General features: G+C 32.8%; 4 protein-coding genes across 8 annotated transcripts; 2 read left to right on the top strand and 2 right to left on the bottom strand.

Annotated features, from left to right (window-relative positions):
* Positions 1-34,578: 34,578 nt before the first annotated feature.
* LOC145724511 (uncharacterized) lies at positions 34,579-136,126 on the bottom strand. Of its 5 annotated transcripts, none has more exons than XM_081972852.1 (4): positions 57,080-57,203; positions 47,965-48,287; positions 45,475-45,592; positions 34,579-34,926 (listed from the first exon to the last, which is right to left on the bottom strand). In XM_081972852.1, exons 1-3 carry the CDS (start codon positions 57,129-57,131, stop codon positions 45,518-45,520), a joined length of 450 nt encoding a protein of 149 aa, XP_081828978.1. In that variant the 5' UTR covers positions 57,132-57,203; the 3' UTR covers positions 34,579-34,926; positions 45,475-45,517. The 5 variants fall into 5 exon arrangements, 2 of the variants coding, with proteins under 2 accessions (XP_081828978.1, XP_081828969.1); XR_014177015.1 differs by lacking the exons at positions 34,579-34,926; positions 47,965-48,287; positions 57,080-57,203 and adding exons at positions 71,028-71,133; positions 135,508-135,615; positions 135,775-136,118 and having other exon boundaries at positions 45,239-45,592; XM_081972843.1 differs by lacking the exon at positions 34,579-34,926 and having other exon boundaries at positions 45,239-45,592.
* On the top strand, positions 36,632-38,505 carry LOC145724506 (protein charybde-like). The gene is given in 3 exon segments (XM_081972829.1): positions 36,632-36,838; positions 36,840-37,277; positions 37,367-38,505. Coding segments are annotated over 3 exon segments (591 nt in total). The 5' UTR covers positions 36,632-36,773; the 3' UTR covers positions 37,455-38,505.
* Positions 71,850-73,996, top strand: LOC145725849 (uncharacterized). Its single transcript, XM_081974745.1, has 3 exons — positions 71,850-71,977; positions 72,036-72,225; positions 72,512-73,996. The coding sequence occupies exons 1-3, from the start codon at positions 71,861-71,863 to the stop codon at positions 73,531-73,533; spliced, it is 1,329 nt and encodes a 442-aa protein (XP_081830871.1). The 5' UTR covers positions 71,850-71,860; the 3' UTR covers positions 73,534-73,996.
* LOC145728008 (uncharacterized) lies at positions 92,866-94,484 on the bottom strand. The gene is made up of 2 exons (XM_081977925.1): positions 94,079-94,484; positions 92,866-93,659 (listed from the first exon to the last, which is right to left on the bottom strand). Exons 1-2 carry the CDS (start codon positions 94,209-94,211, stop codon positions 92,929-92,931), a joined length of 864 nt encoding a protein of 287 aa, XP_081834051.1. The 5' UTR covers positions 94,212-94,484; the 3' UTR covers positions 92,866-92,928.
* Positions 136,127-144,179: the final 8,053 nt, after the last annotated feature.

Genomic DNA, 144,179 nt, shown 5'->3' with positions numbered 1-144,179 from the left:
AGTAGGTGGACCATCGTCTCTTCCTCCTCCTCATCTCGACAGCTTCTGCAGAAGTCATTTTGTTCTAGGATTCCCATACGTGCAGCATGGCATCCTCCAAGCCAGTGTCCAGTAATGGCCGCAATCGCGTTTCCAATGGAGTTTCTGGAAAGAGATAAAATATCTTTAGTGCGTCGCAGGTTAAGCTCCGGCCATACCTGTCTTGACGAGGTGCAAGAACGCTCCTCCCGCCACCTAAGGTTGGTTAGGCGGAGTATTTCCTTCCGGAGGAGCGACCTTCGTTCAGCGATAGGTGCCCCTGGTATAGTATTAGCGGATATAGCCGCGAGCTTTGTACCAGCTCTTGCTAATTCGTCCGCCATGCAGTTGCCTGTTATGTCCCTGTGTCCGGGTACCCATACAACATTGACTCTTACTTTAGTCGCCAGCTCATTTAAGGCTTCACGGCATTGTATAGCCGCCTTTGAGGTCAGGTAGACCGAGTTTAGAGACTTGATGACAGCTTGGCTGTCACTTAGAATAGATATTTCATTAGACTCAAGTCCACTTTGAAGTACCCATTTGGCTGCTTCATTTATAGCTACCATTTCTGCCTGGAAAACACTACAGTATTCCGGCAACCGAAATGATAGATTGAGAGGTGGGGACTCTGAGAAGACTCCACTTCCTACTCTCCCCTCTAGTTTTGAGCCATCTGTATAAAAAAGCGTCCCATTTGGCTTAACTAGGTTCGCCGTCCATTTTTCTCTGGACGGAATGTCCACTGTGAAATTGCGGTCGAACATCGGGGTGGGTTTCGTGTAGTCTGTGTTTATTAAGGTGAGATTAAATTCTTTCAGAATCTTGGAGTGGCCGTAGTTTACTTTAGGCCAACGTGAGACTGCATTGAGTCTGAGAGCAGCGCTGGCTGCGCACTCCTTTCCATATAGGTCTAATGGAGTTAGATGTAAGATCATTTCCAGGGCTTTTGTCGGGGTTGTCTTAAGACACCCCGTCGTGAGAACGGCAGCTAGTCGCTGTGCTTTTCCCACCCTTTTTCGGTTAACCTCCTTGCATAGGGCTGGCCACCATACTAATGATCCATACATAAGTGTGGGTCTTACGACCGTCGTGTATAACCAATGAACAATGCTGGGTCTCAGCCCCCATTGTTTGCCAATGGTTCTTCTGCAGGTGTATAGCGCAACTGTCGCCTTTTTCACCCTTTCCTCTATATTTTCACTCCATAACAACTTTCGGTCAAGGATAAGTCCAAGGTACCTAGCTCGTTCGGAGAGTTTTATTTCTTGGCCCCCTATATTGGGAAGACGAAAAGAGGGTATTTTGTGCTTCCTTGTGAAGAGAACTAGTTCCGTTTTGGTCGGGTTTATCCCTAAGCCGCATTTGTTGCACCAGTGTTCAAGTTCATTTAGTGCCCCCTGTATGACATCCGACAAAGTTCCTGGAAACTTTCCTGAAACCATGATCGCAATGTCATCGGCATAGGCCACAACTTTAATACCTAGCTTTTCCATTCTCTGGAGAAAGCCGTTGAGGGTAAGGGTCCATAGTAGGGGTGAAAGCACTCCACCCTGCGGAGTCCCCCTGCTGACCTCTCTTTGTATTTGGCATCCAGAGATCTCTGCGTGTATCCTCCTGTTGCAGAGCATGTGGCTGACAAATTCAATGATTGGCTTGTCGATTCTAAGACTTTCCATTTCCCCTGTAACAGCACTGGGGATTATATTATTGAAAGCCCCCTCAATGTCTGAGAAGGCTATCAGTGAGTATTCTTTACAGTCTAGAGACTTTTCAACTTCCAGTACTAGCTCGTGGAGGGCTGTTTCTACTGACCTCCCCTTGCAGTAGGCATGTTGGGATTGGGAAAGTATTCCCTCCCCTAGCAGTGAGTCTCTAATATACGAGTCTACTAATCGTTCTAACGTTTTTAGTAGAAATGATGATAAGCTTATAGGCCTATAATCTTTGGGGGTACTGTGCGATTGTTTACCCCCTTTAGGGATGAAAACAACCTTTACCTCCTTCCATCTATTAGGTACATAAGTTAGGCTTAGGCAGGCCTTGTATATGACCTCTAACCATGGAATCACCAGTTTGGAGACTACCTGCATTTCCACTGGTGTAATATCATCTTTACCAGGTGATTTATAGGGTTGAAACTGTGCCATGGCCCACTCAATCCTTCTGGAGGTGACGATTGATGGGTTAATGTTTTGTTTGACTTTAGGATCTGCGGGTTCGCATTGCACACCTAGCTGTTGCCCAGGAAAGTGTGTGTCTACCAGCAGCTCGACAGTCTCTACGTCCGTGGTCGTCCATGTGCCATCAGGTTTGCTGAGATAGCTTGGCGCCACTGAGTTGGACGAGATGATTTTTCGTAGCCTATTGCCTTCTGTGGTGCTATCGATATTAGAACAAAATTCAGACCATGATTTGAATTTTGCGAGTCGAATTTGCTTTTTGAAGCTGTTCAGACCGGCTTTATAAGCGCCCCACTCATTGGTCTTCTTAGCTTCGTTGAACAGCTTTCTGCATTGTTTCCTGAGGTCACTGATTTCAGAAGACCACCAGGCCGGTTTGGGTTTTCCCCTGACTGTCTTCACCGGGCATGCTTTCTTCATCGCCTCGTTGAAAGTATCTGTGAGGCTTTCTACCAGCTGATCCAACTCGGCCCTAGAAGTGGGAGTGTCTGGTATCCCTGCCGGTAGAGCCTGAGAGAAGCGTTCTTTGTATATCGCCCAGTCCGTGTTACGCTTATTACGGAACTGTTTGACTGTTGGCCGAGGTGCGTCTATGTCAAATTCCAAGTATCGGTGATCTGACATGGAGTGGTCTTGTGATACTTTCCATGACCTTATCAGATTGGCAGCATGTTCGTTGGTCAATGTTATGTCCAGAACTTCCTGCCTTACGGATGTAATGAAAGTCGGCTCATTGCCTCTATTGCATATTTGAAGGTTGTTGCCTAGGATGTATTCTATAAGCGACTCACCTCTTTCGTTTGTGTCGGTGCTGCCCCATATGGTATGGTGTGCGTTCGCATCGGCACCGATGACGACTGGTGTCCGCGTCTTCGCTGCCTCCAATAAGGCTGCTTGTAACGGTCTCGGTGGAAGAAGTTCTGTATCATGCGCCATGTATGATGACATGAACCATATACTAGCCGGACCTAGTTGCACCGCAGTGCACACGTTGTCCCTGTCACAAAAATTGGGTAAGGTAAATGAACTGTATTTCTTGTTGACAAGAATACATGCTCTAGGCGGCTCTTTACCTTGCAGGTATATGACGTTGTAGTCTTTCAGTTGAAGTCCGCAAACCCGCTGTTTATGCACCCAGGGTTCTTGGACTAAGATGATCTCCTCGCCGGTTTTAGCTAGGCGAAGGAGAAGTGCAGCTGATGCTGCTTTACTGTGGTGGAGATTTATCTGCAGGACCTTCATCCGCGACAGCCGTAGCTTCTCCGCTGGATGAGCCTAGCAACTCGTCCTCCTCCGCAGCGTTGAGACGGCACAGCATGTTTGCGGCCTCGGAGACGCCGCTTTTGCCGCCGTCGGATTCATCTGCGTCAGGCGTCGCCATCCTCTCCTCTTGGGGTATGGTGGTTTTGGCGTCTGAGTTGTAGATGAGGAGTTTCACCGACCCGAGTCCATAGTGGACCACCCCCTTGTTCTCCAAGATGGGGGCCGCCGACTCGTTGTTTATGATGACAACAACCTCTCGTCTTCCTCCTTTCTCTTCGCCGACCTTTGCCACCCTCCAGTCATGGGTTGGGAGGCTAGGGTTGCTGAGCTGAAGGAACTCAAGCATTTCTGCAGGGTCTGATGGCTCTGCCGGAAGCCAGGTCTTTGACCTTGGTCTGTGCGGGATGTTCTCCTGCGTCACAGCCTCTAGTCTTGAGCCTGGCCAGACTTCGCCAATTTTTGAGATCGCTTTCTCATACAGATCTGCAGATCTCTGGTCAGCGCACGATACTAATTTGACTCGGCCTTGAAACCAGCCTGCGTCCGTGCATTGAGGGGGTGCTCCCGGATTTTCTCTGAGGAGCTCCTTAAATTGTTTTAGGAGAGCCATCTCGACCATCATCCATTTTGCTGGAGTGATGTTGCCGTCCTGATGGCCTCGGTCAATAACTGCCCTGACAAGGTGGCTTTTTACGACCGCGCTGTAAGGGCGTTTGGGCGAGGGTCCCATGTTGGGCTTCTTCGCTCTTTGATCGCTCTGCTCTCCCGATCGCTGCCGCTTAGCTGCTGGTTTAGCTGCAGTTTCAGCGTCAGTTTTCCGGGGTCGCGCGGCGGCTTTTGCCACAACTTCTCGAGCCCATTCTCTCGAGGCCAGTTGTTTTTCCGACATCTCCTTCTCGGGTATGTCCTTCATTTTTTCCAGTAGACGATAGGCCGCTCTCCGGTCCCTATACGCCTGCAAGGAAGGGTTCACCGTCTTGGGCTTGCCGATTCCACTCGACCCTGCGGTCGGGGTGGGCGGGTTCTTCAAGCCCGTGTTTTGAGTGGCCGTGGCCGAAGGGCGCCTCCCTTCACGGGTGGGCGCTGTGGTTGGAGCAGAAGCCCCAGATTGCCTCCCTTCGCGGGTGGGCGCTGTGGTTGGGGCAAGAGCCCCGGATTGCCTCCCTTGACGGGTGGGCGGTTTGTTTTTGTTTTTGTTTTGGTTGTCCATAGTGTTCCCACGATTAGCAAGGGAAGGGTAGTCCGCCGCGGCAGAGCCCCGCATGCCGCGGTAAGGGGTCTAATACTATGGGGTGTCCCCTGGTGTCCCAAAGGAATCGTTTGCGACACACATATTTTACAACCCTGTGCCAGTCAGCCCTCGGCACGATGTCTTCCACCTTGGCTTGGGTTGTTGCCTTCCGCGTTAGTCACCCCGACTCTCTTGTTGGGGGTTGGTTACCCGATCTCAAAAGAGTCAGGGGTCCAGGAGCCACCACGTGGAGGTGCGGAGAGGACTTCGACCCCCACAGACCCAATAACTGAAACCATAATTCGATTTTGCTACTTAATCTCGACAATTTTTGTTCCAAAAAATATCTCTATAAATTTGGTGGTTTTCGAGATATTTACCATCACACATTGAAATTTTCAATATTTGCAAGGCTGTAGGAGGCAAACGGTTGATGTTCCTACATCTTAATTTTATAAAATCTATATTATGTAACGAATTTTCAAAAATTTCAAAAAACCAAAAAAAAAAAAAAAAAAAATCAGTACAGTAAAAGTATATATTTCTTTGTTTAATTTGCTTAGCATAGATAATCTGGGATTAGCAAAGATCTCGTCACGTGATTTTACTCATAAAACTTTTCTTCTACCGACTATAATAATTTTTCTAGAAGAAGACAACCCCATGTCAAATCTTATAGAACTAATGTATTAAACGACTATCCGAATCTGTAACAAAATACAGGGTGTTTTCCGTCATTTGTAAAACACACTGTATACGTATACTATATACAACAGTAGGATTGTGTGCTGTATTTATCATACAATGAAGAAGACAATAAGTAAAAAGCCAGTTTGCTAGGAAGGTGACCAATAAATATAAAGAATGTAAACCTAGCAGAAAGTAGCAAAATAGACCAAAACAGCAGACAAAAGTGGTTTTTGCATATGGCGGCTGAAAATGTCCTTGATTGAATTATTAAATTTAACAACAGTTCTGTTGGTGAGTTTGTCCAGAAATTAGGTACGTTTTAGGTTATGTCGACCGCTAAACGTGGTCAACAAAAGTGGTTGACCAATTTTCGCCTCTTTCTAAATATTCCTTCTGATACTTATTGTTCCTTTTACTGTGGTGACTGATACAAATTATTCTGAATGGTGACGCCATTCTACTTTACTTTGATTTTCCCTATACTTTAGTTATCTAATGCAATTCAGTTTGAAAGGAAACGTATATCCTTCGTGATCTAATTGATAAAATAAATTTAAATAACTAATCATCTGATTCTTTTGAAAAAATATTACCGTAAACCCCAGTCCACACCTGCTGATATTGAGTTTCAGCAACAATAGCCTATTAAGTAGGCACGGCGATCTTTTTTATGAAAACTCAGCGGCGAGCTATATAATTTTTTATGCAAATCAGTCTGAATACAATAGAGGAAATTTTCATCCTTCAAACCTTGAAATTCTTTTAATGTAATTAAATTTAATAAAGTGCCAACTGATACATAGCTAAAAGCTCGTTTAGCGGAATATTAAACGTTTTGGTAGACTGTGTGTGGCTGCGGACAATGGCTGTTTGAATATTGATTCACCATTTCATTATCATCTTGACACATCTAAATTGATTCCTTATATAAGTTAAATTACTTTTTGTTGTTTTATAAGTGTAGAATAATTGTCGTTATTAATTAAAACACTAAAATATCAACAAGATGTTGTTGTTATTAGGGACTTTAGCGAATTGTTATCATCAGCTGATGGATATCCCAGGTTGAAATTCGTATGTGTTTGTTCAGGCTTGAAAGTAGTTTGATTTAAAAATTAGTTATTACTTTCAATTTAAGTGAGAGCTTTATTGACAATGCCTTTGTTGTCTGTTTTAATCGATTGTGTTAGTAGCGGAATGCGGAATAAGGTTAGAACTTTTGAAATCCAAAAGCTTTGAACTTTAAGCACAAGATTCGTCTAAAGAACTTTTCTCGATAAGAAGGTAGAGGTGGATGCTTGCTTTAAAAAGAGAGATTTGACGAAAGCTAAATTAAAATTTACTTATGTATGTTCAAAACATTGCATAACAGGTAATTCAATTTTAATTAGTACCACTAAGGCCCTGTTGTACAATCACAGTTCAAAGATAAACAGTGTCAAATCCTGTCTCAAAATATATTTAAAAACAACAAGGTGTTGTTGAAAGTGTCCAAAATTAAAAATTTAGTGTGGTTTTAAGTGCCTAATCTAGTAATAACATAACCTTACTAAGTCACGTACCGGTGTTGCCATGTTGACAAAACTACACAAAAGTGTAAAAAAAATCCCTCTAGAAGGAGAAAAATTTGAAAGATTTATCTCCAATTCTTCCGTATTTAGTAACCGTAACCGTTTTTGACCTTTATACAAAACTGGTAGTAAAAGCCTAGGAAAAACATTTCAAACATTTGTTTCCAGAAACAGGAATAATTCGGTAAAGCTGGCATCACTATACTCTGTATATAGAGTGGAAAAGTCGATTCCTAAAAGTCTACGTCGACTTTTCCTGTGCGGTGCACTTCCAAGAGGCGGAAGGGGTGAAAACCTGTGAGAAGACCACGCGGATGTGACAGTGAGGGTTATATTTTCCACGAGGAATGCAATCTTTGCTCGGATCGTGCCCTTTTTTTTTGGACATTTTTGTAGCTATCTGGGACTTAGTGGCACAAGACCAACTTCTGAGCCTCTTACGTATCAAGCTGGCGAAATTTGGTGGAGCCAATAAAACCAAAAATAGTCGAATGTGTTAAATCTATTGCTTGTACAAACTGTTCGAACACGTATTTTGATAAAGTGTTACACAAATACATAATCCTAAATCCTAGATTAGACCATGTAAATTTCTAATCACAGTCTAAATAATATTATTTGACACACCAACATTTCTAATCAGATAGGTTGTAGTTTAATATTGACTGAGTTGTATAACCGTGCCTTTATCGCCTTCAATCTGACTGCATAAGCTAATAACTGATAAGTGCATTGTCGATTGTAATAGATGTCTGATTTTAGCATAGAAAGGTCGATATCCTGCAACCTGAAAGGGCTGTTTCCGATTAAGGCAAAACGGTAGGTAATGCAGAATGTAACCCGATACATGCATATTTGGCATCGATTCAATGCCTTTAATTGAAGCAACTTTGGATAATTGACTCATTATTTAAATTTTACGGTTAGATTTCCCAACGTGAAACCTGATACTCTGATTTCCTATTTGAAGCACAATAGACGATAAAATAGTAACACTATACACAGAATAGTTCAAATAGCATTTACTTTATTTTCACAATGGATTCTACGTCAAACAATAATGTTACATTGTTATAGCGTATGCCCTGAAAGATTTGACAGAAAATATGTATCGGATTTTTTTAGTGAAGAAATTTAGATTAGCAAGTTATCACAAATTATAATTCATCATTCAACAAGACAATACTCTGTTCTTAGACTAACTAAACGCAAATCATGTCTGTCATGATGTTCTGGACAAAATTCAGAATAATTTCTCTTGCTTTTTAGTAAAAATTGACGTACCGGACTATTTGCAATCATTCTAGACAATTTTCAAGAAAACACTGAAAAAGGGCAATAATAATAAAAACTTATTTAGGCCGACTATTTGCAGTTAATCTAGTCAATTTTTAAGGCCAAGACTTGAAAAAACAAAAAAAAATAATATGAAAATTTACTTTCTGGAATATTTGCGGTCACTCTGGCCAATTTTTAAAGTCGGAACGTTAGAAAAAATAGTCAAATATTATGAATACTGTTTTAAAGCGTTATTTTTAGCATTCTAGGCAATTTTAAAGGTCAAAATATTCCACAAATTTACTTACTGGATCATTTGCAGTCATTCCAGTAAATTTTCAATGCCAAAACTTGCAAAAAATTTTAAAAATTTTATGAACACTGACTCAACTCGCTTTAAAGTCAGTTTATCGCTAAATTATCAAACTTCTTTGTAAAATTTCATGAAAATTGACTTACGGGACTATTTGCAGTCATTTTCGCCAATTTTCAACTGATGACCATCCTGTGTGTTGGATGGGAGTGCGCACGGTTTGGCAACACTGTCAAAAATTAGTTCGACACTAAAAAATCTGTCATTCCGTCTGTCAAAAGTATTATTCCGACTCTAAAACTGTCAAAAGTCGTCAGAGTTACAGTAAAAGAAAATGCTGTAAAATCCAATCTGGCTGTCATTTTTAATAGTTTATTAAAAATGTAACCCAAAAGTTGTCAAATTGACGAAAAAACACAAAAACGACTATTTTCTATCACTAAAACTGTCAGTTTCTATAAAAAAACACTAAAAATTAGCATTTATAGAGAATATAGTGAATAAAAAATTAAAACGGTATATTTCTTAAAGTGATCAACGTAACCAAAAAAAAACCTGCATCTGAAATGAGAAAAAAGAGGTTTTTCGATTAAGAAAACCAAATACAGAGTGTTCCATTTATATGTTTAATTAAACCACGTGTCAAGAATTTGGCAAACTATCGACATATGTCAATTTTGACATTGGATTCAGGCAATTTATGAAAAATTCTAATTTCCATAATTATGTAACAATGTTTGTTTTTGGTCAAATTAATTTACTTTTACTTTTTATTGTTTGCGATTTGTTTTTCGTTTTATACCTAAACTTGTTTTTTCTATTGTAACCATTTTTGAACTAAAATTTCATATACTGCCTTCCTTGTTAAAAATTGATTGATATGGTTTGCTTAAAATTTTTTATAACTATTAAAAATAAAGCTCTTAATTTTAAAGGTTTAATTTATTACTTTTTTTTTAAATAATGTATATTTTCAGACAAAAATTGTCTTGAATGTCATAAATCGCTTAGTTTTTATTTTTATTAATTACTGACCCCAATTTACCAGAAATATTTAATTTTATCGTTGTAATAATATTTGCACAGTTTATCTATCTTGCGGCAACTAGAACAAAAAGTAATCTATATTCCGGTCTAGACGAATATAGGAAGTTATCAATGATAATTATTATTCTATTAATACCTATGAGAAAAGCAAATTGATTGAGGCGTTGTTCGATAATATGAGAAACCTTTAATGATAACACAACGAGTGTTTAAATAAAGACAATTTAAAAATTTACTCAAAAGAATAGTAGATAATTATCAAGGCGACTTTAGTTAAAATCGGTATAATTACAGTTTAGAGGGTTAACTAGTAAAACAAACAATTGATTTAGTTAATATTGACAAATTTAAATAATCATTATGTAATGAACAAGGCCTACACGTCATTAAGCGAAAAATGGCTAAAGTAAGTTTTACACAGCAGTTTGATGTGCAAGAAACTGATTAATTTATTGGAAAAGCAACTTCTATTGAGATTTTATGATTTCCGATCACTGGTGAGTAGGTTTTGACAGTTATGACAACTGTCACGTGACGCAACGTATTCCTAACGTATCAACGGTCAAATTTGGCTCCATGAAGCTTTAAACCCAACTTCCAGTGTAATTCCTCAATTAAGCAACTACATATTTGTAATTTTATATTTTTAGTTCACTGGCGAACGGGTTTTGACAGTTATGACAGCTGTCACGTGATGTAAAAAAAGCATAAAAATGTTCCTTAAAGTCATAACTGTCAAATTTGTTTGCGTGGTGCTGTAAAGACTCCTTACAGTGTGGTTCCTCCAAGAAACACATCTACTTGTCAATTTATAATTTCCACATAAATTGTTGCTTTTGATATACATTTCTTATTCTTCTTTCTTCATCATCTTATGAATTCTTTTAAAATTTCGTAAATTTTTATTGACAGTTTTGACTTAAAAGTTTGATAGGTGTAAAATCAAATCACTTTGTGCTCCAAGAAGTTCATGAATTTGAGGCATGTGACCAATCAATTACTTTGATTTAAAACTTTTGGTGCAAAACCTGTTTTAAATTAAATGTTGTTTGGATTAGGACTTTTTTAACTATTAACTGTCACAGTCAAAGTTACACTTTACTTAATAAAGGACATACAACTGTTATTTCCTCAACTTTTGCTGCTATAAGTATTGTTTTAATAATTAATCTCAAATAAGCGGAAGTAAGTATTTCATGAAACAATTTTTTTGAACAATTAACCTAACAAAGTACCGGTAATAGTTACAAGCTTAAATAAGAAAGAAGCTTATAGCCTACATTATTATCATCAATTAAATCCTAGATTATATCAGTTTCTTTGATTGATCACCAGTAACTAAACAGCTAATTCTTGATATGTGCCTTTAAGATGTCGATGGTTTTAAGCGACTGGGTAACAAAGGATCTTGATTACCCAGAGCTCAGGTTGCAATTTACAAAATTAGATGGAACACAATGGGTCTGGTCGTATCTGAACAGTTTAATCGTCGAAATCCCTTTTACACCGATTCGGATAATTGTCCGGTGAAGGCGTGACAGGATCAAAGTGAAACCTATTATTTACTTAAAACACTACTTGCTCGAACTTCACAATAAATAGTGACACAGTGTGGCGTGATAGTAATTTTAGTCCTGACCCAAAAACCGAGCCAACGTAAACCTCGTCAATCTCGGTTGGTATTATCTTCCGAGTGCCTGATCGCATGCTACATTAGTCTTCTTATCGTTGCAAAGATGTAAACTTAGCTATTTAAGTAAACAATGGCACAAAAGTAATTAAGGCGAAATGCAAATGTTGGACTTTGTTTCTAGAAAGGATTCTATTTGGACTTATTGTTATTATTAATGCGCCAGCTATAATTTGTATATGTTTGTATATGCCGCATAGAAACTTCGATGTTAGCGTCCAGCTTAATTTTTAAAATAACATCAAACCGTATTAAAAGCTGACATGTTGAAAGGTAATTAAAACCAGGACCGTTTTAAATACATACAAACAGTTCGAACATACGGCTTCAATATATCATTTCTGTTTAGACGTGAAGAAAACACACATTGTTGCCATTAGTCCTACAATTTGACACCCAATAATCAGATTTATTGGTCATTATTGCCATTAGGAAATTAATAAAAAATGTTTCTGCCTCAACCAGGATTTTCGGGACAATAGGACTAAGTAGTCAACTTCAGGTTGAATAAACTGTTCGAGAAGCAACATGTGGCAACGGTGCCAAATGTGTACCACAAGTGTTCATTTTCAAGGTCTGCAACTGATGCCAGCAAGTCTCTCGAGTCGGCACAACCTAAGATCTTGTAAGTACCACACGCCAATTGTTTTTTTTTTGTTCTTAACTGCTTATTTGCCCCCGGCGATCTGTATCCAGACGATTTTTTCTTGTCCGCCATCGCTTAGAATGGCGAATGGTAATCATCAATCTCTGCGTAACCGTTTCCTATGCTCGACCCGTATCTATTGACTTAATTACCATCAGCTAAAGATTATTTCAAGAAATATCATGACAGTAACGTATTACGATACGGCGGTAATTATAATTAGTTAAATATGCAAAATTGTATAATGGTCCACTGTTGAAAAGTATTGCAGATTAAGATACAAAACTGGTGCAATCAAAAGTTGGCAGCTTAGTTTAAAAGAAACTTATCAAAATATAATTTTCTTTGGATATTCTTAATCTCTCTTCTTCTTTTATATCTCCACTAAGAAGATTGGTAGTCTTAAGGTGATTTTCATTTTATAATCACTCATCTAAATAAATCATCGTTCTAAAGCTTTTTAGGATTGAGTTTATATTTGTCTTTGTTCTATATAGAGTTTGTGTGCGTGATTACTTGTACCAGGTGTCCAAGAGCACCCTGGACATAGGAGATTAACATGGGAAAACGGTTTTGATTTTTTTGCGCCTGTACGGTTGATTTGATTGAAAAATCGTAATAATGAAAGTTGTAGTACCTATCACGGACTAGTTTTCTGTATTTTTTTCGGATCGCTAACTTGAGCCCTTTCGTCGTAAAACACGAACAAAAATGAGAAAATTTAAACTTTTGGCCTGCACTGTATAGGCGGTTGTCGGGCAACGGGTAAACAGATCATTGTTGCTGGTACGGTTGCTCGACAACCGCTTATACAGTGCAGGTAAAAAGTTAAAATGTTCGAATTTTTGTTCGTGTTTTACGACGAAAGGGCTCAAGTTAGCGATCCGAAAAAAATACAGAAAACTAGTCCGTGATAGGTACTACAACTTTCATTATTACGATTTTTCAATCAAATCAACCGTACAGGCGCAAAAAAATCAAAACCGTTTTCCCATGTTAATCTCCTATGTCCAGGGTGCTCTTGGACACCTGGTATTTCCTCTCGTTACATGTCCCATATACAGTAGTTTCCTTTCTTTAATTACTATGATTATTTCCTTATTCTTATGCACGCGTTTTCTTACTTCCGCGTTAGTTATTCTTTCATTTTATTTCATGAAATTTTCTGAATGAAGTCAAAATTAACATTAAGCTTGTTGTCCCAACACTAGCTCATTTAAGCTTGATCTTGATACCTCAAAACCTTCAAACGTGTTTGGTAGGAAGGATATTCATCATCTTCAGAGAATCTAAAAATGCAAAAAAACAACAAATCAGTTTTTCAAGTGCCTAATCTTTCCGAATATTGACGATCATCTGGATTATGATAACTTTGTTCACGGCTGTTTTAAATAGTTTGGTAGTAGTTTTTGAGGTCGCATATACAGATTAAGATTCCTTGAAATTTAGGGCAAAACTAGGAATCACTATATAGGCTTTTCCTAAATTTAGGCAAAAAGTGCACACCTTGGCAACATCACATCCCAGGGGTGACCCAAACTTACCCCCCTAATACCAAGTCTCAACCCTCTAGGTCTGAAAATAAGGGAGAACCCATATAACCCTATGTAAAATAAAAGTTCTTTACAAACAACGAATATGGAATATGGACACGGCGCGGTATCATCAAAGAAGCATTGACTAGAGAGTTTGCGAAACTATAAACGTAATTCTAGATATTCTGGAAGCATCAGAAGAATAAACCGCACATATAAGTATAAACGAACCTAGCGGGCTGACAGTCAGTCAAGTAAGAAGAAAAAGAATGCAGACAGAAAGAACAACAAGCTATTCTTCACGAGTTCGATTTTCAACTTGAAACGTATCGCACGTCTGTTTCGTGGGCGCCATTTTTTGTCGCTAAGAAACCACGTTTCTTGAAACGGTGTTCAGGGAAATTTGAAGTTGAAGACCGAATTCCGCAGCCGGTCGAGTGGAGATGGTGGGAGCTCTAAGTGGAAACGTCGATTCCTAAAAAGTCTACGGGGAATTGTCTTGTGCGGTGCACTTCCAGGAGGCGGAAAGGGTGAAAACCTAGGTCAAGACCACGTGGATGTGACAGTGACGGTTATAGTTTCCACGAGGAAGGACTACATCTTTTGCTCGGATCGTGCCTTTAAGCGATTTTTTAGAACTTTTAGTAGCTATTTGGGGCTCAGGGGCACAAGCCCGACTATCTGAGCCTCTTTCGTATCGAGCTGGCAAATACCCTAGTTGGTAACGCCATTAAACAGAGAAAAAAAAAAAAAAAAAAAAGCTATTCTTCAAGTTTTGGACTAAATCTGAATTTAGTACTAAGATTCTACAAATGGATAACTATCTTCACAAAAGGAATTTATGAGTGTTTGCGAGGAATCTAGGTACTTCCGATAAACAGTCCGAAACTTGACAAATAGTAAAGTGCCAAAATTCGATGGAGAAACTTCGTGAAGATTATACAGAAAACAGTTTGAGGCTGCTGGTGTGGCTAATGGGTGTACTAAACGTCAAAAAGTCACCGAGTTTCTAGCACTAAGAGGTAAAGCTCTAGAGTTACCCCAGAACATCCCGGGGGAAAATTAAGGAGATACTACTCTATTGCTAATGCGCTGGAGCTTAGATACGGGAATAAGTATTTGACTCAGGTGTACCAGAGCCAATTGAGGAGAAGAGCCCAGGGACCATAAGAAACTCTACAAGAATTTCGAGCTGAAATTGAGCGGCTAATTTGACTGGCATATCGATAAGAGTGCCAAGTGCCAAGTAGAACCTGACTTGGATTTGATTGTTAAAAAGCTGCATGAAATTCTGCAAAAAGGCTATAATAACTGAAGAAGTCATCATCTGAGTTTTTCAAAACATCTGTCCTTGTTTTGAAAAACTTTGCAAGAATGAGACTGAAAGGACTAATCAAAACAAGACAGTGACGAACAAAGAGGCTACAAAACCAGTGAACAGCAGCGTCTCTAATGTGACCCTGATTTGAAAGCAATCAGAAGCTGGTTGGATAGGGATTTGAAACCGTATTGGCAAGAGATTTCTAAATATGGACCAACATTAAAGGGTTACTGGCTGTAATGGGATTCTCTTCAATTGCAATATGACTTAATCATTTGTAAATGGGAAAGTCCAGACCGTAAACGCCTTGTTTACGAAACAGTAGTTCCCAATTCCTCAAAAGAGAGTGTGCTGTGAGAACTACATGACAGTCATGGAGACACTTTGGAGTAAAAGACTTTGGCTAAGAGAGAAGAAAGAAAATTTTACTGGATTAACTAGAAAAGACTTTGAGGAATGGCGTAAACGGTGAGATCAGTGTTTGTTAAAGAAGGGATTAAGCACACTTTATGAACTTTAGAGAGAGAAGTTGAGCTGATTACAACAAAAACTGTCTAGATTAAGCAAAAGATACAAGAAATAGCATCAGTTACTAGGGTTCTCGAACAAAAGTCCGTTGTTGCCACTAATTTCGTATAGATGAGGCAATGCTAGAATTACGAAAATATTTTAGATGTATTCTTTATGGCCATATTACTTCAAATTTTTGTTTCAAACATATAGGTATATTTTTCTAGATGCAGTACATCGCATTCTTAGTTGGCCACCCTGTGCATTGATAATGTTTTCTCAATATATCCGTTTGGTAATGATCATCTTAACCAATTTGTATTACACATAAACTCATATACATGTGTAGCTCAAATGGTTTCAATCTTCTTTGCTTATGGTGACCAGGTTTCCATTCCAAGACACTCTCAGCATTTTTAGTTCAAGAGATAGATATCTCAACCGCAAAAAAGTATCTTCAACCTTGTGAAGGTAAACCTGGTTTGTTCAATTTGGATATTATTGTTATTTGTTTATTTTTACGGATAGCCGCCTTTCCAGCTTTAAGGTCTGTGTCATCAGCATATTTAAATTAATTGGCCTCATACCACAATACTTTTTGATAATGGTAGAGGTTTGATAATATTCTATTCTACTCTTTATTTGTGTTTTTATTATTATATATAAGTTGGTTGAGAGAAAACAAAACAGAGAGAATCCTAGAGCAAATATAGTTTTTCCTCTCTCTTCCTCATTATTCATTCGTTGAAGATTATCTTATTTTTCTTCACAAACGTTTCTACATCGTTGACATCCAAAATTTTAGACAATATCGTAGTAATTACGTTTAAAACTGTTTATTTCAGAAAATTGGGAAAAACAGATTAATGTCGGAAAGTTCGTCCGATGTAGTAAAATATGCCCTGTGAAAGTTAAACCACTAGTAAACAGAATCATAAATCTGTCGAAAAATCCACGTGTATTTGATCTTTTTCAAGTGTGTGTTTTCATTGATCAGAAAAAATAAATTTACAATTTCTACGACTATCCAGCTTTAAACTCATTTATCTGGATAACACGCAGAGATATCGATTTTCTAGCATACATATTACAAGTTACAATATATTCCGCGTTTAGAATGTCTAAACTGTTAAAGAATAAATATTACTGAATTATAGTTTTCGAACGATCGCATGTTGCATGCAAAAGACGTTGCCTAGGTGTGGTACATTGTATTTTTGGTTTTAATTATTATTCGAATTCAAGATAAGTTTTGAAATAGACAAATATTATTAAAAATCGTGCAAACATTTTTTTTAAATCTAAGTAGGACAATTAATTATTGTATTAATCACAGAGCGCGTATACAGAGTGGGCTAATAAGCGGTGCAGGAGAGCATACGACCTAGAATTTAAAAAAATGTATAGTGGTCTGTTTTAGTTTGGTTAGAAGTAATTATTAGTATTACTTAAGGAAATAAAAATGGGTAACGATATTATTTTGAATTTAAATGTTATATAGCATTATTTGTTAAATAAATAAATAAAATAGTAATTAAATGTAAAAATTCATGTTTTAAGTTTTTGTAGTTTATTTTTTAAGTAGACTTTGTAGTTATTTTGTAAAATTTTTTTTTTTGTATTTGGCTAAATAAACATTCACTCATTAAATTTTTAATATATGTTAAATTATCATTCAGTATTAAACGAAGGTATAAATAGCAAAACGTGTTTCTTTGTATTTTAAAATAAAGTGGTGTAGGCATTCAACAACCAATTAATCATTAAGACCCCTCTGGCTCCTTGAAGGGCCTACGAGAACAAATAACATTAATAAATTAGGGGCGCATGTAGCCCCATTGTCTGTTTTCCTTAGGATTAATCCCGGCTATTGTCACAACCAATAAAGCCCGAGCAAAAGGGTTGATGTGAAGTGGTCGAAATACTTAGAAAGCTATAAATCTTGCACTGTATTATCGCTAGATATCGACCTGGCTAATTTCAGATTATTTCGGGATATTTACTCCCACGTCGCGTCTGCTGGATATTTGGGATTCCTGTTTATTGAACGGAAATCAACCGAAAGCGATTGGATGCATTCAGAGTCTCCAAGGCCTATACAGGGTGCCACAAATTGGTGTGTAAGAGCCGTTTTACAATAATTTGCATAAAGATTATTACCAAAATAGTATAAATCTTTTTAGGCAAAAAGTATTCCAGCTGTCTGTCACATTAAATACATTTTTATAAAATTGTCGAAAAAAGTATACTTTTTTGAATGATTTTTAGTGCAAAAAGTTCTACTTTTGTGTTGTTATTTACTTACGTGTTGTTAACTTTCACTTGCGTGCTAAAAAGCTGTACTTTTTGCACTTGTTGCATAAATAACTATTATGTTAACTAAGTTACAGACATTTTGCATACAATTTGCCTTTTTGACAACTTATACCTATCTAATCTGTGCCAGCACCTCTTCGTTCTGACTTTTTTTCATTTAAATTTAAAATCTGAAATTTACTATACACAGGGCTTGCTCTTCTTGAATATTGAATATTTCTAATATAGAAATGAGAACTGTTACGTTCGTCAGTTACGGTTTTTGTAATTTACAGATTTTGAGTCCTATAATTTGGTCACATCCTATTTTTGTCTATAAACATAGTTAACATCTTCTCAACCTCACAACTACTTTTTGAAAAATAGACAACAGAAATAGGGTAATGAGCAAAAGAATCCGCCACAAATTGAAAATGGCCGTTACAAATCTACCTAAACCAAAACCAAAAATTGAAAATAGTTACGAGACTTTCGTAAATTAATTTTATAAATGAAAACAATCACGTGACCATTTTTAGGCTGTTTTTAATTGTAAAAATGGTAACGTGACCTTAAGGATGCTATTTTGACATTGAAAACAGTCACGTGACCTTCACAAACCACATTTTGACTAAACATGCTGTTTGAACCAAAGAACAACAAACTTATATAATAGAATTGTGAAAAGTATTAGAAAATGTACTAATATACAGGGTGTTTCATTTAAAATTAGCAAGTGGATTTGTACCTTCATGGTACACTTTAAGGTATTTATAACTTAATTTTTCTAAAAGTAAACCCATTAGAAAATAGTATAAAAACAATTAAAACATTAATAAAAGAAAATTAAATATGATTATGGTTACCAAAAATAAAAACGTCTGACTACAAATGTCGCAACTGTCAAATTTTGCTCCATAGAATTATAAATACAATGGACAGTGTGATTTATCCAAGCGGTAGAACTATTGGATTGGTAATTTCGCGTCACAGCTGCGTGATTTTTGACAGCTGCCATTTAACGTCACAATTTGCCAAATTTAGCCTCACATAGTTACGAATAATTTGCTGCACTGTTTAATGAGTTTTGATAGCTGTCATTAAACGTCCTAACTTGTTCAATTCGTCAAAGTGGTCCACGTTCTTCGAACCACATGAATTAAGAGCTTTTTGAGTTTCTCGATGTTGCCAAAATGACTGAATCAAGAGTTTTGTATTTGGCAACGTTGATTTGATTGTAATTTTCATGTTTCCCACGTGGAAAAGGTGTTTTAGAGTCTGAAAAACTGTCATTTTTTCGGTTTGTGAAGGTATGGCGCGAGTTTAAAACGCCAAGATCACTCGGTCACAATTCCATTGCCTTGTTTTTTGCTGAAATCCGTTTTAGATCTACCCTATCCATAAAATTCTAGAATTTTGCCCTGCAGTATATTTTTTACAATGACTTTCCTTTAAGGTTAGACGGCTTTTATTTTTTTTTTTATTTTTTACCCACGTTGCGAAATAGTTATAAAAATGTATCTAATGAGGTTTCTAAAAACGAATAAACATGATGAACTTCAATTTGCTATTGCAAAACTATAACATTATAGTTTGTAGGGGATTTTGTTTAATAACTAATTTAAGTGAATTAACAAACATTATTTGCAAAATACAGTCTTTCAGCATAATTTAACATAAATTGTATAAAAGCCTCTGAAGCTAAGTTAATGGTTTTTTAATCGGGTTGCATTGGTAAAGTTATGGATCTATGGAATAGAGGAAGCCTATACAAAGTTCGATTAAATGTTGTTCGAAAAGTTGATTACCTATTTTTCTTCTTCTTCTTCTGCTGCGTGTCCATTAATGGATGTTTGCGATCACATTTGTCCACTCTTCCTTATTACGTATGGTATGCATTAGTTCTCATTGTCCTCAGTCCTGTCCACTGCCTAACGTTGCGGAGCCATGACATCTTTTTCCTGCCGATTCCTCTCTTTTCCTCAATCATCAATTGCAGGAATTGGTACCTCTCGTTGCGTATCACGTGGTCCAGGTCTGCTGTTTTGGTGTCTAACAGTTCGCGGTCTTTATTGATTATTCTCAAGACCTCATCATTGGTTCTTCTTGCAGTCCATGGAATCCTCAGTATACGCCTATAGACCCACATCTCGAATGCTTCCAGCTTGTTCATGGTGCTCAACTTTAGTGTCCATTCTCCATGCCATAAAGCAACACTGTCCAGACATTGTTGGATTAGACAAATCTAATTTTCAAGCCAAGATCGAAATCAGTATTGGTGAGCACTTTTTTGAATTTCATGAACGCACTGCGGGTATTTTTAATCCGGCATCTGATTTCTGCGTCTGATTCCCAGTTTTCACACAGCCAAGTTCCTAGATTTTGAATTTATTGACTCGCTCTATTGGTTGATTCTCATATGTTAGGCTTGAGTTTTGAAATTCTTGTGGCTTTCGAGTAATTATCATGAATTTAGTCTTCTTGGTGTTGATATTGAGGCTCATGTTCTTACTGCATTCCTCGACAGTCCTAAGCATATCCCGCAAATCCTCCATGTTATCTGCAATTAGAACTGTGTCGTCCGCATAACGAATATAATACCTATTTTTAGGTCAGTCTATTTAATTAAAACTAAACTGGTTAAAGGTAATTTCTGCTACTTTTCTAAGTACTTTCACTTGACTAACTGTTGTTTGTATTTATCAACCAAATATTAATACGAATTTCGGTTTTCTTAAGTTTGACAACGTTTCAAAGTGACTTTTTATAGTTTTATGATTTCTTGTCATTTCATAATACAGGGTAAATTCCATGGATAGGATACATCAAAAAACATCCTGAACAGACTATATTTACATACGGATTTGTGGCACCCTGTATTGACGACAACTCGCGTATATCCTTGTTTGTTTCGCGTAACTAATAAAGTTAAGGCCGTATAAATTGTCAGCGTTCCAAAATGTGGTATGACGTTAAATTTGCTCACTGTACGGAAGTGGGCAATGTTTTCTTGGACAAGTTTCATGTTGGCGTCACACTAGTAATTTGGCTAATTAATTTCTGCACGGATAAACAGTTCAAAGTGCTCTTCAACTATCAGAAAATAGAATAATCCAGACCTCCCATCTTTCATATTTCGAGCAAATGGTTTCTGCAATTAATTATAGCGCAACACAAAAAAATTTATACTGTTTTTACGCCCGTTTGTCTTGATTTGTATAACTTGAAATAAAACACACTTTCAACAAAAGTGATCGGAAAGATGTACGACTTGAATCAACTCCAACAATTTGAAATATAAATATCTGGAAACTGATGCAACTTGTTAGGAAGACCTTGCAGTTTATTCAAAAATGCATCGTTGTCTAGTGTTTCTCTGGCAGAATGTCACATTAATTGAGGAGTTTAAAGCTCGGGTTCATGGAAACAAAGCGTCACGTAACATAAAACCTTGAAGCGGAGAATTTACTATCCTTAAATAAACTCCTTGTGTTTAGAACAGTTTCCTACATAGGTTTCATTGTGGGTGGCACTTTTATTCCGGCTATTACTCCTGTGAAAACTGTTTACAAATTGTTCATCTTGGGTATCTAATTTCTGGATTAAGTTTCAACAAATGTAAGATTATTTTTCTAATCTTGGTTACTTCTTGATGCCTGTAATTGAATGTACAAGGTTTTTCTCTATAAATTATTTATTATTGCGCCTGGAAAATAAAAAGTAATATACAAACGATGCAGGTTTAGTTATTCTCAACAAAATGTAAAACAATTAAAATATTACTTTTTTAAATTTAACACCCTGTATATTATTACATATCTGAAGAGATTTTTTCTGATTTTAAAAATATACGATATGTCATATTTATCTTAAATCTTTATTCAGCTTTTAACCGTAGAATTACACAGTTACTGTGATTACGAAATGGTGCTCTCTGCTAAAATAAACTATAAATATGACAATATTGGGTTTGAAAATGTAATTCTATAGATTAGAACAACGAAATGTTGTGTAGTTTTTATTTTGGTAATGTTAACAAATGTGTCATTACTGTAAAAATATTAGATACATTTTGGTGTTTTATTGCTTTTTGAAACTAGTAAGTCAGCTTTTTCAATTGAGATGTTTCGTGATTGCAATCTAAATTTTTACTTAGAATTTTATTGTCATTGAACATTATAGCTTACAAATATGTCTTCATAGAGGTTATACTGTCATTTTCCAAAAAGGTATACAATTTTGTGGTTTTATAGCTTCATAGGAACATCATGGGAAAGGAAATTTTACACTGTCTTTGAAAGTCATAACTTTCAAATTGATGTTCATGGAGCTGTAAATACTGTGCTGTAAGTTCGACGATCAGGATACACCGGATTTTATACAATTATGACATTTTTAAATCAGTTATAACAGGTGTCACGTGATTGTGATTGACATTACTGAATATGAATAACAATTTCAAATGTCAGAACCCTGATTTAGTCTGCATTATCCTTGTTCCTATAGTATATAAATTAAGAAGACTTTTTTTAAAATGGTTGTGAATTTCTGAGAAAAACAAAATGGCTCAATTCAGACATTTTCAAAATGCCGGAAAATTTTAATTTTTAGTATATACCCTAAATAGTCGATTCTGTGTGGATTTTTTCAAAAATATTTGTACCTAAATTGCTCTAAAAATATGTTATTAAGGTAGACTTCAATATTTTTTTTTGTGAATTTGTAAATTGAGTTTAATCTGCTTCAAAATTTTAGTCAGTTAAATGCTTTTGGCGAAACTGGCTAAATAACAGGTTTTCACTTAGAAGTGCAACGCAGCTTTAAACAAAACACCAAAATTTCAATTTTAAATTCACAGCTTGATTTTGGGTTTGCTGGAAGCAGTAAATTAGAGCAGATTAAGTAATTTTTAAAATTTAAAATTGTTTTCGTTTGTAAAAATGGCGGTTGCAAGAAAATTCTTTTAGTGCAAGGAAACTGTAATATAAATAGGTTATGTTTGAATTTGTCAAACGTTTTAATTTGGTGCATGTACTTATTTTGTAATATAGTGTGATACCATACATTTATTTGGTAATATTTTATACTTCTACCAAAATAAAAACCAACCAGCTTAAAATCCAATATTCAGATCGTTCCTACTGACAATCAATTTCTTTAAAACAAATAAAAACTAATATTACCTTTCAGTTAAAATGCGATAAAACGACGATAAAGTTAATCGGCACGTTTTAGTTGACTCATTTAATATAATGAGGGTCATTATAGATGCGTCATTTATTGGATTCTCTTTATAAAACTGATGAAATTCTTTCTAGATTGGCGTTACTTTTTATTTACATTGTGTTTAATCAAACAATGCCTATTTTTATATGCCATCTGGTCGTAAAAATCTCACCCAAGTGATAATTATAATGTTTTTAGAAATATGTTCAGAAAAATATTGTTTTTATGATGGGTGTCTGCCGTTATAATTCGACTAACTAAAACAAAATGTCTTAAATAATTTATACGTGTGTATTTAAAACTGGTTTTAAAAATGATTATGGGTGCTTTCAACATAATTATTAACATGTCGGCTGCTTTTTATTAGAGCTGCTGAAAACGTGCTATAAAATATTTCAGTTTTTTAATGATTATGTTTCAGGCTTAGTAGGTTTAAAGACAGTTAAGTAGGTTTCAGATTTTTTGATTTTCAACATTTGTCGACTGGTTTCTCCTATTTCAGATTACAGGTTTTTGATGATTATTGTAAGAACTGTGTTATTTCGATTTCTCTAACCAAAACAGAAATTAGGTCTTTTCTTCTCTAAAATATGTTGGGGGTTTACGTAAATCAGTGCAAGCCTTTCATTTCTTCTCCGACTCTGATAGAATTTACTTCTGCTCTAAAATAAATTGGGAATTGACATTAGTCAATCTTCTCTCAAAATTTCTAGACAATTAGCCAGCTTCATGCATTTCAACATGTTCTTCCGCTCTTATTTTCAAAAGTTGATAGAATTTAATTCTTCTCTAAAATATTTTCGCTTTTGACATCGATTGGAACTTTTCTTTCCAAATCTCTTTGCAATTAGTCAGCTCAATCATTTTAACATCTTCGTCCTCTCTTCTTTTCTCACGCTGGGTGTTCTTATGACAAAACCAATTAGGACAGCAATTATTTCAAGCAAAATTGAACGTCAGAGACCTTTAAAGGTAAAAACACTTTTATACAATCTTGCAAAAAGGGAAAATTTCTACTACTTTCCTTATTTACACTTTTTTTTAACTCTTTAAATAAACTCCTTAATAACGGAGGTATACGCCACAGTCGAAATGGAGTTAGTTTAAAAAAGTGTGGCCGTTTTAAATTTCAAAATATATTTGAAAGGTCTCGTGACCGTTGAAAGTTTACTGAACTGAACTGAAATACGGTTTTATTCAAACTTTAAACTGATATTTTCAAAGTCACGTGACACTTTTTACAGTGAAAATTATCACGCAACTCTTTTTTTAACGTCAAAACTGATCACGTGTTTTTTTTTAAATTAAAAATGGTCACAGAACATTTTCAGTCATCAAGTTTATTTTTAATGGTCACGCGATCTTAAAAATGATATTCATAATGTTACGTGACACTTTTCAATGTCAAAATGTTATTGGGAGGGTTTTTCAGTTAAGTTAAGTCACGTGACTCTTTTCACAGTAAAAATTGACACGTGACAATTATCAATCATCAAATTTATTTTTAAAGGTCACGTGACTTTTTTTAACGTCAAAACAAAATCATGAAGGTCACGTGATTGTTTTTTAGTTTAAACTGATACACTAAATCACGTAACAATTTTTAAGGTTAAAATTTCATCCTTAACGTCACCTGACAGTTTTTACGTTTAGACTGATATTTTTAAAGTCACGTGACTCTTTTTAAGGTGCAAATAGTCACGTGACTCTTTTAAGATGATGGAAAATGGAATTCGTAATGTCTTAAAGTTAAGTATAAAATTTAGCACCCGGTGATGAATGAGTATTGAATATGTAATGAATATTCTGAAGAAACGATCCGGAAGAAAGTAAAATATTTATACTTTCTGGAGATGACTTTATTACATTTAATCTGCAGAGGTAACCACAACGTGTAAACTGCCTTTACAAAATAGTGTGATCCCTTAACTTGTTTAGTGAATAGAAATGACACTTTAATATTGTCATAATAATAAAAATATCATTGTGTGACAGACTACATTAATTTGTGTGTACTTTTTGCTCTATTCGATATAGCGAATAATAAAACATCCAAAAACTACTACTGTCACAGTTTCAGACCTATCAAACAAACTTCAGTAGCTTAAAACGAAATTGGTCGAATTTTATATTTTCCTAGGATAACATAAAGTCCGATCACTAATTTGAAATCGGCACCAGATTCTATAAAACTAAATATGCTCTACTGACCAACCAGGCATATCTTTGTGGTAATTTATCCTAAATAAACAGGTATTCCAATAAACCTATTTTTACTATGATACTAGTTATGCAAGCGATGTTCACAGAAATCAATTGGCTTGGCCTCAGATAACCTAAACAAAAACCCAAAAAACCCACTTATTGGAAATTATAGTTAGAACATAAAGTTCATATTGTGCAATAACCAAAACATAAACTGTTTTTGTACACTAATTAGACCTAGACATATATAATTAACCAGACATACGTATTAAAGTTATTGTTCTTTCGTTTGTTTTGAAATATTGCTTAAGGATAGCGTAAAAAGCAATTAAGCCATAAAGAAATATTAGTAATTATCATTGAGATATACCTGAATGAATCATTCGTTTATAATAACAAATTGTGACACCTCATATGAAATTTAAACCTATTTTTGGAGTATAATGCAAATCCTTTAAGTAGTGTTTATTGAAAAAAAAAAAAGAAACAAAAAACTTCCGCTTATCGTATTTCAAAGGTATTTAATCAATCTAGTAACCCCATTTTCCATCACCTATTAAGACATATTAAGCAACTCGTTAGTCATCACCCGTTCCAATTTGACTGCGTTTCTTTGTTCCGCTGTTCCTCTCCATACATTATCGATCCGTTTCTGACAGGGAACAAAGAACTTGTGGCTCTATTCTGCAATATGAAGGGTGCACTCTCTTTGTTTCCGGACCCTGTACAAGTCGGGAATTATTTTTATCCTCGCTTTCTCTCTCCCAGTTTTTTTTTTGACGTATCAATCCCAATCGGTTTTGTTTACAGCCAGAGCATCAGAGAGAAAAAAAAAACGCGAATGCGACGTATCAATTTTTCAGTTGATTGACGTTTCTCGTGTATGTTATTTTTTCTTGTAAATTTTTCAGCAAAGCGTCGTAATTAAAGCGGCCTTTTGATGTTACATCAGAGGTTATTATAAAATTTATTATCATTACATGATTTTCGCCTTGGTCTTCCTAAGAATTTGTATTTCGAGAACCGAAAGAAAAGAGGCAAAGCTATTTTTAAAACGCAGATGTTGCCAGTCAAAAATATGGGAGTTTTCTGTTCTTTGTGATGGCTTTTTATTAATAGATGCCGCTTTGGATCATTTTAAAATTGAACCGAATCGTTATCAACTATTATGATGAGAAATTAATGATTTTGTATCAACAAAACGAAGTGTTTTCTCTTAATACCAGGTGTTCAGAACAAGACGATATGGAAAATGAGTTATTATAAATTTGTTTATTACCTCATCTGCATTGACACTGCATTTGAAAATTGTTGGAGAATGTCAAACTCGAAATTTCTTAAAGTTAAATACAATTTATCAACAAGTTTTTAGTTTAGTTTACTAAGAAAATAATAATCAATCTAGCCATATATTAAGTGATTTATTATTTTTTATTTAACATTTTTGTCTTGCATGAAATTTTTCTCTTCTCTTTTATACTACTTTTAATACTATAAAGTAAACTACAAAAACTTAGTCAAACGAACTCCAAAACTGCTCTATTTTAAATTAACTGGAAGATTCAACGCTTTAATCTGTTGTGTACCTAACTGGCTTGGTTTACAGCGTTAATTCTACAAGACGTTAAACGTTACAAATTACATTTTCAAAGAATTTACAGGATCTTCAGTAACTAGTTCAATAATAGTGAACGGAATGGAAAAACTGAAAAATGTACAGAAATTGTCAGTTTACAATCTTCACTCTGAAATGGTTTTTAGGGCTTAAGAACCAGTCCCTAAACTAAAATATTTTAACTGTATAACCAAGTAAATCTAGTCAATTCTAACTTTAATCAAGTTAGTCATACCAATTTGAAAAAGACAAGTTGTTGACTTGCAATCAAATACCAATATTACTTTAATTTTAACTTAAACTAAAGTTATTTTAACAGCTTTATGCTAATTTGAACAAGCTGTTTTCTGAATATGTGTCAAAAACATATTATAAATCCTCTTGAGAAAACTGCTTGGGGTTTCATTTATTAAAAACAAAAAATATATAATTAGCATCAAAATTCCAGCTAGGAAATGAAATGTTTCTAAAATTTACTTTTACAACAATCCGCAGAAGTGTCTTTCTTTAAAAAATTGCGTAGTTTTTTTAATTTGTTTAGTGACAAATCAGATGTCATTTTGGTTAATTTTTGCTTTAAGCTATTCTCAATTCTTAGGGCCAAACCCGTTAAGGTAGTGATTTATTTCTAGCAAATTTGAACAATAATGGAACATTAATGCTTTTTGGAACATGGAGCAATTAAAATATTTAAACCTTCTGAAATGAGAGTTTCGGAATTGAATTATAGTTACGTGACAACGAAACTGTGAAAACTGACTTTTGAGTTGCCATAAACCAACAAAATAATAAAATAGTGCATCCTGTTGGTAAATTACAGTACAAATTGTATTTGCCGCTCCATTGAGACAAATTTGACAATTAAATGACCTAAGTGACTCACATGTCACAACTGTCAAACCTAACTAAGTGGGACTTACCACATATTAATAATAAAAAGTAAAATAATTCAGATTACTTTATATGTTCTACAACAGTAGGAAATACCATATTTCAAATTGACCAATACACTAAAAGTGCTAATCAATCAGCTTCTTATAAATAAACACAAAATATTGATCAAAAGATAAATTTAACTTTATTAACTAAATTACACACAATCTATTGTGTTCAATACAGTTTATGGAATATTTGGCAAAGCGTCTGGCCACGTCAGTGAAACATATCGTGGAGATAAAATGTACGAGATAAACGTTGCACAATATTTTGGCAAAATACATCTTTAAGATTAATTTTTTTTTTTGCATTTGCGTGGTTTAACTTAAAACCTACATGATGTATTAATATAGAAATAGGCATTTTATGATGATAAATGGGGATTTTGCAAAAATAAAAAAATGAGGCTGATTATAATGTTTTGAAAGACGTTTCAAATTATTAGTTGTGGTAGATTTATTTTGGTTTAGGTCGATATATTTACTTTTGTTTTATTTATTTCTGTCTAAAGAAAGGATGGAAATGCACTTTTGCCGGAAGAAAAGAAGAATACTGTGTAACGTTGAATTATAATTTCATTCGAATATACGATTTACTGCATCGTAAATTAATTTCAAAAATTAGTTTTTATTAAAATGTTAATTAGGAAAGGTCTCTTAAAAAAATTAAACTAATTGGCTAAATAACGCTTATTAAGTCATTCTTATGCAAATTGTTGTAAAACGTTTATCACAACCTTTGCTGCTTCTTATTAACCGTCATAAAATATCACTCATATAAATATAGCAAAAACGAAACTAAATTGTGATGACGTCACATTAAAAAAACAGGTTGCCAAAGTGCAGAAAAAATGTAAAGCTTTTTAAAGCAAAAAGCGACTCAAAAATCTTTTTTTTTAAATTGATAGATGTTATAGAAGTACCCAAAAATGAGAATTACCAAAAAGTTTCCTCTAAAAGTGTTGTAAAGTGGCCAACATTTTTTTTTTACAGAAACATATAGATATTATTAATAACCTTAAATTATCCAAAAATATTTTGAAATTTCCAGAAGTTTCTACAATAAAGTTTTAAAATTGCCCCTAAATAACTCTGAGACTCTCCTAAAAATTTCCAGTAAGTCTGTAAAACTGTTGTAAACTTTCAAGATTCCCAGAATCCACCAGCTATTAGAATATAATTTTGAGAAAGCCAGAAACCTGTAAATACTACTCAAAATCTGCCAAAAATTGAGGCAAAACTGGCCTCTCTAGCTTTTCATGTTACCGAGATATTGAATTTCACAAAGTAGTAAAAAAAGACCCCTAATACACTGAAACATTTTAAAGTGCTTTTTTGTACTTATTTCACTTAATTTAAGGTTCTTTGATATAAATATGCCTTTTGTTGTGCGTTAGAACCCTTATGGAGCAAAATAAAAAATTGCCAAAAATGACATTTTTTCAATTTTGGACTGACTGTAACTTTTTTATATGAACTTTTATAAATTTCACTAAAAGGCCATTAGAAAAATTGCCACAAGCTTCTGGAAGTGTCATAAACTTACTAAGAATGTTTTGAAATTGCCAGAGGCCTCTATATAGCTCTGAGACTCTCCAAAAGATTTCCAGAAGCCTTTTAAAGTTAAAACTAAAAACCTTCCAAAAAGTGTCAAAAGTCTCTACAAGTGTCTAAGACCTTCCAAGAATATTTTTAATTCTCCAGAAATTTTAAAGTTTTGAAAATCCCAGGAGTTCTGAGAATTTCAAAAGCCAGTAGAATAAAGTTTTTAAAAGTCAGAGCACTGCAAATAATACTGAAACTTTGCAAAATTATGCCTGATGGATCTGAAAGTGTCCTAAATCTTCCAAACATATTTTTCAAATGTCGTAAATATATATACCTCTAAATAGTACTGAGGAGCCCCAAAAAATTTGCCATAAGCCTCTAAAAGTGTTTTCTTTCCAAGATTTGTTGTAAATTGCTGCCTCTGTAAATGTTTTAATTTTTCCAAGATTCAAGAGTTTTTAATATGCCAGAAGCCAATAGAATAAAATTTTTGAAAAGCTAACGGGCTGCAAAAAAATAAAGAAAATCAATAATTGTCATACCCCCCTGTGTCTTAAATCTATTAATCCAAAAATACCATATAATATTGCTTTCTTGACGTTGATGTTGGTACAAATTATTAGGATTTGTGACGCCATATCAATGTTGTTTGAATTTCGCTATGATTGCATTCTACGTGTTCAAACGTTGTTATTACAAATTTCGAATCTTCCAGAACGGTATTGCTATAATTAATTGCGTGATGCAACATGACGTGTGAGAATCACACTGTTCATTTGATAAGAATGATCAAATTTTAATATTTCGCTCGTCATATTGGCTACTAGACGATAAACAAAATTCGAAGGCGTTGTTTCAAGAAACAAAGTCCGTTTGTTTTATCAGCATGCATTGTATAACCTTTTATCGCACATGTAGGATTTTTAGTAGCCTGTGAACTAGTTTCAGGTTTATCTTAATTGTTATAATATTCTTGAAAATGCATTGACTAGAAAATCAAGTAGATATCGTAATTTATTATATACGTGCCAGGGGAGACGTGTCGTCGCCAAGTAGGTTCAAGTCTGAACACGTCGACGCCAGGTGTCTATAACCTGACAATCTGAGCCAATAATAATGAATTTCATACAAAGAAAAGAAAGAAATATTCCCGGAAGTCGAACTCTACCTTAAAAATACATTTTTGTGAACTTTACCTTATCTTAATAATTATTTAGGCGTTTGTTGTAACTAAACATAATTAATTACATGAGAAACATTTAGGTAGATTTAACTAAAGCTGTTAATAACCATTATCTGGAAAGTTGCTATTAATTGTACACATAGTTGGCTAAAAGAGGGTTGTATTAATTTAGGTATTTTACGATAATTCATTATTAAAGGTAACTTTTAACTAACTAAACCAATTTAACTACCGAAAGTTGGCTTAATCCCAAACCGTATAACCCATTAATCTAATTTTGTAAAACTAAACTTACATATTAAATAATACGATTTCTATAAAGTCTTTGTTGCGTAAATTGTTGTGAAAAGTTTATCATCAATTAACTAGGACATCAAAGTGTGCCTTTTGATATATTAAATATAGCCAATCCAAATGAACTAATTGGGTTTTAAAAAAGAAGTTAGAATATTGCTGTCAAATGATTGATTGATAAAAATTTTGTCATATTTATTTAGGCTTTTAAGCCTTCCACCACAGGTTTAATTTGACTAGAACTTACCATACAACAGGCAATCATATGAAATTATATTGTCTGTAGTCTGAATTCACTTGAACTTAGATTTTACAATTCAGTTTTCAGTAAAACTGGAAATTTTTAGAACCGAGTTATCTAAATCCAAACAGCAAAAATTGAGTATTTGGTGCTCTAAGTTCAATACATTCAACTTATTTAATCTCAATTTGCATATATTCAGTATAGGAAAAAATGCGGGCATTAATGGAAAATGTCGATTTAAACAAATCAAATTTTCGATAAACCAACTTTATTATTGTGTTTTAAAGTTTATCAAATGTGGGACATAAAAATCAGTGTTTTTTTCAATCTAGCTCTAATTATTTAGATCTGTACTTAAGGGTATAAATTAAGTTAAAATGTCTAAAATGCAGAAAATTGAAGAACAAATTGAAGCATCAGAATTTACTTCAATTTTTGTGGATAAACCTAAATTTTGTTTGGTTAAAATCTAGTCAGAGTCTACGGAAAATTAGAAGAAGAGAATTATTATTGATTAGAATTACTTACAGTGTCTACTGTTTTTGGAGACTTTTAGTACGCTATTTACAACGTAGCCGAATTCCTTCTAATGTTTCTTCTACATTCATAGTAGAGAGTGTTAATGAATCAAACATACATTCGCTACTAAAATACAATACTGAAAATTGATTTTTAATATCGAAACGTTAGGTTATATGAAATTGAGTTATTTACGGCAATCAAAAAAGTTCCAAGAAATAATATGCAAAACCAGAGGACTATTGGCAGGGCTGCATGTAATTATTATTGCAATTTGAAGTCATTATTTATTAATTATTTTTATTCATGTATAGGTAATTCAATTAAAACACACTACTTTAGAAAAAACAAACAATTTTATTTTATTTATGCCAAAAAGTGGTAATTACTATTTGGTTGGACTCAGATGACGCTTAAAACATGAAATACATTTTTATGTGGTGAATAAGTTACATAATTTGAACCATGCTTTTATGAATTTTTTTTCAAGTAGTGTATAACAAAAATTAAAGTGAAATAAAATAGTGAAACACTGTAGTACAACTTAGTTAGAAATTTTGATATTTAATTTTTATCCTATTTTTCGAAACAAAAAAAAAATAATAAACTTTACGCTATCCTTGACTCACCCTGTAGAGAAATGACAAAATGAACCTTTTTACCAAACTAGTTACGTAAACTATACGTTACGTGACTAATCAGTTTTGAAAAGCATTAGTCTATATGTTAAAATTAGAAGAAAGTAAATATGTCTGTTGATTCAGATATAATTCAAATCTTATCTAAACCTTGTTTTTACAATTCCTAGTATTAATTCAAGTACTAATTTGTTATTAAGACAGTTAAAATGAATACGTGTAAATATGCAGGGAGCAAATTTGCCAAAACGAAGACAACAGTTTAGGATGTGAAAAAGCTTATTTACTTAAGCAGTGTGGAAGGTAATTCCTCTGATAAGAATAATCATTAAAAAAACCCTAGTAAATAAGCGGCTAGAGGAGAACCACAGAAATATTGTTATTCTCTTACAACTCGATGGAATGTGCTATACCTAACTATCAAAATGTTTGGTAATTTCCAAATCATGTTTTTAAATCTCACGATCAAAAATCGTAAAATTTGTCTATTTTCAGAACGATTCTGTGAGGAAAATTATGAATCTTTCTCTAAATGCTATAATTCCTAGAAGTCAGCTGTCAACTGTGACGTCAATCACAAATGCATGACGTTTTTCTGGTTTTAGCCTTTATTTTGAAAACAAACTCAAGAAAAAGCTGGTCAACTGTCAAAAGTCATCAATCGCAAATTTATAAAATGCCCTGGTTTTAGTGTAATTTGAACAGAAATTCCAAGAAAAGTAGTCACCTAATTTAAAAAAATTTTTTTGACAGGTTTTACTGATAGCATATGCTATAATTCTTTGAAATGTGTCAACTGTCAAAAGTAATTACAAATGCATTAATTTACTTTGAAAACAAATTCTAGAAAAAAAATACGTGATTTTTGACAAATGCTAGTATATGCTATAATACTTAAAACTTGATAACTGTCAACTGTGAGGTAAATCACAAATTCATAAAATAATCCAGTTTTAACTGTCATTAATTTGAAGAAAAATTTTAAACGAAATAATTTTTTGTAATAGCCTAAAGATTCAAAAAATGATTTAATGAAATATTTTATTTTTTTTTATAAAATATTTGCATATAATTTGATCGATCACAATTTGATAATACATATTTCAATATACAGAGTAATCCATTAGAAAAAAACACTATTATTGGCTATATAATAATAGCCCTTTTACAACAAAAGGCTATTTTTTTTTAATTACATACCAGGAGGCCTAAAAAGTGAAAAAAATTGAGCAACTTCGCCCGAATTTAACCGACCCTGTATTTCTTAAAATGATATGATGTTGTTTTTTAAATTGAGCAACCCTGTAAGTTGATAAATTAATTATTAAAAACATTGAATAAAAAACATTTTTACAAAAGTTGAAACAATCTTTTAAATCTTCAAATTTCAGGCCTTTACACATAGATCAGCTGATTAATGTGTACTCTGAAATTAATCTAACGGGTATTAGATCCGGTGTCAGCGCAGGTCATATTGCATATTAAAAACCAATGTTGCCAGTCCCAGTTTATTATTAAAGTCGGCTGATGTAACTCATCAAAGTTATTATATTTTTTAATGAAAATAACCCCAGGTCGACAAAAAAAGCGCTTACAAACCGAGAGTTTCAACAACTATAATTCAAACCATCACTTATTTAAATTTCGAACGTGTCTACCACCCATTATTATACGTTTCGAATCTTCTAGCGTGATATCGAATAAAACGCTAATTTATTAAAAGTGATGCAATATGACGTGTAAAACTGTTACTATACACTTAACGATAATGCTATGGATGATCTAAATTTGATATTTTATGCGTCATATTGGCTATTGTGCGATAAAGAAAGTTGGGATGTTTTAAACTTGCTTTTTTCAGGGGCAAAGTGCAGTTTTATCAATATGAAACTCATTAGCATTTTTATAAACCATTAAGTTGGTTGGTTGGTAAGTGGTGTAGAATTTTAAATGATCTGATGATGGGTCAGCAAACCAACAGAGACGTGTCGTCGCCGTATAGGTTCAAGTCTGAACACGTTATCATTTATACCTCAGGACAAAGGGAAATTTGTAGTGTTTTACCCAGTTTTATTTAAGTTATTTTTAATTTTTTGAAGGTTGCATTAAAATTTTGTATCTCTGCCATTTTTCCACTTTCAGCGATCATTAAAAACTCAAAATGTTTAATTTGAACTTCTTTTTCACTTCATACTAACCACAATACCATGGAACATATACAGGGCGTCCGAAAAACAAAATAAAGCGTGTAAAGAGTTTCGCCTAACATCAAGGCATCATCAAACGTATCTGATTTAGCGAAACCCCAATAACGTAAAAAAACTCAAATAACCCAATAAAAATTGTGAGATTTGCAAAATTTTATATGAGTTCATGGCCCTAACTCTTGAAAGCATAGAGTAGAATTGACAAGAGAAGTGTTGATAGAATATGACAGAACTGGTTGACAATGGCAGGTTTGTATCAAATTATGTGTTCCTTTCTCTTGATTAAACTCCCTTCCCTTGTTTCAAGAATCTAGGGCCAGGTGTAGAAAAATATTGGTCTGATTTCTATCTTAAATTTAAGTTAAAAATCCACTTTAAGTTCTACATAATTTATTCATTAAATTATCTAAAAAAATACAAATTAAAACTGAACATCAAGGATGTTGTAAGTTTTTGTATGTACCCTTACAACTCTACAAACGTTCCCAACTAAATAAAACACAAAATAAACTAAAAAACAAAATACAGGACATTTAACAAGACACAATACAGGACAAGGGGTAAAAAGAAAAGACAGTATAAATGGTCAACTTAGTTAAAATTGCAAAATATCGACGGAAAATTGTGGTGTACAAATTTAAACAATCTGATGAGTCAGCAAACCAGCAGAGACGTGTCGTCGCCATATAGGTTCAATGTCTGAACACGTCGTCACTTATACCTGAGAACAAAGAAAAATTAAAAAATTTCCGTTTTCGAGATATTCGACTTTCTTTCCTTCTCTTCAAATGGAACAACTTTGGCTCGATATTGGACCCAAATCACCAACCGTATTGTATAGCTAGTAATTTTTAATGAGAACTTTATTTCCCATTGTCAAACTTTTAGTCATTTTAATTATGTAATGGAACTAATTACAAGTTTCATCCACAGAGGATCCGAAGTTTGAAGTTTCAACCACTTTTGTAGGTCATTTTATGATTTTTTGTTCCAACAATTTCTTTCAAAAGAGTAATTCCTACGTGTCCTTAACAAGTGAAACAAACAATATTAATTATTTGTCAAAGACAAGTTTTGTAACTATTTGTGAAAACAAGTGGTGTTTTCTTAAACTTTTTTGTTAAGAAATGTTATTAATAGGCTTCAGCTGTTGTTATACAGTAAGGACTTTTTATGAAGAGAATTACGTACTATTCTGCTGAAATATAGACCGGATTATAAGCGTATTTTTGCTTATGTGAAGGTTTTATGCTTATTTAAGAATTTCTTCTTATTTCTGCTTTTTTCCAACGTTTATACATGTCAATTCAATTATTTTAGCAACTACCTATAACGATAGTTTGAGAGCTAAAAATCGATACAGACATTTTTGAGGCTTCCCGGATTTATTGGAGAAAGAATTAAAGAGAATTTGCATCAAACCCTTCGGTTTTCAAAAATTGCAGAACATATTTACGGTACTGAGTAGTGCACAAGATGTCGATGTTGAGCTATTTTACCGAAATTTAATGTGCCTACCTATAACTAGTGTCGACGTAGAAAAGAGTTTATCTGCATACAAGAATATTCAGGCAGACAGACGATAATGATACTGCCAGGAAATACAAGAACGTACATGTTGATAATGATTAAATATTAGTACATTATGTTACTAGCAGTAGAAACAGGTGATTATCGTGCTGAGGTCAACAATTTGAGCGAAACATTCTACTCCTGTGTAAAATACACTAATTTTTTCAAGCTTCCTTTAGTTTAAATTGCAAAATATCGACGGATTCATTGTGGTGTACAAATGATGTGTCAGCAAACCAGCAGAGACGTGTCGTCGCCGAATAAATTCAAGTCAGAACACGTCGTCACTTATACCTGAAGACCAAAGGAAATTTGTGGTGTTTAAAAAAAACTGTAAAGCCAACAAAGAAAAGACACATCAGGGGCCGCTTTTATCGATCCATTCCATCTGATGCAACCGTGCGGCAACTTCGCTCACATCCGAAAACCCAACTGAAACGTAATGAAAATAAACCAGGAAAGTCAACAGAAACACAGCTCCTGTACGATGTATCGAAACCGACCAACATCATCAACTCGAAAACCGGTTTACTAATTTTTATCAAGAGTTGCATCATCCGACACCGGCTTCGGTCCGGCACTAGTTTCAACCGGTAAAACTTTCCCGTTCAAGTCGTTTTCCTCAAATTGAGAAAAATTCCTAATTGGAAATGATTTCACAAACTTTACCACTCACAACTTGTACAGATTCCCTTAAAAAAAGTTGAAAATTAAACAGAAAAAACGGGAAGCCTATGCGAGAACAAAGGATCGGATAATGGCAGCAATATAGGAGGGCACGAAACGATACGAGCGCCAACATTCGGCATTTTCCGGAACAAAGTAGGGCTCATTCTATATAAAGCGACATCAGCTGTTCAAGCCGGCAGTCAGGTTTAGAAACGTACGGTAAAAGCAACTTGCCAGTGCAAGATTGCTTAATAGGAGCCCCGGCTTCGTATTCTTTATTGTGATATAGATTTATAAGTGTTAGAAGTTTTTCAAATTTTAAAAATTATGGAAGTTTTATCGGTTCAAAATAGTGTTCCCCATCATCAGGAATATCAGAATCAAAACAGTAAGTAGTTTTTCGCTTCCACCCACTCACACTAACTCCAAAACCACCACCTCAAAAAAAAAATCTAAAAAAATCCCTTTACTTGCAGAATGGTATTACGATCCAAGACCTCACTTAATTGAACCATCCAACTCCGCGGCCCATTTTTTGGCCAAAATGCTGGAAGAAGAAATTCGTTCAGCGAAAAAGACCCATCTATCCGCCGGGGAGGTTCTGCTGCCAACAGGTCTTCTTCAGAGAGTCTCTGAAGATGTTCTGGAAGTTGCAGAGTCTGAATGTTATGGAGTGAGAGGCATGACTCTTCACCTCCTTTATGAAGGTGAAGAGGATTGCAGAAGAATGAGCTGTCTCAAACTAGATCCTTCCACTCCATCCACTTTTGAGGTTTATTTGACATTCAAGCAAGCCAACGCTGGATGGGGATTCTTACCTCAATTCATAAAGTAAGTCTTGATTTATTTTTTCTTAACCCCCAACACTTTCTTCATCAACTAGAGAACCAGAAAATCTAACTAGAAAATAATTGTTACAGAAAAATCACAAGAGGTAATACAGTCATTCTTAGCACCGACTACGAAATAACGAAGAAGAAGTTGTATCGTCCAGTGTCGCGTGAGTGAGAAAAGACCAATAATTTCATAATTTTGAGAGACTGAAACAAATTTTTCACATATTATCCTAACGTTTAAGTTCTTTTTTCTATTTTTATAGTAGTCGTATAAAAAGATGAAGAAATATTAATCTACAAAAAAAAGCGCAGCGTGATCTAGTTCTTAGTTTTTAGTTTTTTCGTTGTAATTATTATACGATGTCGATATGCGAAGGCTGTTTTTTTAGTTTTTAAGTCTTTCGATCGCTTTAAGTACACCTCAAGTACAAAAATTCTCTCAAAAAAAAAAAAAATCCGAATTATTTAAAATTTGATTATAGTTGAGAAAAACAGCCTTTCTATTTTAAAACAGTATTCGACTTTTTCAATTGTTGAAAAAGAGTTCGTTCCGAACGATGGGTCTCTGTATAAAAGGCCCAAAAGGATTCCATGGAATCCGTGATTTTTTTCGTGATATAATAATAATTATTGTATTATAGTAATGCAAAAATGATATAGATATGTACCTGCGTACTTAAAAATTACAATAATTATTAATGTTTTCTTGTCTCTAAAACTGTTCAGTTTGCGCTTTGTTGAATGCTGCATTTTTTGTGTTTTTTGATCTCGTACTAATAATATCAAAAAAAAACAAAAACCCGACCAAAAAAAAAAATTGAAAAAGCACTGGAAGTACGGCATTCAATAAACGAATTTTAATTTTTTAATGTGATATCTTAGCTGGTAGAATAGACATGTAAACGATATAATATTACGACTAATAAATTATCTGTGACTTTAAAAAACTGTAATAAAACACCAAAAAAAAAATTAATAAAATATTCATACACATTTGTACAAAAAAAAATGTTGTGTATGTTAAAAAAAAGAAATTGTAAGGCTCTTTGATGATATATTATAATATTGTCTATTTAGTTTGTAAGTTTTTATATTTGACTAGAGTATAGAATTTATTGATGGCTATGTGTGATATTCAATAACCGTACAGATTGATAGCTGTACAACATCTCATGCTTTGATAGATTTTTAAGTCTAGTAATACAAAAACACTTTTTTTAGAACTGTATTTGTTTTTTTGACCTTATTTCAATCCCAAAATACGCCCACTGTATGTTTTCTTTAATTAGCAAACATGCAGTAATCTAGTTTTCTTTGTTGACGTACAAAAAAAAGTGATGCGGTTACATATAGGGTCCCAAATGACAATAGTTTGTGCTAAAATGAAAAAAGTAAAAAAAAGTAGAGTAAATAAGACCAAGAAAGGGCAGGGCTACTATTTTTCCAAAAATATTGGAATAACAACTAAATTTGCTAAAAAAGTTTTTGGTTTATTTAAGCAAATAAATTTATTACTCACAATTTTATTAGCTTTTAAAGCTTTACACAACGAACTTGAATTTATAGAAAAAATTTGAAAATACACAACATTGTGAAAGTTTAGCAATGTTGCACTATTTCTCAATTCTGCTTTTCCATCCAAAACCCTTCTACTTTTACCGAGGGGTAAACCGCTGAGTACAATTTTGTACACTATTTCCTAACATTCCAATAATGTCCACTAATTCCTTGTAATGCCCAGTAATTCCTAATAATCCCCAATAACTAACCTAACCTAACAATACCCACTAATTTTCTGAATTACCACGACTGGAGAGTCAAAAAAAACTTTTTTTAATAAGAAAATATGCATGCAACGATTTAACCGGAAGTAGATATCAACTGCTGCTTGGTTTAAATGGGATACCTTGTATATTATTGCATTTTTGGATTCTACGTCATATTCTAGACATATTTCGTGTATAAATGTCATACACTTCTCTGTATCCGTTTCTGAGATATTTACCGTTCTATGTGAAACGTTTTTTTCTTGATTTTTGTGTTTTATAAGGTTTGTTCTAAGAGTGGGTAAAGAAAAACGATAAAATATATTATACAGGATGGTCAAAAAAAGAGCTCAAGACGTCAGTTCTAAAAAAGGACATTTTTAAAATTAATTTATTTTTTCTGATTCTCTGTTCAAAATTAAGGTAAGTTGGTATTAAGATCACTTATTTGAAAAATTTATTCTTTAAATTGATACATTGAACCACCCTGACACTGTCAAAATAATCGAGTTATTGAAGGTTAAAGTAGTAGCTGTCAAATTCAGTCAAAACTGACTTTATTGTCAAACAACTCGTTTATTTGCAACACTTTGTATAGACTTTTATATGTCAATGGATAGAAAATATAATGAGCTTTCCAAAAATATGGCCGTTTGTGTTGATAAGGTGTTTCGTTTGGCCGCCAGAGGGCTCCAAAGCTAACTAAACGTTTTTCTTGACTGTAACCACTCTTTCTTTGAGGGATTTTTTTTAAATCGGTCAGGTACGGCCCTGATATTTGGCACAAACCTAACACAGTGAGTGTCAAATTTAGAGCCGTAGCAAAACTGTATAAATAAAGTCGATTTTCGCTTGCACTAATTGGCCAACATAACGCAAAACCCATTGGAATAGTGATGGCTTTTCAAGAAATTTTTAGGCATTACATCGTAGTAGACCTAGTAGCTCATGTAACCGTGTTTTCTTAATTTTCCAGGATCAAATTAGCCCTAACCAGTCAAAAAGTGTTTCTGTGACACCGTGTCCGTAAACCGTAAATAACACGCGTATTTGTAACACTTTGTATATACTTTTATATGTCGATGGACAACCAATGAAATGAGCTTTATATTGACGTAGAAAAGTCGGTTGGTCAGTGGTACCGTTTAGCCACTACAGGGTGTCTCTTTGACCATTTTTTTTGGTGTATCTTTTTGTTTAATATTTAAAAACCCGCTTAATGGCACTATTTTTGCTATAGTTTTATACGTCAATGGATAGCCAATAGAATGAACTTTCTAAAAATGTCCCATCTTGGGTTGATAGGTTAGATGGTTTGGCCGCTAGAGGGTGTCAAAATTGACTAATTTTTTTATGACTTTTGGTGCATTCTTTTGTTCAATCGTTAATAACTAGCTTATTTGCCACTATTTGTATAAACTTTTATATGTCGATGGATAGCCAATAAAATAAGCGTTCTATTGACGAATAAAAGTTGATTGGGTTAGGGGTACGGTTGCAAACACCATTCGAACCAAATTAGTCGTTATTTTGATCTTTTGGCAACATTGCAAGGACACTTTGAAAGTTTAAACTAGAATAGGGCACGTAAAAACTTTCTACAGAGAAAAATTTCCAAAATTTGAAAGTTTTAGGGTAGAGAAAGTTTCGGGAAGATATAAAGAACAGCAGAAGAAAAATAAAATTAATCAACACATAATCTCAAAATTCATGTTTTATATTGTTTGTTGATTTCCAAATGATTATCTCAAAACAAAAAAAGAAATAGTATTTCTCTGTTACGACAAAATTTTGTAAAATTGTGAGCAAAGTTTAAAAACTATTAAGAACTTACACTTTGAATTAACTTTATTATGTCATATTCTGAAATACGATCGACATGGAGGAAAGTTCTGACCACCCTGTATGATTTTTATGCCACATTGACGTTAATAAAAGTTTTATTTTTCAATTCCAGATAAACATATCTCATAAATCCTACAAACCATCTTCAAAAACGTAATATAGTAAAAGTGAAAGGTTAAAGGACTCCTCTGATAAATCAAGTCATAATTTCAGGTTATCCTTTGGGTTATTTAAAACTGGTTTTTTTACCTATTTTTTTATTTGTTTATTTTACCAGAATCGTAGGCGTCACGTGCTCCTCCATAATCTCCTGTAAAAAAGATCACGTGACTCTAAAACCAAGAGCTCTGTCCTTCAAAGTGGCAGAATGAGGTCATTTATCTCGCACGTGTATTTTTAATAACACAAATGGAACTGATCATATAAAAATTCAAAAAGAAAAATAACTCTCTCAAAGTGGCCGTTATTTAAAGTACTGACTAGATAATATTCAAGTAGGCAGACATTTTTATATTTATAAGACAAAAGAACTTAATTAAGTAAGTAAGATTTTTCCAGAAGTTTACTCTTGTAAAACATCTTCAGCAATGCATATTAAATTGCAAAAAAACAAATTGAAGAAAAATAATTTTAAATGATTGGAGACTGAGTGACATTTCAATTGTTTTTTTGGCTAAAAAGTTGGAACTCAAATCAACGCCATCCGAACTTCCGAACCATAAATCATCCGTTGCAAACGAGTTATCCAGGTTTTCATAAAATTTAGTAGTATTACTAAAATGATAATTTGCATAAGTTATCTTTAATGAGCTGCAAATTTCAGTAGTAGTAAATAATTGGAAATTCTACAAATGGGTGGTACTTTTTTCATGTTGGCAGCCCAGAATTTTTCTGAGTTTCGTGAACAATCCTTTATTACTTTAAGAAATATAAATTTTGATATCCTGTATAAAATAGCATAATATGTTACCTATTATTTTTTTTGTTTAGTTTTCGCCAATTAAATTTGGTGTTTTTATTTTGTGCCAACTTTTGACTACTTGCCTTGATATTCATTAAAAAATCAGCATTAATTGGTAAATTTCACTTAAATTATTGTTTTTTTCAAACACACCACGGTTGGTAGATTACTCTCATATACTTTTAAAAATGTTATTGTTAAAGTTTTCCCATCAATTAAATTCAAATCGAAAATGTATATCAGATATTTCGACGTGTTGAACCAAAACAGGATGGCACGCAACGACGGCAACTAAACATAACAAAACACTAACAATTTGAACAAAAAAAAAAACTCGAGTTTAATTATTTGTGCAATACGAATTTACATTGAACAAAAACCGAGTTTGTGCGTTTGCAACCGTAATTACACGTTGGCTATTGAAATGTATGGTTGTTTATTCTGAATGTGACTCATGCCCGTTCTTCGTTGCATAATGCAGTACACAGTTCAATAAACTTTTTTAGACTTGGCCTAGCAACAACTAATGAGCATCGTTTTCTCATTTTATACCTGCCTAATTGAGAGAGAAGAAGTCGATCTGATTGTAGTTTAATTGCACTAATTTGGCAGCGGTTCCAACCGAGTAAATTTAGCAAATTATGTTAAACTAGACAATAAAATGCATTATGTGTACAAATAAATATCAAAGGTATGTCCCACCTAGAGATGGAAAATTCTTAGAAATTTTTTATTTAAGAAAATGCCAAAGGTAATTTAAACAGGGATGGGCAATATAAATATATGTAGTTAATGTAATTAATGACTTGTAGTTACATTACAAAAATTAATCTATATGATCCAGAAGTATGTTCTTATTTGATAAAATATAGGAATATTCAAACGTATTTTATTATGATATATTATGTATTAACTAATTATATTTAATGGCAAACATATTTTAATATTTCTAAAAAGAAATACGTGAAAAAACATAATACACATACGTAGTTATAATAAATTGGAATATAAAGTAATGTTATCATTGTTTAAACCCCGGTTTAAACTAAACATTATAAAGACCACCCTTATTTCTCATTATTGCGTCTACAGTGCGTTTTTTTTAACGCGCAACATAGGATTTTACATGTTAAATTTTTAAGCCCATGTTAGACCATGTTATTTTGGAACTACAAGTATAAAACTTGACGGGTGGCTGTTTCGTACCCTGAAGCTTAAGTAAGTTTACCAATTCGACCTAAAAAGTGTTAAAAAGCTTGCAAAAAATCATCTTTTTTCGAAAAGGTTTTATCGTTTCATACTCCCTGTATGCATTGTTGTTCTTTGTTGGTTTTGATACTGACACGGCAGGTAGCAGGTAAAATTTGGCGTAGAAAGTAAAACAGGGTGATCATTAACTTTATATCAAGAAAGTTAAGAACAAAAGAAGTATTTTTATAAATGAATTGTTCAAAGTGACCTCCGTTTGAAGCCAAACAGTATTCCAAACAATCATAAAATGCCTTTTTGACGTTCAAAAGATGTCGGGTCGTGATGCAGTCAAAATATGTCACTTTACCTGCTACCTGCCCTGCCAGTATAAAAACAACAAGGAACAACAATGCATACAGGGAGTATGGAACGATAAAATCTTTTCGAAAAAAAATGATTTTTTTCCAGTTTTTAATCACTTTTTAGACCAAATTGGTAGACTTACTTAAGGTTCAGGGTACTAAAGACACACCCGTCAAGTTATAGACTTGCAGTTCCAAAATAAAATGGTCTAACATGGGCTTAAAAATTTAACACGTAAAATATATGTTGCGCGTTAAAAAAAACGCACTGTATAAAAAAATCCTCAAAAACCCAGGGGCGGGAGATTTTAAAAACAAATCCCTAAAAATATGTAAATGACGTAATTATTTACATTTAGTACATTAGCGACAGTTTTTGCAACAATCCAGGCAATAGAATTTGGATTATTTGGAAATTATAAAATGCCAAGTAGATGTGTTTCTTGGAGGAACCAAGTAGTCTTACAGCTACATGAAGCCAAATTTGACAGTTCTGAAGAACACTTTTATACTTTTCTTGCGTCACGTGACAACTGACATAACTGTCAAAACCCGTTTACCCGAGCGTTTACTAGTGACCTGAAACCATAACATTACTAATAGTTGCTTATTTGAGGAATTTCACTGGTAGTTGTGTTTAAGCTCCATGGAGCCAAACTTGACAGATGAAACGTTAAGGAATATTTTAATACTTTGCTTGCGTCACGTGACAGTTGTCATAATTGTTAAAACTCACTCACGACTGACCTGAAACTATTAAATGCCAAATAGATGTGTTTCTTCGAGGAATTGCACTATAAGTTATGTTTACAGCTCCAAAGACCCAAACTTGACAGTTGAAACGTTAAGGAACATTTTAATAATTTACTTGCTTCACGTGACAACTGTCATAACTGTCAAAACCCACTCACCACTGACCTGAAAGTGTAAAATGCCAAGTAGATGTGCTTCTTTCAGGAATTGCACTATACAGCGCGTTTTTTTTAACGCGCAACATAGGATTTCACGTGTTAAATTTTTAAGCCCATGTTAGACCATGTTATTTTGGAACTACAAATATAAAACTTGACGGGTGGCTATTTCGTACCCTGAAGCTTACGTAAATTTACCAATTCGGCCTAAAAAGTGTTAAAAAACTTGCAAAAAATCATCTTTTTTCGAAAAGGTTTTATCGTTTCATACTCCCTGTATGCATTGTTGTTCTTCGTTGTTTTTGATACTGGCACGGCAGGTAGCAGGTAAAATTTGGCGTAGAAAGTAAAACAGGGTGATCATTAACTTTATATCAAGAAAGTTAAGAACAAAAGAAGTATTTTTATAAGTGAATTGTTCAAAGTGACCTCCATTTGAAGCCAAACAGTATATTCCAAACAATCATAAAATGCCCTTTTGACGTTCAAAAGATGTCGGGTCGTGATGAAGTCAAAATAAGTCACTTTACCTGCTACCTGCCCTGCCAGTATCAAAAACAACAAGGAACAACAATGCATACAGGGAGTATGAAAGGATAAAATCTTTTCGAAAAAAAATGATTTTTTTGCAGTTTTAAATCACTTTTTAGACCAAATTGGTAGACTTACTTAAGCTTCAGGGTACTAAAGACACACCCGTCAAGTTTTATACTTGTAGTTCCAAAATAACATGGTCTAACATGGGCTTAAAAGTTTAACACGTAAAATCCTATGTTGCGCGTTAAAAAAAACGCACTGTATATAAGTTGTGTTTACAGCTCTATGGAGCGAAACTTGATACAAAATACAACCACACGAGCTAACCTTAAGAACAGTAATTTTCAAGCTTTTGAAAACTTTGAGAGCTAGAAATACTGACATTTACCTGCCATACTTTTTATTTTAATTTTCTACTAATCTAAACATTAAATATTACATAATTTACCGTTTTCCGTAGATTCTTCATGGAGAAAATTACTTTGGACCATATCTAGTCCCACCTAGAGCTAAATTTGTAAAACAGACTTGCATTGTTTAAAATTAACAGAGCGGTTGCCAAGTTTCGAACTACGCATGATAATTTTTTAAGAGTAGTTTTCTGACACTAATAACCGACCTTCGAAACTAAAAACCGGCAAAGCTTTAACAAATTATTCACATCAATCTTTTGGTGGAGTAGTTAATTTGGTGGCTTCGCATGTCTGATCCATTGCTCCCAACTTATTCGGTCCAAACTGTAAAAGAAAAATTGAAAAATTAATGAAGCTAAAAACGTTGGAACTGTCTGCATGGAAGAACCATAAATATTCATTACTCTGATTAATAAACCTCGACCAATGTAAATCTTCGTTTCACGTTCGTCAGTGTCGATTCGCTTCGGATCGACCATTCGAGAACTATTAAATGAAAGTGAATTGTAAAATCGATGTAGATACGAATATAAAACCATTAATTCATCACAAAAAGTCGTAAACTGTTTAATAAATATGTTATATTTTTATACACTTTTACTATAGTTATTAACGTGGCAATTAGGAAGTTTGATCATCAACCAATTTGGAATTACTAGGACTAATTAGGAAAACACAAGTAGAAATTGCTTGAAAATTACCATCATAGTTCAATTTCGGAAACTTTGCTGAAATGTAACCAGCAGAAAAAATTTAATACAACCTACTCAAATCATATTTATTAATAATTTTCTTAATTAGTTATAATGTCTCCATAAAACAAATTTTCAAATCATTAGCATTAATAACTGTTTAACCAGTCGATGCAATTCAGAATTACTTCTGTAACAAATACGAATTTATTAATATGATGTCCGAATTTTTAATCAGGTAAATACACCAAATAGACCATGCTTTCAATGAAACGTTGAAACAAAACCGAAAAAATCAAACGGTCAAATTATTAAGTACCTACAAAGAAACTTGTGCCAAAACGTATAAATCATATAAAGTACTACAAGTCCCCACAGGGAGAATTTATAAATTAACGTAAGTTCTTATGTAATAATATAAAGTAGACATGTAAATTTGGATAAATTTATACACAAATTACCGGATACCCACTTAACTCGTTGGTCTATTTTAAGTTTTTGCTATTTGCATGTTTTGTTTATTTAGTAAAAGTGTTACTTTTTAAATCACGTTAAACTGATACTGGTTTAAGTAGTTTACGATTAGCATACGTTTAACAATTGCCATTTCTGCAAATATGTACTATATTTCGTTTTTCAGTCACCATCATCAACTTTTTTCACCATATGTTCCATAAATAGCTATTTTCTCACAGTATTATCAATGCTTTTTGACTCTTAATCAATCAAACTTGTATAAAAATATTGGTAACTAATAATTTTTCATTATCCTTCCACGTCATGATGTTGATTTTTCAAATTCCCTGAAGATGCAGCCAAAAGTAAGGCAAAAATATTTCAACTAATACCTGTTAGATTATCTGGATGATAGAAAATATCCATATCAAGAGAGGATCAAATAGGATTTTCGATAATTTAAAAAAGTAATCTGAAACTGGTAAAAATTGGATATACCGACTTTACTTTTATATAGGAAACTTTTCAATCTCAAGTTTATTATGGCTTAACACAGTCTTGTGATCTCGACTTGGATTAAAAAAGTTGGATAGATCTTATTACATCCGCTTGTTCACTCTTGTGAACAAGTAGATAATTTTTATTTTTTTTTTTAGTTTTTATATTCGGTTTAGTTTCCGAGAGTTAGTTACTAGTAAAACATAAAAATAACTTCTACAAAAAAAAAATCACTCACTTAAAAGTACCAAAAAGGGCAAACAAATTAATTCAGGAACCATCAGTGTATATCCGTTAGGAGCTTGAAAAAATTACTGTAGTAAAGAAAATATAAAAATTGTGATAAAAGGCAAGAAGAAAGAAAAATTGAAAAAACCACAATGTTCATTAAACAACATTAATAAAAACTTCATATGAAATGAACTAAATAATAGGCAAATTCTGAATGTATAAGCAAAATGAAAAAAAAACTGAAAATAAATCAAAATAATGTTGTTTTTCATATTAGACAAGCAGATATTAGGTACTTCTGTAAATCCTGTGAATATCTGGTCTCTTGAGATACGGGGTGGTTCAAATTGATTGTAGGATAATTCAAGAATTGAAAGTACATAATAAATAAACTCTAAAATGTAATATAAACTGTAATGGATAAGTGCCACCTACTAAAGATGAGCAACAAAAACCGTTCTTTTAATTTTAATTTCTAAACGAAAAATGAACGGAGAAACGGAGACCGTTCAAAAAGTTTGACAGATTCAAATTTCTGTAAGCTATAATTTTAGGGCATTCTGATGTGATACATGGGATTCTTTTTCCTAAAAAAAGTTGGTCTGGACATTTTGCATAGTTATTCAAATATCCAATTGATATGACCTAGGTCTTCTTCCAGCTCTTCCATGCGGTCTTCAATTCTTAGTGTTCTGATATTGTAAGCCAATTGACAGATTTATGGTCTTTTAAGGTGGTTTATGTGATTATGCGAATTTTTACCTCCCCCAGATTTCATGAGGCTGACCTTATCAAAGGTGTGCAATTTTTTTTACCCACCTGGGGACCAGTTCCGTTTGTTTTGAAATTCGCCATAGGGGGATAATTTAGCCTTAAGTCTTCCACGCTGGCCAGACGAGTTGGAAAATTGTCATTTTCAGCCTGAACCTGGCCTGGAGATTCCACGTGTCCTGTGCCAGTTTTGGTCCGCCCGGGGTATTGAATTTCATATCTGAGAAGCATTCCCCTATCCGCCACCAGGGGAGGCGCCCGATGGGAGACTGGCAACTCCTCACGTGAAAATAGCACCAGATGGCAATGAACCGATCCGAATGGAAGCAGGAAGGGAAGGTCTATGTCCAGGAATAGATGCAAAAGGGCTGCTGAAAGAAGAGAAGAAGAAGATTCAAATATCGTAAATTTTATACACTTTTTCATGATGAGATAAATTTGTACCTGTAGAGATTGTTTTAAAAAATTTCTACATTTCTGCTTCAAAATGGCGAACATACATGCCAAATTTTATTTCAGTTTTTTATTGTTGAGGAATTATAATTATCTAGGAGAACATTATCTAGGATAACTGTATGTGTGTTCGTCCATAAAAGTAATTTTAGACAATTTAAGATCGTCTTCTTTAAGTTTTAACTGTCTAAGTCCTGTACCGCCTTGAGGATATGTACTTGTTCAGAAAAAGAGAAAATGACAGTAAAGTCCAAATAAGCTTGCCCTGAGAGTGCCAAAATAAAACTGGCAAAACGTCGGCAAGTTTAGAACAGTCCTTTTACTTAAAACCTGGATCCAATTCCCAATTTAAAAAAAAAACACCACATTTGAAACTAAGCAAAAAGTCGTGTATTTCTTGACGTACCTACTTGTTTTCTATTCTTTATCTTTCGACTAAATAAAATGAAAAGGTTGAGACGTAAGTAAAAAAAATTGAGGAAAACTTTGCAATTTCCCCGGATTTCACTACTCGTACAATTCGTTCTAATATTAAATTGCCTGGGAGGATAACGTGCAGAGTCTCAAGGATACATTTCATCCTGTACAGGCTTGATGTCTGAAAAGTTTGACGTGCCTTCCGAGAATTGTTTTCCCAACACTCACCTATACCAGGGTGAATTTATAATTAGCCATTAAACGTCCTTTGTTCGTCCAATGTTCTCGTGCAAACAACTCCCCGGCAAAATTACTTATTCAGAACGGAACAGTTTGTTTGCAGTAAGTTTTGCCTTGCCCAAGTTGACGGATGGAAAACCTTCGCGAAGCTGCATCAGCCAGCTACAAATTTCAATTTACAATGCCTTTTTACGGAGCATATAGGTTGTGTGGGTACTAACCAAATAAACCTTAAATTACTGTTATTTACCGGACGAACTTTTGCCTTTTACCTGGTAATACCATCTCCTTCACCAGCTTTATGGTCTGTAATAAATTTACTTTTAACACTTGAGTCGACTCGGCTATCCGCTATAAGGTTTCAGTCACGACTTGGAGCCGTGCGGTCCTTGTTTTTACCGCAAAGTCAATTGATAGCAGAAAAAGAGCACGAATATGACCTAGAACAGTTCCTTTTTTTGATTTTGCAGAATGGGTTATAATGTGCAACTATATGATTAACTCCATTATGTTGGTTGGCGTGATCGAGCTCCATTATGCTTGCGTGGTTTTCCATTTTAAAAACTGAATTACTCTACAGTTCTGCGAAATTTTAATTTTCTTGTCACATACAGGAAAATATCAAAAGTCGTGATAACTTAATAAGCATTGTTGTTTCACTTATGTGTCTAAGGTAAATTTTTGCACTGAAACAAAAGAAGTTCCAAATAAAAATAAGAGGATTGCTCTAATGGGAGACGTAATACGTATTTAAGAAAAACACTCAAAAAATAATACATTTTGTTTAAGTCACAAAAAATTGTATCAAAAAACTAAAAAAATATTTTCATCTTTCTGTTACTTCCGGTTTATCCGGAAGTTGATGTCAACTTGCTTCTTTTAATTGGAACACCCTGTATATTATTGTATTTTTGAATAGTCCTATCGATTTCAAATATTTTTTATGTATCATAACCTATATCTGTCTACAACGGTTTTCGAGATATTGACGTTTGAAAAATGACCCTTTTAGGTTTCAAGTGTCATAACTCTTAACCAGAATGAAATAGAGCAAAACGGCTTGCATGTTGTTATCTTAACTTTTTGAGATCTAGCATTTGGCAATATTTTAATTTTGACAGGTGTCAATCAGTAAAAAAATTGACACCTGTCAAATTTTATAATATAACCAAGCAATAGATCTAAAAAAATTAAGATAAGAACATGCAAGCCGTTTTGCTCTATCTTATTCAGATTAGGAGGTATGATATTTCAAAAAATAAAAATGTCATTTTTCGAACGTGAATATTTCGAAAACCGTTGCAGTTAGCCATAAGTTATGATACATCAAAAATATTTGTGGTGTTCCATTTGCTGACATTTCTTGCTTCTTATTTCCATTTTATGGTCACAAAATACGTCTCTTCTGCTTATTCAAACAGATTGTGTTTAAAGGACAAACAGTACACGTATTCCAAAGGAATGACAAATCAAACTCATCTGAAAATGACAAGACATCTTTTTGAATTTAAATCCATAAAATAACAATTTGACAAATAAATTTGCAATGAAATAAGGATGAAACTTTTTCGACAATTAATCTTTGGAATACACTTTAGTGGCCAAATAGTTATTAGCAGATGGAAATACCGGTCCTAAATTTGATAACTAAGGTCAATAAACAATTACCACTAACTCTTTTTTGCCAACAAGTGCACGTGTATCATTTTCTATCACACGTCATTGAAACAGTATAGCAATGCTCTAGCTTTAAACCTAACCTTACAAATACAAAAGTCAACCTAACCGCAATTGGGATGTCAACGTGGTAAACCATGTCAAAAATAAAGCTACATTTACATTCACTTCAAAGTCAACTTTGTTATGAAATTGGCAAGCTTGACATATGGACCTCTATAGTGACATTTACATTAAAAGTAATTCCAATTTGACTTCAAAGTGCACTTCGAAGTGCGTCAAGCTGCTTGGCAGATGCAAGCAAAATGGCCAATTTATAGGTCAGATCGACGTTTTGCTTACTACATTTTGAATTTTCCAAGAATTTTTGTCTTTTAAACTTAAGATTTGTATTAGATTTACTAGATATTATGTATACGACGACTATCACACTTTAAATGCTGATGTATTTACATGTAATCTATCCTAAATTTTACAGATTTTCCATGTCATTGTAAATGGTAAATAGAGAACTGTCAAACTTGAAGTGGACTTAAAAGTGATTGTAAATGTAGCTTTTATTAATTTTTGACAAACTTGCACTCACCGAAATTAATTTACATTCAGTAAAACTTTCCAAAAAATATCGTTTACACCTATTATATTACGTACAATCTATGATATTTGCAAATGTGTGTTTTTATTTAATTATGAAATGCAGTTAGAAAAACTTTGTTGTTTCAAATAAATAAGCAAGTTTTCCACTGCATCTACCTTGCGTACTAATTTCAAACAATCTTGCATCATAATGAAGAAACAATAGAACGTGCTGGCTACGTTTGAATGGAAAATAGATAGAACCCACACGATGATTACTGTAGAAATACATATTTTTCTATAACTATTTTCCTCTCTGCGTTTATCACGACTTTTACTCGCACTTAAAAATAGTTTACCACTACTATATGGATAACAGGAAAGACCTGATATCAACTTTTGAATTTCGTCCTTCAAGTTTAAGTGCTTTTGGCTTGAAAACCAACATTGCTTCTTGACAAAAATGATCTATTCCTAGACCTTGATTTCAATCAAAATTTTACCCAAAAATAATATTTTTACACGTTTCTCCCATCGTGAAATCCTATTGTTTTTATAAAAGGCAAGGTTTTCCTGTTTTCGTTGAAGGTTAGCCGATAATAAAATTGCTACATTTTATCTTATTTGGTGTGAGAGAATTATTGTATAACCGGTCCGAATTGTCGATCAAATATTTGCCCGAACAAAACAAGACGAAAATAGAAATTCTCTGGTTTCGAACAAGGAAATTCTGTAATTAGTGAAAACCGGCTGGTGCATTGACGACAATGTACTGAAATTTGGCAAAAGATAAATAAAAACCGGCATTTTGTTTTATGCAGTCGTCAAATAACTATAATTAACGCGTCTTTCGTGAACTTGAAAACAATTATTTGGCCGAACACTACAGTGTTCATAAATTACCTATCAGAAGTGTCTAGTTCAGGGTTAAGTGCGTTAAAATTAAACGACACATGTCGTGTCAAGTGGGAGGCAAAAACTAACCAGATTTCCTTTTTTTTTCTATTGTATAATCAAATTTAAAGTTAAAATATTTTAATTCATTAATCCGGATAAAAACTCTTTAGTTATACAAATCGCGTAGCAAAATTAATTCATTTTTTTCATTAATCTATTTCCTAAAATGTGAAGTATTAAGTTATTAACTTAATAACTGTGTAACTCAACTTAGTTTTGCTAGTTTTCAAAATTTTAAACGATTTAAGTTACTTACACACAAAAATTAGTGTTGTTTATTCAAAGACTAGAAAATTAGTTTTGAATTAATGTCAGGAAAAAAGCATTGTATTGTGTAGGCAAATCCTATCTCAAATATACAATGTTACTGATAATATTATTTGTAGAACTAGAATACTCATTTATTAGCACTGGACTAATAGACAAAAATATTACATATTATTTTATTTTAAGCCTGTTTTAACACATTTAGGTTAAGTTAAATTGGTCTGCAAGAGGAAAATATTAAGAACAAAAGGGAAATAATATTTGGTAACAAATATAATATGAAATAAGTATCAACAATTCTCCATTTTCTGTTGAAAGTGCATTTAGTAACAATAGACAAGTAAACGATTTGTATGTTTCTTTACTTTTTCATTTACCACATTTGTCACATTCAAAATATTTACCTGGCTTTGTTAGGTCATCTTATATTTGTTTGATGTTTTTCATACCATTAATAACTTTATAAATTGACTCTATTTCTATTAGAACACTGACTTTGATAAAGTTTTTTTAGGCATTTATAAACAATTGTTGTATGTATTCTTCTTCTTCGTCTGACTAGGATTGCTTCTGTTTGTCTGCATCTCATTGTGTTGTTGTTGTTGTCATTAGGTTGTCCTTCCATCTTTAATTTGGTTTTCCTGTTGGTCTTTGGCTGTAAGTTTTATTATTTTTGCAGATGTTAGCTGATCTGTCTGTCTGTGCCTTTGCTAACTGTTCAGTCGAGGTAATTTGCAGTTCCGATAAAATTATCAAAAACTAAAAAGTTTTTAAAATAAATGCCAAACCTACTTTTTCTCAAAAAAGCAGTCAATAACGTCTGAAAAAATGGGAAAAACCTTTAACGTCATCCAATAACGTAACGGTAATGTAATAACTAACCTTCAAGCTGCTTTTTTTAAAGTGTCATAAATTTTTTGATTATTTCTTTCATAACAATTTAATGTTCAAATGTTCTGAAGAGCCTACCATTATCATTTACAAAAAGGTGTCGTGCACTTTTTTTTTGCACTGTTTCAGCGAAAATAGCGACAAAATATCGAAATTTCGTACATTTAGATATTCGTCATTTATGCATTAAACTTAAAGTAACATGGTTTACATATGTCTATCTTAATTTTTTATAAGCTATCTATAAAAGATTTTTTCAATTTTTTTTTTTTAAATTAAAGAAGATCTAAAAATTTAGTTTGGCAACTAAATCAACACAGTTTAGAAGAATTCCGAATTGGTAGAAGTTGTCAGTTTGGCAATAATTCCAATAGATTTCAAACCAAAGTGGTAGAATTTGTATGTTTGGCAACCACGTCAACATAGTAATCAAACCAGATTGGTAGAATTTCTCAGTTTGACAACCATGCCAACTCAAATCAAACTAAAGTATAGAATTTGTCAGTTTGGCAATCATTCCAAAACATTTCAAACCAAAGTAGTAGAAGTTTTACAACCAGGATTACCTTTGTCTTCTTTTTGTTATTTTTGTCGTATTTCTCTCTCTATATTCAGCCTTTTTTTAATAAATCTTCACATTTAGTGGAAAAAATGAAAATACGTCTATCGAAAATTTGGGAGTGCTTTGCTTGCTATTTTTACAAATAACTTGAATATTAAGATATAAATATTTCTAAATTGAAAAGACAATACAGTGGTGTACCGCAAAAACGTACAGAGTGGCAAACCGATGCAAGTGATAATAATAAATTAATGCGTAATTTGAGCTCGATATTTCAAAAACTAAGTATCACCAAAATTTTGGGACTGTTTGATTTATCATGTCTGAATTTCTCAACAAATTTATGAGAAATTAAAAGAAGAATTTTTCCTTTTGAGGAAGAGCAGTGGTGTACGCATTATTTTTTTAAAAATACCCACAACCAGGTATTGCTGAGTACGCCATTAGTAATAAAGTTACAAATAATATACGATCAAAATAAAAATGTTCAATATAAATTTTCCATATCTTTTTTGTTACTTTTTTTGATGTTAAATAATTAATACTTGTTATAAAGGTAAAACTTAATTAATAATAATTATGATACCGATACGAATTTAATAATAATGCACAGTAAATGCAATCGGCTAAAAAAAAAGAACGTTTTACAGTTTTGAATAAATTATAAAATCGTTTCATGATGTCCTGAAAAGTATTTAAATTTAAATTATACGCGTTCAGCTATCTCTATATTTTATTTAAACCGTGTATAATTACATTTTTGTAATGTATGCTATACAATAAAGAAAAAAAATCTAGAAAATTGGATTTTAAAAAATATCCCTGAACCAATAATACCACAACGTTTAGAAATCTAATTTAATAATAATTTGCAGTCCTCCATTATTATTGTTTAAAGCAAATTACTGACGCTATAAAATCTACTGAATCTAGGTCGGTTAAATTTAATGGAGACAGAAGTAAAACCATAAGAAATTAATCTACTTTAGGTCATTTAGACTTTCGCCTGTGGTCCTATTTGTAGAGGTACTACTACCTAATAAAATAGTGTTTTATGTGCTCTCGTAAAATGTAATTTATATTAAATGTGGGAGTTTTTCATCTGTTACCAAGCGGTTTCCATAGGTTCCTATTGGAACCGATCGTAAAATGGAACGAATGAAACCTAACGAGCGTTAATATCGGTTCAATGTCAAGTATGCGGAAAAAATAACGCTTGGTTTATAATTATTAGAAGCCGACACTGATTACAACTTGTCCACATTTTGTTGTAATCAAATTTAATTCGGATTAAATTAAATTGTATGACTCGAATTTATATGCAGCTGAGAAGCTTAATTAATGTTGAAATTTGTAATTATTGTCAACCATGCGTGCTGAAAGGCGCCTATTTCAACAGTGTTGTTTCAATGGCGTAGCTATAAATTATAGTTTTCCTCTGCCCGTCAAAAATTTTGCAGTTCACCTAACCTAAAATAAATGCGAAATTTTATATTGAAATACTCCGTTTAGCTTATTCTCTACGTATAAAAAGAAATATCTATTAAATGCTGACAAAATTGAAACTTATTCTCAGAAGGACTCTAGTCAATTGTGTCAAACGTCAAGCTCATAAAAATAAGTCACTAGATATTGAGATGAGATAATGAACCTCAGTGGGGAACTAGTCAACTGTGCCCAAAATTCAAGACACTGAATTCTAAGTGCTGATTACTAAACGTACTGTACTCCGAAAATTCCGATTTGATTATAAATGGGAACCAGAATGTAACCTACCCTCAGAAGGAGTCAATTTTGCTAAAAGACAAGACCTAAAAATGAAATTTTTTAAATAATTTTTACTTTATTATTTCATTTTTTAATCCTTTGCTTAGGTATTTTTCATTATAATTTTTTTCCATTTTTCTATCTTCTCTTTTTAAATCATCTGCTTATCTAGTCTTAAGTGAGCTGCATACTAGTCAACTGTGCCAATCATTATCACAGTTATTTTAAATAGGTATAAGACAGAAGTTTTCAAACATCTTTTTTCTTTCTATAATTTATTTTTATCATTTGTTTCTTTTTTCTACGTTATCTCTTTTAATGTTGTATTTATCTGATTTTTAAGTGGTGCTCCTCTACATTAATTTCTTATTTCCTCAAGTTTCATAATCTTAGAACGACACTAATCAACTGTGCCAAACGTCAAGCTTTTTTAAGTATAAAATTGGATTTTGACATTATAGTTTTAAAATTATCCTTTACAATCTTACAGTGAAACTGGAGATTATTAATATATTTTCTCAAGTTTAAAAAACAAAATACTGAAAATAATGACTGATACCTCTTTTTGGTCTAAACCTAACAAACCACAAACTACATTTCATATTTATTAAAATTTTAATCTCTGTTAAGTGGTAAAATCAATAGCTTAGTATTAATTCAGATAACCATTCATGTGAGCAAACAGGTTTTGTTAATTCTATTTTCCAAACTGCGTTTGTATCCATAAAAGAATATACAAAGATTTGTTGTTAATTTAATTAAAAGTGTATTCCAGCTGGTAGCCACATCCTCAAACGAGCCGCCACTGGTTGCAAATTTACTAGCATACTAAAGTTTGGAATTTAATTTTACAAATAATTAATTGATTTTCCTCAAACAACATGTAGAACACTATCAACTATACTATACATTTCACAGTGATATTTGATTTCAAAACGAATGGTCAACAAAGAACAAAAAAACTAGCTATGTCTATACATATTTACTGGTATATAGGCTATCAATTTAATGATTTTTTCATACATCCACACGCTTATCCACGCATATACACACTAGTTCAAGGTTTTGCGAATTTGCGAACTGCGTAAATTGTGCGTGTCAGCCAAATATTTACTAAATTAACTTGACGAGGTTTGATTAATCTACCCAGATAGATCATACTGAATTTCAACAATAGGACGGATATATTTTTATGCCAAAACACGATAAAACAAGATATTTTTTATTAGAAATTTCTCGTTTATTAAAACCATATAAGAATGTAAAATTTACAATCCATAAGGAAGCCATAAACAGCAAAACTTAAAAACGATTAATATATTTTTATTGTCAACCTTGAAGACTTTCATTACTTACCACTTATTGCGGTCGAATGTATTAGCAGCAAAGTTGCTTCTGGAGTAAACATCGTAAAATTGCTACAGTTTGGCAGTTAAGACTGGCCTTAAATAAATTGCTAACAGAGAAAGCTGATTAGAAGTTTGAAGTAAAAACATGTTGTGGTTAATCATCCAAAATGTATTATTTTTACTAATTATTTACCAAGGTCGTGGTTGTTTACTATTTTAGTAGTGTGTAAAGATACTATTACAGGCTAAAACAACCATAGTGGTGCGTAATATAGGGAAATATGAACATTTACAGCTGTTTTATAACAATTAGTCTAACTCGAATAATATTGGTCATTTTGATGCAGGGTGACTCAATTTTATATGTCAAACAAACCATTCGATAGCTCATATAAAGGAAAATACAGTCCTTCAAATTTCAGTTTAAATTTTGATCAAATTTGGAACAAGCACCCAAAATAGTTATATTTTTTGAAAAATAAAGTAAGTATTTCGTATTAAAATTCTGGTTTGAAACCGGTTACGAGATAATTGAGTTATGACAGACCCAAACGTTCAAAGACCCAAAACGAACCCAACCCAACTTAAAAGTTGTCTTGAAAACTGTGGAAACTGACTTGAGAGGCTTAAAAATTGTGTTGGTAACCAGCTTTCACAGTTTCCAGACAAATTGAACGACTTTAGTCTTGAAAACTGATAAGAGGCTTAAAAACTGTTTTTTCGACGACTTACTTTGAAAGTACCTCATGTACGCTTCCATTTAGAAGCAGAAAGGGGTTATTTGCCGCGCGCGAGCAGAAAGAGAGATTTTCTGCTCTAGAGCGTTTTCGCTTTCTACTAACAATCTACCCACCAACTTTTTTCGGCGTTTCCATAACAACGCTTGACATACCTGTTTGAAATAACCACATTCCGTCAAAGTGATTTATCGGTGACAATGAGTTCGAGCGACGAAAATGATGTGAGTTGTCCTTCTAATCCACCCCACAGCAGTCGTCGAAAAAATATCGTCTATATTTCGAGCCAAAAGTACTTTTGCCGCTTTTACATGATTGCAGCGTTCGGCTTCGCCTCAAGCTGCAAATTTCATGTGCAAGCGGCAAATGTATACTTTCCGCTCTTAATATAGAATATACTATTTGTAGTCAGTCAGACTTTAGTATTGAAAATTGATTTTTAGACATAAAAAACTACTTTTTCTAGGATTTTTTACTACAAATTCACACATTTAAACCCTGAAATTGACTTGGACACCAAAAAGTGACTCTGAACGAATGAAAAGTGACATCAGAAACTTAAAATTTGCATTTGAAGTAAGTTTTCATAATTTGATCTTCAAAATAGTCTTAAATACAGGATGTTGTTATTGGGATCTTGAAATATGAAGGGTGCACGGGAAAAACAAGCTAAGTCAAATTTTGAAGTTTTTGAGTACAGCAGTTTTATCTCTAAAATCGTTGTTAACTGGTCACCTATAGGCATTAGAAACATAAATATTTTTTTATATATAAAGCAGCATGCTTTTTTATTTAACATAATAATTACAAGGTTTTTGTTGAAGAAGATACAAAAATAGGTCTTGACTTAGCCTGTTTTTCACCAGATTTATATTATAAATATTAAATTCATCAAGCTTCAGTAGCAAACAAGGTAATTCAGAAATTAAAATGTATGTCAAAAAATAATTAGTTGAAAACTTGTTTGTTTTTTATTGATAAAAAATTATTAAACTAATTAGTTACTAAAAAGATTGAAAGGTAAGTAGGTCATTCCCGTGTACGCCTATCCTAAAATATGTTCTATTAGACGACGTAGCTCGATTTTCTTCTGACTAAGTTTGGACCCTGTATAGCATCGCTATTGTCTATCAGGTGAAGCTGTTTTCTCAATTTGGCCAAAAATTGACTTAGCTTGTTTTTCCCGTGCACCCTTCATATGACTTCATAACTAACTTTTCAAGTTTTTTCAGCATAATTTTAGTTCTTTGAAACTGCTTTCAGCTTGGAAAATCGAGTTTCAAGACTATCTTCACCAGGTATTTGACCTAGCAGACTTAAAAAACAATTTTTACATTCTCCATAGGCTTAAAAATGTCATTTCAAGCTTTGTCACTCTTAAATTCACTTCTAGACATCTCAGTGCTAAAAATTCGAGCATGTCTTAAATATCTAGACTGTTTTTAGGGCTTTAAGACTATTTTCAGCCTTAAAAATCGTTTCCAGACTATCTACACAAAGTTTTTCACTTATAAGGCCTCTAAGACCGTGTGTACTGTCCATAATCTTGAAAATGTCATTTCAAACTTCTTCACTATTAGATTGACTTCTACAGTAAAAAAGGTGACAAAACTGTGATTGGTGTAGTAGTACGACGTTGCCAAAATGTTTTTCCGTATTTGGACTGAATACTCAATTTTATTTCTTCATTTAAGAGTCGTTTGAAAGGATTTTGAGCTATATTGAATTGCGGTTTGAAAAATACCTTTAGGTTTACTTATATAAAATTTTAATTTTGGAGATTAAGGAAAAATGAAGATTATTTTTTTCTGATGCATTAAAAGAAAATTTCCCACCAGTATTTAACTTTTTACCGGAAAACTAAGCTCTATTGGGTGAATAATGATAATTTTGAGAAAGTTTTAGATTGTAAAATTGAATTGTGAAGTAGGGAATGTTGTCAAACATTCAGTTTTAAAAAGCAGACAAACATGTTGAAGTTTTTGACATTTTTTAGAAAATCTATGCAGGTAAGAATACACTGAGAAAGGCAAAAATTAGTTGCCTTGAATTGTTCCAATAAAAAATTCATGCTGTAAAAAACAATAAGACAATAATAAAAATATAGAAATATAATAATAAATAAATAAGACATTTTCAAATTTGTTATAATATATCAGAACATATACACTCGAATATAGACGTTCATAAATACACAAAAAGTTACTTACTTACTTCCTTCTTATGTACAATAGTAGATACATTCAAAATAGTTCGTTCCCATGTAAAAAAATTATGTAATACTCTCTGTACAATTCGTTTTTGGTACACCCTGTTTATTTATTTATTAGTAAATAGACGACCATTTTTTAATTCATTCTAAGCTGTGTAAGTGAGCAAAGTCAACTGTAAACTGTTTTGACATAATTGTTAATGACTAAAGCTTTCTAGACAAAAACTTATTTCTTTCTAAAAAAAATAGAAAGAGGTGATTTTTTTTGCATTGGACATGCGAACATATAATTGTTGTCCTCTGTATAGTGTTTACGAAACTGAACTAACTAGATGAACATCTATTTTATTCTGTCCTAAGTTTCCTGAATGGTTTCCTTTTTTTTTGCAATGCCATGTGTATCACATAAAATGTTGTTTTGCTTGAAATAATTAATTTTTTTCATTAAATTTCCCACTATAAATCTATTAATTGAATTTACCAGTTATATGCAAAACTAATAAAGTACTGTTACATCGCTACAACCGAACGACATGTAATTAAACCACAGTTCGTGTCGATGTCATTTATCTAACCATGTAATCGTGAATTCAGGCCAAGTTTGACTGATTAACTATTTTTCCGAAACCGTCCCTTCACCGTTCACCCGTCCAATTGTTGAACATTAACGGCCCGAAAACAAATCTAAAACCGCACTAAAAATAATAAAATAAAATATCTAATTTTCTCAATGACCAAATAATGACAGCTTTAGGACCATTATTTCGTCCGAAGACCGTGAAATGATACCACGAAATAGGTCTTACTTTCGCCTAAAGTTTTATGGCTTACGTACGATCATTATCGTGTTAGAGATCTATCGTATCAATTTTATATTAGATACGTACGTAATTTTTGCTGCCCTCTTCCTGCAATTTGAATGAGCTAAGGTCGCTTTACAGTTGGCTATTTTTCTTGCAGGAATTTTAGCAATTTCTGTAAAAACGCTGAGGTTGATACAATTGTCAATTTGACACTACTGACAACTTAACGCGTTAATTTTACATGAAAAAATTGAGTTTATGTTGTTTATTGGTTTACTAAAATATCTAATTACCGGTAAATTACAAATACTGTGTTCCTGGCAGTTCAAATTTTGACACCGCTTTTCTTCCTGTTTGTACCAAATTTTGTAGTGTTTTCCAGGTTATTGAATAGGAAATTTAATGAGGATTTCAAAAGTGTGCTTAAAACACTATTTTTTTACTCCAAGTGGGTTTTACAAGCTATGTTGCTCCTGGCTGTCCTTTCAAACAGTGTTTCTGGCAGTTATAACACCGCTATTCTCACTGACGTAAAATTTTCTAGTGTTTTTACAGGTTATTGAGTATGAAATTGTGCGAGGATTCTAAAAATGTGCAGAGTGTGAAATGTGTAATGATGCAGTAACAGTCATTTTCTCACTCCAAGTGGGTTTTGGCAAGCAATTTTGTTCCTGACTGTCAAACTGTGCTCAAAAGTTGCAAAAGTCAGTGTCTAGACAAGTTTTCTTGTAGTATCCGATACAAAACGTGTTTCTGAGAGTTTCTGAGTTTCTATGACAATTATTTTGACAGTGGTCATGTGACTACTTAGCTAAATTATCCTCCTAGAACCACGTGATAACTGTTCCATGTGATATGTCAAAATTTGCCTAGAATTGGCAAGAATTACAGTTTAACACCGTTTTCGAAACAATACGTGTTTCTGAGATGTATGTTATTTTAAGTTATTTTTTTCGACAGTAATTGTCAATTTGTAAATGTTAATTACAAATTGTTTAAATAATAATATCTTCAAATTTAAGTAATTTTTCTCATCTCACAAAGATATTATGTATTTGTCATAGTTTAAAGATGAGATAATACAGAAAAGTGACTAAAAGCTGAAAATTGTTACTCAAGATTGTTACTCATTTGTTACAAAAATCACTTTGTCAGAAATGTTTTACTTCATTTATTTTATTATTGATAAATCAAAACAATAAATAACAAATCAATCATTCTTTATTTTTTAGGATTTTATTTTGACAATAATGATCGAAAATTACTTTAATGAAATTAATATCACCCATGACAGGAAACTGATATATTTCAAGCAAATTTCAATTAGACACTTAAATTTGCTGGTAAAATTGGAAAATGTTTCTGTCACTGGTAAATAACCCGTAACGCTAAATTTACGCCCATCCTGAGTTTAAAACTATTGATTAACAATTATAAGAAATTAAATAACACTACTTTTACTTAAAATCAGAAAACATATTGTCATCAAAACTCCTTCAAAATGCAAAAAAGCCATTCGTTAAACTAATAGCTACTAAACGCTTGCATTTTACGTTCTAAAGACGAAAACACTTTTAGTAAGATAGCAATCAAGAAAACCCTAATCCGATAAACTCTGCAGGGAATAATTATTTTAATGACTGTTATTAATACAATTATTATTAGACATATCTGGTAATGGGTATGATATACTTCCAGTAGCGCCTCAGCTGACTTGCAACCTCGATTTGAATTATGGGATAACGTTAACGAGTTTTATTAATACCGTTTTCTCAATCTGGTTTCGTCAGTCAGGCGTGTTTCTCCTGTTATTAATTTAAGATTTGGCATTGAATTAATTTGTTTTGCGCTACTTGACTTTAGACACTACCAGTTTTCCACTACATCGAGCGATTCAACACTGAAAATTATTTGCCTCAGTTTTTTTTTCCAAGGAAATTTTAGCAACCATCGTTGCATGGAGACCCATTAAGAAACAACAGTTTTAATAAATATGTTTGTAATCCTGACATTGAAGTTTTTTCCTTTAACTGTTGTTCTTTTCGAAATTACTCGGTTACCATAACTGGTCTTCTACTAACTGACACTGCTGACTCATAATTGAAAGTACTGAACGGATAAGTGTACGAGTTTCCGCTATTGGCAACTTTTTTCAGTTGGTAACAGGTGATTAACGTTTTTTGTTAGGTTTTTAAACAGTATACAAAATTTTTCGTAAAATGTCAATGCTAGTTATTAGACAACTTTATGTTTATCATACCGTTTTTCAGATTTTTCTGCATTTAATTAAAAAAAAACACTGCTTCAACAAAATTGTTCTTATTCACTTATTTTGACTCGTAGAAAGGATTAATTTACGGGAAAAAATTGATTCAAAAACTATACAGGGTGGCTGAAAAATATAATTTTTTGCAGTCATAAAAACATTGGAATCTTTTAAAAACAAAAGGCGATTAAAATTACACTAAAATGATATATTGTCTCCATTATTTAGCTTAATTTTGAAAGTTAAAAAGATTTTTTTTAGAAAACATTTACAACGGAAAATTCTATTAAATCGCTCCGTTTGTTTCAAGCAAAAATCGCCCTTTTTTACATCCACCGCGTTGCACTAAAACTATTTTGTTTTTAATGAAAAATCACTGCTTTTGTCTTTGTTTACTGTTACTACAATAATAATAAGACTTTTTAAAATTAAACAATATTCAGGACAATTAACAGCTTCGTTTGCATGGTACGTAAGGTTCGCTGTTGCTTGGCGTAAAAACTATTTACAACGAAAAATCTCATTAAATCACTCGTTTTTTTCATGCAAAAATGAGCTTTATTTACATGAACCTTGCCCTAAAACTACATTTTTAATATACAGGGTTTATTAAGTACTTGTACGAAGTTTAAGGAGCGAATCTTTGATCAATTTTAAGCTAAACATAGGACACAGAAAATTTATGTCGCAGATACAGGGTGTCAAAACTTATTTTTTTTGTACATAAAAATAACTCAAGAATAACAGATACAAAAAAAATGTGAGGGGAAAAAAAATTAAGTAAAACAAGGCATTCGGATTTTTGTGGAAAGGATTATCAGTGGCATAAATATACAACATAATAATATAATAATTTCTAAAAGCCTCTAAAACCCTGTCACGAATCATTTAATATTGCCAGATGTCGCTAGTATCACTTTGTAAATACCAGAGATCTATAGAATCATTATAAAGTTACTACACCATTTCTAACTGTTATTCAGAATAGTCATTTGAAATTCAGGAAGAGTCAAGGAAAGGTAATTTAGACAAGTTAATTGTAAATCAGAAAATGTCAAAAGTAATTCAGAATAGGCAACTGTAATACAGAAATCGTAAAGTATAATTCAGAAATTGTTAATTGCAATTCAGAAAGTATATCAAGTGTAATTCAGTTTAATTTTTAACCTAAATTTTAAATAGGTTAAGTTATTTTTTTCGTAACATTCATTGTATTATGAAGTATATTAATTTATTAAAGTGCCTTGGAGTTTTACCTTTGGTAGTTTTATGCACAGATAATGTATTTTGTGGTATTGCCTTTGAATGAAATGTTCTGAATTTCATTTGATGGTTTCTGAATTACAGTTGCCTATTCTGAATCGCTTGACCTTTTTTGAATCTCACCTTTTTTTCTGAACTATATTTGGAAATGGCCAAAATAGATTACAAAATGCTAGAGTCCTCTCTAGAGGGATGTCATGGCTGCGTAACATAAGACAGTGACTGGCTTACGAACAGTGAAAAACCTAATACATACGGCCAGAAACGGAACACAAATGAGTCATGTGCAAACATTCATTAGTGAATATGCACAAAAAGAAGAAGAGTCCTCTAAAATCCAAGATTGTCAACTTTAAAATTCAGACCAACATGTAAACTTGACAACAATCCTTACTACTTTACTTGAAATCCAACCAAACTCTGACGTTATCCTAATAGTGTTTGAAATCCAGTATATGCACACCTCTATTTTTGATTTTTGAGAAAAAGTTGAGAAAAATCTACAGCCTTGAAATATATCTTTATTAAACCAGTGATTACAACTTATACAGTGTGTCCAGGATAAGGAGGGCCAGTATGTGAATCTTGAAAAAAGTTAGAGATACAGATTTGGTTAAATGGGAGAAAAGTTGTATAATCAAGGCCTTAATAAAATGACATTTAGAAAAGATCAACTTTTTTTGGTTTTTAAAATATTTTTCAAACATTTTTTGATTTTACGTTTAATTTTTTTTCGTCTTTGCGGAACCATCATCAACAGAATGAAAAACTGATAATGCCACTTTAAAAAGTTTTAAAAGTCGCTGTAGAGAAGTGTTATTAGTTTTGGCCTAAGTCCAATATTAACATCACAAAAAAATAAAATATAAAATCAAAAAATTATTTTTTTTTCAAAATATCTCAAAAAGCAAAGATATTTTTGACGTTTTCTAAATGTCGTTTTATTAAGACCTTGATTACGCAAATTTTCTTCCATTTAACCAAATGTGTATCTTTAACCCCAAGATCCCCATAGTGGACCTCACTATCCTGGACACACGGTATGAACCAATAAAACTTGAAAACGCTTCTTGGAAGAAAATGATGATAACAAAGTGCAAATTGAACTAGAGTTTTTTCCGATTTTGTTTTTGGACATATTTCAATCCTGAACACTAATTTCTTCCTATCTGTAATAATTAAAAAGATATTTCAAATAATAATTCTGGATATTACGATATTTTAGAGGGCAATTAGAATATGGCAAGACAAGAATCCTACCCGGTTGCCATAAACCACAACGATGACGTTTAGCCCCCATTTCCATGCCAAACCGTCCAAGCCAGACATATCAAAAATATATGAATATTAGTTTTCGAATCGCATCCAGTCTCAGAATTTTGGCAACCGCAACGAAAACAAAACATCCAAAAATTACGGATTGTTTTATACGATCAGAGATAGGTCCAAAACAAATAAGCTCAGTCTAATTTATGTGGTCTTTTAATTTCACCAAGGTCAGTTTTAATGCAGAAACGGGGCTTGGTTTCAAAGAAAAACTGCACAAATTGCTGGAATAATAAAAATTTGATCGTTTAACACAAACTGACTGCTAATTAAATTTAATTACTGTTTTGGTGAGGTCATGATTAGTGTAAGAAATCACAACGCAGCTGATCAAAAATACACACAAGCCGAAAGATTATCATCTTTTTTTTATTTTTGTTTGTATTTGTTGATCTGAAATTATACGACCCAATATGATAATGAACTATAAAACTGAATGACGCACTTTAACGTTTAATCTCAGTTGTATACATAATATACAGGCCATTAAAAGTTAACATGTGCCTCGAATTTTATCAGAAGCCTTCGATAAGTCCAAAAATACGGAACCCGCAAAAATTCGCCCTTCCGTGGCTTTAAGTATTACTTGAAACCACTTTGTCCTGGTATTTATGGGAGAGTAATTTTTGGGGTTCTCTGATCGTATCTGAACGACATTAACAATACTGCTAAGGCCCTATGAATATTCATTTTAGTGAAACTGCCCGATTTTATGGCTTAATGGGGTTTTTTCACGAAAAAGTTTTCCGTATAAGAGGAGGTTAACATGAACTAATTTCGTTTAGTGTAATTATGGTTGTATATGTTAAGCTTTTTGTAATTTAATACTGGCTTTTCCGGCAGATGTTTTAATTTAAGTTAAAAAAAAAACCTGAAATAAGCATTTACGTCATAGAGTGGTGTTTTTCAGGCATATTCCAGTTCGATAGCTATCGCTGGAAGAATTTAAGACTGTTTACCACTTTCTGTTATGGGGTAATGCCGTGTCCAGAAGCTATTCCAACGTTCCTGTAAAAACATTTACTTTTCAAATGGAATTGGGTCTGTAAGTAAATCGGGTGATTTGAATATGTTTTTCTCTCCGTTTTCGTTTAGTGGGAAAAACCCGGAAGTGTTTTGCCATTGTCGACACACTTCAATTTGTTATTTGATAAGAAAAATACTGTAATTTCGTGGAAAATAACGTGACTAAGCACTTCCATTTGTTAAAAAAATGTCAATGTTGAAATTAATAAACCACACCGATGAAAGAAAATACTTCATTTGTATAAAGTGTCCCAGAAAGTAGTTTATTTCATTTATGTACTTTACTACAGGGTGATGGTGCATTAGAAATATCAAAAAAACTGGTCAATCTAATTTTTGTAAATTTTACAATTCGATGTTGCCAGCTTTCCAACGTACCATCATTTCGGAGATATGCTGATGTTATTTTTAATTTATCTCAATAGTGTGATTTTTGAAAAGGTAATTTTGACAGTGATTTTTTGGGGAATTTGTAAAACCTGGCCTTTTCTAAATAAAAGGACAGATTTTGATGCGGTTTGGACTATCATTAAGCTTAATTTATTGGCTTTTGGTTCATGGAAAAAACTCTGACATAAATGTACTATACACGGTGGAAAAATTAAATCAATAATTTTTTTTAGGTTTGTTTTAACATAAGGAAGTGTTGCTTCGGTCAATATTTCGGATCATTTTTGGCCGTTTCCCAATTACCATTCTGTGATTAAAAAAAAATCGATTTATCCAAAAAATGCGACATAGCAGTGCTCAATCTCGAATTAAAGTCATTTTAAGTCACATGTAGGTCTCATATTATGTGTTGCATAATTTTAAGTCAACTCTTTGACCGATAGAACCTTACAGGGTGTTTAGAGACAGTTAACGAGGAAGAACAACTTTTGCACACAATTTCATGTTTTACTCTTTGTCGCTGGTCACCCTGTAAGGTCTTACCAAAAATGGGGCTTGTCCTGAAAAGTACTCAGATTATATAACAGATAATGTTATATAATCTGTGAACTAATAGATATGAACCTGCTAATATGGCTTAATTCAAGATTAAACATTTTCCAGAAAAATGGATATTTCTTCGGACACGTGACGTTAATTAAGAAACGCCCCAAAACGTCCCGAGGTAAAACCCTAGGCAACAAGTTACCATGTAAGAAAAATGTTTAAAATATTTATTAGTAAACTGACTGTAATTTAATACTTTTCTTGTTTTGCACACGTTCTTGTCCCACTTTGATTGTCTCTAGCCACCCTCTATGGTCTTATTGGTAATGGGGTTGCTTTAAAAATTATGTAACAGATAATATTGATCTACACCCAACTAAAATGACACATAAAAAGTTGCTGTCATAACTTAATTCGAGCTTGAGCACTGTAATATCGTCTTTTTCGGATAAATCAATATTTCTTGAGACATGGGACGTTAATTGGGAAACGCTTAAAAACTTCCCCGAGATATTGACCTAAATAACACTTCCTTCTGCTAAAACAAAACCAAACCTGTTTTCTATTGAAACCCCCTACATATAGCATGACATAAACACTAATAAATTGTGAAATGCTATCGATTGCGGAAAAGATACATCCTGCACTTGTTAGGTAAATAACTATTACATTAGTAAAAAGCCAGTAAACCAAATTCGTTTCTAAGTGGCGAGGTTTTAAAAATGACAAAAAAATCACTGTTGTTGGTGGCAAGCAGTTTTTATAGGATTTTTATTTAAAAAAAAAGTATATTTAGTTCATATCTTAATAACAATGTCCTTAAGAAAAAAAAACGAATTAAATATTTAAATTCTACGTTAATTTTTCGGGGGTAATATCCCTAGTACATTTAATTTTTCCGGAAAAATTCGGAAAAACGAGTCTTCGACTCGGATGATTTTTAAAACCACTCTCGCTCATGCTGTTTGTTAAAACAAATTATTTAGAAACGAGTATTCCAATTTTTCCACAGGAAAAATTAGATGCACGAGGGATATTTGGTAAGATTATTTCCTGAGTTAAATGAACATTTTATTTTAATTAAAACAATAAGAACAATAACTTTCAAGCTAGAAAGGGTAACACTCTTCTTTATGTTACTGTGAGGAGTGTGAAATTTTTTCGAATTTTATTTGGACCCCGTAAAACCATCCAATTTGAGACACCCTGTACATGGCTTTTTAGAGTTACTCGAGTTTTCCGCGAAAAACTACTTTAATAAAACCATGTTCGTTTAATGTTAATTTAAAGATTACAAACATGTACCATTTTTGTGCACGGGGTGACAAATTACAATTGTAAAACCGGTGTGTTATGTGCATTTAACGACTCACACAAAAGTAATCAAAAACAGTTCAAAAATCAACTTAACACCATTGTTTGCAAACCAGTAAAGTAACCTTAATGTAATATTAATTTCACATTATCTTCTCGCATTTAAGAACGCCGGTTCGCTTCACAACACAGTTGGTCAAGGCCAAAAAGCCAAATTAAAGCGACTATCAAAGTATGAGTAATAGCTCGTTAAACAACCTAGTTTATCACTTTATGCGATCTGATGAACATTTACATAACAATCATTATATTTAGCAAAGTAATTTATATAGTTTTTTTCTTCTTGTCCGAAAATTAAATTATCGTGTTCTACACTACTAAGCATTGTTTTAGTTTTTTTTTCTTGCTTCAAATCTCATTACGCAAGCAGGAAAAGGTTTTTGAAATTGCGGTACCAGTTGCATCATCATCCACGATTCATTCACTGTTAAAAGTTCAATACACCAATCTAGGATGAATTTTCTTATTAAATCATACATATTTAATGCATCTTTGCGAGGGTCCTTGGAATTCAAATCAGTTGTTTACCGTACCAACTTTCCAGCTGGATTAAGCATACAGGACGTTCAAAAAATTTGAATGACATTTGCAAGCATTTCGTTTTTTTTTGCTTTGTATAGTTTTAGAATGAGTAAAGCCTTTGACCTCTGCTAGTGTAATTTCGTATACCAACACATGTTTAATCAGTTAAAACCAGAATTTACCTTAAATTAGCAATTTGCGTTGTTTTGGAATCATGACATAGGAATTTAAAAGGTTTAGTAAAATTAATCGAAACATGAACGTCCAACTAAAATTTTAATGGACGGGTCAGTGATGGGTGTTGAATTATCCAAAAAGTGGATCCCGTGGATGTGGGTGGAAATTGACTAATTGCCAGTCATACCTAGAAATAATTCATGTGCTAAAAATTACATTGTATTACGGGTAGTTTAGAATTGTCAAAACATAGGTTTTTGATGTTTATTAACTTCAGGTAGTATAGTCTCATTGTACATGAATGCAAAATTAGATGACAAGGTTAAAAGAGCAAAATCACACTTAAAAATATGAAACCTTACTTTGCCCTTTGGAATAGTTAGTTTTAAGAGTGATTACTGCAATTTTTATTCAAACTATTCCAATAAAGATGATGATTATTATTATTCAGTGTCTAAGAGAACATTGCACAATGGAGATTAATCTGGAAAATAGGACTTAAATTTGTTGCACCTGTTCAAGATGTTTTCCCTATTTTGACACTTTTGTAAGGTATCACTCTCTTCGGCACAGTGTGCTACCTTTTCGTAAAATTAAACATGCATAATTTAAGATACATGGGGAAATTGAGAAATATTTCTTTCAAAGTACATAGTAGAGGAGTTTTAAAAATTTGCACCATAGTAAACTCAGCATATTACTCTGTATATGATTGTGTTTTTGAATCAATTTCAAATATTTTTCATGTGTTATTACCTATCCTCTTTATTACCTTTCATGTGTTATTACCTATCTATCTGCTGCGGTTTTCGAGAATCTGACTTAAAAATGACATATACAGATTTTGGAGTGTCATACGTGCTAACCAGAATGAGATAGAGCAAAACCGCTTGCATCTTACTATCTTAAATAAACCAGTCAATTCAAGTCAATGAAAATTGGTTTAAAACCAAAAACACTAATTTTTAGTATTTTTTTCAAGGTTAAAACCTTTACAAACAGTCAAATTTTATAACAATTAATTTATCGGAGTATTTGCAGTTATTTTAGTCGATTGATAAAGTAAAAACGTTAAAAATATATTCAATTATCATGAAAATTGACTTGTCTTTATGTTTACAGTCGTGAGTTTTCAAGATCAAAAGATTATATAAGGTCAAATTTGTAATTATTCTAGTCAATTTTCAAGACCGAACGTTGAAAAACAGTAACAATTTATGAAATTTGATTTCCTGTACTATTTGCGGTCACTCTAGTCAATTTTCAAAGTGAAAACGTGGAAAAATAGTCAAATTTCATATAAATTGACTTACCTGAACTTTTCTATTTGCAGTAATTTTAGCACATATTCAACTGCTGACGATCCTGATCGGCGACAGTCTGTTATGTCAGTCTGAGGTGTTGGTCTGGCAACGCTGCCTAAAGCGACAATGAAAAAAAATGTAAAAATCTGTCATTACGTCTGTCAAATAAGTCATTCATCTGACGCTAAAACTGTGAAAACTTGTCAGAATGACAGTAAAAGGAAATAGTTAAAGACAAAAATTGTGACTAACATTGAAACTGTCAAGACTGTCATTTTTAACATTTTATTATAAACATAACAGACAGAATATGTCTTACTGTTCTCGCGGAGTGAGTTTACCCGTGCGTCATCACCCTGTGATTTAGAAGTAGACATGCATTATTGACTTCATCCTTGTCTATTGTTCACTTTCAGAAAGGGTAAATATCTAAGTGAATGTCTTTCAAAATAAACATTTACTGATTAGCGCTTCTATTTCAGTCATTGTCAGTTTGAAAACCATTGACATTTATTTGATTTGTTTACTATTAATTCTTTTCCGTTTCTTTGTGTTGTTAATCATTTATAAAGTTTTCTTTTTACCACACCACCACAGTTCTTTTAAGAGCTATTGTTTCTACGCTTTTAACATTCTGTAAGTACTTTCATATTATTATTATTAATATTTTTATTTTTTTTATATCGGCTGTCACGGTCTAACCAAAATTGACACAATTACTAACCTGTTTTGAAAAAAAAATGGGAGTGTCTATTGTGGTTTTTATTTTGCCATTTGGTTTTAACAGAATTAATATATGTCGTAAATTCGGAATTACTTACTATTACAGTATTTTTTAGAAAATGCCTGGAAAAATTCTCCACAGACAAGCCCAGCAGTTAATTCTTAACCTTTGTGAATATTTTGAATTGGAAAAAAACAATGGAGGGCCTTTAGAAGCTTTATCATCTGTTCAGGAAGTAAATAACAAATTTTAAGACCTTATATATTCTTAGTGATGTATTTTTTTGATACTAGAGGGTTGCTGCTGCTTTGAAAATTTCCCGCAAAACTGTTTATTCAATTCGGAAAAAGCAAGCAAGCAATCTTATGATTTCCTCACCTAGAAAACGTAAATCGAGATGTTATCGACGGGCCAAGACCACTGATGTATCTGAAAGCATTAAAATGGATGTTCGAAATACATTATATGATATGTACAAAGATAGTGAGTTAATAATAGTAAAACATATCTACTTTTGTAAGAAACATCTATAAACATTTTATTTTTTCAAGAGATTTTTGGGTTGCATTAGATTTTTCATAAAAATTTCTTCAAACATATTAATAATAAAGTCATAGGAAAAATAAAATATGCGTCTAAAATGTTTTCCAGCGGGTTTAAAATAAAATAAGTGAATTGCAACCTGAAAACTTCCGGTTCTGGCATATGAGATACTACAGCATCACTCAGAATGTCTTATTGAATTTTTAATTTGTTGTATTTATTTTAGAGAAACATGTAACCATCAAGAACCTAAATCAAGAGCTTAAGGTTAAAGAAATAATACATATTGGTGATACATCTCTGCGAATTTTGGTAAATGAATTAGGTTTCAAATTTAGACGGGATGATAACAGGAGAGCTCTAATAGAACGAAGCCATATTTCTTCCATGAGGGCTTGTTTTTTACGCAAATATATGGATAATATGACCAGTGAATACCGACGACAAGTGATTTTCCTGGATGAAACATGGATTTACTCTAAGGGAAATAAAACAAAGTCATGGCAGGATGAAAGTATAAAAAGTGTGCGTAAACCAGAAGGATATGATGGCAAACGTTTTATCATTGTTCATGCCGGATCTTCAAATGGATTTGTTCAAAATGCCAGTTTATCATTTTGTTCAAAATCAACTACACTAGATTACCATGGTGAAATGAATAATAGTATATTCACTAAATGGATGACAACACAGCTAATCCCCAATCTGGAAGAGCCATCTTTAATAGTAATGGACAACGCGCCATATCATAGTGTACTAGAAGAGAAACAACCATCATCTGCCTCTACAAAAGGAGACATAATAAAATGGTTAAAAAAGAACAACATTACATTTGACGAAAAACTACTAAAAGCTGAATTGTTACAATTAGCTAAAAGGAATAAGAAGGAGAATATTTATATAATTGACGAGCTAATCAGGCAACATGGTCATGAGGTTTTAAGACTTCCACCTTATCATTGCCAGTTTAATTCAATAGAATTAATTTGGGCCCATGCTAAGAATTACTACAACAAGCATATTGGACGCAATGGTTATGGTGATGAAAAGGTCCTCAGCATGTGGAAAGAAGCTCTGGAACAATGCACCCCACAAGTATGGGAAAACTGTGTACGACACACTGAAAAATTGATTAAGGGGTGGTATGAGAGGGAGCAATTTATAGTAAACATGGAAGTTGAACCACTGATTATAAGTGTTTCTAACACTTCTGATTCAGACTCTGATGATATTTATGATTCAGAATAATTTTGTAGATGTTTGTAAATTTTTTTCATTGCCAATGTGAAAACTCCACTTTATACCTATATTCATTTGAATAGTTAGAGTGTTACTTTATTTATTTATTGTCAGCAATAATGAAACAATGACAATAATTAGGAAAATACGATAGGGCGACATATGTTTTTTCTATGATCCAAAGGGAGACTTCTCATAAATAAAAAATGTTATTTCGTTCAACATATTTTTGATTCACTTTGGTATAAGGTTGTCTTAGTGCAAATTTGCAGCCAAAGATCTCTACTTTCTGACTGATAACACACGCAAAATTTTAAACGTGACGAAGCTTTAGACACGCCCGTTTCTCTAATATGAACACAACAGGTTTGTTGACGAAAACTTGATTTGATTCATATGATTATAAATGACGTAGCCTTTGTGACGCACGGGTAAACTCACTCCGCGAGAACAGTACATATTATTAACTGTTAGTTTTCATAAAAAACAAAAAAAAAACTAAGTTTGGCACGTTAGAAATACTTATGAAACCAATTTGTGTTGTGGTTCCTGAGATATATTCTACATTAAACTTTCCTTTGTGTTTAAATTTTATTATTATTATTACACAGACAGAAAAAACTAAATTTGCAAATATATTTATAAAAGATGACTCCGGATTAAAAAGCACTGAAACCGTGAAAAAAAGGGCTCAAAAAAGCATAAAAATCAGTAAAGAAGAAAAAACTCTTTCAGAGATGCAAATTTTTTTACTTTTTTTGAGTTAAACTGCTTTAGAAGCATACGACTGAAATCTTTCAAAATCTTTTTGAACTACGTCAGAAGCATTTGGAAGGTTTTTGGGCAGTTTAAAGAGCATATTGATGCATTTGGAAGCTTATAGACTATTTTGAAAGACTTACGACTGCTTTAGAAGCATTTTTGGGGTTTCTGTAGTATTTTGAAATCTTTTTAGACTACTTTAGGAGCATTTGCAAGGATTCTGGATTGTTTAAAAAGCATTGAAGGTTGGGATTACTTTTCCAAACTTATAAGCATTTGCAAACTTATGGACGGATCTAGTAACTTATTGAAGCTTTAGAAGCATACGGATGCATGCTTTTAGACTGTCTTGAAAGGTTTTGAGAGCTTTTATTATAGACTAGGTGCTAATTATTTGGAAGCCTTTAGAGTATTTTAAAAGCTTTTGGAGGCTTCTAGGCTGTTTTGTAAGCTCTAGCCAGTCATTTTAGAGCTTCTACAGTGTTTGGAATATTTTAACATTTTTTTAGACTACTTCAGGAGCATTAGACGTTTTTAGGTCAGTTTTAATTTGTAAATGACACTTACCCTTTTTGCAACAGATAATTAGTACGTTTTTGTCTCTCAGAAGCCTTCAATATCTCCATATAGCAACAGCCCTTATTACCACTTAGGGCCTAGAATGACCCACCTGACCCACTGAGTGACGTTACAGAATCAATAAGGTTACGTCAAAACTCCTGCGTTTTTTGTCAAATTTACACATATAACCGCGATACAATTACCCGGATTTACATTTACTCCACTTGACCTAATAGTAATAAACTATTTATTCTAATTTATTTAAAAGCTTTTTTCGTCAAAAATAGTTAAACTAATCAAAAATAGCAACAAAAACGCACAAAAAGAAGAAAAAAGCAAAAAAAAAGCATGAAAAAAATCTGTCAAATGGCGTGTTTATGCTTAAATCGTTTACATTAGATGCCAACGGTTGACTGCTTTTATTATTTACAAAAATCTAAATTTCTAGAAATCCGGACTCTATTTATGACTTTCATTAAGATAGATTTATGCTTTCTACATTTTGACAGTTACCAATAATATACTGGTCATTTTCCAAAATTTTCGATTTTTGAACTTTGTAAACTGCCTTACCTTGGCAACTCAAAACCGCAAAACGTTTCGCGTTTTTTGACTTCTACAGCGACTACAATTTTTTTATCAACTTTTTTACGGCCACCAACTTAAAATTGCAGTAGAATATAAAATCAAATGACGGAAAATATTCAAATTATTGAAAGACAGAATTTTTTGACCCTAGAAATACTGAATTAGATCCTGTTTAGTTTCAAACTAATAATATGAACAGTTTAATTGATTTATTTAATCGAGATTTTAATACGTTGTACAAAGATATGGGGACATTTTTACACATGTTAAAACTAAAATGTAACTTTGTTCTTTATATTTAAACTAGTCACTCACATAAATAATATAGGAACATCTAGGATAAGCACATATCTCATCTCGCAGCTATCGAAAGACTGTTAAATTAGATTTGATGACACTTTTATTTCCTCCATAGTTTATAGTTTTTGACACTCTTGAATGCATTCGGCATGCATACTTCTATCAAAGTATTAAGATATATTATACACTTTCTAGAGCATAAATCACTTTAAGTACTAATTAAAAAAGCTATTTTTCTAGAATGCCCAGAAAGTGATACCTACTCTGTCTGTTAGTTGATGTGTTAGATGAAACTGTGTATTTTGGTTGTTAAAGTGATTTATACTAGTTTTTCGAAACTTGTTTGGCCAAGTTCATTAAACATGCGTTAGATTTTTTTAGTGTAGTGATATTAGAACTGTTTCAAACAAGTTTTTTACGAGCCATTGTTGTACAATATGCACAATTTTGGAGAAATTGCGAATCCAGTGTAGAAAATTCTGTAGTTATTAAATTAGGACTTCTGTTTTAATATTTCGTGTTGGAAGTAAACTTTTTATTGAAACTACTTGAGAGAAACAGTTTCAGTCCGTTTTAAGGCCATACAGCGGTAGTTTTTCGTAATTTACAAACTAGCACGTCCCAAAAGTTCAACTCTGGCAATTTTCATTAGCGGCAAAGTTTAGTTTAACTGTTGTTTGAGAGCCAAAATGGGCATTCAACGCTATCTAGTTCTTATCCGGCTCACGAGTGAATCGCCCATCTCCAGTAAAACTTAACGCAAACAGCCGAGGCCGGAAAGTTTTTCCAACGAATTCCAAATTAAATACCTAAACATAACGGGTTGAATTAAATTAATGCTGATGCCGAAGGAAAACTTTCGGTCCAATTAATTCGGCGAAACTTCCCTGCCTTGAGTTATAACTCGAATGAAAGAGGCTGTTTCGGAGTAAACAATTTCTTGGCTTTAAATAGAGATTCCCCGTTTCCGCATGATAGTCACTTGTTTACTCGAAATCCTTCTTGCGCTTTAGAATCCCTCTTTTTACTGAAATCAATGTAGAAAAAATCTGCTCCCAGATAATAATTACTAATTAGAGGCCCATGGCACGATTGGCAAACAAAACAACAACTTCCATATATGAAATTTTACTGTTTATAATTAATAATCAGTACGCCGGTAAGCGAAGCGACTTCGTTGAATTCAAAACGGTCTCTTGTTAATAGAAACCAAACAGAGTACCAAAACAAACTATATTTTGTGTATTCATGAACCCTGTTCCTTATAAATTATTCATTTACGATACCCATTCGGGTCCGTTACTAAATGAAGAATACTCTTCAAGTAGAAATTTGGATGCGCGCTTTGACACACAAAGTGTAAATGATGATTTCTACTTACATATAACGCAGATGATTCCGTGGTTAATGGTGTATATTTTCACTAATCATCATAACTTTTACCTTAATTAAATGGGGTGTCAACTTTATTTCACTATATTTCTAAATTTAGCTTTTCGTAAGAATTTTTTAGAAAAGTCCTGAATATTTTCAAGAGGCTTAAATATTATACAGGGTGGTCCAAATTGATTGTAGGATAATTCAATAGTGAAAAGTACATAAAAAATAAACTCCAAAGTGTCATATAAACTCTAGTCAAAAAGTGTTCTCTAGCGGAGCTAGCGAACTGTAAAAATGAGGCAACAAGACGATTTTTCAAATTTTAATTCCTAAACGAAAAACGTTACTCAAATACAATTTGGTATGCATGTTTTCTATGTTGAAGTGTTTATTTGGAAATTTTTCCAAATTTTGAAAATAATCTGAACAGCTACAAGAGCCGTTCAAAAAGTTTGACAGCTTCAAATTTCTATAAGCTATAATTTTTGGGCATTCTGATGTGGCACATGTGATAGCCCATACTTTTTCCTGAGAAATGTTTGTTTTGACATTTCTTTTCATTTTGCATAGTTTTTTAGATACAGTCATTTTCCAACACTTGTGCGTAAATAAAAAAATCTCTTCTGTCCGGAATATTAAAAAAATAAAATAAAAATTTACAAATTGCCACTTCAAAATGGGGACAAATTTACCAAATTTTATTTTACTTGTTATTGATTAGAAATTAAAATAAAAAAAGCTGTTTTTTGAGGCACATATTTTAGTGTTTGCTAGCTCTGCTAGGGGACGCTTTTTGACCATAGTTTATATGACACTTTCAAGTTTATTTTTTATGTACTTTCCACCCTTTAAGTATCCTACAATCAATTTGGACCACCCTGTATTGCAATGATCGCTGAATTGGGCTCGTTTGTGTCAATTCAAACAAGCCCCAGTTGATACCAGATGACTCAAAAATGGCGTTTAACGACTACGGTCCTAAAGTACACAATTTGTTAATAATAAAGCTGGAATTAATCGCTTTTTTTGAAAATATGTATAATTGCCGTATTTTAAGATTACTCTGAAAGTTTCTACATTAATAAAGGTTTGTTTCAATTATTGTTAAAACAGAAATAGGAACAGCAATCAAACTTTTATGTCTGGAAGGAAAATGAAATGTTATATTTCAATTCGGTACTCAAAGAAGAAATTAAAAGGCATTAACCGTAATTGCTAATCTTACCAAACAGCTTTTTATTGTAATAAAAACAGATTACTGCCGGACTTAACGCAATCAGTTTTGAAGAATAATTAAGTTTCTCTTTATCACTCAGACAGTAAAAACCAACATCAATTTATTTTATCCAGATTTATGGTGTATAAACCTGCCTAAAAACTAACATCACCATTTTTGTGTCTAATGAAACGTTTTTGTCAATTTCTATTTGAGTCAAATGCGTTAAAATCATTACGTTTTTCACTAATATGGTATTCCTAGTTTCCATTCATTCCCTTAATACGTTATACAAGTTTTTCTAAAAGGTAATATCTCTTTCGTGTTGCTCGTTTCAGTTTAGCTTTGATCTATTTCTGAACCAGCTAATTTTCTTTGCGTTGATTGTTAAATTAGGATTTTTTTCGGCGGATTAATTAGTCAATTTTATTATTTTAGGTTAAGTCAACATGGGGGTCTAGTAAAGTTTTCAATAGGTGTTTTTGTTAATGATTTTTATTGCTAGCGTCAGAGTTATAATTTATTGCTTTTAAATAAAAGCAGATGTGAGGAATTCTGAATTTTTATTATCATAACAAATATGACGTTCTTAAATTTTTAAAAAATAGACTCGGTTTATATGCTTTTTTAAAGAACCACACTAAAAAATGTTCAATACTCATTTATTATCTTGAGTAATTAGCAAAAAGTATTATATTGTCAAAATATAAAATGAGTGTAATAAATTACCTACAACAGTTATATAATATCATAGTTTCGCTCTATTTTCAGTGTCATAATAATTTTTATTACAGCACTAGTGCGTTAATAATCCCCGAAAAGGTGGTAACGTTCAAACGCTTCTTGGTATTTTCTTCTTTTTGTGGCGTAAGGTTTGAAATAACACTAAAAGCTTTGTTTCCAATATTTGAAAGCAGATCAAAGCTTGCACTCATTTTAAAATATGTATTTTCCGACAAAACCTTGACAATGGTTGACAATAGTATATTCTATATTAAGAGCGGAAAGTAGATATTTGCCGCTTGCTCATGAAAATTCATCATGTAAAAGCGGAAAAAGTACTTTCGGCTCGAAATATAGACGATATTTTTTCGACGACTGCTGTGGGGTGGAGTAGAAGGACAATTCACATCATTTTCGTAGCTCGAACTCATTGTCACCGATAAATCACTTTGACGGAATGGCTTTATTTCAAACAGGTATGTCAAGCGTTGTTATGAAAACGCCGAAAAAGTTGGTGGGTAGAGTGTTAGTAGCAAGCGAAAACGCTTTAGGACAGAAAATGATTCACTTTCTGTACACTTTCTGCTTTGAAATGGAAGCGTACATGACGTACTTTCAAAGTCAGTAGTCGAAAAAACTAATTATTTAACAATCGTACCTACCAATCATCTTTTGCCACAGTAATCCAAATATTGTAAACCAAACTAAATAATTTTATTTTCAACCAGGTATGTAATAACGTTATTTCTTATGTGTAAACCAGGTGGAAAAATGAAAGTTACCTGCTTTTACTTTCCACCCGGGTGGAAAGTACTCACTTCCCGGGTAAATGTCACTTTCCACGTCAATATGCGTCATATCTGGGCTTACTTTTTATAGTTAAGAGACTGTGCCGCCACCTCTGCAACAGCTCGCAGCTCAGGTGATGATGAGTAACATCTGCGTCTTCAGAAATCTCCATGTTAAAAGCACTTTAAGAAACGTTTCAGCTCAAACTATTAAAGACAGAATAGCACAATAATGACGTTGTCAAGATTGTAAACAAATCACCAGTCGTTTATTATCGTTGAAGCCATAACTACTCGTACACCTATACTACCTTATTGTTAGAGACCATTAGCAATCAATATTTCAACTGAATGATAAATGGTTGAAAATAAAATAGTGTACAAACCACGGTAGAAAGTTTAATTTCTGTCCGAGATCAAGTACCTAATCTCTCGACAGAAATCAAACACTTTTCACCTGAGTATCTAATATACTATTATCCCTGAAAGCTTAAAAGTGCACTTTTAATTCCTAAAAGTGAATAAATAGTATTGTTGCATTTTCTGAGTACCAAACTGGAACTGTAAGGAATAGTGTAGATGAAGCTACTATACTAAATAAATGTATATAAGGTGGTCCTCCACCTCAAGTAGTAAAAAAGTCATTTTTTTAAATAAAACACTCCAAATTTTTATATTTTTGTGTAAATAATGTTTAAAGAAGTCCAATCAAAAAAAATTTGACATAAAACGAAATTTTCCACTTATTATTTTGCAAAAAAAAACATAGGTTACTTAATTTTATTATCTACATTCTAACAAGCATACTCACAATATTTATTGAATAAATTCAAAATCATAACAGGATGTTTAGTATAAATGTGTAAAGTGTTTAGCAGATAAAAGTAAATCAATTTTGAAAAGATGATAATCGAAACTATAACCTACTGATAAATGCAAGTACAGTGTGTGTGTATGAAAGTTTTATCATTATTCTAATTACTGTTTAAGACTTTAGCTTTTTGGTTACTAAAATTCAGATAAAGTTAATAAATAAAATTATTTGAATGCATAAGATTTTAATTTGAGAGTTATTGTATAGTAGTAGGGAATTGTTTTACTAAAATAGGGAACAAATTGATTACTATAGCAAAAATCAAAGTAAAATGGTATGACATAATAATCGTACCCCCATCGACTTCGGTATACTACCAACTTTGCAGAATTATGGTCATTACGGTTTTCCTTAATTGATCGTGGTAGATACCCTGTATAGTACTGTTCCATTACATTATTACGTCATCCCATTTTACTTTGATTTTGCCATAGTAATCAACTTGTTCCCTATTTTAGTAAAACTGTCTTACTATACAATATAGCTTTTAAAAACCTCTATTAATTTTGTTTGGATTGGACACTAAATCTCAATGATCGTTTATATTTCCTACTAATTTTCTTTCCGAATTTCCGATCTAATTCTGGCAATCCAATCCATCACACTATACACGGCGTGTTTATCCAGGACGAAATGTCATTAAAGCGTCAGCTCCAAATCCAACTTTGTACTTCAATGTTTTGGTAATTGTTCGGTAAACAAAATTAACCGTTTTAAGGTGCCGTGTAATCTGGAATTGTTTACCCGGGCAAACGGACATGACGGCTTCTAATCGATTAAGCGGGCCTTAAAAAAAAACTAAAATAGCACGCTAGTTGACAGCCAACATTGAACAAACAATGGAAAATTAACGTGAAAAACCGTTTTCAAAGGGTCGCCTGCCAGGTTATTTGTCCGATCCAGAATTTTTTATGAAATGGACAAACTCACATAGTTCCTATCACGAAAATAGGATTATCGATTTTTGAAAGCACAAAGGAAAAAAAAATAAAATAATAATGGAGTTTATCCGCACGGCCTTATCTGATTCTAGCCTGCCCAATATATTGCTCCTAATTACATGTTCTAGTATTAGATCCGGGCCTATTTAATGACCCATTAGAACCCGTAATTTGAGGTTACGGACCATGGAGGTCTCCTCTGATAATGAAACAATGGGTCGAACTGATAATTTTTGGTAGTTATTTTGGGGAAATGGGCGGTTTATTCGTTTCGCATTTACATTATGTAATTACTTTATTAGGCCGTCCTGCACCCAAATTTCCATTCTTAAAACCAACGCAACATATAACAGCCAATAAAATTAATGTTGAATTGGTCATACAAATTGTGGTTAAAATCTATTTTGAGAAAAAACATTTTGTTAAGTAGAACCTTGAGACGGAAAACAAATTGGCGATAAGGATATGTTATTGAGATCTGAGTGCAAACTTTGACATTGTAAGTGCTTACTGATAATTTTCGTTTAAATACCTGGAATAAACATAGAAAAGTGTAGACAGCAAGGCTCCTTTTAAAAAATTATTTACTACTAATTACGTCAAACGTACTTAAAATTGTCACTTTGTAGCTATTTTAGCTTCTATCAAATTGAATCAAACGACACGTGTTTTAATTATGAAGTATATGAGAAAAACATGATTACTTTTGTTAACGTTATCAACCTTTGGATTGGTTCTAAAGTCTTTATAATAAAATTGAATAGTAAAAAGTGCCACAAGTTTGTGTGTAAAATGGCAAAATTGCGCCGTCTTAGAATTTTAAAAATTCGAATTACGTCCAATAATGTCTAAAAAAATCCGAATTTTTGATAGTTTTAATTTTTGGTTTATTTATTTGATAACTGCAAAAATGGCAATAACATATTATTTGAGAACCAACGTTTCTTTGTTGTAACTAACATTTAACTCTTATGGGGGCCATATTCAATTTTATCATTTCCAAATAGAGACTTTTTTCCGATTTCGAGTCAGTTTTGCAATTTCATGTAAATAATGAGCTAATTCAAAGTATTTCAGATAGTATAACTGAAGACTTGCCAACTGAAGATTTTCGAAGATTAACGCAGAAACCTGAATTTCGGTGACAATGATTTGAGAAACGGTTATACTTTTTTTGATTTTTAACATAATTTTCAAACTACACAACAAGTATTGCTTTATGAGAATATTTCAGCTTTTCGTTTTTATCAAAACTACCGATTTTACAAATGTCATTTTACTAGCCTAAATTTGCTAGAATAACTTGACAAAAAATATTTCAGGAATGCTCTAAAAACATTTTTAAATATTCTGTAAAAGGTACGTTGTACGGCCAAAGTACAGGGTGTCCGGATTTAGAGTGTTTTGACAGGAAAACCTCTTTTTCCGGCTAGTTAGGAAAAAATTAGTATCTATGTCTCGTGCTCGATGTTTGAAAAAAAATTAATTGCAAAATTTCGATATTTTGTAACTCTTGTCGATTTTCGCCTATTTTGATAACTCTTTACAACTTTTTGTTTATTAAAATATCGAAGTAAAACAAAAATTTTATTTTTGATACTGCCTTCCGTTTTCTTAATAATTAACATCACTTCTTATTTTAAATGGAACTCATAATCATATATAACTTTAAAAAAATTCAATTTTTAAACATTTACTACGATGTAATGTATGTCTATTGTTATACTTACAAATAACTGAAATATGAAGTTAACTTGCAATGATTAACAGATATAGATCCAATAACAAATTACTTTATCAGTATTTTCACACACATTAAAGTAATGATGGGCGTAAATTTACCGTTACCGGTTATTTACTAGTAAGGTAAAGTAAAATTGGAAAAGTAAAATACAGCGTGACACGAAAGTTTACCAATTTTACCAGTAAATTTATGGGTCTAATTGAAATTTGCCTGAAAGATATCATTTTCCTGTCATTAATTTGAAAAGTCATAAAATTAAAATTTCTATGCACCCCTTGCACTATACAAATATAGTAACGGACTGTGAAATTTCCAGGGATGAGTTTAGCCTTTCACCGTTTCTGAATTATTTCGCAAAAACTAGTTTGATGCAACAAATTTTCAAATTAGTTGAAATTGTGGTTTGAAATTTGAGCACCCTGTAACTCGGTTCGTTTTGGGAGTTCAGGGAAGTTAAACCACTCAAATTAACCGATTTGAGATCCTCTTTTTGATGGTGTAAAGCAAATAATTCTCTCTAAAAAATTGCGGACAGGGTGACCAAAAACAGTCAATCACGTACACCCTGTATAATTCAAGCAAAAACAGTCCTGCAAACTTACGGTGCTGAGTTAAGGAGTTGATTAGAAACATGTTTGGTCTCTTGCAAATTTTTCGGCACTTTCCCCGTTTCTAAGTTATTTAGCAAAAAGTGGTTTGATTCAATCAGTTTTCCCATCAGTTGAAATTGTGGTTTGAAGTTTGAACATCCTGTAACTCAGTTATTTTTAGGAGTTCAAGGTGGTTCAACCACTTAAAAAAAGAACCGTCTTGAGCTCCTCTTTCACATGGTGTAAAGTAAACAATTATATCTTAAAAATTGCGTACAAGGTGACCAAAAACAGTCAATCACCATATTTTTCATGCACACCCTGTATAGTTCAAGCAAAAACAGTCCTGCAAACTTACGGTGTTGGTTTAAGGAGTTGATTAGGAACATGTTTGGTCTTTTGCAAATGTTTCGTAACTTTTACCATTTTCGACTTATTTAGGAAAAACTGGTTTGGTGCAGAAAATTTACAAATCAGTAAAATTGTGATCTAAAATTTGAACACGGTTTAAAACCCACTTGGAGTGACCAAATCATATTTTTAATAACATTTTTGGAATCCTCACTAAATTTCCTATCGGATGACCTAATAAACACTACAAAATCGTGTACAGTCAGAGAGAAAAACGCTGTCAACATTTGAATTCCCAAAAAACACAGTTTGAAAAAACCGCTAAGTATAAAATCGCTTAAAAAAAACCCTTGGAGAAAGAAACTGACAGTTTTAAGCACATTTTTGGAATCCTGATTAAATTCTCTATCTAATGGAATAAAAAACCATTACAATATCAGGTAAAGTCAGGGAGAAAAATAGTGTCAAAATATAAACTGTTAGAAAGACAGTTAGGGACAAAATCGCCTAAATATATTTTTGAGAAAACGGAAGACCTTAGAAATAAAAGTAAGCACGGCACTGGAATCACATCAAAAAAATGCCTTAAGAATGTATTTGTTTCGCTTCGATATTTTAATAAACAAAAAATGGTTTTCAAAATGGGCGAAATTTTGAAAACGCCCTCTAGCGCCGCGAACTGATAAGTTACCTAAATATGGTTTTTGCCATTAATCCTATCTAGCCGGAGAATGGGGTTCTCCTGTCAAAACACTCTAAATCCGGACACACTGTACATAAGTATTAAAAAAGGTGTACGTGGAAAAATATTGTATCTCCTCCATTTTTGGGGTTTCAGCGACTGTAAAAAGCTCAAAATGTTCGTCTTGAACTGCTCTTTCACCTACGTGCTAACCGCAACACGATTATACAGGGTGATCAAAAACAGAATAAGTACTGTAAGTTACTTGATAAGTTAATAGTAAGAATTCCAGATACTACCCAAATAGAGTAAGTATTTCTCTCTGGTTAACTTTTTTCGGATTTTTATCTTTATTTCCCCTGCCTCTACAATTGCAATTGCATTTATTCACGGTAATAAAAACAAGTGACATCAATGGCAAATTTACAAAAGCAAAGTACTACATTTGCACCCGAATCCTTTTTAGAACAATTTTAGTTTAGAACGTATCTGATTCATCATGACGCAAAGGAATAAAACCAAAATCGATTAACGTTCGTAAAAAATACCGATTTTTTAATACCCTTAACCGAACGTCCATTACAAAACTCTCAAAGAAAATCACGTTACGTAGCACAGCACTTAACTGCGGCGAAATAGATTGAAAAGGCCCTCCGATTTCGAATACGGTCCCTCGGATTTAATTCCCGTTTTAAGCGGAAAGTGACGCAAAGTCGAAATCTCTTTTGAAATAAATAATTCCCGGGGAATTCTGTCATCCCCCAATCCACCGTTCCCGGGGGCGTAAAAATAAAAAAGGCCGGCGTAAGCGCTTCTGTGCGTGATTATTTGTTTCTTTAGCACCGTTATCACGTAGAGACATGCCACCGATTCCGGGGTAGGAAAAATACCGAATTACGACAGAAAACAAATAAAAGGGACCCTTCGAAGGTGAGCAAACGCAGTTGAGGGTTTAATTTCCTCAAAATTGTTTTTTTATCAAACACTTCCTGCGCGTATTATGCTAAACTAAGCCGATCAAAATTGTATTTACCTAAGGACTTATCAGTGTAGGGAAGCGTGTTTTTGTTGGAATATGCCACCCTCACAACTCAGAACGGAATATTTTTCAATTTTAATAAAGGTTGTTCTAACCTTTAAAATGTCACAATTAACAAACAATAATATTTAATCTAAATAGTTGAATAAATTAGTACCCTATAGAAAACATTCCAAGTTGTTGATAAATAGAAAGAGTTATCATAGAATGTCCCGCATTAAATTAAGTTTTATAAGGACTGAGACTCCATTAAAATGTTCAATTTTTTTGGTAATAACGTTTGTCTCGTACAACGCCTATATTTATAAATTTAAAAATTTTAAATCAGACACTCTGTATTAAAAACAGTTGATGCATAACATAGATAACTTAGAAAAAACATATTTTTGTCTGATATGACGTATTTTTACTTAAATTAATAAACAGACAGGTTAGCAGATATTATTAATAAGAATCTCCATCTACACCCCTTCTGTAAATCTTTAAGAAGTTAGGTTAGGTTATTCTACATTTATTATCTCTTATTATCTTTTTAATATAATTTGTAAAATTTGTTTATGCAAATGACAATATTATTATTGTTTTTTGGTGCACCTTGTTTATTAGCATTTTAAATAAGTACTAGCCAAATTGACAATAACAGTTAAAATGTTTTTCAAGTTTGGTGGGAAATCTACATTAATGGTAAAATGGAGTTTATATTGTTTTTTAAACACTTTAAAAAACTCATAACTAGCAGTAATTTAGTTCAGGTAGCATTAACATTTCACTAAAACAGAGTTAAAATTATAATTTTATTTCGAGGTCTTGTAATGGTTTAATGAAGTTAAAAGCTTGTTATTTGTGTTTTCGAAACAAATAATCCAGAAAAGAGAGGGTTCAAAAGTTCAAACAAAACCCTCTGAACTTATTGAATTTTCTCTTTAATTCAGTAAAAACCTTCTAACTCAGTTTTGCTGCATTGCGCAACTTACAAGAACACTTTTAAAATTGAATTGTTACAAAGTGTGCCGTAAAAATACGTAAAACATCTGGCAAAAAAAAAATTGTCAATAGACCGTATTTGGCACTTTCTATATTTAAACAGCTGCATTAAACAGTTTCAAACATGATAAATGGGTTACGTTCCATATTTCCTAACCGGTATCTAATTTATTTACCCATATTAATGACGAAATTTTCTATTCAAATATTCCTGTTATTTTTAAATCCGCTAACATTGCATTGTACCTCCAAGTACATTAAAGTTCACCTAAATCCATAATGCAAATGTTTTTTTTTTGGTCATAAATTGAACAGTTTTTTTACATTTTGGTAAAACCCTTCATAAACATACGTGACTAAGGTTTTTTATTCTCGAGCAGTACCTACTTAATAAACAGGTGATTTTAATGATTAATTATAATGGTGTGTGTTAATTATTTGTGTGCTTGAAACTCACCAACATTTACGTACTAGTTCCACGGAATATTTAATCGGTATAATTTGTTTCAGTGTGCTAAAAATTGTATTTTAATTATTCAGTTTCCATACGAGCCATTTACCTGCTGATCCCTTCTGATAGGCCAATTTAATCAAATTATAACCGACTAGGTAAAGTTGGGTTAGCTCTCATCAGAACCCTAAAATCTTGTTTTTTTTTAATGTAGTATAAATGATGGAATAATGTAGCTTAAATCAAGTTTTATCTCTGGAATACTCACGCAAACAACCAGAACATAAAAACGGACCCTAAATTCTACAAAGAAATTAATGCACCCCACACCTGTTGCTTGCTGGTAAAGTTTCTTTGATACACCCCAAGGTCGATTTGGCAAAACTGTCAACCTGTTTTCTATTCAAGTCCCTTTAACCGTCTTCCAGTTAAAGGGCCGGACAAAAGAGGGTCGACTTCAAGGCCCACATGTGCACCACCATATACCGCATACCAGCATAAGGTACTCTCGATCAGCTGTTTCTCATGGGGATGTTCGATGGTGCAGTTTTTTTCATGGTTCGATTGATAGTCAGTGGCGCAAACCCTTCTTCTTTTTTGTTGGTGATTAACAGTAGGAAACCAGATGGTATCTGTGATGTATTGTTAGTATTGTAGCAGTTTTTGGGTTGAACCAGTAAACTTTACGTTATTATGATGATGTTAGCTTGTTAACAGAGCATAGGGTTAGTATTTATTAAAAACGTTTGCAGTTTTGGTTTCTTTGAGAAATACTTAAAATTTGTTGGTTCTGTGCATTTGGTAACTAACCTAACCTAAGTTTTATGCCCAAATAATTTTATATACAAGATGAATAGAAAATTATTATTTCTTTTAAAAAGGAAGGAAATTAAAAAAGTAGTATTGTACCGGGTGTCATCGGTTATATCTCTAAAAGTTTGAAAAATACACATTTAAAAAGTACATAACTAATGTGAGTAAATAGAGCAAAAAATACCTTTTAAACGAGCTATCACTTCATTAAATAATAATTATCCCTTCTTGAGATATTTCTGATTTTGTTTAAAATTATGTTTAAAATTAAAATTTTTAGTCAGGGCGACCCTTAAGGAAAAAATTCGTATGTTAGACATTTTTAACCTTAATCTGGAACAGTTAACTACTTTTTTCATTGACCTTAATTTTTAATTATTTTTTAGTCTGTAGTTTAAAATAACATTGTTTTTTTTTTCGGGAAAAATGTTATTGAATTTTAATACTACCTGCAAGTATGTGTTCTTTTCAATTTTGTATTCATACACCTCCACTGTAAGACAATGTACTTTTACTACATTAAAATCTTTATATCGATATTCAGTAGTAAGTAGGTATCGACTTAAAATGACGAATTTGGAAACAAATGGAAACACACATCACACAATCTTATAACTTTTTTATAAACAAATAGCTGTTTCTGAAATATAGCATTTTTAGCTTTTTGTTAATTTATCTCATGTTTAAATCATAACAAATAATGTGTTTATGGATGAGAAAAATTACGCAAATCTGAAGATATTATTATTTAAGCAATTTGTAATTTACCAGTAATTTACTGACATTTGTCAAAATAACTGAATTTTGACCACCCTCATGACTCATTTATTTTTGATTTTAGCAGAAAGTTGCAAATTGCGAATTTTGTAGATATTTATGACTGTTTTATTTCTAGATGATTGATTAATATACAGAGTGTACCAAGTTTGAGCAACAAACCAAACTTATGATTTTTTAAATAGGACTACCAGTGTTTTACTTGATAATTGGATTCTAGGCTCATGTGATGTAAATGCTCGTATTTTGCAAATTTATGCTAAAATAAAAAATAAGATAGTTAAGGGAATGCCCAACATTTAATCATTTACCCTGGACACTTCTAGGGTAGACAATTAAAATATACATCTTTGCATCTGCCAAAATTAATATTTTTACGTATACTTTTACTTCAAATACGCATAAGAATTAACAGGGAATCTAAACATCAGCTTCTACAAGATTTTTGCGGTAAAATCAAAAACAAAGGAGTTAAAGGGATGATCAGATTTCAATCAATCATCCAGTTCAACCGACAATAGTCATCATCAAAATTTGACTCAGGCTTAGAAACAATAGAAATATTTTGTTTTGCAATATTTTAGTGCTGGTTGAAAGTCACACAATTATTTTAGAAAAAAGAAGAGTAAAAATAAAATAATTAAAATGATCAGGTGATACATTCATTTGGTTTGCCTCAAATTAATACACAAAATGTATCGGATCAGAGTCCAGTTATCAGACTTGAGACTATAAAGAACGATTGAATGCAAATTAAGTCCGAATCAACTTATACCGTGTATCGATAGAATAATAAACCGCAAAATCGATAAACAATTCGGAACAGCAATTTACCTATTCAAGGTGAACAATGGCACGATAACAAATAATAATCGCAAGTCGATGATTAATATTATACGATGCAAATAGAAAAATTGGACTGAGTCATCCACGAAAGCTATTATGTTTCATCGGATCATCTGACAGGTCGACGTCGTGCCCTGGCAGTTTTCGAATTGGAAAAGCTAAGTAATTGCCCGATAACTACGGTTTTCCGATATCGTACCTGCCGGAATTTCCTGTTAAAAACGAGCGAGTCATGCAGTCGCAACACTGCATACACTTTTGCATAAATTGAAAAACTTTAATAACTCGACAAACAACAAAAACTCTCGCAATTATTCTTTGTTACCGCCAAAGAAAATTTACACGTCGCTGGAAATGGCTTTATTTTATTCACTGTCAGATAGCAAAAAAGCAGGAAAAATGTACTACAGAGTATAAAATGAATAATGGAGAAATGGTTGTCATAAAACCTTTCTTCAAAACTAAACTGTTGGCAAAATGAAACAAACTGAATTTTTAGAATAACTTTGAATTGAAATATTTGAACAACCTAACAAAGTAAAAAAATGTTTTTAATATATTTTAGAGCCATTTGTAAAACAATTTTTTTTTTAATTATCAACATTAGCATACCCTGATTATTATAACTTTAGTTGCACCTCATAACACAGGTGATTATTGCCAACCTAACTTAATGGACCATAATTGCACAGATACGGAAATTTAGGCGCCTTAAAATATGTTGGCAATAGAGCGCAATGTTGTCGTCTGTTTTTCGATTTTCTTGCTACCGAGCGAGCAAGAGAAATGATCTAAGCCGATCGTTATACGTCTTGAAGTGTCAAAGTTTGACGTAAATATTAGCGTTTTCAAAATTTGTTGCCACTTGTGACCCTATTTTACGTTCCTGCTGTCATTAAACGGTTTACTTGTGGGTCAAGCACCCACAAGGCTTTTTACCCGCTCATCGAAGAGGAAGCTACAAGTCCAGAAATTTTCTCTTTCAGGAAGTTCCCAGAAATGCATCGGCATGTCCTGGAAAAAAGATGCCCCCGCTGACGGAGGGTCTCTTCCGGCACTCTTCTTGTCCTCCATTTCTTTTTTCTTCGTCAGCTCGTCCATCTCTGGTCGTCCTGGCAAACTATAGGATGTCCAAACAGCCGGCTTTTGTCCGTCTGTTTTTACATCCTAAAGTTATGGGGAGTTAGGGTCTTGTGAGTGGAGGATGGTTTTCCCCCTTTTGCGTAGGCAAAGCGGGGGAAAGTGCCAAGAGTGCAGTCAGAGCCCAGTTAACACCGGGATAACTGCGGAAAGGTTCTACCCAGATTTTGAGAATAAACTTCTCACCAGCGGGGGGGAAGCCAAGAAGAGAAATTGTGGTCCTCTTCTTGGCTGGTTGGTCTTGAATTGTCGTCTATCTGAAACAGAAGAAAAACTTATTAATAATTACCCGTTATCCAATAACTGGTATCGGGGTCGTTTGTGGGGTGCTTGTAGCTCCCGGTCGTAGTTTACTGCTTCTCGCATTAACTGATTTTCGCTGCTTTCCGCCTTTTGGAATATGTTCACTGCGCTCTTCTTGATCCTTTCCGTTACGGTGGTGAACTTCAAATCTCGCTGGATGTCCACGTTTCTGACGTACCAGGGGGCGTCCACCGCTGTCCTGAGCGCAATGTTTTCTACAGTTTGAAGTTTATTCAGGTGCGGTTGAAGAGTCGACTTAATGAGCGTCACTTTGTTTCGAAGTGCCAGCTTCGATGTCCTGCTTGTCATGGGGTATAGTTTTGCTCTGGTCGCTCTGGCTTTCTGTCTGGCGTATTCTATGTGGCTTCCTCACGTCAGTTCCTTGAGTACGTCGCCTCGTTGCACCACTCCATGTCCATATCTTTATCCTGACATTGCGTTCTGTCCTCATCTTTGGTCTTCTTTTGAAGATTTTGGCTTGCGTTTTCTCCGCCTTTAGGTCGATCTTCCATTTGTTGCACCATTTCTCCAATGCTGTGGTCTCCTCCTGCAGGTATCGGGTCAGAAGTCGGCCACTCCTGCTCCGGTCCATGATCGCAGCGTCATCCGCGAAGAGCGCTAAGCGGGTCCGCTGCGTTCTAGGTGAATCTGACACATAAATGTTAAAGAGAAACCACTGCACTTTGCGGCACTCCTGCTTCCATTTCCCTATAACTTGAGTAGACGCTGTCGATTTTGACTCGAAAACGACGAGCTGAAAGAAAAGATCTAATTAGTTTTACCAGGCCGACTGAAAAGCCGGCATCCAGCATCTTGATTAGTCTCGGTCATCCTCACGACTTGGAGTTCCGTTGATAGTGACCTCCGGAATCCAAATTGCTCGTCAAAGATGACGTGCAGGTCCTCTGCTTGCTCCTTTAGCCTCCATTTAAACTGGAGTGTTTAAAGTTACTATATTAACTTACTGCCTGGGGCACAAAGGACACTCAAATATTACGGCAGTGCAATAAACCAAGTGAAAGAAATCATTGAAAAGTCAAAAAGGTCAGTAATAATCACCTAACTACCGGCAAAATGGTCCCATAACAAATTAGCCCAGTTGTAAATCAAGTGAAGCTTTGAAAATGTCAGTACAATTTGCAACACTCGTAATGAGACCAAAGCTTTGACTTACAGGTAGTTGGCACCAGTTTACCTAGACAAACAGGTATAAATAGGATTTTGATTTTTTTCACAACACGTAGTTTCGAAAGCTGTTTTTTTATCCAATCACAAACAATTCAGTGTGCTGAGATAAGATGATGACGCAAATACTGCACATAGACTTGGTAAGAGAGAACCTGGTAAGTCACATGTACAACGTTTTCGTAAATCGCAACTCATCAGTGAGTAGTTTGTGATTGGTCAAGAAGCTTTCAGCTTGCTGCTTTTTCTTGACCAATCACAAATTAGAACAGTGTTGCGATTTACGCAAATGATGCCCAACTGTCAAAATCATACTTTATTTTTTAAAAGCAGTACAGATATCATACCACACATAGTTATGTAACACTAAAAATTGTCTGTATAGTCTCTGACACTTTCTGCATCTTGTGAAGAGGAATTGTCATCCAGTGGTTCCAGTTTGTGAGTTGATTCATTTCGAAGCTGGGAAGTTTGTTCCACAGTTTTGCGACATTCAAGTTGCTGCAACGTTTGCAACTCAAGCTTTTGGACTGTAGAAAAAATCTCGGTTTTTGCTACATTTTGCAAGTATGGTGGGAATGTCTTTAAAGTGGACGCTATTCCAAATAGAAAACAATCGACAGGATGGTCTAAAGTTAGACTGGGAAGACTAGTTGTGCTCGATTTTTCTTCTACTTCCTTTCCTGGAAATGTGTAGTTCATTAGTGTAGATGCTGCTGCTTCAGGTTGAGAAATCCTGTATCCACTAGCCAAACGAGTGGGTTTAGCAAATACAACCGAAGAGGCAGAAAGTATGTCATTGCTATTACAACAATTCTGCTGCTGAGCTGTATTTGTCGAACTGATAAAATCGGTCATCTCCATAGTTTCCGGTTCTTCATTATCATTATCGAGTTCTCCGTCGTCATTGTCTGGACGTGTACCAATACTACACTTCATTTCTCGGTCATCCATATGTTCCTGCAGAAACAATAGTTGGTCTTCAAATCTGTATGGTTTCAATTTTTTGGCAGTTTGTCCAGTTGTAAATCTTCTTTTAAGCAACGATTTTCTGAAGTTGTCCCGTATGTTATTCCATCTGGCTTTGCATTTACCACCTGCACAGTAAAAATCATGTTACAAATGCCGAAAATTGTGGAAAAAAATAAATTACTGTTGTGCTTAAGTTATCTTAGTGGAAGTATGTTAAAAAACTCAATTCATTACTTAATTATTCAATAACTCACCTCGAGTTACGTGATGACAAGTTTCATCGCACTAGTGCTGTAATAGTTATACTTTTTAGTTCAACCAGTGTGATAAAATAAGTCACTAATGCGATAAAACTGTTATTTTTCTTTCGTAATCCAATAAGAAAAAATGGTTTGCAGTATTAGTTTGCAATTTAAACGAAAAGCAAATGTGCGTGTGTGTGTTAACATATTTCAGATTTCGAGATTATTGATAAACTTTAGGAAGATAGTGATAAAATACTAATAAATAAACTAGACTTCTAAGACTTCTAAACAACACTTACCATCAACATTCATTGCTTTGCCAATTTCTATCCACACTTTTTTCTTACAATCGGCATTTAAATAATTACGATTATTCGAGTCGTAAAGGACCGGTCTCTTCCGCACCAATTCAATCAAAAGTTCATCATTCATGACTGTTCCAATACTACAAAAACACTGGCGATAATGAAATTGCGTGTTTTTTTTTAATTCGTACGCGGTTGCCTGTTCAATGGATGCCTGCAGTGCACTGAAAACGTCGGAAGTCGGAAGGTCGGAGCCCCACAACGTGTATAACTGAACATGCGCCGTTTCTTCCGTAGTCGTTATGCCCGTAAATTCTTTCCACTACAGTTCCACAGGCCCGGTGTAGAAGGATTAAGGTGTTTGCCCACTACACCGTTCCGGACTAGGACCGTAACCGTACCGACACATGTAAACTAATATTCTTTGCTTGTAAAGTAATCAGACAATACCCACTAGACCGTTCCGTCATCCCCTATAGTTTGCATAGTGATGCCCGACACGGTCCGAATATAGTCCGGTACAGTGGGACCTTTAACCACTATCCACATCATAGTAAAATATACAGGGTGTACTGAAAATGCTTTCAGTACGTTGTGGAGAACCACCCAAACTGTTCAAAAATTTAATATATTACGACCTTTAGCAAAATTGTATCATAAAATTGGCAACATTCTCGATGAGGTTCAAAGGTGTGATGATTGTTGTTTTATATAAAAATACTAAATTTATGAAAATTTCTTATTTGGATGATAAAGAAAAACATCTGGCCACTAAGCGCGTTAAACGTCAATGAACAAAAATTTCATAACTCGGCTCTTTGTGGGTTTTCTATCATAAATCGCAATGATTTATCATGGATCACCGGGTATACAATCATTTTAGTCAGGAAAAATGCACCAGATGACATGTAACACCAAAGACAAGAAAAAGTGTTTATGCGGATAATTTAAATGCTTGGTTTTTGAGATAGACGGTGTCAAAAAATCTTCAAAATATGTCAAATGACTTTAGGTTTTTGAATAAATGTGTTCTTCTGTTAACTATAATCGCCAACAGGTTTTAAACAAGCCTCTATTCTTTTTTTCAATTTTTTAAATTATTTTGCCCTAACGTGCAAAAGTCTTCATGTTAAATTTGACACAAATGTCATTTTTGTTATCAAAAATCATTTTATACACAAATTTCAGTCAAATAATTGAAACCATTTGGAATATTTTTTATGATCACGTGATTGCTTTGACAGGTGTCAACTGACAGTGACATTAAAGTGTTGCAAGCTCAAAAATTGGATTATAATAGTGACCTGACACGTCTCTTACAATACGAACTTTTGTAACTGTCTAAATTTAATTTTACCATATTTTCATCATTTAAAGTACATTTTAAAAGTCACGTGTTTGATTTTGACAGGTGTCAACTAGCCTATACTAGCCTATAGTGTTGTAAGCTCAGAATTGTATTATCAAAGTCAAGTGACGTGTATTTGACAATATCAGCTTCTACAATTGTCTAAATTTGATTTAGCAAATTTTCACTTTTCAAACTATGTTTTATGGTGACGTGACACTGTTTTGACAGGTGTCAACTGGCAGTTACTCTACAGTGTTGCAAGCTCAGAATTCTATTATCAACATCACGTGACGTGTATTTTACCATTTCAGCTGTTACAATTGTCTAAATTTGATTTAGCAAATTTTCGTAAAAATAACAAAAAGTTTGTTTTTACAAAGTGCGTCTTGAAATCCTTAAAAATCTTTCGTTAGGTCAAGTGACACTAGGCCTCGTGATATTATGACCATTTGCAAAAGAATGATCATGTGACAGCTACTGTCAGATGATGACACAAAACACGCTCTAACCTCGTCAATTTGTTTAGTTTAGTGAAACTTTTGTTATTTTAATTTTAGGTAAACTGTAACTCTGAACCTTAATATTTAACAGACTCACATTTTAAGAAAGTTGAAATCTAATATGACGTCCCTAAAACCAAACCAAAAAAATCTGATGATAGCTGCCAAAAACTGAAACTTTGTAGAGTTTGACTTGATCTCACCACAAAAAGGAAAAGGAAAGAATAATCGGAAGAGAGCTATAAAAATAACATTTTATAATCAACAATCGATCAGTAAGTAGTCATAACGGATATCAGTCATATTTGACACATTTGACATTTGACAGTCACATGTTCATTGGAATAACAATGGCAATAATGTCACGTGAGTAAGTGTCAAATGATTTAAAAGAGAATTGCTGAGCTGTTGTTTTGAAGAAACCCTTTATTAAAACGAAAAATTGTCATTTTTGTCAAAATTGTCAGTTACAAAATTGAACTGTAACATATGACACATCATCGTAATCAGATCACAAGTTAATTGTGATCAAAAACCAAAACCTTGGTCTCAAATGTGATACTGTCACGTTGTGCAGAAGAAAAATTGTCATTAATTTTCCGTAAATGTAAATAGCCTAGTAATAAAATTTTTTTTTGGATATCCTTCATCTTCAAATAACCGAGATTTCTATAATGCTGTTCGAAAACAAGACACCCTGTATGAAGTGGATTTTCTATTTATTTTGCTCTAGTATGTTGCCAGCTACAAAAATTTGTACACTCTGTATTTTACAAAATTTAAACTCAACAGAGAGACAAAATTTCTTATTGGTAGAATTCTTTGCTCTGGTGTATTTTCTACATTCTGGCCGTGGAATGATGAAGACATCTACCATCAAAAATTACTAGAAAATTTAAAAAAAAGAAGTAAAACAAAAAAAAAATTACTTTATGCAATAATCTTTGTCTGTGATCAGGGATGAGCATTTATGTCTTTTTTAAATTTTTTTGTAAAAACAGATTTTACTCGTAAACACTGTAAAATTTAAATAAATAATTGACAGATCTAACAGACAATGTTAACAATAAATCCAGCTTTTAACAGTCATTCCCGACCTTGTAAATTTTTTATTTTTATAATAAAAAATATGCATTTTGGTTTACTTGGCAAATAGACAACTACGAAGGTATAAATATTATATTATATGATCTGTCGGATGTGCAATCAAAACAACGAGTTTTATTAATTAATTTATTTACTGACGTAAAAAATATTTTTTTTATTTATTTGTCGATTTCTGTCTGTGAGTGCATAATAAACGTTCTACACAAAACTGGAAAATGTTTGTTGAATTCATTAACCATTTATTTATTAAACTACATACAATAACAACACTTTGTTCGTATAGTATAGTTTTTCCTACCTTGAAACCCTAATTAAATTATTTAAGTGAGGTAAGTGTTACTTCAAGGGGCACCTCTACCTAACTGGTTGGAGTATAGTTGAGGTCAGTGTAAAGGCACCTTTACATTATTACACATAGTACAAGTATAGACCACTAAAGCGTTAAAACGCCGATTACCATAAGCATGATTTTAATAGAAGAATAACAAATTTACACTTTGCTTTTCACCGCTCCTTTGTTTACTCACATTTACATAATTCACTGTCTTGAATATTAATTTGTTCGTTACGGTAGAGGACAATTTTGACGTGTTTTGTTGTGGCAGTACTTGAATGTATTTTTTAAATTTTTTAGCAAGTTACCGCATGTAATTTATTTATTTTTATATCTTCCAAAGCAAAGACTGTGTAATGCAACGTTGTCACTGAAACTCTTCATAAACGTGACAATAGTTGCATGTACAAAAACTGCTAGGTTACTACAAATCTTAGTGCATATTTTACGGTGTTGTTTGATGTAACAGCTGATTGGTAACCTTTTTTGGAAGTATGTACTTGGATATATTTTCGAATTTTTGAATATATTTTCATAACCATTGTTTGTTGTACTGACAAAGACCGATCTGTAGACCGTGTATTGTACAACAATAAACGGTCATCAACAGTCTGACAACACCTGACGTCACACCAAACAGAGAAAATTATTCCAAATTTATTTTACGAATATTATCAATTTTAACAGAAATGTTGATAAGTTGCACACCATTATTAAGATGTGAACCAAATACACTTGTTTTTTTAAATAAGACACTTTATATTGTATTTTTGCAATAAAATAAAAGCAAAAAATTCCCTTTTCAAAAATATCATTGTAGATTGTAGATCAACGTCGAAATTGCTGTTTTTAATCCACAATCGACTAAGCTATGAGTAAAACAACATTGCTGCTGAACGAATGAATTACGTTTTCTGAAGCATGTTAATCTGTGCTTGGGTGTCAAGGTTTTTCTATTATTTGGGTGATGTAAAGGCTACTTTCGTGTTCAAGTTATTTTGCTGCTCAGAAATACCAAAATGGTTTAGTAGCCCCAAAACTATCTTCTGATCGTTAAAAAAAAGTCACTAGAAACCTTCAGACATTTTTTTGCAGCTCAGAAACACCAAAATCTCACTAGTGTCTTTCGAACTGTCTTCTAAGCAGCGTTGCCAAAGCTACCCCGATCGGGGTAGATCTACCTCATTTCCAATAACTTCACCCCCACAAACGGTATATCTACCGTTAGTTAACGGTATATCTACCGTTGTAGTTCTTCTACCGTACACACAACCGTGTATATAATATACCGTTTTTAATTACGTTGTCATTATGTTGGTTGTGAAACTTTTTATACTTTGTATATTTTTTCAATTTATTGAATAGAAAATTTAATAAGGATTCTAAAAGTGCGCTGAAAACAGTCATTTTCTTACTTCAAATTATTCTCTAAAACCACGTGATGTCTGTCACAATTGTGAGAATTGTCAAAATTATTCTAGAATATGCAAGAATTACATTTTAACACAGTTTTCGAAACAAGACGATTTTCTGAGATCTAACAGTTATTTTGACAATCTTCTGTCTTCTGAAATCACGTGACAACTATCAATAACGTCAAAACTGTCAAACCATGTTCTAAAGTTGCAAAAATCAGAGTTTAGGAACGTTTTCTTGCAGTATTTGATATAAAACGTGTTTCTGAAATTTATGACAGTTATTTTGCCAATTTTCACGTGACCGTCTACCTAAATAGTGTTCTACAATCACGTGACAACTGTCACTAACGTCAAAACTGTCAAGCTATATGCTCTAAAGTTGCAAAAATCAGGGCTTAAGAACGTTTTTTTTGCAGTATTTGATAATAAAACGTATTTTTGAGATTTATGACAGTTATTTTGACAATTGTCACGTGACCGTGTAGCTAAATAGTGTTCTACAATCACGTGGCAACTGTCAATAACGTCAAAACTGTCAAACCATACTCTAAAGTTCCAAAAATCAGAGTTTAGGAACGTTTTCTTGCAGTATTTAATATAGAACGTTTTTTTGAGATTTATGACAGTTATTTTTCCAATTGTCACGTGACCGTCTAACTAAATAGTGTTCTACAATCACGTGACAACTGTCACTAACGTCAAAACTGTCAAGCTATATGCTCTAAAGTTGCAAAAATCAGGGTTTAGGAACGGTTTTTTGCAGTATTTGATAATAAAACGTATTTTTGAGATTTATGACAGTTATTTTGACAATTGTCACGTGGTCGTCTAGCTAAATAGTGTTCTACAATCACGTGACAAGTGTTATTAACGTCAAAACTGTCAAACTTTTTTTATGGAAAGCCATTTGTGTAGCTTTCTTGCGTTGCTAATAAAAAAGAAAATCAGAAACGGGGGCAGCTGGGGAAGGTATGACCTCTCCATGTTTCTTTCACATAAATCGATTCAGCAAAAAATCATTGCTCTACCTTTGCTACTTTAAAAGATACTGACAGACACCCTGTACATTTTCTTTTTGAAATCAATTTTAAATGCAAGTACCCTATTCAGCTGGATATTTACAGGGCACAAATCACATCACAATTTACAAATGGAAAAGAAAATACTATATCTGTCGCGTTTATCCGGCTAAATCAGCCAGTAAATCATTGAACCCTTGTTTTTTCATCGTCGCCATTGTTTTTAAAACTTACAAACACGTCACCGGACTAATAAATCTTCTCTTTTCACCCGGAAAAGCTCCGGAAAATAGTCCGAGAGCACGAGATGACAGAATCACTTCTCAATTCTTTGCCTGCTGCACCTGATGTCTATGTCAATACACCTTCGAGACATACAGTTTCAATATTTGTGATTCAACTTAAACTTGATTTATTGCGGATTAAGTTTAGTAGTGTTATCTCGTATGGGGGGTTTTAGCTTTGTACTTCGTACTAATCCACAGGCAGAAAGAAAACAGGGCGAAAAACAATATTTTCAGACCGACGACGCCGCAGGTCGGCCTGATAATAAATAAGATCTGTTTACAAAAAAAAAGCAGGAAAAACAAATAAGAAAGCAAAAATGACAAATACCTTAATGGGACTTTTGTTTTCGCAAAGAAAACATTCTAAAAATATATTTATTCAAAGGAGGCCTCTGGTGACAGAAGGGAATTTTTCATTCTTGGCACTTGAGTAATGGGTTTATTACTCAGTTTTTGGATTTGGTTTCCACTTCTCTTTGTAGAGTTCCCTTTCAGCTTTTTTTTTGGAGCCTGGTCGCCAATTAACATTACCATAAGAACATCATCCAAAAAATAAGGGTCTAGGCACCATAAAACCATAAATAGATCTGTCAGACGGCCTTAAATTGTCTAAAGGGTCTTGTGTATACGTTACCAAACAGACAAGTTTTATCCAACCCACGGCTCCTTCAGTACCAGTGGCGGTACTACTAGTTGTATACGCAACTTTTTTTTAATTCCTGTCTGATATTCAAATTCAAACACCTGACATGGCTGAATGTCAACATTGCAGTTATGTCGTATTAAAAAATTAACAAAAAGTGGTCTACATGGTAAAACCACGCAGTACGCCACTGCAAACACAACGCAGCCTACGTGACTAAACTACGACCGAGAGGACCCCAGGTACCATTTATTTCCTTCATAAGTCACAAGAAACCTGACACTTTTTCTTGGAACCTGTTTGCGTATCGTATTTGGGGAACCCGTAAAGATCTCAACATAAAGAAAGTTTTATAATGCTTTTAGCGTATAGCTCAGGTACTGAAAACCGGTAGCCGGGTTCTTTGTTTTGTGTTCTGGTGGTTTGTGGTTGTGGCACCGCTATTATTATACAGTGCGTTTTTTTTAACGCGCAACATAGGATTTTACGTGTTAAATTTTTAAGCACATGTCAGACCATGTTATTTTAGAACTACAAGTACAAAACTTGACGGGTGGCTGTTTCGTACCCTGAAGCTTAAGCAAGTTTACCAATTGGGCCTAAAAAGTGATTATAAACTTGCAAAAAATCATCTTTTTTCGAAAAGATTTTATCTTTCCATACTCCCTGTATGTATGATAGGTGCTTGTTGTTTTTGATACTGGCACGGCAGGTAGCAGGTAAAATTTGGCGTAGAAAGTAAAACAGGGTGATCATTAACTTTATATCAAGAAAGTTAAGAACAAAAGAGGTATTTTTATAAGTGAATTGTTCAAAGTGACCTCAGTTTGAAGCCAAACAGTATTCCAGACAATTATAAAATGCCCTTTTGACGTTCAAAAGATGTCGGGCCATGATGCAGTCAAAATATGTCACTCTACCTGCTACCTGCCCTGTCGATATCAAAAACAAAAAAGAACAATGCATACAGGGAGTATAAAACGATAAAATCTTTTCGAAAAAAAAATGATTTTTGCCAGTTTTTAATCACTTTTTAGACCAAATTGGTAAACTTACTTAAGCTTCAGGGTACTAAAGACACACCCGTCAAGTTTTAGACCTGCAGTTCCAAAATAACATGGTCTAACATTGGCTTAAAAATTTAACACGTAAAATCCTATGTTGCGCGTTAAAAAAAACGCACTGTAGATAATCCACAAAATTATGTTAAATGTTTTGACCTTGTCACATGGCACCAATTACTTACTAATTTTGTCCTAATTAAATGAGTTTAAAAATGAATTGTGTTAATTAAGGGGATTGTAAGCTATACGCAAAATCAAAGTAAAATAGGATAACGTTATAACCGCAATCAATTGCATTGTTTTCATAACGTTTTTATAGACAATACAGGGTGAGCCAAATTGCTGATGCTTGTATGGAGTTTTTTTAAGTAACATGGTTGGTTAAATAAGGAAAGTTGTAGACAATTTTATGACAAACTCATACCTAGTTTCCAAACTCTAGTTTTCTAACAAAGATGAGAAAATTTGCAACACTGGATTTTAAAGATTGGCTTTTAGGTGGAACATTTAAATAACCTTCTCTAAGTTGTATTTCAATATTTCAACAGGAAACCCAACTTTATTTAAATAAACTAGTAAAATGAAAGTAAACCAAATCTCTTTTATAATAAATGGCTAACGTTCATAACCTGAATTAAAAACGTTAATTCAAGTTTTTTTTTCTATACTCTCTGTGGTTTAGAGTGTTGACGTCAGTTCAGTTTGCAAACCTGTATAATCTTTATTTTATTTGCCATAAATTTGATATTGACAAAGTGCGAAAATACACTATAAAGACGGATCTTTAAATTTGCTGAAAAATTAGTTGCAGTAAATTAATACTGATAATGGCTTTTTTTAAATTTTTTGAAGAGGTAAAGCTTTTAGCACCTTACCAAAGTTTTATTAATTTTATTACTGAAGACGATTTTTTATAAAAAAAAGTCCTTCAAAACTACTAACTAAGTTTTTTGAATTAACTAAACATAACGACTAATAAAGGAAACCAGGAGAAATGGTGGCTTCTGGGGTAATGGAGTCATCCCAGCACTGGGCACTGGGACTGGGACTCCGTGTGATATAAGTAGAGTAGAATTCTATTTATCGACTATATTCTAGGTGTCTAGGTGTCATTCTATGCACAAACAGCTAGAAAGCCACAACATGGCGTAAATTGGGCACCATTTAAAGGTCTCCAATTCTCGCCATATTTTGGCTTTCTAGCTCTTTGTGCATAGAATGTCCGACACCTAGAATATAGTTGATAAATAGAATTCTACTCTACTTATATCACACTGAATCCCAGTGCTGATATTATGGAATATTATTTATTCCACTACAAGACTACGTCATCTTTTCATAAAAAGTTAACTAGGACCTGGATGAAAATTCTTTAAAGGGCCAATTCCAGTTTTAAAGGTGCTGGTATGTAAGGAATGTTTGAATTGACAACGAATCTTTCACTAATTTCTTAATAATTAAGAGTTATAGTGACATTCATCCACAAAATGGCTTTAATCTTATTACAAGTTTTAATAACAAACTAAACTCAAATCTACTCTACTCTAATTTACTAAAGATATTATTTTACTATCGTTTAATATGTCGAGAGATGAAGAATGGTGCATATCTACTAATTTTGCAAAATTCAGCTTTCAAACTAACACATATTTCGACTAATTCATTTATGGAATAAATTTTGATCATACAATTCAGTCTAAAATATTTTTCAAATAAAATTTAGCAAAATACCCACTTATGCACAATTTACCCGATAAATAATGAAGGTCTCAAAACTTTTCGATTGCCAAATCCAGGTACTGATGACGGCTAAAAAAACCAAAACCGGTTTATTAAAAATCTGTAAACAATTGGTTCTTAAAAAAACATTTTATTCTTTACCGATCGCACACTATTTATAGTGGATCAATTTAGAGTTCTTACTTCTAATACTTCTAATGTAGTGTACCGAGTGACCCAATAAGACTGTTCCTCGACCATATCTCGGGAACCGTTCGTCGTATGATTTTGGACTAAAATTTGTTTAGGTAAATCGGCCATGAAGAATTGCTGGAAAATATTTTCAAGTTCAAAAAATGACCACCAGAGGCCGTAACTGCCATCTTAAATTTTTAAATTGCATTTTCTATAAATTTTGCACAATGAACTAGAGTTTTTTTTTCCTCATTTTTAGAGCGAACCAATTTATCTATCATGTTCGTAAAAAATAAATTTCTGTTATTTCAAAAACAAAGATGGCGTGACGTGATCAATTGTTTTTGCAATAACCTGCTTTAAGTTCTTAACGGTTTGACCAATTTTAACAAATTCAGTATTGTTGAAAAGAGCATTTCTTGGGCAATAAGAATCAACCAAAATATAGTTAATTTAATTGAATCTTTCTGCGCCAGGGGGCTACTTTAGACACCATGACTCAAATTCCAAAAAAAAAATTTGAAAAACATATGGAATGATATGACTTTTTCTTTATGAAAATGTAGCCAAATAACATCCAAATAGGCCAGTGAAAACCGTTTTTCAAATTCTCGTTCCTAACCTGAAATATTGAGAAAATGAGATTATGAGATATGGTCGAGGAACAGTCTTATTGGGTCACCCGGTACAAGATCTGTTCATTAAGATAGGGTGACTGTGCCAACCCTAATTGTTAGGTAATTATCACCGACATTTTCCGACCGAAGTCTGCACTGCTATTACCAAACAATAAACCTTTTAAACTTCTTGACTTTCTTTGTCATTGGTTTATTGCACTGGAGTAAAATTAGAGTGTCTAGGTCTAGTCGTTTGAGTTACAATAAGTAAGTTAATGTAATAATTTATAGGACGTTCTAATAAGAGGCTTTTTTGACTAAACAGTTAATAGCAGAGCTGTTAAAAAAAAATTTAAACAAGCACCTAAAGAAACACAAGAACATATTTTCAGTTTCAGGACATATCTACAAGAAAGCATACTAATAACAACTTTAATTCACAAAAAGTGCATATCTCAATAGACTAGCATATTGAAAATACTTGCAAAAGCTACGTTTGCTAGTAACAACATTGATTAAATCCTTGAACTTTAAGTGAAGAAATTCTTTGGCTTATCGTTAATGACGGTTTTTAAGGACAGTTTTCTATCCGAGAAAACCAACATCGTTTCTACGATATGACCCACAAACCGGTACAAACGGTCCCTAATCTCAATGTTATAACATATATCAACTTTTTATAACTTTAAAACTAGTTCAGCTATCAGAAAACTACTACCCAACGTTCTCATCATAAACCCCTTCCTAATCACCCCTAAAAGAAGACTGTTTCTGCTTAGTGGATTATTTCCTAACCCCTGATAACAGTGATGTCATCTCCCCTTTCGTCGGTTTTTGCCACGTTAGCAAACGGGCGTTAAGTGTGATTTAAGAGACAGCTCTCTGGAAACCGTTTCCAGATAATCCGCTCCCTTTAGGGACCTCGTCTTCGTGCCCTTCATTAGCCGCGAGGATCTCGAAATTACTATTGCGGCTTATGTTGCCCGAGTATTTCGTCTTTCAAGGCTGGAAGTTTAAAAAGTCGTCATTCAGTCGAAGGGACTGAAATTGATTTGGCTTGTCAAGTGACCAGGACAAACAGTCACGGACCTTAATCAGAGATAAACCCGAAGAAATTGAGCGTGGGTCAAAGTGGAGTGCTTTTTTCTCTGTTGGTTAAACACGAAACGAATAAGGGAAACAATTTCGTACGGTGCAGCATATTGGCTGCCATACCGAGAATTCCTGTCAGAAAAAGACGAAAACAAATTATATTGTCATCCCGAGAGGGTACGATTCGTTTGTATCTGCTACAGAAAGACGATGTTATATCAAATTCCGGGGCTGTCATATTTTTATTGCGTTTCACGTCGAGATTGACAGATCATTTTAGGCGTCCTACGTTGCCATATGCTGAATATAAAACCTAAACCTACGCTACGCAGTGAATAAGAATGATTCCAGTGGCGGCAAAAAAAACACCTTTAATCTTCAGGAGCTAAACTAAAGAGAGAGAAAGTACGCCAATGCTTTGCAACACCTTAAAAACAGAAGCCATCCCCGTGAACATTTTGTCAGGTTAATATACATGAGATGGAAGAGAATTTTCTATTCCGGTTGCGTTTGATTTGGTGACACTTGCGGAAAAAGCGGCACTTTTTGCATAAGCCGAAAACGGTGGAACATCCCTTGGGTGATCTGGGAATGTTTTAAAATTCCGATCGGCTCTTGAAAGGACCTAAACCTGATACCTGTTTCAAAGCCAATGTTTGTTTTTTGTATAAAGAAGGATAATTGGGTTATACACTAGATAGACACTTTTTTTCCTTCAAAAAGGGGAAAGAATCCCGTGTTGTCATATCGGGTCTCATCGAAAATTGACGCAAAATTTATCCGTTTATTTATACACCAAAAATATGCAATAGACAACTATCTGCATTTTGCAGGTAAACATGTCAGCAGACCACCCTTAAAATTTCAGTCAAAGTATTATTGAAAGTTATCTGTTGCTAATTATTAGAGTATTCCAACCAATGCAGTCATTGTAAACATCCTATTGACTGCGCCAATTTTGTAGGTAGATGTAGAAAAAAATAATTAAGAAAAACAGTACATATCCGAAAAAAACGGACAATTTTTTTTAAAACACTATTCTACTGCTCAAAAATCTAAATTTAAGTGGATTAAACAGGGACAACACTATGCCGTTACCGATTTCGGCTACCTATAATGAAAGTGAAGCAAAAAAATATTGACCTCGGTCTGATGATGCCGGTGAAAAATTTTAATGCTATAAACTTTGTGTTTCTGCTGCCCAAAATATTATTCTTACTTAAATGGTTGATAAAAATCAATTTTGGTTTACCATTAAACTCTCTACTTACGTCAAACGTCATAGTTTGAGCAAAATATGTTTTAAAGCAAATTTAAGCCTATAAAGTTCATTTTTGCTTGTTTTCAATCCCTATTCATGGGAATCCCATTATTTACTTAGTATGTTCCAAGCTAATTTCAACTAGACAAAAAGAATTTTTTTCATTTTAATTTAATAAAATGAATGCTTTATTGAGAACATCATCTCTACATTTTGAAATTATTGGTAAAAACCTTAGATATGGAGATATATTTTGTTTAGAAAAAAGGATTGTTTTTCTGTCTCATGATAGTTATTTTACCGATTTTGGCAGAATGATATCATAAAACTGAATTCAAAAAAGGTAGTTACCTCGGTCTAATGAAGGCTAGTCGAAACAGGTAACCAGTTAAAAATTTTAACTTTGCTTACCATCACACTCTCTACTTACAACAAATCTCATTGTTTGAGCAGTTTGTTTGGTACGTAGTGACAATACTCTCTGTATAATTAAAGTTGAAAAATTACGAAGGAAATTCTTGAAAAGGAAATCAAGCATCTTACCGTTTGTGATATTAACAGAAACAGAAAATTATTATGCCAATAAAGTTTATTTTTCCACTTTTTCAAAATTTTGTCTTATAAAAAAATCTCATTCTTTAGCAAATTTATTTCGAGCTAATTTCTACTATAATATTGGTAATACATTTTTTTGGTTAGAACTGAATAGTATGAATACTTTTTATATGTTAACTTTGTATTTTTTTTATAATTTAACATATCCCACCTTCTATAACCATGCCAATCGTTTCGTGTAATAATATAATTACATGAAAGCAATGGTTTTTATCTAAGCACACATTAATAAAATGTGTGACGCCATCTCAATTTAACTTGATTTTCTATATACAAATTTGAGTATTCCTAAATTTAGCATGAACATAATGCTATTGAACTGAAATATGTGGTTAAGCTAACAATGTCATCCCAGTTATTATATGAATGGAACGCTCCCTATATAATTACATAAATCGTAAGCAATAATTTTATTTTGTAGAGGACAAATTATATTGATACGAATTAATTTGATACAATTTTGTTTCATTCAATTTAGTAAATTACTGTCGATATCAATAAATATTTAAAAAAATAATATTTCATTCTAACCTGATTTAATTTTACAATAATTATTATTTTATAAAACGTTAATTAAAAGTTAATTAGTATCTAACATTTGGTGTTGCATCTCTAAAACAGTCCATTATTTACTTTAAATGCTCTCTAGAAATTTCTTTTCTACATATTTAAGAGCAAACCTTTATTGAATATTTTTATAAAGAAGTCGAATTTTGTATTTGATTGTCACAAAATAACGGTGTTTCCAGTTTTTCTTGAAACTTTAAAGCATATTTCAATTTTTGAGCCAAGCTGTTCTAAGCGTTAGGTTTTTAAATTACTTATTTAAATTACAAATAAACATAAAAATGTGAAGTCTTACTATATCTACTTGAACTTCAAATTTTGAGTATTTTATAGCAAAAAGTAAGATAAAATCATTTAAATCGTTTTGCTCTCATCTTCAGCTGTTTGCTTGCTATACCTATCAAAAAAAAATAATATTCCAATGTTTAATAGTCAATATGTATCTCAAAATCAATAAACTGCATCAGTTACTAAGACTGTCGAACAAAACTTAGATTAGTTAAGTTATCTTTGGCAGGAGGATTGTAAAGTGTGAAATACATGTTTCTGGTTCTCTGGGAGTTTCTTCACTTTCAGTCAATTCTTCAAATAGAACACGTCTGAATTCAATCTATGACATAAACGGCCAAATCTTTGATTAAATTTAAAAAGTACCCGAAATCAGTTACAAAAATGCTTCAAATCTATGAACAACCATTAAATATTGTTTATTTCACTAATAAAAATTTTAATCTCAGTTTGTCAGTGCTTCTTTTCATAAAAAAAAACCTCTAAAATTGGTGGCTATGTTAAGTTTAATTTTAATAGGCTAATTTTAACCCTTTAAAATGGTATAAAATAAACTGTTATCTGTGAAACATTAAGACTAAATCGAATTTTATTTTAATCTGCTATCTTCTTTGCAAATTTCATAAAAACTACTTATTAGGTTAGAGGTACTTTAAAATAAATGACTATGTTTCGAAAGCTTGTTTATTCTGTCTTTGCAGTATCCAGGATTCAACAGAAACACTGTGTATACTGCGTGAAATTGCAATTGAATAACGTGTTTCTATTGAATCTTTATCCAAAATATTCTATGTGTCAAATGTCTTTTAAACCATTTAAACGCTTCATGTCGGCTAAATAACAACATTTTTACCATATGGTAATTTAAAACTCGTCAAAGCAAAAAAACAAAAAAACTACTTTTGCAAAAACTGAAAATAATAGTATATTACATACTCAGGTGGAAAGTGTTTGATTTCTGTCGAGAAATTAGGTAGTTTGCCGAGACGAAGTCGAGGTGAACTTTATCTCGAGACAGAAATTAAACTTTCTACCGTGGTTTGTATACTATTTTATTTTCAACCATTTATCAAAATCTCGTCGAATTTCTAATAAATCATTCAGTTGAAATATTGATTGCTAATAGTCTCTAACAATAAGGTAGTATAGGTACGAGTAGTTATGACTTCAACCACAATAAACGACTGGTGATTTGTTTACAATCTTGACAACGTCATTATTGTGCTATTGTGTCTTTCATATTTTTAGCTGAAACTTTTCTTAAAGTGCTTTTAACATGGAGATTTCTGAAGACGCAGATGTTACTCATCATCATCTGAGCTGCGAGCTGTTGAGGTGGCGGCACAGTCTCTTAACTATAAAAAGTAAGCCCAGATATGACAAAACGCATATTGACATTCACCCGGGTGGGAAGTAAAAGCAGGTAATTTTCATCTTTCCACCTGGTTTACACATAAGGAATAACGTTATTACATACCTGGTTGAAAATAAAGAATATTCCTTATTTTAAGTTTTGTTCTGTTTTTTAAGTCTTTTTCGTAGCAAGACTTGATCCAAGAAATTTTTCAAATGTGTTCTCTTATAAAGCTTCCGGTATAAAACCACGCTCAACCGAGTTGTATTATTACCTGAGATTGATTGTATTTCTCGGTTTCCGGGCGGTATAAAAATAAACATCATTAATAAATAAATTGAGGCGCTTCGTTCAGCGGTTTCGGATGAAGAATTTCCCAATAAAAAGGGGCTTACGTTCATTAAAAGAAGTTCCAATCGGAAAAATAATGTCGATAAAGAGACAGGAAACCGGCAAGATGATAATAAAGGAAAATTCGAGATTGGCATCCCTCAAGGATTCGTTATTTCGAATACAGCTTACCGATCGGAAAGTCTTATTATCGTGAAATTGGGTCTTTAACAATAAAACCGGAAACCCCGAGATAAATCAGAGTGACCTGATCTAGCAATTATACGGCCAACTAATATAATTAATAATGCATAGGTGCTCCTTGGTTTCATTACGGGAAAGATAATCGAACGGTCTAACCCACGCATATGCCATATCCAATTTCGGGTGTTGCCTTAAATGGCAGCGCATTTAAGTGGCCGTTTGACAGCCTGTAATTTGGAACCATATAATCGTCCGGAGTTATGGCCATTCTATTTTTTTCTCGAAACGATGTTCTTTTTTTTTTTCGGTTGGGCGAGGGAGCACGTGAATTATTACGTGACCGGGGCGCGGCCCGTCATGTTACTTTTGTCAGTCAGATAAACAAGAACAAAAGATTGTTCGGCTTTTTATTGTTATTTATGTCGCTTTGTTGCGCTGCTCTTTCATATTAAAATTAATTATAATTTCAATTAGGTACTACTCTAATTAAGTGCTGGTCAGAGGACAAACAACATCAGATTCCTGACCTCAAAATATGCTTATGCCTGCTTTATACTTCCCATTTAAGAATTAAATTAAATTTAAATTTCCACTAAAATTAATATTTAAACTAAGAAATCTTGTTTAGGTTTATACTACAAATTAATAATCAGAAAAATAAATGACTGTTTTGACTTACTGGACGTTCGACGTTGACGTTTCTATTGTCATCGTCATTTTTCGTGTTTTGTGGATAAAGAAAATTTTTATTAAAATAATTTAAAAAAATTGTTCTTAAACCACTTTTTCGGTAAAAAATCCAATTATGGAAATAGACGATTCAAGTCTAATAGACTACGTATCGCAATAGAAGACAGCAATTTACATCATGAGTGATGACAAGTATGACAGTGATAGTTCCGAAAGTCAACGAATTTAAAGGAATTAAGCCGAACTTTAATAAAGTTGGTTTAACTTTAATTTAAAATTAATTTTAGTTTAGTGTAAATTGAACGTATAAATGGGCTCGCTTGTAAGTTCACTTTCAGCTTTGATAATTTAATTTTAGTTTAAATGAAAGTTTAGTTTAATTGTTAATTGAGAGGTATAAAGCAGGCATTAGTTGAATTGTTCTCTATCATTTTAAGGTGGGTACAGTGTGTACATTTTGCAATAATAGTTATTTATGTATTAAGCGCAAAAAGTATGACTTTTATGCTCTGAGAATGACGTTTGCTGCGCGACACAAAGTGGAGCGCAGCAATCATTCTAGAGCATAAAAGTCACATTGTGCGCGTAATGCATACAATATTTTTTCTACAAACATCGCTAAATATCTAATACAACTAAACTTACTGCGTAGGTACTCAAAAACAGGAACAAAACTATACACAATTCAATACTGACATCAAACTGGTGACACTGACATTTTCAACAATGGCATGCATTGTGGCCGTTGCTCTGGACAGCAAGCAAAAAAATTTTTGTATGTAAACTCCTCAGTAAAGGGTAACTTTTCGTTGAGATTTGGAAGCGAAAAATGCATCATTATTGAATGTTTGTAGAAAAAAAAATTTTATGTATAGTTTTTGTTCATCAGCACCAACACAGACTGGTGTGATTTTATTTTATTGGATATTGACTGATTTTTACATCACAAAACAGGAAAAATTAGAAAAAGAAGAGCTATATTTTCTTAATATTTTTAATTACATTTCTTACAGTTTTTGAGTTCAAATTTGGACTGTATGTATCTTATCAAGTCCTACATCAATGGATAAGCCAACTTTTTGAAAACCTTTATAATTTTTTGGGGTTTGGGATTAATATAAAAAATTCCAAATTTTTGTTCAATTTAGAAAGTATTTTGTCTTATTAATTTTTTTTCATACCTGTCACAGTTTTCGAGAAAATTGCAAATTTATCAGAAAAACACCCCAATTTCTCTACGAATGTGCAGTATGACTTGTAAGATGTTTTTTCTGAAAAAAAAGCAACTTGATTCTTTTTGCAAATGATACAAAAAGGATCTTAAATAGAATACAAATTTTAATTTTTTGAAAAAAAAATCACTGGAGGAACAGAAAAACAAACAGGGGTTAATACTAAAAAACATAAATCTTTGACCGTGTATTTTTTCAACAAAGCGTTTTTGAAATATTTAGGTTTAAGTTTGCGTATTACAACCTGAAACCCTAAAAATGGTGAGGTTTTGTTTATTGTTTATCAATCCCAATCCTCTGACCGGTTTCTCCGTATTGATAACCAAAAATTACGCAAACAATTAACAAAACCACAAAAACAATTTAACAAAACCTTCTTTCCAGTATAGTAAACTGGATGCCAGAAATGATAGTTGTTGTGCAGCATCCGGTGACATCTGTACTCAACTCTATGAGTTAGAAAGTACAAATGGCGTTCTCAAATCTAGGAACAGTCCCATTAATGCCGCATCATTCGGTAAACATCGATCTGATTGGTTAAAAATGGTAAGGTTTTGTTTATTGTTTATCAATCCCAATCCTCTGACCGGTTTCGCCGTATTACGGCTCATCAGAAACAACAACAACTATCATTTCTGGCATCCAGTGGACTATACAGGAATGAAGGTTTTGTTCTTTGGTTATCAAGCCCTATAGCCTCTCTGATGAGCCGTAATACGGCGAAACCTGTCAGAATAAATAAGAAATTGGGATTGATAAACAAAAATCCAAACCTCACCATTTTTAACCAATCAGATCGATGTTTACCGAATGATGCGGCATTAATGGGCCTGTTCCTAGATTTGGGAACATCATTTGTACTTTCTAACTCATAGAGTTAAGTACAGATGTCACCAGATGTTGCACAACAACTATCACTTCTGAAAGACTATACACTATAACACTATATTTTATTGAGGTTATGTTGGTTACTTTTCGAAAACTATAAGTTTTTTTGCGATAAATAAAATTTAAAACTATTAAAATATTAGTAGTCCAAAAGTGTAGACTACGAGTCATATGTCAAGTGACGTAAAGGACTGAGTTTTCACGTTGATGACAGTTTTCACAAGGTTCTAGAACACTATTTAGCTGTCCAGTCACGTGACAACTGGCAAAATAACTATTATAAATCTCAGAAACGCGTCTTGTTTCCAAAAGTGTGTTAAACTGCAATTGTTGCAGAATGATGGAAAAATTTTAACAGTTTTGAGGTTAAGAACAGTTGTCACGTGACACTGGAATATAAAAAAAAAGACTACCTGAAATCAAATGAAATGGCGGTATATGTCCTTTGCACGTTCAAAAATTCGCACAACAATAATAAATGACGTGTTGATTCAGTTCATTTTCAGAAAATTATTGAAAAAATATTCCCTACTTTTTAAACGGAATTATTTCATAATATTGTGACTTACTTCATTCTCACGCTCATATTATTATTTCCATGTATTATTAGCCTTTTTTCGTTGAGTGCTTTCAATTTTAAAATTCAATCACATATTTTCATATTTTACTTATTACATAACTTACATGTACTGATTCAGACCTTATATTTTAAAACAGCTGTTTTTTCACTGAAATCCAATATGTCTGTTGTATTAGTTTTTAGGATCTAGTCAATTCTAACAGTAAATCCCATCTGTTTATGCTGCTTTGTTGCTGAAAATTATCTGATCCAATTGACTAATTGGATTGAATCCGTTCGAGATGAAGAAGTATTTGTTTAGTGCCATGATGCCTCAAAAAAGTTACAAAACATCCGAGAGTTTAGTACAAACCTATTACTAAACCTATCCTATAGTTATAGTAGCACTATGATTGGAAAACTCGTACATTCACCTACATACAAAATTACTGAGACTATTTCCAGAACTTTTCATCACTTTCAAGCAAATCAGAATCCCATGAATTAATAATTTCGTTCCAAAACATGTTCTGGAGAGCTTTAAAGTCTGGGTGGAATGAAGCTTCCCAAAATACACCTTGAGCAGGTTCAGCGACAAGGTTAATAAGCCAAACTTCCAGTTTTTCAAACCGGTTTTTTATGCCTCGCTCCCGTTGAGTGATTGATGGGTCGTTTTTGAAAGCGTTTTATAAATCCAGCCTGGATATTGAGAAGGATTACCTGAAATAAATCGGGAGAGAAAAAAACGTGATTGCCCTTAAACAGCTCTCGAAATCCACCCCCATTATCGATGACCCCCGGGCTTATAAAACCGGTTAGATCTACACAACAACGCAAACTCATAATTTCTGTCCAAACACCATGTTTAGCACCTTTTAAACTTTTATGAGCGACCGAAATTTGTTTTCCTTTCTGCCTGAAATAGAAACGTACTAAAATTATACTCTGCTTTGGTTTACTTTACTTTGGCACAGGGGCGTGCCCGAATATACAGATTGTTATCAGATGGATCGCCTTGCAGTGCCGTAGATTAATTTTTTTCAACTGGCAAGCTTTATTAAACTGATCCCCTTGAGACTGGGGTTGGAAAATTTGCTTCCCCTTTCTCATTAGGCTCGAAAATCAATCTCGAAGAGCACAAGGTGAAACCACGTGAAATTTACCCCCTTAATTATAATCAGTTACAACAGCTGAATCAGTTTATTACTGGATTAAATTTAAAATTATAATACATCACCTGAGTAGTAGATCATTTGTGAACTATAATTTTGGTATTTGAAAATTCTAGGAAAACGAGGAATATGAACCAACCAGCAAGTTTAAACGACGTGAACGTCAGTCTAGTTCAGAGCAAGATACAGGTTTCAAAGTAAATGACACCCAATAAACAAAATAAGATATGCCGATGATACGATTGTTATTGCAGAAACTCCAAAAGATCTAATTAACAGAATAGTAGAATGCAGTGAATATTACCGATTATCACTTAACATCAGCAAAACAAAAATAATGGTGGTGTCAAACACCACAAAACTTCCCTAACATAACCGTACATGGTCAAACAATTTAACGTGTGATAAACTATAATTACTTGGGAACTGTTTTCAACAGAAATGACGATAGCTTTGAGGAAGTCAGCTTCAAAGTGGAAAAAGCTAGAGCCACATCAAGAAAAAATTAAGAAACGTTAAGCTTAAAATTCGCCTTGTGAGGCCTTTTCCATGAAATGGAAGCGTAGACACTAAAACAGATGCATATCAAGAAGATTTGGAATGTGGATGTACCGTGGAATACTAAGAATATCGCGGACAGAGAGAGTGACAAATGAGGAGGTTTTGCGAAGGATGCAGATAGCGAAAGAATTGACACTTACTATTAAGAAACGCAAACATGTCATGAGGGGAAATAAATACCAGTTGCTGCATCTTCTTATCCAGGGAAAAATAATGTGCAAAAGATAATAATAATAATAATGGTATTTATTTAGCATGTAGCTATAAAATAAACAATATGACAAATCATGCAAATCAAAAAAAAATATTAAAATTAATGTAAAAAAATAAAATAAATAAAATGGACAAATATGGACCTCTTTAAAAACAAATAACGAATTAAAAGTAAAAACATTATACAAAAACAAGCTAAAGCACTTAAATTACATGTTGTCTTAGGGCTCTTTTAAAATTGTTCAAATTATCACAGTTTTTTATTACATTGGGCAACATATTAAAATCCCGAAGACCTTTGTACAATACTGAATTGAACATATGTGTTGTTCTACAATTTCCACTCAAAACAAAATCAGAACAGTTTCACGTGCTGTAACTGTGGACTTCGTCAAAAGACTTGATCCGCTTGCATATATGGTGGTAACAGTCCTTTTTTTAATTTAAACACAAACACGTGAACGGCAAACACAATCATTTTTTGGACAGGTAACATGCTTAAAGTCGTGGACATTGCTACGATGGGAGTATACCTGTTGCATCACAATATGCACCTCATTGCTCGATTTTGCACAATCTGGATCTGATCTATCTTAAAACCAGGTAGACCGTACAAAAGAGCAGACCAAACTTGAGATGAGGGGCCGCAATACAGTTATACAATAACAGTCTGGTCTCCATAGACAATTGTCTTCCAACTCTCGAAATGTAGCCCACCTTGTTTGAAAATTTTCGAGTTATATAATCAGCGTGGGCATAAAACTTCAGTTCGGAATCAAAAATGACTCCCAGATACTTTATTTGACTCTCGTACTTAATCCTGGTGCCATTCATAATTACATCGAGCTGCTCCAAGGAGACGTTTCTCAACCTACTTTTTCTCCCAAACAGACAAAACTTTGACTTGAGTGGATTGACACTAAGCTTATTTTTACATAGCCATCTAAATATATTTTCCAAATCGTTGTTTATGTTCGTCTGCATAAGATTCAAGTTACTCCCAGATATGTAAATCACTGTATCATCTGCGAACAGCTCGATGCAACACTGATCCACAAAAGATCCATAGAAAGAAGAAAGAATTCATGGTTGAAGGACTTGAGCGAATGGTACAAATGCAACAACTGCCAACTGTTTTGATCTGCAGTATCAAAAATACGCATAAAAGACATCATATTCAAAGAGAACAAATCAATCCCCCATACATCAATGATAAAAGGTGACGTGCATGTATGTATTTTAAATTTGTTTCTGGGATAGTTTCTTTTTACTAGTTGTATTGATTTTGCAAATAAAATGGCTAGAAAATTAGAGCTGGGATTAGCTGGAGTATTAAACATTTCTTGCACTGTTTCGTTTAAAACTAATCTTTAGTTATGATAGTCAAACTTTGTAATAAAGATGACACTTAAAGAAAAAGAAGAACATTTAAAAAATGGAGATTTCCATGGAGAGTCGTAACGCTCATAGTTAGCTACGTCATTTGCAAAAATACTTTTGCATTAATTTTTCTGGTCCAATAAAACTAATTTTGTAATTTGTGTGTTAGGCCCGTTACATTATTAATACACATTTTGTATACTTCATTTGTGGTAAAACTACATTGTTTCTTAAAAGTACCTTAACTTAAAAACCGAAAATTAAACCCTTAATTTTTTATTAAAAAATTTCTAACTTCTAGTGTCAGTTATTTTTATACTATATTCGACATTCATGTTTCGGTACCTTTTTTCTAGATGCGTTTTATATAATTGTTGAGAGGAGTTACTCATTTCTTCGTTTCTAATTAAGAAATCAATCCAGAACAGGTCCTTCAATCAATTTGGGCCACCTTGTATAAACTGACATATCCTAGTTTAGTTATTCATAACATAAATGTTACTAATGACTTCCAACCAGTTTTGGTATATAAACACAATTAATTAGCGGCTGGATAACATAAAGCTTGTATTACAAATTGATTTGCGAAACTCGAGATTTTGGCATATTGAAAAAAACTCCAGCTGACCTACAATTATATTCAAATTACATGTTAACACAGTGTATTGGATTATCACTATTCCCAACCACGCTGCGTAATGAGATTTTCTATTCACGCATGATCATCAATTTGGGCGCTATCCCTCTGTCCAATCAGGCCCGAAGTTTTTTGGGAATACGACTGTCGTCATTTAATTACCGAAGTAAATTAAATTTCCCCTAAATTGAGATTAATCGTTGTTTTTGAAGTATGAAATTATCCAGTCAATGGCGCGGAGTGTCAGTAGCCGCCCCCCCAGGGGAAAAGCCCCGTTTACCCTCGTCGTCGTCGTTCCCGGAATCGAATTAGGGCAAACTAAATAGTTTCTGGAATTGGAGTTTCATTTCCGTTTCGTTTTGTCGCCTTTACAAGGACTTTCTAATAGATTACTCGGTTAAGGTAAGCTTCTAGTCGATTTATTTTGCTACCCGACTATTGTAAAGGGTTATTCAAGTTTAAGACACATATACAGGGTAATTCAAATTCGATCCTCACCATTGGGATCTCGGAAAGTATAAGAGATACTAGAAAGTTTTAATTGGGGCAAAATTGCTCAATTTAAAGTTAAACCAAATTTCGATTTTCCTAATACTTTCGAAGATATCCTTAAAAGATCCTAAAAAGTAATTTCTATAACTAGGATTTATCGTGCACCGACCTTTCTCTATAATCATGCCAATTATTTCCCAATATGATACCATCGAGTTGAACTTGCAACGTTGTCAATTATATCAGGATTACCTCAGTTGATTTATTATGCAGTAATAGGCACTGCGTGCCCCATCAAGGCTGCATGTACAGTTCGAACAGAACTGCATGCACTCTAGTGACTGTTTGATAGAGTGAAGTGAATTATTGCTGCAGAAAGGTAAAAAGTTGGAACGATCTGGCAATATTGCACCAGGTTCAGGCGCCAATCGATTTTAAAAATGCTCCTATTAGAAATGCACAACCTATCGATAAATCCGAGTGCGAAAAAGTGCAGTCACGATCGAAAGAAAGCTGCAAGAAATAAATTTGCATGAGTTTGCCCTGACATTTTGCTCCAACAACACGTTTTTGTTTACGTATTGCAGCGGACGGTGCATAAAATTAAACACCGGCCTCATAAACATATCGTGTTCGCCTGCAATTATTGATTACCATGCTAAAAAAATGTCCGAAGGAGGAAAAAATACTTAATAGGCGTACTCTATTGCCTGTTCAAGATTGTAGGAGAAGTTTATTGGTTCGGAATGGATTAGCCTGAACTGTTCGGTTCATTTACGCCCAAGATTTATGTGTTTACTTTGTCGACCGCACGCTGTTTTTGTTTTCACATATTTCGGTCTCAAACCTTGCAGGAAGTTGCTCTCAATCTCAATAACACTGAATGCGTAACACTCATTGAATCAATCCCAGTTCTATCAACTAACGAAACTGAATTGAGTTTGAGGCCTTGAATCTACTATAATTATATTGACATCTGTTGCGATTCTGAAATACCCTCAATAGTTAAACACTTAAGGTGTTTGCGTTTACTTACATCAACACTAGTAATGTGTTGTGAAATTTGGAGTAATTTGCCAGGTGATAGAAGCAAATGGTTTTATGTGACCAAACCACGCGCCTTCAGCAGATATGCCTATATACATTTCGCATCAAAATGGTATATTGCTACCAAATTGAAAGAAAAAGATTTGAAAATAGAAAAGAAAATACGTTAAAATTAGAAGATTTTTATGCCAATTCAATAGGTTAGCATTCTGCCACATTAAAAAAAGGGATTGAAAGAAGAAAAGAAAAACAAAGGAAAAAAGGCAAAACCAGTGAATTTTTGCACCAAAAGTGCCAAAATGCCAAAATTTTTGCACCAAAAGTGCCAACAATGTAAATTTTTAGCGCCAAAATTGGTTGTGGTTTTGGTTTGGGTTAAAATGGCCACTCGTTTGCGTATATCCAGACTTTTGGTTATAAAAATGGTTGTTCTACAAAAATTAAAATAAAAACAATAAGAAGAAAAGGTGCCAACAGCAACGGTTTTAATTTTGACGTCAAAAAGTGTATTTTACATGATTAAAAGTAAAAGAATTGAAAAAGAAGAAGAAAATGCGCTGCAATTAGTAGATACATATAATTTTTGCGGCAAAACTGCTTCTTTTTACCAGATTAAAAGTAGTAAAATTGAAAGGAGAGATGAATAAAACGAAGGCATTATATAATAAAAGTGAAAAGATTGAAACCGGCAAGAAAGGAGAGGAGAACTAAACGAAAAGGCGCCTAAATTAGAAAATATAAATTTTACGCAAATTTACTATTCGAACATTCTCCTAGATTAGAAGAAAAATTGAAAAGAGAGAAGACAAAAAGGAAAAAACTAGTGAATATAATTTTTGTGAAACAAATTATATTGTACTAAATTAACAGAAGAAAAGCAAAAACTAACGCAAGAAAAGAAAAAGCGTTAAAATTAGTGAATATAATTTTTGCTCCCAAAATGGTATTTTTACCAGAAAACTGAAGAAAAAAATTGTCTGACATTTGGAAAACTTTTCAATTGACTTTGGAAGAACATGCAAGAGGTTTTGCTTCATCTAAATCTGTTTGTAAAAGAATAACATATCAAGATGTGAAAATATCTATTTATCTGAAAAACCGTTGAATTTAGGTTAGGTTGACACATAAAACATGCTTGAAACCGTTGGGAGTATTGATAAATTTATAATAATATATATACAGAGCGTTCCAATTGATCTAAGTAAGTTGATTCCTGCTTCCGATATAACCCAGAGTATAGTTTGTATGTGTAATGTCAACATTTTTCATATTTGTAGTTTTTCTTGTATAAACTACAGCTAACCTTAAATACGTCGATGTCATTGGCCATAAAACTATTTATAACCAAATAACACTAAAGTTTAACCATATGCCACGTGTGTGATTTTTTTAAATCTAAAATAAAGGTAATTTCAATAAATCGCCTAATAGCAAATTATAGCATGATAATTTGATAAGATAATATAACGGAAATATGGATTAAATAAAAATTTATTGATTATTCCAGACATAACAAAAGAATTGTCCTCATAAATATTCATAAATTAATAAAATTGTTATAAAAGCAATTTGTCAATATAAACGGAACAATTTAATCTGAATGTGTGACATTAAAACAATTTTAGAATTAAAATATGTTATTAAAAATAAGCATGTAGGCTAATTTGTTTAACCTTTTTGTGGACAAAAATCGAAATACAGAAGAGCGTCAAACTGCAAATCAAAGGAATCAAGAAAACATTAATTACTGTCTCTGATTCTCTGGTATTAATATTTTCAAACACCCTGTACATTAACAACAAAGTCAAATCTTTAACAAAGCTTAAATTGAGCTAATTGATCTGATCCAAGCCTAAACTGTGGAGGTAAGATTTCATCTAATTAATATTCGAGTAGATTTACTAATTGAGCTAAGCAAATAGACGACTATTATAATGCCGCCCACGTTTTGCGTTTACACTATTACATCATCAGGGAGACAATGTTCGTATATCTACTGTGTGGTAATTAATTAACGTGACAAAAAACAAACACATTACTATTTTTGCATTATTAGTTGGTTTTTTTAACGTATATTAGATAAGTGATGTTTTTAACAAAATAGCATATTTTGTTATTTATTGTATATTGTATGTATGTTTTTAAAAGTAAATCAGTTAATAAGTACGACTGTCAGAATATAAAAAATTTTAATGTGCAATTTTTTTTTTTGAACACCCTGTATATGTTAAATCATTTTGCGATTAGCACCAGGTGAAAAAGCAGTTCAAGAGAAACATTTTGAGCTGTGTACGGTCGGTAAACGTTTCGTAGCCCTAGCATTGTAAATATCTTGAACAATGCTAGGGCTACGAAAATTTTTCAAAAAAAAACAAAAATGTTAAGAATTACTTTCTGCATCTAATGGAGAAAGTTTAGACCTACATAGAACCCGGTAAAGGCGGTTACAACTGGCGTTACTTACAAATGTGATTGTTTTCTTGGACACCTTGTATATGTTAAATCGTCTTGCGGTTAGCATAATGTGAAAGAGCAGTTCAAAACAAACATTTTGAACTTTTTGCAGTCGCTGAAACTTTTATGTAATTTTTAAAAATAAGTAAAATAGACAAATATCTCCGAAATGGTTAGAGTTGAACTCTAATGCATATTTTTGTTTATGAAGTCTTATCGTAATATGATCAAGCCAATAAATGGAAAACACATAACGCCATCATAAAAACATGTTTCTTCATTACCATTTAAGATCGAAATTGACACAAATTAATGATAAATAAAATGTTCCACAATAGTACGTTTTAATAAATCCATACTAAATTTGTTCTTAAAACGGTTGGTTTTATAACTCAGGAAAATAATAATAATTGTGTTTATTTGAATAATAATTAAATGTATGACTTGGCGTTAAAAATTTCTCTCTAGAAAATTTCCATGACAAATACCTCCCATGTATGATAGTATGTATTGATGAAACCCTCCATTACAATATTACTTAAAAGGTAGAAAATTGTACTTTCTTGAATAAATTTAGGGTTGATCGATCAAATGTCAAAGCAATTTCCCGAAATACAAACAAAACTGACGCAAACAAGTGAAAATATCCCCTGACTCACCCCGAAACCAAGACACACATTAGCGTGACTAACCTGGAAAAACGTAGAGAAAACTCCAAACACCAAAATAGCTTGCTCAGCTGCGTTAACGTCGGTTTAATGGCCACTCGAATGCGTTATGTAAACGAGACTTTAAAAAGGGTTGCAACGAACAAAGGATCGTTTTTGATTATTCTAACAAAGGATGTTTAAAAACGGGGATTCGTGTTTTTCAAGATAAGTCCGTTTGTGATTCGTTCCTTACGTACACACACAATTCACGAGGAAATGGAAAAACAGGGTTTCTTTTAAATCGAGATGAGTGGTCCTCAAAAGAATATCGCGAAGAGTTGAGTCTTTTTTCGGTTTAAGAGGGGAAAATATTAATTTATTTTAGCCAGAAAGTTGAGAGGTTCATTAGCAAAGTTTTAATGATGTTCGCTCAAGAAATTTGAAACGTTATTAAGGTCAATTGATATAGCTTGGTGCTGACAAAAACTTTATTTCGCATTTCATTTGCTTGTTCCACACAATTTTAACTCGATGGTGCAGGTTCATACACAAACAATCAGCTAGATTAGATTTATTTGAACTGTTCATTAGGATGGTTAACATGTGCTCTCTCGGCTAAAATTACCAACTACAACAAATCAATTTAAACAGCTGAGACTGGTAAGGTCGAGATAAGTCGTACTGTGGATGGGAAAAAGCTAAAAAGGAGCGAAGTTAGAAACTAGAAAGTGTTTGTATACTTTTTAGGTGGACTTATAAGAAAATTTACTTTACTTATCAATCATTTATAATAATAATTATTTTGTAATACTTGATTTGTGATCATTAATCTAAAATTAGTCAAACTGCCAACAACTAAAATTTGTATACTTTTTCTGTCAAACTCATAACTTTTTTAATACAAAGGTTTTATTTGAATTTCCAACAAGCTGTCATAATTATTTTTTACAGATGAAACGTTGCCAGATCCACTTATTCAGATCTAACCTAACCTAACCTAAAATTATGTAGTTATGTTTTTTCTTTTTATTTTATGTGATGGAAGTTCACGTTTGGTTAATAGAAGATACTAACTATATTTATTCTTATCGGTTTTTCAAAGAAAACTATTTGTTTTTTTTTTTTGTTGTTTTTGTCAAAAACCACATTTTTTAGGACTAGGATTAGATTTGACGATTCTTCATGACATAGATGTCACTAAATACATACATAATTAATATTAGAGATAACAAATAACTTGGATATAACAAACTTTAAAAAACAAAGTAATAAATAGAATTACATATTTCTTATACAGTGCGTTTTTTTTAACGCGCAACATAGGATTTTACGTGTTAAATTTTTAAGCCCATGTTAGACCATTTTATTTTGGAACTGCAAGTCTATAACTTGACGGGTGTGTCTTTAGTACCCTGAAGTAAGTCTACCAATTTGGTCTAAAAAGTGATTAAAAACTGAAAAAAAATCATTTTTTTTCGAAAAGATTTTATCGTTCCATACTCCCTGTATGCATTGTTGTTCCTTGTTGTTTTTATACTGGCAGGGCAGGTAGCAGGTAAAGTGACATATTTTGACTGCATCACGACCCGACATCTTTTGAACGTCAAAAGGGCATTTTATGATTGTTTGGAATATACTGTTTGGCTTCAAACGGAGGTCAATTTGAACAATTCACTTATAAAAATACTTCTTTTGTTCTTAACTTTCTTGATATAAAGTTAATGATCACCCTGTTTTACTTTCTACGCCAAATTTTACCTGCTACCTGCCGTGCCAGTATCAAAAACAACAAAGAACAACAATGCATACAGGGAGTATGAAACGATAAAACCTTTTCGAAAAAAGATTATTTTTTGCAAGCTTTTCAACACTTTTTAGGCCGAATTGGTAAACTTACTTAAGCTTCAGGGTACGAAACAGCCACCCGTCAAGTTTTATACTTGTAGTTCCAAAATAACATGGTCTAACATCGGCTTAAAAATTTAACACGTGAAATCCTATGTTGCGCGTTAAAAAAAACGCACTGTATATATTTTTCTTCCTCTCTTTACAATAATTACCTATTGTACCTGGAGAAAAATATGAGAGGGGCGGGGTATTAGGTGCTTTTTAAATAGTTTTTAAAATTCAATATCTTGAAAAAGTGTAGACAGACAAGTTTTTAACTGATTTTGTAGTATTTTTATGCTCTTTCCAATGGCGCTTAAATGAAATTGATTGTAGTTCAAATAAGGGCACTAGGGCCTGTCAAAAATGCAATTTATTCAATTTTTTATTTAGTTGCAGAAAGGCTTTAATTCACAGCAAAGGACATATTTATGCTAAAAAATTAGGTGAAATAAGTTCAAAAACAGCACTAAAAACTTTCCATTTTTCAAAAAACATGAAAGAATGGGGGTGCGGGAATTAGAGGCGGTTTTATATGTATTTTTTAAAATACAATATCTTGGAAACGTGAAAAGCTAAAAATGTAAGTTTTGCCACATTTTGTAGAATTTATCATGCTGTTTCCAATGAAACAAATTGGAGTTCAAATAATGGCGCGACGGCCTGTTCATACCAAAATTGGAAGAATGTAATTTTTGTCAAAAGTGCAATTTTGTCAATTTTTTGTTTAGTTCAAGAAGGGACCTAGTAAATAACAAAAGATATATTTATGTTAAAGGCCTTTATAGTCTTTATACTTAGTGAAAAAAACACTTTAAAATTGTTTTAAAGAAAATTAAGGAATAAGATTTTAATCTTCTTCTAGTTTTAATAGCTATTTATGTAACTAGTTACATAAAGTAAAACGTTTTGTCACTCTAATCAGTTTTGAAAAGTGTCACTTTATATGCCAAAATTAGAAAAAATAATTATGTTCTTTATGATTTTTACAGTAAATTTGGTAACTAAATTATTATAATAATTTGTCAAGGAAGTAAATAGAATACTAGTAGTATAGTAGTATACGAAATTTTACGGCAAATTGAAGCAGTCAAATATTCAGTCTTCACTTTCTGACATTGATAGAGTATCTTATAACTGCCATTTCAAAATTTGCCATTTTCGTGTAAGACACATACTTTATATCAAATAATATTATCATATATTTTATAGAAAAACCATGTGTTTTAGGAATAGCTTCTGCATAGGAAAAAATTATGACCCTTACAAACATTTCCAATAAAAAAAATTGTTGGGACATTAGTTGTAAGCCAAAGTTAATGGATAAGAAACTTCAATTTCTTTCTAGCGATAAAACAAATTGCGTCATGTGATTTAAAGTGTATTTGAGTATTTGAGTGTTAGAAAAGGTTTAATTGCGGAGTAATTTAAAAAAAAAGTAGTGAATAACATGTTGATTATAATATTATAATACAAGACATATTTTCTAGCACATCTATGTTTATACTCCTGGGCTTTAATTTAATTTCCCTTTGATGTTAGGGTTATTATTAATTATTTAAAGTCTGAATAATGAGTACATATTTACCAAAATTAAAGTGCAGTAACAAGCAAAATAGATGCAACCAAGAAAAAAATGGGATCCATTTCAACTATCTGCCTTTATAAAAGTATATTTCATTTAGGGTAAATAGATGACATTTGGTTTAATTTAGTCCATTAAGATAGATTCTAGGATATAAAACAACATTAAAACATATGGCTTTTTTTTTAATTTTGACTGATTTCCGACTTATTTTTAGTAACCCAAACATATAAACAAGCTTATTCACTAGATAGGGTGTCACAGATTTAAATTTAATCTCGCAAAATACCACATACATCAAAATGCCACTTATAAAAAAGTCAGTAATGGTCGATAAATTAAAAATAAAAAGAAACCAATTTATTACACCAAAATAACCACTGTCATCCATGTGCATGCCAAAAGGAGCTTAAAAGTGACCCAAATTTCAAAAGTACGTGCATTCATAAAGCTTTAATCTTTTAATTGTCTCCAGGCGTCCATAATGCTGATTATCTGTCAAATTAAAAGTTTATTGTAGATAATTTTCGGTGTAAAGTTTATAAAACGCCAAAACCAAGACTCCATATAGGAAGAAGAAACTAATAATCACAAGTATCTTTATTAGTAGTATGGCGGACATAGAAACCATTCATTTTCAGTTTTTTGTAGATTATATCCTCTTTATTCATTAAATATAAAACAAGACAAGTTAAAAATTAAGAGATTAAAGATTGAACAATTCATTTCTGGGACGACATATTGGATACGCTGTCCAAATTACTTATTATTTTAGACCCCTTGAAATTCTAATTATTTGACCTGTAAAGTCAATTTAGCCTTCTGGATATCAAATATGCTCCCTCCTAGCCAATGTTAATCTAAATAATGGTCCAAAACGGCAGTTGAAAACCGCATACAAAATGAAGTAGGCAGTCTAAATTCATACGGATAATTAATTTTGACCCTTGGCAAATTTCCATAAGAAAAACATCTTTTCTTGAAACAAAGATGAGGACCACGATTAGTATGCAACACCGACTACATGCATAATAAAACTCTCTGTGTATACGAAATTTTTATGGCCTAATAATTGTGACCTGTACAGGGACGTATCGAATGCAAACGAATTTTTTGGATGATTACAACAAAAAGATATTACGAGCCTGTAGAACGTTCATTAACATTCAAAACTTAAGCTCAAGACAATGCATCCAAAAAGACATTAACAGTTCTTATATGGCTGACTTGCGGTCAGACTTGAACATCATAAAAATTAATTAAGCGAAAACGTTTCATGCTGATGTCGAGCTTTTGATTAAATTCGTTGCTGGGGCGTATGTTATAGTGATTTAGGACCATTTTTCATTTTTGATATCATTAAGACTCTGTTGCTTTATGTTCATTTATTGAAGCAACGCCATTACCTTTATTTGAAAGCTTAACGACACACCTAGAATGTTTATTCCTGTTGTAAAGTGAAAATTAAAAGATTGCTCGGTTTTCAATAGAATAGTAGATGCAATTATACTAACAAATTCGTGTTCTAGCCTTGGATTAAAACATTGATGCTGGTGGTAAAATAAATTAGTAGATGTTGACTTCTATGTGAATTGTAATTTTGTTTATAGTTATACAGGACTCCAAGGATTTAATGCAATGAAATTGAAATATTACCTACTTTAAAATTACATAATATTTTCTATAACTACCTGTCCGAGTTTTTTATACAGGATGTGCCTGAATTTGTGTCACAAATTTTATGGAAAAATAGTACAGGGTTATGGATTAAATTCAGTTCATCTCATTACAAGCTTGTTCATTTTTTGGTTTTTCACAAATTTTATTTATACAGGGTGTATCAAAATCACGTGGCTAACCAAAAACTTGCCTTTTTGCGAAATTCACTTAAAATGCTATTAATGTATTTGCTGGACTCAAAACGAACACAAAATCGGAATCGGCAAAATTCCACTCATAAACCTCTAAACTATTTACTTTTGTAGCTTGATAAAGTGGTATTTAAAAGATTGCATCATTTTAACATATGGAACTTAATCCAGTCAAAAATCCTGCTCGAGGAGCTCTAAAAAACATTTAATATGAAATTTACTTGATTGTACTAGTTTTAAGAAAGTTTTCTCACTTTATAGCTTCATTGAGAAGATTTTGACAGTTACCACCAATGTTACAGATTTGAATATGTCCAAAACTGACGCGTTAACTGTCAGAATTTAACTTCTCCAGTTATAAAGTACTTATAACATAGTTTAACCTTAATTTTATACGCTTTTCAAGTGATTTTGTTTTATTTTAGTGGCTAAGGATTCTGCCAGGTGACACGTTTGTAACGGATTAAATTAGGTCCGGAACATATATTTGTATGTCAGAACTGTCAAAATTGTATTCATAGAACAAGCATTAAATATGATTTGTACTAATTGTACTGCCTGTTAAGCAATGATTTTTAATTTGATAGCTTCATAGAGTTGTATTTGATAGTTATTGTGACACCATTGTAACAGATCGAAATATATCTACAATAAACAGTTTCACATCAACTGCCGAAAACAACTCATATACCTATAAAATGCATAATAATATGATTTAAATTGATTGTTTGCTTGCTTTTAAACAAGTTTTGTAGTTTTATAGCTTTACGGAAAAGCATGTGACAGTTTCCCAGTTAATGACAGATTGCGATGTTGCCAAATTGATCATTTTTGTAAAAACATACAACAATTAAATTTGCGCAGTGTTGTCAAATTGACAATTCTTCTAATATAATACGACATTATTGCAATATTGCCAAAACTGTTTTTGTAAAAACATATCCAAATCAAGTTTTTGGCTTTGTTTTTTACACTTTGAGTAAATTTTCAAGTTTTTTGAGTTTTTTAAGTGTGCTTTAAGTCAGTTTTATTTTCAAATTTTTTGTTTTTCTACTTTGCTTTCTTTATTTCTAGTTTTTTTACTTTGTTTTCAACATTTATAGTAAATTTTTAAGTTTTTGACCACATTTTCAACATTTCTTGTAAATTCTCTAGTTTTTTACTATGTTTTCAACATCCCTAGTAAATTTTCAAGTTTTTGACTTTATTCTCAACATTTCAAGCAAATCGTGAAGTTTATAACAATGTTTTCAACATTTCCACTCATTTTTCAATTTTTTGACTGTATTTTCAATATTTTTTCAATTTTCAAATTTCAGTCCTGGCAACACTGCCGTTAACATTCCCAAAACAAAACCATGCAAACAAAATAACTTAATATTTTATTTCTCTCATTGAAAATATAGAAAATGTCAAGCCTGATATTACAGAAAATCAAAATTTGGCCCAATTTTCTTAAAAAAAAAATATAGAGCAGGTTCAATATTTTTCAAAAAAAAAATGTCGCAATATTTCAGTTAAAAATCGTATGTTGTTTTAGTGAATTCGTGCAACGTTGTCGTTATACAATTTCGGACGTAACAACCTCATAATTAAAAAAATCAAATTACTCTAGAGGGGTCATGATTTTGACAATGCAAGATTTGGTGATCTTTTTTCACTACCTGTTGTTGTTATTAAATTATACAGATTAGTTAGTTTTTAGAGTTAAACTGTATCCTTTTTTGCACAATAAATATTATTATTATTATTATTATTATATAATTCATTGAGCATTAGTTTGACGTCCATCAGCGTAAAACTAAATTTTACGGCCGTTATACAATACTTGAAGAAGTCTGCCTACTGCTTGGCATTTTCAAATAGTATATTTTTTTACAATAAATACTCTTACAATTTATTATTCGGCTTCTACATAATATTACTTACAAAGTAACAAAACGAGAACACTAATGCAGTAATATTTCAAGAACAGGGAAAAGCTTTTAGGTAGGCTGCAAACTAACTGCATTACTTTCTGAAACTAATGTTGCAAATACAACGGTGGCGAGTTTCAATTTAAACATATGAATATCTCAGAAAGCCGCATCCAACTGGCCTTTACAATGTTAACACAGAGGACGAAACTGGAAACTGCAATCCAGGGAGCAATATTGTCCAGAAACTTTGTGAAATATTGTTTATATCCTGAAATAAACAGAACCGACCAGCTGGCGCACCTGGTTTGTTTCTGCAGTTGATATTTATGAAATTTTAAATTGGTTCCAGAGTTTACCCTAAACAGCTGTTTGGGGAAAAGTTACAGCCTCGTAACTCCGGTTAAGGTTGCGGCGTAAAATTATGCAGTTTAAATGAAAAAGGCCCCCACAAAGCACTTGGCTAAGACATGAAAGCGAACATGTTTAAATAGAGCTTCTATATAGCCTTGTGTAGAGGTTTATCCAGGGCGGTTTGAAGTGAATAATAGGGCCTGCGCCCTTTGCTGCTAAGTAAATAACCCTCGACCAGAGAAATTAAACACACCCTGTGATTCCAAGGACTAACTACACGCACTACCAAGTAAATTTGGCAAACAAACTGGATCTGCGTGTCTAAATATGGAGGGAAGTTGGTTATTTGTTGTGTCTGACTATGACGGCTTAGAATGTCTTTCGGAGGAGTTCAAAGATAATTGCGGGGTGAATTTAATTGCCACCATAATATCAAAAAATGCATTCAAAAATGTTGGTTATGATTGGTCAAGATAAAGCAGCAAGCTGAAAGCTGCTTTTTTTGACCAATCACAAACTACTCACTGTGCTGCACTAATTATTAATTTGCAAAATGACAGAAGCAATTAGTAGATCAGAGAGTAGCCTATTTCATTTGAACATCTCCATTCAATTAACCAAAAAAGATGATAGAATAGTGATATTCGGGTATGTTCATTTGAATGACATAACTCTTCCTACTCCTTCTTCTCCTTATGAATATCAAATACCAATAAGGCGTACAACCAACAAACATTTTTAGAAAATTTCTTAGTGTGAGTCTACAATCCTTATGAGCAGTTAACATAATGTTCGTGTGTGTGTATTTAGAGTCATTTTTTCGTTTTTGGTTACTTTAGTGTTTTTTGTTTGGTTCAGTTTTTAATTTTTGGTGTAATATTTTTTATGTTTTAGTCTCAAAATCAAATTTTTAGAGCTTCCGATTATCTTTAGAACTGGTTTATTTGAGATGCTTTGTGTCGGTATTTTCAAGAACAAAAATTTGAAAGTACATTTGACAAACACACAAACTTGAGCAGCAAAGAGTGAGCATTTTTATGTGTATTCGCAATTCCGTGAGGTATCGCTAAAATATGAATAAATACATTCTTTTTAATAATAACATTTAATTAAAATAATTCGAATAAAAAAACAACCTAACACAAATGGAAAATATTTACAGAATGATTTACTAAGAATTGCAATAGATCAATTCTGGAAAATTAGGCAAATTACTAAACTGAATGTCGCTCACAGTTTTGGCAAAATTTTCACTTTCATTGGTTTGTACTTCAATTATATAACATGCATTTTTCGAATAAAAAAACACATATACCGTGTACTGCTTTCAAGAAAATGAGAAAAATGGTAACTTGTCAATAATTAAGTTGGAATAACGCCGGCTGGTATCTCTAAACCCCGCAAAACTTGGCATTTTTACAGGTCAATCTGGTAAATCACTATTTTTTTAATGAAAATAAAGTCAGGTTGGAGGTCAGGTGAAGCATATAGTAGAAAAATTGTTGAAAATCGTAATTTTTCAATCTTTGTAAAAAAGTTTATTGAAACTGCTAGCCAATTGAAACGAATTGCTCCGATAAAAATTTCTGGTTTGGAGTATCCATTAGATCCCTTAAGCTATCGTATGTAGGTATTTTATAAAATGATTACATTTTAAAGAAATTTTTTCCTAGGATCTAGGAAAAAATTATGCGGATTGTTTTTAACCAAATGAGTATACTCTATGAGAAGTGTTCAGTTATTGCAACTCATTTTTCCTAAAATTCGCAATTTTTGGATAAATACTTTGTTAACAAATAAGTTATGACATGTTCCTCTCATATTCTTTTACAAAGTGTTAATCACTTAAAAAAATATATAAATATTCATTGTTGATTTAGTAAACAAATTTTATGTACAGGGATGTCCATAATAAAAGTGTTTATTTATAAATTTTTTATTTTTAAAAATAGAAGAAATTGTTAAGGACGAAATATTTGGTGATGGACATGGATCATATTCTGATTTCTGACAGATATATCTTGCCAAACAGTTGAACATCAAATAAAAATAACACAGTATTAAACTAGGAATTGATCAGTTATTTCAAATGGAACATCATGGCTGGTATTTAAGTATTTTAGGTTCAACGAAATGTCCTGGACATGTTTTGTACCACACACTTCGGGCAATTTTGCAATAGAATGATAATTTTATTAATTATTTCTTATTGTTATAATTCACTGGTTATTGTTCATAATTTGGTTATAGTTTCCAGATATAAATAAAAAAATTGGGAATGGTGACAAGTTTTGTTATTGAAACCTTGACACTCCACTCAAATTTCAATATTTTCACAAAATAATTTTTGATTTGAAATAGTTAAAAAAGAACTGCAAATCCGCATTTATAAGTCATAAGTCTAAAAATGAGATAAAAGCCATGGTGTTCCATTTGAAATAACCGATAAATACAATATTACATACTGCATTATTTTATTTGATGTTCAATAAATTGTTCAACTAATCCATTCACGTTAATTGTAAAGATTTTCTTCTATTTTCATAAATAAAAATGTTGTGACTACTTTTGAATATCCTTATACTTAAAATTGAATACTTATATTATTGAAGATACATATTTAGGATTGTTCTTGTTCTCTATACAAAAAATCACCAAGTACTGTAGAGTGACGTCACAGTCGAAAAAATCTTCATTTTTGCTACACTGTAGAAAAAAAATATATAAATTCTTAAAATGTGACAAAATTTCGTACAAGTTAGTTAACAAAAATAAAATTGTGACTAGCACCAATATCCAAGTAGTATATCCGATGTTAATTCTTCTTACTTTTAACCAAACTGTGAATTAGACTAATCAAAACAACTTTTTTGAAAATGATCCCACAAACACCTTGTATGTTTTTAGTCACAATTCAGGTTATAAAGCTAAATCTCTTGGAAAGCGAAGCGAAAAAATAATATTTATGTCAATTTGCTGCTTTTTGTACAAAGTGAAACGTGTCAACAATCTTGCCATACATGTTTCAAACATATGTTGTAAACCCAAACATGGCAAAACCATTGTCACACTTATTTCTACTGTAATTGCGAGATATTAAGTATTTATTAGGCATTAATAGCGAATATAATGACCGCGTAAAAACAGCACGGTTTTCTTATTACCATCAGCAAACTATTCAGGAATCGATAAACTTTTTGCTGTTCAGGTAATTAAGACGTAAGTTGGTCGTTTTTTTTTTAAGGTAGACATTTTCTGAATTTAACAGGCCATCGTTAAGGTAATGTAAATAAGTGGGATTTCTTTTTAATAATGGCGCGCAATTAAAGGTGCTCAAAGTGTGATAAGTGAACCGGAGATGTACAAAATATTTACTGAAATTGACATTTCCAGTACCATTTGTGTACATAAAAATTGTGTACATAGAGCGATAAATATATTATAAACAGGACATTTTTTTATACACGTGTGGCAAATTATATACGCAGCAAATTTGGGGTACAACAAATTAACACAGTACTTATAGCAATAAATCCGAGTCAAGCAGGGTTTTATGACAGGCACATTCTTAATATTTACCAAGTTGTAAAATCCATATGGAGAGAAAACAGTGCTCTAACAGGGACTATACGAAAAATTGATATGCAGTAACGCTGTATAAACGAAAAATTAATTGAAAACTGCCTTGTTTACCAACCCATCAGTAGATTGGGAAATTCGAGAATGGTAAAAATGAGAGAAAGGAATAATATGTAATTTGCAGGCTAGGCTTGAAGTTGGGTTTGGATCAGATTAGGGTCAGTGATAAGGGTTTAAGCTCTTTTTTTTGGTTCAGGGCAAATTGTACAATTTCAGCGTGATCTGACTTCAACAATAAGAAAGATTAGGTATTGATATACCTGCCTTTTTTGGGGCGTCACGCAGTCTGAGATTATGTTACCTGGAATCAACCATTGGCGTATCCAAAAATAGTCTTAAAATTTGACACATCCTCACATGTAAACTTGTTTAGAACTGCATGGAAATAAAAATATTTACTTATATAAGTTCTGTTTTCTGATTTTAATGAAATTTAAGAGCGTTTTTAGAAAGGTTGTTTTAATGTACGCCCCTGAAATCAGGTTCAGCAATAAAAAGGCAGAATAGTAGAGAAATCTGGGCAACGTTATTAAATCCAAACAGGTATATGGTTAGGTGTCCTAATATGGACCCTTGGGATGTTAAAGATTCTTATCTCGACTTTCGACTCGTGGTAGTTCTCTCTTATTTATTTTCCGTCTAAAAAGCTTGTCTTTCATTAATCTTAAAAAAACATTGTTCTGTTAATTAGTAATAATTGGTGGTTCAATGGAATCACTCTATTTGATTATTGCATTTTTCTACTTTTTACCTCCTCCTTTTCCCCCTCGTTTTCATAATTTTTTACCAATGATCATTTGGCAATTTTTTTTTTAAATGACCAATACTACCTGTCTCAACAAATTTCCAAACAAATTTACAAAGATATTTTCCACATATTATTGTTAAACGATCAAGAAAACGCCCATGATAAAGATCTTCTTTCGAGAAAATTACAATTTTGAGAACAGCTAGCTATAAGTTAGGTTGGGTTACGTTTTAACTGTCGTTTTATTTTCAAATACTGCAACTTCGACTTGTTGCAATTTCTTTATTGTTGGGTTTCTTTAAATCTGGGACACCACAAAATAAAGTATAAATAAATATCTACAGGTACGCATTTTGCAATTTTTTGAAAAACCTGTAAATTATGGTGAAAATTCGATTCACCCCTTTAAAACGCTATTATTATTCGTAGAGCTAGTATTTCGAATATAAGGCAAAAATATTTTAAAATGGACTTTTTTAACGCTTGCGAATATGTTTAAAAAAAAATAACAATTTTTGACATTCGAACATAAATTAAAAATTAGGTATAAATTTAGTTCCGAAACTATTTGAATTCGAACCAACGCCCTTTATCTTTCAGAGGTAAATAATCTTGTACCTACCACATGCAGCCTTATTTCTTACTTATCGTGCGATAAGAACGTCATATCCATGTTATTTACTAATGAAGGGCCAGGAAGGTAATAACTAATGTCCAATAAACCTCCCCCCTGTCCCCTGACTACAAAATTTAAACGCGTTTCTTTAAATCCTCGAAATTAGCAGCTGCATTCTGAACAGTTTCGGTCTCTTGTAAAAATTCCGTAACACTAACCGTTTCTGAAATATTTGACTATTTTTACTTTTTTTTTTGGAGATTGCATAAAAATTTGAAAATTCCCTGTCTGCGTCGTTTTTGGGGTATCATCGACTGTACAAAGCTCAAAATGTCCGTTTTAAACTGATCTTTCACGTCATGATAACCGTATCATGACGTGAAAGATCAGCATATACAGGGGGTTCAAAAAAACTAAATGACATTTCAAACATTCAAACTTGTACACTCGTTAAACCAGCACCCTGCATATGGACTTACTTAAGGTATAATAAAATGGTTATTACCGCTTTACAATGTACTTGTCGTCAAAAAGTGATTTATCGAACAGGAAATGGGAGTTTAAAAGCGCTAACCGGTTCCGCTAAGTTAAAAATGGACTGCAAAAATCAAGGAATAAAACAGATGACAACAAAATAATACAATATTGCCGTAATTTAATTTACTGCTTGCGTCATACAACCAAATAAAGGCTGCACAGTAGGTGTATAAAGAGATACTAATGCTACACATAACTTTAACCTTGGAAAACCATCTTTACTGAGCTGGCTTTTACACGAGTTTAAATTGTCAAGGTTGTAATTCATAGAGGTTCGATCAGTTGGAGTAAATCAGCTTTTTTAAAATTTGTATATATTATTACCAGTACCGAAACTAGGCTTTTTCCGTGCGTCCGTGGCAGGTTCATGGAGTTATGCAAGAACGGAAGATCTCATTCCGGGCGCGTGTAATGAACGATACTTTTCTTTATCAGACTCTGAAAAACGTTTACATTGACATGATAGTGACAAGATAGTTTTTGCTGTTATAAAATTCATGCAACTTGTGTTCAGAGTAGTATAGTGAAAAATTCTTTCTAAAAAGAGTTATGTGTAAGTTTATCAAAAATAAACTAATCTTAAACTCAATAACTTACATTTTTTAAATTACAGACACTTCAAGTATTCATTCAAAACAATCCATTTTAAGTACACGACATGTTAAACCTACTTTAAATCAACTTATCGAATTGTTGATTTATAATAAGAGTGAGTGAATTTTATCAGGATTTTCACCTCATGCAATAACAATCTGGGATTAAAACAAATTCCGAAGTGATTTTTATTGATTATAGATAATTTTGGCATCAATATATTATGTAGGTTAAGGAAAGTTTTATATGATGAAATAAAATAATCTAATGGAAAGTTTTCGAAGATTATTTTTTTGTAAAATTTGTTTTTATGATTGTGTTTGTTAGTAGATTGTAAATCAGACATTTTCCGAAATACAATCTATTATGGCAGTAACGTTCATTGTTCTTTTAGAAAGAGAGATTACGTACGAATAAGTAGTTCTATTAGCGTCAGAAAAGAAGAGCAGAAGAATGTGATGGAACAAAATAAACTGGCTAAAAACCCAAAAATTTTAAAAGAAGACTAATAATCCCAACTTATTTTAGTAAGTAGAGTAAGGCGAAATTAGTAACTTTTATATTTTCAGTCTTAGCTATTAGATGTTCAAATTAATCAAATACAATTTATTTGATATACATTTGAGTTTACAATTTTTGTAATTATATGTCTTTCTTTACTAGGAAACAATTACACTAGTTTTACTAGTTTTGCACTAAAACTTGCCACTCTTGCCAGTGTAAAACGCAATTACTGACTGAACTGATAGGTAAAAGTGACAATTGTACACTTGACAAATAATGGGAGACGCAAACTTACTTCGCAAGGATTATTTCCTTCCCTGCAAGTTTTCGATTCGATCATAATAGAAGAGCGGACGAATATGTTGAAATGCTCATTTTAAATCCAACACATTTTAAAGAAGAATTAAATTATACAGTGAATTTACAGTTTAATAGTAATGAAAAAAATCAATTAATTTATAATAAGTACGATATTTATTATTCAATATTGATTGACTTGCTACTTATTATTATTATATTATGAAATAAAAATCACTATTAGTTTACTTGACTTCAAAAAAGATGATCAAATTTGTTTTTGAGTTTTTTATTCTTTGCCTTGACTGGTTGTTAACCAAACATTGCTTCCCGTAATAACATAAGAACATAAGTGGATAATTATTACCTCTATAATTTTATATAATTTCTTCCTAATTACTGTCATCACTTCACAATTAGAAAAAAGTTTTATACACATATACCCACCTAATTTTATGTAAAGTTTAATTAAATAGTTAACTATAAATAAACTAAAAACAAATGGTTAATAGGCCAATAAAGTTTTTTTTTGAGAAAAAAAATTACGATTCAACCTTGTTTTAGAAGTTTACTAGTAAAATGGTTTTGCAAAAAAATTTGTTAAGTAAATTAGGCTAAATAAGATGTACAAAGTGTAAATATTAAGGTTCATTCAAACAGTTTGTTTCCACTAAATTAAGTATGGTAGAGTTGTGTACTGCTTTTTTTACCTTTAAAAAACATGTTTTAATACAAGGTGGGTATTTTTAGTCATTAAGAGAATTTAGACAGTACAAGGTACAATACAACAAAGTATTAAATACCAAAGTTTTAGCGAATATTAAGGTGCAGGTTGGTTCATAAAGGCGTGGCAGATAAAATATTAGTTTTTAGATCCTCCATGGAATTCTAAAACTTTTTTGTTCGTGTCTTTTTTGTTTTTATAAATGTCCTATACTGGATTAGTTGACACTTGTCAAAATCAGTCACGTGACTTCAAAAAGTTAGTTTAAACTTTAGAAATTTGGTAAATTTAGACAGTTGCAAAAGTTGAAATTGTAAGAAACATCACGTGACTTTGATAATCCAGTTTTTTGAGCTTGGAACACTGTAACGGCCAGTTGTCACCTGTCAAAAAAGTTGACCATTTTTAGTGGTAAAAACTGAACGTTATTTAAACTTAAAGATTACAAACTTTACTGAAAATGGTAAAAAAATCCAAATCTCAACTATGAACTATAAAGGCTAGTTGACACCTGTCAAAATCAGTCACGTGACTTTTAAAATATAGTTTTTAAACGTTGAAAATTTCATTTAATTAATTTAGGCAGTTGGAAAGATGACAGTATAAACAAGTGTCATTCAGTTTATTATTATACAGTGTGTCCAGGATAAGGAGGGCCAAGAAATGTTCTATTACGGATCTGAAAATAATTTTGCGTTATTTTTTTTAAATTAAAAATTGCTTATGCCAATAAATTGTTTAGGTTATTTAAATGGTTATTATTAATTTATACTTAAAAATAAGAAAAAAACTCTTCTCCATTATTCCAAAAGTAAAAAAAAGTTTCATACATTATTGAATTCGGAATAAAAAGGGCTTTCAGAATCTAAGATAAAAACAGCATCGTTTTTAAAAAAATGAAGTTGATGATGGTTTCGCAAAAACAAAACGTCGAAATGACAAACTGCTAATGCCACTTTGTATCTGTATCTGTATCTCCAACCATTTTCAAGATCCCCATACTGGCCCTTCTTATCCTGGACACATCTCAAAAAATGTGTAACTATTTGGATTTATTATTTTAATAACCCTGTCTCTTGTTATAATTTCTGATCTTTCCATGCTTTTTGGAACGCACTGTATGTGTACAGTGTTCATAATACTAAATTTTATCTATGGTATTTAAATTCGCAAGAGTAATAAAACAAAAAACCTGTTTTAAAGTTTAGTAGCAAATCTAAATACAGGAGTGGCATAGAAAATCAGTCAGAATCGCAAAACTGAAACTATCAGGCGAAATGGTGCATTTCCGATTGACCGAAACGAAATCACCGAGTTTTTTGGGTCAATGATAAAACGTATAAACCTGCATAAATAGATGGGGATTGCATGCAGTGCATTTCCGATAGTTGCAAATTTTCGGCTTAAAATTTGGGTTAAGTGAATCGCACAAACTTAGTTTGGGTCCCAAATTTACGGACACAGGAAATACTATTTTTTTCCCTTCGTGCTAGAATGTTTATTTAGCAAATTGGGTTCGTTTTCGGTTTTGTTCTTGCATGATCCAGCCTCGTAAATTTACAAAGTTATTTTTTTTAATTTCTTTATTTGACTTCAACAGCATCGTGCTGCTTCCGAACTCGATCACGACCATTTCGCTTTCCCTCGCATTTGTTGCGTTATTCTTTTTATGGTCAGAACCGTAGCGAAAACTTGTAAATTCAATACCTACTGTATGTACATTTCCATACACGACGATAAATTTGCTTGGCGGAATTTGTGGTAATAATGCCTATAATAACTCAAGTATAATAGCCCCTAAGGGAAAGTATAATCGCAAACAATGGTCCAGGCCGGGCACATAATTTGAATCCCCTCACAAGATATTTTCCTCTGGCTCTACATTGCCAGTGAGATAGTATCTATATGCAAACTACTAACATTTTAATCTAATCTCTCCCCGATCTGGGATAAGCAGTCCCCATCTGCAAAGACGGGGGTTTATTTGCTAAAGTCCCCCCATTTCGGGTAATTTTATGATCCAAATTTACTGCACGACTTATTACTAAGCTACTCTGGTAGTTACTGAATTAAATATTTAATCTGCAGTCGTAAAACTTATCCAAACACCCTTTAGTTTGGCATTGTTAGCGTGTACATTAGTACAGAGTGGTTTAGTACCACACTAAAACCGCCAGAGTTTTTAAATGAAATTTTTGTTTTATCAACTACTTATTTAAAAATTTTTAATCTCTGCTTCTAAAGGATTCATCTCCACTAAATGTGCCGTTATGAAAAAGTCAGGTTAGATGGCTAGCATACAGAGAACACACTATGGATGTTGCAACGTCCAGTAGTTGGTTAGTTGCAAAAACTAACAAAATGCTTCAACATTATATGACATACCTACAAAGAAATCAAAATTACACTTAGAACTACCCAATTTAAGTGCTTTTTGTACATTTTTCAAGTGTCCTGGTAAACCAGATTTTGCTCCCACAAAAAATGAAGAAGAATTTTTAAATTCAAACAAGCTAATTGAAAATTACAACATTATTGAAATGTTGTAATGATTTTTTTGAAAACAGTCTTTAATTGTCAAACTAGCGAAAACGTTTCGTCCACAAGACTGAATTAAGGTTTTTTTGAAACCCACCAAAAAATTTATAATTTCAGCTTTTACAGAGTTGTCTAAATTTGATTTAGTGATTTTTCACTATTTTTATGGTCACGTGACTGTTTTGTCAAATATCAACTGGCATTTACAGTGTTGCCAGCTAAAAAATTGGATTTTAAAACGACTGATTTTGATAAATGCCCACTAGTTTTTACAGTGTTGCCAGCTCAGAATCAGGAAAAATGTAAATTTAATTTACCAAATTTTCAACGTTTCAACTAACACAACTTTTAAAAGTCACGTGACTGATTTTGACAAATGTCGACTAACCTTTACAGTTTTGCAAGCCTATAAATGCATTATGAACGTTTTTTGACGTGTATTTTACATTTTCAGCTAAATTTGATTTAGCAAATCTTTTCAGTTCAAACTATTCAGACAGTCAATTAGTCTTTACATTATTGCGAGCTTAAAAATTAGATTATCAATGTCACGTGACACGTTTCATAACAATTTCATCTTTTGCAACTGTCTAAATTTATTTTACACAAATTTTCAACGTTTCAACTATATATTTTAAAAGTCACGTGACTGATTTTGACAAATGTCGACTAACCTTTAAAGTGTTGCAAGCCTAGAATTGCATTATCAACGTCTCTTGATGTGTATTTTACATTTTCAGCTGAATTTGATTTAGCAAATCTTCACAGTTTAAACTATTCAGACAGTCAACAAGTGTTGCGTAGCACATCATTCCTGATCAGCAGTTTGGATTCAGACATGGACACTCGACAGAACAACAGATCCCCCGAATGGTTGAATTTATGAATTTATCGCAAGTGGATTCAATCACAAGGAAGCAACCGGAGCAGTCTTGCTGGACGTATTAAAAGCCTTTGATCGCGTTTGGCACAAAGGACTGCTTATCAAGATGCTAGATGCCGGATTCTTCCGGATCTTTCCTAACTGCGCGAAAATTCAGAGTGAAGACAGAAGGAGTCTGCTCGACGTACAGGGAGATGGAAGCAGGGGTAACGCAGGGGACAGTCCTCTCACCGTTCCTGTACAACATCTACACTAGCGACATACCACGCGCAGCAGGATGGAACCTGGCGCTATACGCAGACGACACCGCGCTACTGGCCAAATCCAGAAACGTTAGGCTACTCACACGAAGATTCCAAGGCGAACTGGAGACACTGGAAAAATGGTACACGAAATGGAAAATCCAACTGAACGCCAAGACCCAAGCTATTTAGCAAGCGGCGCAAACTCAGACCGGAAACCAACCTCCGAGTCCAAGATGAAGATATTCCATGAAGTAACAACGTGACATACCTCGGCGTAGAACTAGACAAGACACTAACATGGAAGTGTCAAGTCGAAAAAGCCCGGGCGAAAGCAAAGCTTGCCAGGGCTCAGCTATACCCAGTCATCGGTAGAGATGCCACAACCAGCATCAAGACCAAGCTGACTCTTATCAGGGAGATCATACAACCACATCTGACATACGCCTCAGCAGCCTGGGTATATGCAGCGAAGACCCACTTGAAACGTCTTCACGCAGTGGAAAACATAGCGCTAAGATCAGCCATAGACGCCCCGTGGTATGTCAGAAACGACACCATCCAATACAAGACAGCGACAGAGAAGATCAAAGAACATGCACACAAGTTCTTTGACAGGATGGCGGAACACCAGAATCCACTCATAAGGAACGCCATCGACTATGACCCAGAAATTGAAGCCCCCCATAAACCGCCAAGACATCAGTTTATGACCACCCGATTATGACCACACCCGGATATGAGAACACCCGATCATGACTTCTGTTTTTATGTTTCAAGTAACAGCCATGACCAATCCAGCCAAGATGAAGAAGACCACCCCCCTACCAACGACTTTCCCTCCGGGTGGCGAGAATTTATTCATTTATTTTTTCAACGTCACGTGATATGAATTTTACAACTGTCTAAATTTGATTTAGCAAATTTTCACATTTGAAACTATTTTTAATGGTCGCGTGACTGTTTTGAAAGGTATCAACTGGCCTTTAAGTGTTGCAAGCTCAAAAATTTTATTATCAAAGTCACGTGACATTTCTTTTCAACAATTTCAACTGTCTACATTTTAATTTAGCAAAATTGTTGTTATTATTGCTTGTTTGAAGCGATATTTAAATTGACATAGCTAATGTAAATATTTTTTATTTTTATGCAGAAAAGTATTATACCAGATGAAACCATTTGAAGCATCAATAGTTTACTTTATTTACTTACTATAGGTATATTGTTTTTGGGATTTTTCAAATTAATCTTAATGTTTGAGAAAATTTTGATTTATTTTCACAAAATGATAATACAGTGGTCACGTTTGCTGCTGGTCAGTCAAGTTTCAAAACAAGTGCCGTTATTGTTATTTAACAACACATAACTCAATCAAGTGACTACATTGACACACTTGTGAAAGATTGCATTTTACTTGTTAATACTACATGTTATCTAATTGTAACTAGTTTAGCTCTGAGGAAGGTAAATATAGCAAAACTTCGACCATAAACTGGTTTTTCAGTCCTTCATTTCGCCTAATTACAACTCCATACTATAATCATTTTGTATACCAAGTAGATTGAATTCGCAATCCTCCAGTGCTGTTTTGGAGATAAAGATCATCTTACATGTACAATTTGTAGGTGCCGAGCAATTAAAATGGTTCCCACAGATAATTTTACACAATTAAAATAACTCATCGTAATTATTTTTTAAACATAGTTGAATAAATAGAGATGTTGCTGCAAAGAGTCGTGTTCTGTATTATTTATAAAGTTACGTGTAATTTTATGCACAATGCCAAGGCCAGCTGCTTTTTCTGTTTTTGGGCACCACAACAAATTGGTAGGTTCCTCCGCAAGCACTGTTGTCAGGTTTACTCTAATTGTTTTTATAAACTTTTCTAATTTATTATTGATGTACCAGCAAGGTTTAAAGACGTGTATGGTGAGTGTCAGATCAATTGTAGTGTACTAGTATGTAGTGGATTTTGTTCTGTCTTGTTTTAACAAAAAACTATAGTTGTGGCAACACCTTAAAAGTTTACAATCATTAATATTTCGGGCAGGTTTTTTTCTTGATAAACTACGGAACAACATTGAAACCGGTCTGATGTAATTTTTGCTATTACGCCACCGTATTGCCGTGCTTTTTCTGTCTTTGAGGAAACAACGCACAATGCATTTTCAATTAGAAACGATTCCTTCAAATAATAATTAATTTTCCTTTTAGCTTTTATAACGTCAATCTCACACTGCCGACGCATTATACAATCATATAATTTACTGTTCAGTTAGTATCTTGATTAACCTAAATATATAATCACACTTCCTCATGTTCGAGCTACAACAATAAGGCTTTTCTCAGCTTTTGACAACACAGACAATACTAGATTTTCCTCTAATCGCAATCGAGCAATAATTATTATATTCTAAGCATAATTACTATGCATGATATGCAAACTATTTAGGTAAAAAAGCTCTGACAGGTTTCCTTTTCGATACACTATACAAATTATTTCAACATTTTGATTGTATGCAAATCGGACTTCATAAATATTTAAAGGAGTGCGACTGACAATTAATTGCGTACTTTAATGTCGATTCTCTAATTGTTGTTATGGGATGAGCGAGAAATTTTTAGTTAAGGCGCTAAACAACAGTTTAAATGCACAAAAACTCGACTGTAATGTTGAATCTAGGGCAACGTTGATAATGTTACTTGTACGATATTTGTTATTTATATTCTAAGCCTTCGCATTGTTTTCATAACTTTTACAGCTTCCTCCGCGATATGGAGAACACGTACACACACATACCAATTGTTTGTTACTTTGTAATGTTAACTGGCTCAAATTTGTTTGATTTTGACTTGATATGACATTTTGTTGGTTTACAAGTTTATGTGCTTTTCAAGATTTTTTTTTATTTACTTGATTTTGTATAATATATTTTTTCTGTCAATTTTGTATGGTAGTTGTAACTGTCAATACACTAGATTTATTTGTAGATTTAATTTATCAATTTAAATTTAAAAAATTTAAATCTATTGATTTATTAATCAATAGATTGGAATATGTCTAAAATTAACGTGTTACCTATCAAAATTTAGCTTATTAAGCTACAACAAAGTTTTACACTAACTTAATCGCTTTTCGTGATTCTTTTAGTTTAATAAATGTATGGAGTTGTATTTGACAGTTACCATTATTGTGACAGATCGAAATATATCGACAATA

Source organism: Ips typographus, linkage group LG1, assembly GCF_016097725.1.
Source record: "Ips typographus isolate SLU linkage group LG1, UJ_Ityp_2.0, whole genome shotgun sequence".
In the NCBI taxonomy this organism is placed as follows: Eukaryota; Metazoa; Arthropoda; class Insecta; order Coleoptera; family Curculionidae; genus Ips; species Ips typographus.
Note: the sequence above shows the minus strand (reverse complement) of the source record. Positions and strands in the feature narration are given on the sequence as shown.

Bases quoted from the DNA above. Each gene is read 5' to 3' on its own strand.
- LOC145724511 (XM_081972852.1), bottom strand. From the start codon at position 57,131: ATGTTTACTCCAGAAGCAACTTTGCTGCTAATACATTCGACCGCAATA. The intron at 48,288-57,079 runs GTAAGTAATGAA...CTCTTCTTTCAG, and splicing joins ACATTCGACCGCAATAAGTG to CAGCCCTTTTGCATCTATTC. The intron at 45,593-47,964 runs GTGGGTAAAAAA...TTTCTTTTACAG, and splicing joins CAAACGGAACTGGTCCCCAG to TTTGGACCGAATAAGTTGGG.
- LOC145725849 (XM_081974745.1), top strand. From the start codon at position 71,861: ATGCCTGGAAAAATTCTCCACAGACAAGCCCAGCAGTTAATTCTTAAC. The intron at 71,978-72,035 runs GTAAATAACAAA...TTTTGATACTAG, and splicing joins CTTTATCATCTGTTCAGGAA to AGGGTTGCTGCTGCTTTGAA. The intron at 72,226-72,511 runs GTGAGTTAATAA...TATTTATTTTAG, and splicing joins ATATGATATGTACAAAGATA to AGAAACATGTAACCATCAAG.
- LOC145728008 (XM_081977925.1), bottom strand. From the start codon at position 94,211: ATGAATGATGAACTTTTGATTGAATTGGTGCGGAAGAGACCGGTCCTT. The intron at 93,660-94,078 runs GTAAGTGTTGTT...TTTACTGTGCAG, and splicing joins CAAAGCAATGAATGTTGATG to GTGGTAAATGCAAAGCCAGA.